The sequence below is a fragment of the Neomonachus schauinslandi genome, chromosome 1 (assembly GCF_002201575.2).
Source record: "Neomonachus schauinslandi chromosome 1, ASM220157v2, whole genome shotgun sequence".
In the NCBI taxonomy this organism is placed as follows: domain Eukaryota; kingdom Metazoa; phylum Chordata; class Mammalia; order Carnivora; family Phocidae; genus Neomonachus; species Neomonachus schauinslandi.
The window spans coordinates 121014917-121158086 of NC_058403.1; the positions used below are offsets into that span (position 1 = coordinate 121014917).

At 46.7% G+C, this 143170-nt stretch overlaps 3 protein-coding genes across 10 annotated transcripts in view; 1 reads left to right on the plus strand and 2 right to left on the minus strand.

Moving 5' to 3' along the window:
* The window catches only part of CEP70 (centrosomal protein 70), a 106682-nt gene extending 101456 nt beyond the window's left edge, over positions 1 to 5226 (plus strand). For all 3 annotated transcript variants that reach the window (XM_021678872.2, XM_021678871.1, XM_021678873.2), the window contains 3 exons: positions 193 to 307; positions 1569 to 1648; positions 4556 to 5226. In XM_021678872.2, the coding sequence (XP_021534547.1) occupies positions 193 to 307; positions 1569 to 1648; positions 4556 to 4617 (257 nt within the window). In that variant the 3' untranslated portion in view covers positions 4618 to 5226. The remainder of the gene's footprint in view (positions 1 to 192; positions 308 to 1568; positions 1649 to 4555) is intronic.
* A 13969-nt stretch (positions 5227 to 19195) lies between these two features.
* Positions 19196 to 68572, minus strand: ESYT3 (extended synaptotagmin 3). Of its 5 annotated transcripts, none has more exons than XM_021678875.1 (23): positions 68080 to 68572; positions 50164 to 50205; positions 48075 to 48209; positions 44775 to 44851; positions 43001 to 43067; positions 42251 to 42340; positions 41656 to 41711; positions 40080 to 40200; positions 37834 to 37926; positions 37025 to 37107; positions 35394 to 35442; positions 35039 to 35128; positions 34493 to 34555; positions 34336 to 34398; positions 33717 to 33785; positions 32917 to 33003; positions 32061 to 32210; positions 29820 to 30409; positions 29158 to 29256; positions 28550 to 28681; positions 21972 to 22077; positions 21100 to 21149; positions 19196 to 20745 (listed from the first exon to the last, which is right to left on the minus strand). In XM_021678875.1, the coding sequence occupies exons 1-23, from the start codon at positions 68395 to 68397 to the stop codon at positions 20709 to 20711; spliced, it is 2667 nt and encodes an 888-aa protein (XP_021534550.1). In that variant the 5' UTR covers positions 68398 to 68572; the 3' UTR covers positions 19196 to 20708. The 5 variants fall into 5 exon arrangements, 4 of the variants coding, with proteins under 4 accessions (XP_021534550.1, XP_021534551.1, XP_021534549.1 ...); XM_021678876.1 differs by having other exon boundaries at positions 29913 to 30409; positions 37756 to 37926; XM_021678874.1 differs by having other exon boundaries at positions 37756 to 37926.
* A 37913-nt stretch (positions 68573 to 106485) lies between these two features.
* MRAS (muscle RAS oncogene homolog) overlaps positions 106486 to 143170 on the minus strand; it is a 50130-nt gene continuing 13445 nt past the window's right edge. The window contains exons 2-6 of one of the 2 annotated variants that reach the window (XM_044915438.1): positions 133943 to 134153; positions 113918 to 114071; positions 112477 to 112576; positions 108098 to 108177; positions 106486 to 106714 (exon numbers count right to left, since the gene is read on the minus strand). In XM_044915438.1, coding sequence (XP_044771373.1) covers positions 106615 to 106714; positions 108098 to 108177; positions 112477 to 112576; positions 113918 to 114071; positions 133943 to 134135 — 627 coding nt within the window. In that variant the 5' untranslated portion in view covers positions 134136 to 134153 and the 3' untranslated portion in view covers positions 106486 to 106614. Of the gene's footprint in view, positions 106715 to 108097; positions 108178 to 112476; positions 112577 to 113917; positions 114072 to 114475; positions 114506 to 133942; positions 134154 to 143170 lie in introns of those variants that run through there. The other variant, XM_021678751.1, reaches the window with a different exon arrangement.

The following is a 143170-nucleotide window of genomic DNA, read 5'->3' on the forward strand; positions in this document are numbered from 1 at the left end:
TGGTTAAGCGTCTGCCTTCGGCTCAGGTCATGATCCCAGGGTCGTGGGATCGAGCCCCACATCGGGCTCCCTGCTTGGCGGGGAGCCTGCTTCTCCCTCTCCTTCTACTGCTCCCCCTGGTTGTGCTCTCTTTCTCTCTCTGTCAAATAAATAAATATTTTTTAAAAATATCCTTTTATTTCTCTCTTTCAGATAGTTCATCTTCATTGTGTGTGTTGGTGAACACAGTTGGAAAATTGTGTAGGCTGATTAATGAGGATGTGAATGAACAGGTTATGCAGGTATTGGGACCTGAAGACCTCCAAAGGTATTTATTTTAAAAAGTATCTTCCACAATGCTTGGATTGGTGAAATTAAAGACTTTCAGAACTTCATAAGTTATTTATCTTTCCTGTTTGGGATAGCATCTTTTAAATAATTTGACAGTCTAAAATAATCTCACACCTTATTGATGGAGAGAATGCCAAGTATTTTCAAGATAAAAATAGATCGTAGGAAGGGCGCCTGGGTGGCTCAGTTGGTTAAGCGACTGCCTTCAGCTCAGGTCATGATCCTGGAGTCCCGGGATCGAGTCCCGCATCGGGCTCCCTGCTCGGCGGGGGGTCTGCTTCTCCCTCTGATCCCCTTCCCTCTCGTGCTCTCTGTCTCTCATTCTCTCTCTCTCAAATAAATAAATAAAACCTTTAAAAAAAAAAAAAAAAAAAAAAAATAGATCGTAGGGCCTGTAAGTTTACATGGGGTTGGTCAGGACTCCAGAATTATTGCTATAAGCCTGTTACCAGGGGAAATTATATATGGAGAAATTCACACCTTGTTAGCAACTTCATGTTAGTATTCAGAGTATATAAACAAGTCCTATTTTTAGTACACTACTATAGGTCGCTTAGTAATTGCTAACTGTATTTATTATTTGATTAGAAAGTAAATGTTAACGAGTTTTTTTAAAAGCTATCATCTCTAAAATAAAACTGATGTTTTTTTAAAATATGGAAACATATTAAAGCAACGCTTCCCCCCCCCCCCCCCCCCCCCCACCAATTTCATACTACAACGTATGGGAAGAGGAACACAGACATATACCACCCATTCCATATATTCTGCAAGTATCCTAGGAAGATCTGACACTTGAGTTTTCTCATACTTGATGCTTTTAAAAGGAATGTATGTCTCACTATTGGTCTTTTTCCCCTTTCCCACATTTATACTGATGACTGATACTTATTCTTAATGTTTAATAGAATACGGGATATAAAAAACAATTTTTAGCAAATGTTAAAAAGCAAGTTCTCTTGAAAATTCTCAAGCTAAATGGAAAGTCTTCCACATTAGGAATGTTAAATTTAACTTTGGGACACATGTTTACAATGATTAATAACAGTTTGGTTTTTTGTTTTGTTTTGTTTTGTTTTAGAAAAGTGGTATTAGATGAACAAGGATTGCAGTAAATGATTATTAAATTTATACTGAAATTAGGAAATTTCTTTCCATTTTGAGAATGTTTTATTTCAATCAGATGCAAGAACCTTAAGTTGGAAATTCAGTGTAAACTGTGCATTTTTTTTTAAAAGTATTATCAACAAACTGGAAGAACATGAGGAATTTTTCCCAGCATTTCAGGCATTTACTAATGATCTACTTGAAATCTTAGGTAAGCTCTTTGTTGGTGGTGGTTAAATTTCGAGTCTTAAGATGTCAATGGGTTTGAGGGATGAGTGTTCCTTAGTCGCTGTATTAGTGCTTTTACCTAGAGTTTTGGTAGAAAGTGTCTAAAAACCACTAACAGTTCTGGAAATACACTCCTAACTTGTAATTAGAGTTGGTTGGTGTGGTCTACAAAACAGAGAAGCACATATCCTTTAAAGAGCTAGAGGCTGCCTTTACTTTGAAACCATAAAATGAGAAATGGTATTACTTTGGTTAGGCCCAGGTTAACCCTGACTCTGGCGTGGTCTAATGAGAAATCTTCATAGAATTTATGATCTTGAAGGTGTTTAGTTTTTTTTTTTTTCTGCCTTCTTTTTTTTTAAGATAGAACTTACCTACTGTGTTATTTAAAATATACAAATTAAATTTCTTTCTCAGGTGATACGAAGTAATGTAAAGTAAACATCCGTAAAAAAAAAAGATAAATTTATAAATCTGTAGAAGGAAAAAGATATATTTGTATTCTTGGTCAGATTGAGGGTTTTGTTATCAGTATTATCTTTTTTTTTTTTTTTTTAAAGATTCTATCTATTTATTTGCGAGAGAGAGAATGAGAGACAGAGAGCATGAGAGGGAGGAGGGTCAGAGGGAGAAGCAGACCCCCTGCCGAGCAGGGAGCCCGATGCGGGACTCGATCCAGGGACTCCAGGATCATGACCTGAACCGAAGGCAGTCGCCCAACCAACTGAGCCACCCAGGCGCCCCAGTATTATCTTTTAAAGGGAAAAATGTAATTTGCTTAGGAATCATAGGCAAAATAGAAACCCAAGGCTCTTATTTTAAGTGTGATTATATATGGCTATAAAAGTAATTTATCTTACTATTAAGAACACTTTTTAAGGTTTAAAGTGATTTATTCACTGATGAATTTTTTTTTAATATAGTTCATTTGAAAGATTTTTTTTTAAAGAATGCCTCCTTGACATAGGAAATTAAATTAGAAGAAGAGGGGTGCCCGGCTGGCTCAGTGGGAAGAGCATGCAACTCTTGATCTTGGGGTCATGAGTTCAAGCCCCACACTGGGCAGAGAGCTCACATAAAAAAATAATAAAATTAAATTAGAAGAGGAAATGAGGTTTAGTAGAAGATAAGGGAATGAGTAAATTAAAATTTGGTAAGAAGATGAATAAATGAAAAGAAGCATCTGACTGGAGTATCTAGCCTGGTAAACATAAAGGAAGTTTTGTGGCCAGTTTTATGTAGACTGTGGAAGCAAGGGAGACAGTGACTGAATCTGCTTTAGGCATGCTCATATGTTTGAAAAGATCATAGCAAGGGAAAATGTAATTTGAAAGCTAAACTTAAGATGAGACATGAAATTGTAGAAATGTGTTGCCTCATATCCCAAAGACCCTAGTTTCGTAGAATAATATGATTTTACTTGCTTTGGGGTAGCAGTTAAACAGGGAAGTTCTCATCATTAATAAACATTTTAATAGGTGTGCGGGTAACATTTATTTTAGAATCCTTTTATAGAAATTCCTCTCAGATATTATGACCTCATGGTTCATGGGGGATCATTTACTTTAAGAAGCCATGTCTCCCTGCAGATGAACTCTATTTATGTCACAGTTGAAATTCTGGAATTAAAAATGACACTTAACATTGGGAAAGTTAAATCTGATTGGCAAATATAACTATTTTTATTACTAGATGTCATTTTAAGCATCAACTACAGAGTGTTGTGCTGAATACCAGATGTGGAGAAGGACTTTATTTTTCTCATATAAGTGGTGTGATCTCATATTAGCCAAGATCCTTCTCTGCAAGGTTCATTTATAAGGCAGGTATCTCATTTAGTGAGAAAACAGGTGATGCAAGGTGTGAATCAAATTCTCTGTTGTAGACTTGCTTATATTTTTTTCTGGTATCTTGACACTTTGTAAGTGGATCTAGACAAGTATTCTGACTGAAGTCAGGAGCTTAAGTAGCATGGGCTATACGTTTAGGTTAAAGGAAAAGCAACCAAAATTCAGCTAAACATGGAGGAAGAGAGGTAGAACCTAAGGAAGCATGTTTTATATAAAGGAAAATGAGTTTATAAACAGTGGCCCAGCAGAATAAGGTAGAAAAAAGTGTTAAGAATCTAGAGAACTTGCCACTGGGGCTTGTAGTGCTGGAGCCTAGATAATGAGCGAAAAGGACCTTGCTTCTCCAGTGGCCAAGAGCTTTCAGACAGTGAATTTAACAGGCTAGTTGGAAGAAGACAGTTTTAGAAAGAGAAATCAAATTCACAAAGAATCTGGCAGAGAAGAACCTGAACTAGTTGATCTAGTAAGCTGGACCAGACTAAGCTCTTCAGCACATTGCATCTGAGATTTGTACTTTGCCTCACACTTTTTATTACGTAGATATGTTTCATCCTAAAAGGTAGACCTAAGAATGATCCTACTAATGAGAAATTTTTCCAATAGAATTAAGGAGAGGACTGTGTTCCATGAGAAGAAATCATTAAGTGCTCAGATAGGGACCCAGAAAAGAGACAGCTTTCACCTAGGATTTCACCATGTAGGCTCACCCATGTAATTACATGGATTTAAAGCAGCAATGACATATCACAAATGTGGCCAGTAGGATCGCTTAATAAGAGCACACTGCTAATGAGATTATTATCAGAGTCAGAGGATACTTGTAGGTATAGGGTAGCTTTACAAACAGATGCCCTATGAAGCATCTGTGTCTGAATCAGTGACACTCTTATCATCACTATTAGAGAAAAATTTCATGTGCATAAAAGAGCTAATGTTGTTGCCTTTGTGTTTGAGGTTTGCTTTGCATAGAGATTCTCATTTCATCTGAGCCTATCACTAGATAAAGCTACTCTTTCCTTATTCATGTTTTTCTGTTACAGAAATTGATGACTTGGATGCCATTGTACCTGCAGTAAAGAAATTAAAAATACTTTCATACTGAAAACAATTCAAATCATTTTTACTGTGTAAATTGCATTCTTAACATTCTGAGTATTTTATAGGATTGATCTTGCTTTGAGACAGGGTTATAAATGTATTTACTCTCAGAATTCATCCCCTTCTTAGTATTGGGTCCTTCGCATCTATATTTTTATTAACTTTGAGATTCTTATATAGAAAACATTGTAAGCTAAAGTGTAAGTTGACTTTAAGTCATTTAAACATTTCTTAAGCAATTCTTCAGTGCTTAAAGTCTAAGACTGTTTTAAAATATAATGTGTGAGTAAAACAAACTCAGAGAGGTTGCAAATAATAAAAAGGTTGTATTTAAGTTGAGGGTTTAGTGACCTTTTTGATTCTGGGAACAAGGATTGCCAGTGGCTCTCTTGAATTCAGCCAGTAAGAACCTATTGCTTTCCTGGCAAGGAAATGGCACATTCTATTAAGATATCCCTCATGGCACTTGCCTTTTCAAAGCAGGAGGAAGAAAAGGAAAAAATGTTTTATCATTGTGTTAGGACAGGAAATGAATTATGAGGTAATATAGGTAAGTAGATAGTAGTCTCTCATCAAAAAAAGTATCTTTTTGCAATCTTGTAATATACTTTTTATAAGGACATGAAATCTTAAATAAAGTTTTTGTGAAGAATTTCCAAATATAAGTGTCCTCAGTGACTTATTTATATTATGCACAAATAATGAATCACATTTTCCTACAAGGCTGAGCCTTGCTGCATTTTATTTTATATAAGAATACTTTTCTTGCTGCCTTCTGCTTATTCTCTGTTCTCAATATTCAGTCTGATTTTTTTTTTTTAAAGATTTTATTTATTTATTTGAGAGAGAGAGAATGAGAGACAGAGAGCATGAGAGGGAGGAGGGTCAGAGGGAGAAGCAGACTCCCTGCCGAGCAGGGAGCCCGATGCGGGACTCGATCCAGGGACTCCAGGATCATGACCTGAGCCGAAGGCAGTCGCTTAACCAACTGAGCCACCCAGGCGCCCCAGTCTGATTTTTTAAGGGACCAGTGTTACTGCACCCCCCTCCCTCGCCATTCTTTTATATCTAGCAGGCCTAGTCTCTTTCTAGATTTAAAATTCTTTGTTTTGTTAGGCTGCAGTTACATTTCTAAACTCCAGCCCATAATTTGTGAAAGAATCTGTGTCTTTGAGGGTTAAGTAGAAAAAGTAATTGGATAGTCAATAATGTAAATACTCTTAGTTGATTAGATTACTCCAAGAAATTGCTATGAGGCAGTTTGTAAATCTAACAGTATTTGAAAGGAAGAAATATAATTTAAAAATTAGGTTAATTTAAATTTTGTTAGTTTAAGAGCCTCTGGTTAGCTCTTAGTTTAAGACAGGTTTTCAAACTCTTCCTCAGAGGCCTCAGAGTTTTTTTTGGAGGGTCACTGAGCGGGACAGTGCCACTAGGAGAAAGAACTGTGGACTCTGTCAGATCTACTTTTATCCAGTTTTAATTATTTAAAATACAAGTAAAGTACTGCAATTATTGTTTAGGTCCTTTTTTTTTAACATTTTAATTGATATATAATTGACTAATAAGCTGTACATATTTGAAGTATACAATTTGATAAGTTCTGATACACACACATATATACCTGTGAAACCATCACCACAATCAAAATACTAAACATACCTCATCTCTCCAAAAGTGACCTCTTTGCCCTTGGTAATCCTACCCAGCCCCCGCTTACCCCTAAGCAACAACTGATCTGCTCTCCCTGTCACTATAGACTCATTTGCATTTTATGGGATTTCATGTAAATGGAATCATACAATTGATTTCTTTTTTGGTCTGGCCTCTTTTACTCAGCATAATTATTTTGAGATTTTTGCATGTTGCATTTATTAACAGTTCATTCCTTTTTATTGCTGTGTAGTATTCTGTTGTATGAGTATACCACAGTTTGTTTATCCATTCACTTATTGATGGAGATTTTAGGTATTTTGAGTTTTTTACTACTATGAATAAAACTGCTATAAACATTCATGTTGTTCAGATCTTTGTATGGACATATACCTGATATCCAGTGTCTTGAAAACTGTTTCATACATTTTGTCTATTCTTTGTTTTGTTTTGGTTCTGGTTGGTACAGGTAGAAGGGTAAATTTGGCTTCTGTTACTCCATCCTGGTTAAAAGTGGAAGTTTAGAAGTATTAAGTCTGAAAATATATAGGGTTTCTTAGGTTGTCTTTTCATTATTTTTTTCTAATTTTATTGCATTGTAGTCAGAGAACTTTTTTTTTTTTTTTTTTTGGTATCAGGTCTTTGGGAATTTGTTGAGACTTTGTGATTTTCTATGTGATGAAATTTATACCTATTCCACATGTTGCTTAAAAAAAAGCCTCATCTCTGTTTGATATATACTGCTATTAAATCGTTTAAATTTTCCTATCAATTTTTTTGTCTTCTTGATTTGTTAGTTTATGGGAGATACTAAAATTTCTCTGGATTTGTCAAATTTGTTTTATGTATTTCAAGCCTACTTACATGTACTTATAAACTCATAGTTGATAATATCTTCTCAATTAATAGCTCTATTGCTACTCATGCATTTCACCTTGAATGCAGGTTTGTCCTTTCTTTTAATTAATAGCTGTTGGATATTTTCCTTTTTCATTTATTTACTAATCTTGTTTATTGTAAAATGTAACACATGCTAAAAAGGGTATAAACCATAAATGTCAAGTATAATGGTGAATACATATGCAGCAATAAAAAAAGTAGAACATCACCAGCACTCCCAAATACACCCCCCCATGTCGCTTCCCCCAAGGGGTAGCTATTAGCCTGACTTATGTTAGTCTCTTCCTTTTTTTTTTTTTTTTTTTTTTTAATAAATAGCTTTGCCACTTTTGTGTATGCCTAAACCAGGATAGTTGAGTTTTACCTGTTTTTGAGCTGTATAAAAATGGTGAATCATATTCTTTTTAATGTTTGTTCTTTGGTTCAATATTATTATTTTTTTTTGTAGTTTTTAATTTTATTATGTTATGTTAGTCACCATTCTAATACATCATTAGTTTTTGATGTAGTGATCCACGATCCATTGTTTTCGTATAACACCCAGTGCTCCATGCAGTACGTGCCCTCCTTAATACCCATCACCAGGCTAACCCATCCCCCCTCCCCTCTAAAACCCTGTTTGTTTCTCAGGTTCATAGTCTCTAATGGTTCATCTCTTCCTCCAATTCCCCCTGCCCATTTTTCCCTTCCTTCTCCTAATATCCTCCATGTTATTCCTTATGTTCCACAAATAAGTGAAACCATATGATAATTGACTTTCTCTGCTTGACTTATTTCACTTAGCATAATCTCCTCCAGTCCCATCCATGTTGCTGTAAAAGTTGGGTATTCATCCTTTCTGATGGCTGAGTAATATTCCATTGTATATATGGACCACATCTTCTTTATCCATTCATCTGTTGGAGGGCATCTCGGCTCTTTCCACAGTTTGGCTATTGTGGACATTGCTGCTATGAACATTGGGGTGCATATGGCCCTTCTTTTCACTACATCTGTATCTTTGGGGTAAATACCCAGGAGTGCAATTGCTGGGTCATAGGGTAGCTCTATTTTTAAATTTTTGAGGAACCTCCACACTATTTTCCAAAGTGGCTGTACCAACTTGCATTCCCACCAACAGTGTAAGAGGGTTCCCCTTTCTCCACAACCTCTCCAACATTTGTTGTTTCTTTCCCTGTCCATTTTGGCCATTCTAACTGGTGTAAGGTGGTATCTCAATGTGGTTTTGATTTGGATTTCCCTGATGGCTAATGATGATGAACATTTTTTCATGTGTCTGTTAGCCATTTGTATGTCTTCTTCAGAGAAGTGTCTGTTCATCTCTTCTGCCCACTTTTTGACTTGATTATTTGTTTTTTGGGTGTTGAGTTTGAGAAGTTCTTTATAGATTTTGGATACCAGCCCTTTATCTGTAGTGTCATTTGCAAATATCTTCTCCCATTCTGTGGGTTGCCTCTTTGTTTTGTTGACTGTTTCATTTGCTGTGCAGAAGGTTTTTATCTTGATGAAGTCCCAAAAGTTCATTTTTGCTTTTGTTTCACTAGGTTTTGGAGATGTATCTTGAAAGAAGTTGCTGTGGCTGATGTCAAAGAGGTTACTGCCTATGTTCTCCTCTAGGATTTTGATGGATTCCTGTCTCACATTGAGGTCTTTCATCCACTTTGAGTTTATCTTTGTGAATGGTGTTAGAGAATGGTGGAGTTTCATTCTTCTGCATGTGGCTGTCCAATTTTCCCAGCACCATTTATTGAAGAGACTGTCTTTTTTCCATTGCATGTTTTTTCCTGCTTTGTCAAAGATTATTTGACCATAGAGTTGAGGGTCCATACCTGGGTTCTCTCTTCTGTTCCATTGGTCTATCTGTCTGTTTTTGTGCCAGTACCATACGGTCTTGGTGATCACTGCTTTGTAATATAGCTTGAAATCGGGCAACGTGATGCCCCCAGCTTTGTTTTTCTTTTTCAACATCTCCTTGGCGATTTGGGGTCTTTTCTGATTCCATACAAATTTTAGGATTGTTTGTTCCAGCACTTTGAAAAATGTCATTGGAATTTTGATTGGGATGGCATTGAAGGTATAGATTGCTCTGGGTAGCATAGACATTTTAACAATGTTTATTCTTCCGATCCATGAGCATGGAATATTTTTCCATCTTTTTGTGTCTTCTTCAATTTCTTTCATGAGTGTTTTGTAGTTCCTAGAGTATAGATCCTTTACCTCTTTGGTTAAGTTTATTCCAAGGTATCTTATGGTTTTTGGTGCTATTGTAAATGGAATCGTTTCTTTAATTTCTCTTTCTACAGTTGCGTTGTTAGTGTATAAGAAAGCAACTGATTTCTGTGCATTGATTTTGTATCCTGCCACATTACTGAATTGCTGGATGAGTTCTAGTAATTTGCAGGTGGAGTCTTTTGGGCTTTCCACATAAAGTATCATGTCGTCTGCGGAAAGAGAGAGTTTGACTTCTTCTTTGCCAATTTGAATACCTTTTATTTCTTTTTGTTGTCTGATTGCTGTTGCTAGGACTTCTAGAACAACAGTGGTGAGAGTGGGCACCCTTGACGTGTTCCTGATCTTAAGGGAAAGGCTCTCAGCTTTTCCCCATTGAGGATGATATTCGCTGTGGGTTTTTCATAGATGGATTTTATGAGCTTGAGGAATGTTCCCTCTATCCCTATACTCTGGAGAGTTTTAATCAGGAAAGGATGTTGTATTTTGTCAAATGCTTTTTCTGCATCAATTGAGAGGACCATATGGTTCTTCTCCCTCCTCTTATTAATGTGTTCTATCACATTGATTGATTTGCGAATGTTGAACCACCCTTGCGTCCGGGGATAAATGCCACTTGGTCGTGGTGGATGATCCTTTTAATGTATTGTTGGATCCTATTAGCTAGGATTTTGTTGAGGATTTTGGAATCCATATTCATCAGGGATATTGGTCTGAAATTCTCCTTTTTGATGGGGTCTTTGCCTGGTTTGGGGATTAAGGTAATCCTGGCCTCATAGAATGAGTTGGGAACTTTTCCTTCTGTTTCTATTTTTTGAAACAGCTTCAGTAGAATAGGTATTATTTCTTCTTTGAATGTTTAGTAGAATTCCCCAGGGAATCCATCAGGCCCTGGACTCTTGTTTTTTGGGAGGTTTTTGATCACTGCTTCAATCTCGTTACTGGTTATTGGCCTATTCAGGTTGTCAATTTCTTCCTGTTTCAGTCTTGGCAGCTTATGGGTTTCCAGGAAGGCATCCATTTCATCCAGATTGCTCAGTTTATTGGCATATAGTTGTTGATAATAGTTTCTAATAATTGTTTCTATTTCCTTGGTGTTAGTCGCGATCTCTCCCCTTTCATTCATAATTTTTTAAATTTGGGTCCTTTCTCTCTTCTTTTGGATAAGTCTGGCCAGTGGTTTATCAATCTTATTAATTCTTTCAAAGAACCGACTTCTAGTTTCATTGATCTGATCTGCTGTGTTTCCGGTTTCTAATTCATTGATTTCTGCTCTAATTTTAATTATTTCTCTTCTAATGTGTGGCTTAGGCGTCGTTTGTTGCTTTTTCTCTAGTTCTTTAAGGTGTAGAGTCAGTTGGTGAATTCGGGATTTTTCTATTTTTTTGAGTGAGGCTTGGATGGCTATGTATTTCCCCGTTAGGACCGCCTTTGCAGTATCCCATAGGTTTTGGACCGATGTGTTTTTGTTCTCATTGATTTCCATGAATTGTGTAAGTTCTTCTTTGATTTCTTGGTTGACCCAAACATTCTTGAGCAGAGTGGTCTTTAGCTTCCAAGTGTTTGAATTTCTGCCAAATTTTTTCTTGTGGTTGAGTTCCAGTTTTAGAGCATTGTGGTCTGAGAATATGCAGGGAATAATCTCAATCTTTTGGTATCGGTTGAGACCTGATTTGTGACCCAGTATGTGGTCTATTCTGGAGAAAGTTCCATGTGCGCTTGAGAAGAATGAGTATTCTGTTGTTTTAGGGTGGAATGTTCTGTAAATATCTATGAGGTCCATCTGGTCCAATGTATCATTCAAAGCTCTTGTTTCCTTGTTGATTTTCTGCTTAGATGATCTGTCCATTGCTGAGAGTGGAGTATTGAGGTCTCCTACGATTAACGTATTGTTATTAATATGACTCTTTATTTTGGTTAACAGTTGGCTTATGTAGATGGCTGCTCCCATGTTGGGGGCATACATGTTTACAATTGTTAGATCTTCTTGTTGGATAGACCCTTTAAGAATGATATAGTGTCCTTCTGTGTCTCTTATTACGGACTTTAGTTTAAAATCTAATTTGTCTGATATAAGAATTGCTACTCCAGCTTTCTTTTGAGGTCCGCTGGCGTGGAAGATGGATCTCCATCCCTTCACTTTCAGTCTGGATGTATCTTTAGGTTCAGAATGAGTCTCTTGTAGACAGCATATGGATGGGCCCTGTCTTTTTATCCAATCTGCAACCCTGTGCCGTTTTATGGGAGCGTTTAGGCCATTCACGTTGAGAGTGATTATTGAAAGATATGAATGAATTGTCATCATGTTGCCTGTGAAGACGTTGTTTTTATAGATTGTCCCTGTAAATTTCTGTTGTAGATCACTCTTGGGGTCTTTCTCCTTTTATAGAACCCCCCCTTAATATTTCTTGCAGGGCCAGCTTAGTGGGCACATATTCTTTCAACTTCTGCCAGTCGTGGAAGCTCTGCATCTCTCCATCCATTCTAAATGAAAGCCTTGCCGGATAAAGTATTCTTGGCTGCATGTTCTTCTCATTTAGTACCCTGAATATGTCTTGCCAGGCCTTTCTGGCTTGCCAAGTCTCTGTGGATAGGACTGACGTTATTCTCATGTTCTTCCCTCTGTACATAAGGAATCTCTTCCCCCTAACTGCCCTTAAGATGGTTTCCTTGGTTCTAAGATTTGCAAGTTTTACTATTACATGCCGGGGTGTTGGCCTGTTTTCCTTGATCTTAGGAGGGGTCCCCTCTGCCTCTAGGACTCGAATGTTTGTTTCATTCCCCAGATTAGGGAAGTTCTCAGCTACGATTTGCTCAAATACATCTTCTAGCCCTCTCTCTCTCTCTCCACTCCCTCCGGGATTCCAGTGATTCTGACATTGGAACGCCTCATGGTGTCACTTATTTCTCTGATTCTATTTTCATGGATTCTCAGTTGTTTTTCCCTGGCCTCCTCTTTTCCCTTTTTATCTATTATACTGTCTTCCAGATTGCTTATTCTCTCTTCTGTCTCAGTTACTCTAGCTGTTAGATTATCTAGATGGGATTGGATCTCATTGATAGCATTTTTAAGTTCTGCCAATTCACCTTTTATTTCTGCCCTTAGAGACACTATGTTGCCATTAATTGATTTCTCCATTCCAGCCATTGTCTTCACAATTGCTAGCCTGAATTCCATCTCCGATATCTTGGTTATATCTGCATCCATTTGTAAATCTGCAGCATAAGTCATAATCTCTGAGTCTTTTCTGTTTTGGGGGCTCCTCCTCCTAGTCATTCTGTTGGTGGGTGTTTGAGGGAATGTATAGAGGCCAAATTATTGACCAGAACCCAAGCAAGATGCACCTGTTTTCTTGGGACCTTAGGGTTGCTGGCCTCTTGTTTTTCCAGCCTGTTTTCTGTGGGAGGGGCCTGCCGCGCTGTTACTCAGGCAACCCTGTTTGGGCGGAGTTGCCCTGTGCCCCTGTGGTGGGGGATGGGCTCAGTGGGAATCAGTCTTTGGGGCTTTTGTTCTCTGGCGCCTTTCCCTGGCGGCTTTCCGCGTCTCTTCCGCCAGTCAGAGCAGAAGAGACCGTTTCCCACCCTCTGCCTCAGAGCAGAGAGACCTCAGTCTGTTCTTCAGTGAGCTCTCCAGGCCACACTGTCTCCGTTTCTGTCTGTGCTGCTATAAACTGCAGCGTCCTGGTTTGTGCGCCCCTCCGCAGCGCTCCCAGTGCTACCTCCAGGTCGGGGCATGTCTCTGCCCTTTGTGCTTCTAAAACTGCCAGCCGCTCCCAGTCCGCGCACCCAACTCCGCCACTTGGGGTTCCGTCCGGGGGACTGCAGTTCGCGTCCGCGCGACTCTGCCGCTCGCTGCTCCCGGTTTCCACCCCGGGGGTTGCCGCTCACCAGCGCGACCCCTGCGCACCGGGTTTCCATCTCGGAGGCTGCAGTTCGCGTGCGCACAACCATGGCTTCGGTTTCTGTTGGGGGGCTGCGGTTTGCGTGCGCGGGACCCCGCCGGTCTGGTTTTCCACCCCAGGGGCTGCCCTAAAGTTCTTTCCCGACGCCACCGGTCTGAGAGTCTGCACCCGGTCCGCAGCGCCCGAGGCTGTCACTCACTGGCGGTGTAGGATCCCCATGGCCAGGCACCCTCCCACTGCCGTTTATCTTCCAATATCAGCCCGCAGAATCACGGCTCTCCGCTTCGTACCTCAAAACCAACCACCTGCGATGTTCTGTTTGTAGAGACCCAGATCTTCTTACATCTCAGGCTGGTTTCGTGGTCTGGTAGATATCCAGCTCAATTCCGGGGACCAGTTGAAATAGGGTCCCCTACTCCTCCGCCATCTTTCCCCTCTTCTGGTTCAATATTATTTTTATACTGTTGATCCATGTTGTTGTCTGTTGGTCCAGGTTATTGTTTTCATTGGTGTCTAGTATTTCTCTATGAATATTATACAGTCCATTTGTTCTACTGGCAATTGGTATTTGGGTTGTTTCTTGTTCTTGGCTATTGTGAACTGCTGCTATTATGTATATGCATCCTTTATATGCATCCTTGTACACTTGTGTGCAAGTTTTCTAGAATCAATATCCAAGAAGTAAAATTGCTGGGCCCTAGGGGAAAACACTCGTGTATACTGCCACAGAGCCTCTGGTCTGTACAATTAAAGGTAATATATTCCTATAGGTAATGATGTCAGTGGAGCCTTGGGGGTTGTACATTGTGGCAGTTTTGATAGGGAATGTTTACCTTCAACTTCAGAAGAAAATGCCAAACTATTTTCCAAAGTGATTGTACCAATCTATACTCCCACCATCAATGTATGAGAGTTCCCACTTTTCCACTGACCAATTGTTGGTAAGTCAGATTTTCAATTTTTTGCCATTGTAGTGTATAGAATTATTTTTATGGTTGTAATTTTTATTTCTGTGATTACTAATGAAGTTAAGCATCTTTTCCTTTGTTGGCCATTTGTATTTCTTTTTTTAAAGTGCTTAGATATGTCCTTTGTTCATTGTTCTGTTGGACTACCTGTCTTTTCATATTGATTTGTAGGAGTTATATATTTTGGACATGAGCCATTTGACATTTATGTGTAGCAAATGTTTTTTGCAATTCTGTGTCCTCTTTCCATTTTCCTGTACAGTTGATTGTTGAACAACGTGGGGATTGGGGGTGCCACTCTGCTCCCCATGCAGTCAAAAATCTGTGTATAACTTTTGATTCCTCAAAAACGTAACTACTAATAGCCTCCTGTTGACCAGAAGGAAGCCTTACCGATCATGTAAGCAGTCAGTTAACACACACTTAATATGTTGTGTATATTCTGTACTGTACTCTTACAAGAAAGTAAGCTAGAGAAAAAAATGTTAAGAAAATCATAAGGAAGAGAAAATACATTTATAATACTGTACTGTATTTATTAAAAAAACCCATATAAAAGTGGACCCGTGCAATTCAAACCCATGTTGTTCAAGGGTCAACTGTAGTTTCTTTTTATGAACTGAAGAACCCAATTTTAGTATAGAGATGTATGGTCTTTACCTTTATAGTTTAGTGCTGTGTCTTATGAAGTCTTTCCCTGGTCGCAGTTGTAAAGTTATTCTCCTATGTTATCTTATAGCTGTATAGTTTTGCCTTATCACATTGAGTCTAATCACCTGGAGTCTTTTTTTTTTTTTTAATGAAAGTATAGTTGGCATACTGTATTACATTGGTTTTAGGAGTACAACATAGGGGTACAACAACTCTATACATTATAATGTGTTCACCACAAGTGTAGCTGTCCTCTGTCACTATACGGTGTTACTAAAATACCATTAATTGTATTTCCAATGCTGCACCTTTTATCCCTGTGACATAAACATTCCCTAACCAGAAGCCTGTACCTCCTACTCCCCTTCACCCATTTTGCCCATCCCCCCAGCCCCCTGCACTCTGGCAACTACCTGCTCTCTACTTATGGATCTGTTTCTGCTTTGTCTGTTCCTTTGTTTTGTTTTTTAGATTCCACATATAGGTGAATTCATATGGTTTTTGTCTTCCTCTGCCTGAATTGTTTCACTTAGCATAATACTCTTTAGGTCCATCTATGTTGTCTCAAATGGCAGGATCTCCTCCATTTTTATAGCTGAATAATACTATATTGTGTATATATACCATATATTCTTTCCTCATTTATCAGTGGATGCTTGGGTTGCTTTTAATGATTGTAAATAATGCTGCAGTAAACATAGGGGTACATATGTCTTTTCAAATTAGTCTTTTTTTTTTTTTAAAGATTTTATTTATTTATTTGACAGAGAGAGACATAGCGAGAGCAGGAACACAAGCAGGGATAGTGGGAGAGGGAGAAGCAGGCTTCCTGCGGAGCAGGGAGCCCGATGTGGGACTCGATCCCAGGACCCTGGGATCATGACCTGAGCCGAAGGCAGACACTTAACCAACTGAGCCACCCAGGCACCCTTCAAATTAGTCTTTTCATTTTCTTTGGGTAAATACTCAGTAGTGGATTTACTGGATCATATGGTATTTCTACTTTTAATTTTTTGAGGAACCTCAGTGGCTGTACCAACTTACATTCTCATCAGCAGTGGACAAAGGTTCCCTTTTGTCCACATCCTTGCCAACACTTGTTACTTCTTTTCTTTTTCATACTAGCCATTTTGACAGCTATAAAGTAATGTCTCCTTATGGCTTTAATTTGCATTTACCTGATGATTAATGACATTGAGCATCTTTTTTTTTTTTTTAAGTAATCTCTGTCCAACATGGGGCTCCAACTCATGACCCTGAGATCAACAATCACATGCTCTACTGACTGAGACATCCAGGTGCCCCTGATATTGAGCATCTTTTCATGTGTCTGTCAGCCCTCTGCACGTCTTCTTCAGAAAAATGTCTATTCAGGTCCTCTGCCCATTTTTTTAATTGGATTATTTGTTGTTTTGTGTTAAGTTGTATAGGTTCTTTGTATATTTTGGACATTAACCCCTTACCAGATATATCATTTGCAGATATGTTCTCTCATTCAGTAGGTTGCTTTTTTTGTTTTGTCCATGGTTTCCTTTGCTATGCAAAAGCTTTTTATTTTTTATTTTCATTTTTATTTTTTAAAAGTATTTTATTTTGAAAGAGAGAGAGAGCTAGAGCGTGCACTAGCAGGGGGAGGAGAAAGAGACAGTGAATCTTAAGCAGACTCCATGCTGAGCACAGAGCGCAACACAGGGCTCAATCTCACGACCCTGAGATCATGACCTGAGCCAAAATCAAGAGTCAGACGAAAAGCTCTATGTTTTGATGTGCTCCCAGTAGTTTAATTGCTTTTGTTTCCCATGCCTGAGGAGACATATCCAGAATAATGTTGCTAATAAGTCCAGTAACAACAAGATTACTGCTTATATTTTTTTCCAGGACTTTTATGGTTTCATGTCTCACATTTAGGTCTTCAATCCATTTTGAGTTTATTTTTGTGTATGGTGTAAGAAAGTGGTCGTTTCTTTTGCCTGTAGCTGTCCAGTTTTCCCAGCATCATTTGACATTCTAGGCTTTAGTAGTGGGCTTATTGTGATTGTAAATATATTTAGAGGTCTTTTGACCATTTTCTTTTGTTTTTTCCTTATCATTTTTTTCTGTACTTTTTTTCTTTATTTTTTTGGGGGGTTGATTTTCCTCTATTACTTTTTCTTCTCCACTATTGATTTAGAAGTTTTATAGTTCAGCTCTATTGATTTTTCTATTGTTACTCTATTTTATTGATTATCTTAAAATTTTAAATATATACTTAGGGTCCAATCAGCAGACAAACCACGTTGCATAGGTAGCTAACAGGAAAATTTAAAACAAGAATTGCTAACTAGTAAAAGGTAGTTAACTACTGTGAAAGGGCATAAAAGAGGACTCTAGGAGGTACAGAATAGCAACTGCAGAAAGTAGATACTACCCTCAGGGATAAAGGAGAGTGAAGAAAGAAATTGTGAAATTTGGAAGAATGCCTTCCAACTAGGCTGAGATTGAAAACTTTGAGGAGAGGTTTGGCGGCCATAGGAAGAAGCCTACTTGTGGCAAAAAAAAGAACAAAACAAAACAACCCAACTTGCTGGCTGGTGCTGAACCATGAAGGCCATGGTTATGGTGGCAGAGCCCAAGGACATGAGCCAAGGGTAAACTGTGAGGGGTGCTTCCGTGACAGAGATCAGCCTCCACGCAACAACCAGCTAGCTGCCATGGAAAACAGCACATTAGTAGAAAAAAAAAAAAAGTCCCCTTTTCTTGCTCCTCTGGCCTTGCAGTGTCTCTCCAATGCCCTCTACTGGGAAAGCCTAACATCAAGCCCCCTGGCAAAGAGACAAGTCTGGTGTCCCTTGAATCATCAAAGGACGGCAAAGATGGGCTGATGTGGAGCTGAGAGGTGATAAGATAGTAACTAACCCAAATTTATCTATAGTTTAGTTTATTTTTAAAATATAAAACTATCTTTAGTTTCCTAAATAAGATAATGACCTGAACACTTCAACTTTCCACTGAACCAGCCTCTTGTCCCTTTTTAAATGTTAATACCAGCATTTTAGTGCCACTGTGTTTTTGAACCCAGTTTTTGCAAAAACTTTTGGTTGCTTGCCTTTTTATATTTTGTAAGCAGTCTCAAGACTTAGGTTAACACTTTGTGGATTTCTTCGCTCCCCACTGTTTCCCATGTACCACTTCTGAATATTACACTTTCTTTCTTGCTGAAATACATCTCATGGCCATTTTTTGGTTTGATGTTCCCATGTGTTTTATATTTTTATTTTTATTTTTTTTAAAGATTTTATTTATTTATTTGAGAGAGAGAGAATGAGAGACAGAGAGCATGAGAGGGAGGAGGGTCAGAGGGAGAAGCAGACTCCCTGCCGAGCAGGGAGCCCGATGTGGGACTCGATCCCAGGACTCCAGGATCATGACCTGAGCCGAAGGCAGCCGCTTAACCAACTGAGCCACCCAGGCGCCCTCCATGTGTTTTATATTTTTAAAATTGCAATTTTATTGTATAGTTTTGCCCATGAGCTTCTTTTAGTGGGAATTACATGCTGCAGGGGTCCCACATGTGCCCTGGATGGTCCTGGCAACCCTAATGGCCAGTTTTGTGGTTGCCTGTGTCAGGGCTTCACGTGATTGTAGGTTCTAAACCAGTTTTCACATTAGTTTCAAGGTTTGGGGTTTCTATTCCAAGTCAGTTGTGTGTAACCTCAGACCCTGTGTTCCTGTAGGACAGATTAGTTGACTGCTTCCACTCACTGTTGACAGCCAGTTCCTTGTCCTCATTGGCAGCCAAGGTGTTTTCTGATACAAAACTTTTCAGGCTTCTTGTCCCTTACATAAGCCTTGCCTTCTGTCAGTGTATGCTAAAATTCTGGTTCCTGTCAACACTTAAATTCCCCTACAACTCCTGTACACTGCTTTAAATTTCCTCTTTGGACCATCACCAGGAAATTTACCTGTGTTACTTCTTAATCAGCCATGTTTAAAATAAATGCTGTTCCTGGTTTAAGTAGGTTTTCTCTGTGTTTGGAAGAGGAAGGGATAGGTTTTCACTTGTTGGCCATCTTAACCAGAAGTTGTTTTAGGGTTGCTAATATTCAGGATGTGATACATGATGCATTCCCTTATACGTCTCTGATGCTTTACCATTTTCAAGGCACATGTATTTAGTAAACATTCCAATGCCATTGTGAAGTAGACAGGACAGGCATCAGTTGCCTGATTTTTGTTACGAGAATTTGTCACTCAAAATAGAAATCTTAGCAGAAACAAATTTTATTACACATCTACCATGTACTTAGCATAGTCTTGGATGATGGGGGCTGAAAATCAATTACAGTAACTTCAACTGGATGGACAGTAAACAAACATTAAATTTCAAACAATATGCGTAGTTGCCTAATATGTGATCTTCATAGATATCTAATAAGCCTTTTTAATAATTAAATGTTACAAGGCAGGGAATTATTAAAAAATACACAGCATTGACAGTAAATGCTGTAGGAGGTGGGGGAAAGGCCATTTCAGTGTGGACTGGCACAATAGAGGTGGGTTTTGAGACAAGGCTTTTGAAGAGGATAGGATTTGAGTAGGCAGGATATGATACATAGACTATTCTGGAATAGAGCATCTGCACATAAAGTTGTAAAACACTGGGGGCTAGATTGTTAGGTTTAAAGGACAAATTAAGGATTGGGTGTTATTCTTCTAGAAAACAGGAAATCATGGATAATTTATAAGAGAGAGTAACATAACAGAAACTTAAAGATGTTACCATTCTTCAGAAAAGCAGCAGTGAAGGCAGTGTGGGGGAGGGGACCAGGAAACTGATGGCAGGGGCTGTTGCCTGAGTGAAGAGAAAAGGATGCGAACTCAAGGGTAACTCTAGGATAACATCAGAGAGGATAAGAATATTTGGTGTTATAAAGTTTGAAATGCAAAAGAGGCATTTGTGCAATTTACATATTTTGCTTTTAAATACTATTTAGGTGAACCAGCCATGTCTTAGAAAAGTGGAATAGAATTGCCAAACCATCTGAGAGACAGACAAGAAGCTCCTTCTTCCTCTGGCACTAACACTCTGCAGCATTCTCTCATGCTCTGCTGTGGGAGTGGAGATGTAGACCTGGGCTTGGGGTTTGGTTTGCTTTTTCCTATGGAAATGAGGCCATGTGCTGGAGTTTGGGGCCAGGCCATCCCACACTGGAGTATTTAACTCAGGGTATTTAGGTATATCACTATAACATTGTTGCCATCAGAAAAGTACATGTTAGTTCTACAGTAGATACAGGAACAAATTTCCTGGCAGCAAAGTACCAGAGGTGGCAGAAGGACCAGAAGGGTTTAGGTAGTGTTGGCTTTTGGCACTTTTAGTGTGGGTCGTTTTTTATTCCCATAAAAGAAGCCTCTTCCCTTGGTCAGTCACTTCCCAGGAATACTGGTAGTTGCTCCAGGAACAGACCTCCTTCACCCCTTATGTCTGAGACAGGACACTTTGGACACATACATTTGGGCAAATCCCAAGTTATATGGTGGTGTGTAATTACCTACATAAAAAAATCACCACTGAGGTTCTGATAATTTATTAAGTATGAATACCCCATTTCTTTCTGGATTTGAACAATTAAATCCAACTGAGAGAGAACAGTACTTGCTTTTATATACATTTACCTCTCCCTAATATTATCCAGTCATGTACTTAAATTTCACACAAAAATGTATGTATATATTTTCAAATGGCTGTTCTGATTTAAATTACAAAATATACATATGTACACATTTTACTATAAAGGTAGTGAGGGTGCTCATCAACTTCTGGGCTGTCCATCTGGAGTCAGCTCGTACCTGTAAGACAGTTGGGTTTGGACTTGTGTTAGTATCGAGAGTGTGTTGTGGTGGCAGCATCAGGCCAAGCAGCCTCCTCTAGCCAGCCTAGGCCCCTGGGGGACAGGGAGAACCCATCCCTTTGTAAGTCGACCAGCCAGGATTAAGGCTAGAGCTTACAGAGGTCTGTTAGGTAAGTGAGAACTGCAGGCAGAAAAGCCCTAAGTATAGGTTATAATGTGTCTCCTTCCTTGATAAGCAAAGAAGTGGACATGTACTGAAAAAGGAAGAATTTTGGAGAAAGATTATGTGCAAGTGTCGGAGACAGTGTCTTGAGTACCAGATTAATGTGATAAAATGAAAGGGCTCACTTACCATTGTGAGAAGCCCTTAATCAGATCCTCTTTTGATAAGTCAATCAGTACCTAAACAAACACAAATAATCAGTTTCCTTCCAAAAACTGCATTAAATGGAAACATATTGGGACAAATGGAATTGATCGTAAAAAGGGCCTCCTTGGGTTTCAGTTTTGAGCAGGGACTCTTTTTCTTTTAGCTCTCAACATGGAACCTCTCCAGAAGGGCAATATAGACACTGACCTCAGTGTACTGGGAAAAGGTGAACTGCTCTTTGGAGTTAAACCTCAGAATTTATAAATGTTACTGAAAGAGAGAACAACTCGCCTTTACTCATGAACTGATTCGTAATTTTAAGCAAGACACCATAGTTGCCTCAACTGTGTAAAAATGAAGATAATTTCACCTACATCACAGAAGCAGGATCTTAAAAAGAAGGTCTTTATTAAAATACAACTGCAAAGTATTGTACAAATGTCATTCTTTTTGTCTGTCCTTGGCATCTTCCTGAAGGTTATATTTTCTCTACTTCTACTTAAAGTAAAATCCCATCTCCACAAAAATCTTGACATAATGAGACCCAAGCTTCACACAGTGCTGTATTTATCAAAACAATACTTAATAGATGTTCAAATACTTGTGCAATAATGAGTTTGGATAGATTCTCCAGTTTGTTAAAATAGTATTTATATTAATTTACACATCTGTTTTACTTTCAACAATGTTAAAACACACACACCCAAAAACCTCCCAGTGAGGCTCTAACATCCTTGAAGCCACTGGTAACACCCAGATGATCCCATCAGAATTTCTGCAAGGTGTTCCACCAGTGAACTCCAGTTTAGATAAGTGCCAGGGAACAGAGTACCAAGAGTCCCTCTTGTACTTACTTTTCCTAGCTCCTTCCTTCTGTGTGAGCCAAGTGGCCTACTGTTTTTCACTGCGACATCTAGTGACCTCTTCTTTACTTCTTCCATGGGAACAAAAAATTCAAATCTTTAAGATGCAAAAAGTCAGAAAGTGAGATTTACTTTTTTTTTAGATTTACATATTTTAATCATTTTTGTTGAAAATCTGAAGTGTTTGATCCATTTTCCTACTTTTAAAACAGAAGCTATAGACTATTTAGGGGACCGTGTAGAACAGTTGGCTCATAGCAGATATTCAGTGCATCATTATTACAGGTAATCACAGTCCTATGCTAATCACAAGCCGTGGACGTATTAAGAGGCTGTTTGCCTGTGAAGTGCCTTGTACTACTGTGCTTTGGGGTTTCTTACTTTCTCTGAGCCTACCCTGGCTGCCTTTCTTTCAGCTGCCCCTTCTCACTCTCAACAGTGCTTGCTCATAGGACCACCTCCACCCCTACCTCCGTTGTCTTTTCTGACCAGCTAAGGACTAGGATGCTGAAGAGTCAGCTGCAGTGGAGTTTCATAGAAAATAGTGGCCCTTCCCCCTTCTGCCTGTGGAGTAAGGCAGAGGAATCTTAGTGTATAAGCTTTGTCATATACTCACAAGAGGCCACTGGAATCCTTACTTCTAGGTATGTTTTTGTTTTTGAGGTAAGGGAACATTAGTTTCAGGTGTTTAACAATGATTTGATATTTGTATATATTGCAAAATGATCATCGTAAGTCAACATCCATCACTATACATAGTTATAAAAACTTTTTCTTGTGATGAGAGCTTTCAAGATCCATTCTCTTGGATCTAGCTACTTTCAAATATGTAATACAGTATTATTAAATATGGTCACCATGCTGAACATTATATCCCCATTATTCATTTTATAAGTGGAAATTTTTTCCATTTGACCCCCTTTACCTATCTCTACCCTCCCCACACACACACATAACACCAGCCACCAATCTGTTCTTTATATCCACGGGCTTGGCATCTTTTGTTTTTTTGCTATCCTTTATGGGCTTTTTGTTTCCTTTAGATTTCCACATATTAGCATAATACCCTAAAGGTCCATCCATGTTTTTGCAAACGGCAAGATTTTTTTTTTACGGCCAAATAATATTCCACTGTGTATATGCCACATTTTCTTTATCCATTCATCCATCAGTGGACACTTAGGTAGCTTCCATGCCTTTTCTATTATTGTAAATAATGTTGCAGCAAGCATGGGAGTATGTATGTGTTTTTGAATTACTTTCATTTTCTTTGGATAAATATCCAGAAGTGGAATTGCTGGATCATATGTTCTATGTTTAGTTTTTTGACGAAACTCTGTACTGTTTTCCACAGTGCCTGCACCACCTTCCCCCCATCAGTGCACCAGGGTTCCCTTTCTCCACATCTTTACCAACACTTCATAATAGTCATTCTAATAGGTATGAGGTGATGTCTCATTGTGGTTGTGATTTGCATTTCTCTGATGATTAGTGATATTGAGCACCTTTTCATGTGTCTGTTGGCCATCCGTATGTCTTTGGAAAAATTTCTGTTCAGGTTCTCTATCTTTAAACCAGACTTTTTTTTTGCTTTTAAATTGTATAAGTTCTTTGGATATTTTGAGTATTAACCCCTTATCAGATAAATGGTTTGCATATATTTTCTTCCATTCAGTGGGTTCCCTCTTCATTTTGTTGACAGTTTTCTTTGCTGTGTAGAAACTTTTTAGTTTGAGCTAGTTGCATTTATTTTTGCTTTTGTTGCCTTTGCTTTTGGTGTCAAGTTAAAAAAATCATCAAGTTCAATGTCGAGGAGCTTATTGCCTATATTTTCTTCTAGGGGTTTTATGGTTTCAGGTCTTACATTCAAGTCTTTAATCCATATTGAGTTTATTTTTGGGTATGATGTAAGATTGTGGTCCAGTTTTATTCCTTTAAATGTGGCTGTTCAGTTTTTCCAGCACCATTTATTGAAGAATCAGTCCTTTCCCATAAGTTGTCATATTGACTACTGTCATAAATTCATTGCCCATATATGTGCAGGTTTATTTCTGAGCTATTTTGTTCCATTGAGTTCCACTGATCTTTGTGTCTGTCTGTATGCGAAAACCATACTGCTTTGATTACTATAGCTTTTTAACAGAGTTTGATATCAAGTAGTGTAATGCCTCCAGCTTTGTTCTCAAGATTGCTTTGGGTTTTTTGTTGTTCCATACAAATTTTAGGATTTGTTCTAGTTCTGTGAAAAATGCCATTGGAATTTTGAAAGAGTTGCATTAAATCTGTAGATTGCTTTGGGTAGTATGGACATTTTAACAACATTAATTCTTCCATTCTATGAGCAGTAACTATCTTTCCATTACTATTTGTGTTGTCTTTGATTTTTTTCATTAATGTCTTACAGCTTTCAATGTATTGATCTTTCATCTCCTTGGTTAAATTTATTCCTAGGTATTTTATTCTTTTTGATGCAACTATAAATGGTATTGTTTTCTAATTTCTCTGATAATTCATTGTTAGTGTATAGAATGCAACAGATTTTTGTATATGATTTTGTATCTTGCAGCTTTACTGAATTTGTTGATTAGTTCTAATGGTTTTTTGGTGGAATCTTTAGGGTTTTCTATAATGTCATGTCATCTGTGAACAGTGACACTTTTACTTCTTCCTTTTCAATCTGGATGCCTTTTGTTTTTCTTGCTTAATTGCTCTGACTAGGACTTCCAAAACTAAAAAGGTGGCAAGAGTAGGCATCCTTGTCTTGTTTTTTATCTTAGAGGAAAAGCTTTCAGGTTTTCACCTCTCAGTATGATGTTAGTTGTGGGCTTGTCTCCTGTGGCCTTTATTACATTGACGTACATTCCCTCTATACCCACTTTGTTGACAGTTTTATCATAAATGGATACTAAATTTTGTCAAATGTTTATTTGCATCCATTGAGATGAACATACGATTTTTGCTAATTTGATGTTTCATATTGATTTGCAGATGGATACTGAATAATCCTTGCATTCTGGGATCCCCACTTGATCATGATGTATGATCCTTTTAATATATTACTGAATTCAGCTCTCTAATATTTTGCTGAAGATTTTTGCATCTATGTTCATAGAGGGCCTGTAATTTGTTCTTGTGTCCTTGTTTGGTTTTGGTATTAGGGTGTAATGCTGGCCTTGTAAAATGAGTTTGGAAGTGTTCCCTCTTCTTCTGTTTTTTGTTTGTTTGTTTGAAGAGTTTGAAAAGGATGGGTATTCTTTGAGTGTTTGGTAGAATTCACCAGTGAAGCCATCTGGTCCTGGACTTTGTTGGGAGATTTTTTTTTTAATTTAATTTTATTATGTTAATCACCATACATCATTAGTTTTTGATGTAGTGTTCCATGATTCATTGTTTGCGTGTAACACCCAGTGCTCCATGCAGAACATGCCCTCCTTAATACCCATCATCAGGCTAACCCATGCCCCCCATGTTGGGAGATTTTTGATTACTGATTCAGTCTCCTTATTAGTAGTTGTTCTGTTCAGATTTTCTATTCATTATTCAGTCTTGATTGTATGTTTCTAGGAATTTACCCATTTCTTCTAGCTTGTCAAATTTGTTAGCATATAATTTTGTTCATAGTGGTCTCATGATCCTTTGTACTTCTTTGGTATTAGTTATAATGTCTCCTCTTTCCTTTCTGAATCTGTGTTTTTTCTTGATGAGTCTAGCCTAAGGCTTGTCATTTTTATCTTTTCAAAGAACCAACTTTTAGTTTCATTGATCTTTTTTATTGTCTTAGTCTCTATTTCTATAATTTATTTCTGCTCTGATCTTTATTTCCTTTCGTCTGCTAACTTTGGACTTTCTTCATTCTTTTTATAGTTCCTTGAGGTATAAACTGAGATTGAGATTTTTATTGTTTACTGATGTAGGCATTTATTACTGTGAACTTTCCACTTAGAACTGCTTTTGCTGCATTCCACGAATTTGGCAAGTTGTATTTTCCATCTGTCTGAAGATATTTTTGATTTCTTCTTTCTTTGACCGGTTGGTTGTTCAGTAGCATGGTGTTTAATCTTTACATACTTGTGAATTTTCTGGTTTATTTCTTGTACTTGATTTCTAGTTTCATACCATGTGGTCAGAGAAGATGCATGATATAATTTCAATTTTCTTAAATTTATTAAGACCTGTTTTGTGACCTACATATGATCTATCTTGGAGACTGTCCCATGTACACTTGAAAAGAATTTATATTGTGTATATTCTGCTTTTGGATGAAATGTTCTGTATCTATCTGTTAAATCCCCATGGTATAACGTCATTTAAGGCTGGTATTTCCTTAGTGATTGTCTGGATGATCTACTATTGATATAAGTGGGGTATTAAAGTCCTCTACTAGTATTGTATTGCTATTTCTTCCTTTAGGTCTATTAATATTTCATTTATATATTTAGCTGTTCCTATATTGGGTGCATAAATATTTGTAAATGTAATATCCTCTTAGTGGATTGACTTCTTTATCGTTACGTAATGCTGTTTTCAAGTCTATTTTGTCTGATAGAAGTATAGCTACCCCAGTTTTCTTTTAGTTTCCATTTGCTTGGAATATCTTTTTCTATCCCTTTACTATCAGTTTGTGTATGAAATGAATCTCTTAAAAACTGCACATAGATGGGTCTTGTTTTTTTTATCCTTTCAGCCACTCTGTATCTTTAGATTGGAGAGTTTAATTTATATTAATAGTAGTCAATGCCATTTTGCTGTTTTCTGTTTTGTAGACCCTCTCTATTCCTTTCTTCTTTTGCTCTCTTCCATTGTGGTTTTATGACTTTCTTTAGTGGTATGCTTAGATTACTTTCTTTTTAAGTTAAGTTTTGTGTACCTACTATAGGTTACTGCTTTGTGGTTACACTGAGGCTTACACAGAACAGTCTTTAAGCTGATAATATCTTAAGTTTGAAAGCATTCTAAAGCTTTCACCCAGCCCCACCACATTTTATATCTTTTTATATCCCTTAAAACTAGTTACTGTGGTGATAGTTATTTTTAGTACTTTTGTAACCTTCATACTGGCATTATGCATGATTAATCCACTACCTTTACTATATATTTACCTTTACCAGTGAGATTGATACCTTTATATGTGTTGTTACTAATTAGCACCCTTTCTTTTCAGCTTACAAAGTCCCTTTAACATTTCTTTTAAGGCCAGTCCAGTGGTAATAACTTAATTCTTTATGACAACTTTTGCCAGATAGAGTATTCTTGGAAGTTTTTTCTTTCAGCACTTTGACTATATTGTGCCAATCCCTTCTGGCCTGCAAAGTTTCTGCTGAAAAATCTGCTGATTGTCCAAAGGGGTTCCCTCAATATGTAACAAGCTTTTCTCTTGCTGTTTTTAAGATTCTCCCCTTACCTTTAACTTTTGACACTTTAATTATAATGTGTCTTAATATGGGTCATGTACTCACAAGAGGTCTCCAGGCTCCTTACTTCTAGGTTTATCGTGAGGGTGGAGGTTGCCAAGTCTGCCCTCCAGATAACCTGGTCATATCTTACTGTTACAATTTTGAGAGAGAGAATTACTAACAAACAGATCAGGTTTGTCACAAAAGCCAAATGTCAAACCTCTCCCTCCTGTGTTCCCACATAGCAATTGTGAAATCCTTTTATTTGAGGGCAAAGTCTTTTACTTGTGTGGCTCTAGAATATAGGATGGTGCCTGGCATAAAGTGTTCAATAAATAATGAATAGATTCTCTTTCCCACACCCTTTCTTGATATCAGTGAACTCCAAGTGAAGCTCTTAAAGGAAAGTATTAGTTCTTAGACAAGGCCCAAAGAGGACTCAATATAACTCTTATTTAAAATGAGTAACTACTGACCAAGATAAGAGGAAATCAAAATTATCAGGTATATTATCTTCCCAGGCTGGTTAGAAATGGCTTTTGTTAGGATTCTGAAGCAGAAGGAAGCAATAATGAAATTTTGACTTCTTGACTTCCAGTTGACCTCAAGGTACAGAATATTTCACGCAAGACTTGCTATACGAGACCCATCAAAAGCAAGAAATGTGATTAGTATCTGTCAGTTGTGTACCCAAGCACATGGGTGGACAAGTCAGGGGAGGACATCTGTTTCACTTGCCACTTATGCTTTGTTGCAGAAGGGAAGACAGGCCACAGAGCTTGGAGCTTCAGAAGAAATTTTAGGTATCTGGATTCAAGATATGTTTGTTTTTAACTGCTACTTTAAAACAGTCAAAGAAAACATATTTGGTCAGATTTAAATCCTTTTAGTGCTAAAGAGGCTTCATTTAAAGAGAAAAAGTAGGGAGCAGTTCATAATCAGAAACATTTTAGCCTCTATGAGCAAGAAAAGTTGGTAGCCGTTTTGCTAAACTGCCCTGGCAGTCCTTTTCTCCCACTACTGTATAGAAATTTCATGAAGGCATAGACTGTGTTATCCCGAGGCCCACAGACCTAGCCCTTCCCAGCATCAGGCAGGCTTGCCAGGCACACAACAGGTACTCAGCAAATACTTGAATGATAGGACACTCTAAGCAGGGCAGTTTGGTTCACTTACGTCTCATCAAACAGGGGTTCCAGGGTCTTCCGTTTTACTGAGGTCTTCTTACGACTTGCCCACCTCCTCTCCGGTAACAAGTAGACACGGACATAGGGATCAGCCCCACTGCTGGTACAGGGTGTCAGGTTTCTGATTTGGTTTCAAAGACATTAAAGAAAAAAGTTTTGAAACACTGAAAGGACTCTTGGAGAAGGCTGTACTAGCCATTCAGCTTGAGATGGCTTGTGGATAAAAATGCCCTGTTGTCTAGATGACCCAAAAGCAAAAGTCTGCAGAATTTGGAGCATAAAACATAAGATGCAGGATTTTGAAAACACGTGTTTTTTAAAGCCCGGAGTAGAGCAAGTACTTCCCATCTAAAGGAAATTGGAGATTCGCACTTGAGAAAAGGTACTGGCTCCAAGTCCGCTCAAAGTTTTTGCAGTGGTTATATTTAAACGAAGCCCTTGGCTCTGGAGCCCGCCCACTGGCTTCACTGAGGACCTTGTCATTCACCGCATGCCACCTTCACACCTCACTCCTTCCTAGTGTATTAGGATGCCCACCCCTACGTTACTTCAAGCACCTCCACTCTCTCGTTCCCCCGGCCCCAGCCCCCCCGTTACCTGCAGCCATTGATGAGCACACTGAGGCAGCGCCGCAGACACACGTAACGCACGGTGAGCTGCACCTCACCCAGCCTCCGCCGCCTGAGCTCCCCGCCTCTGTGAGGAAAGGGCTCGTCACTCCCCTTGCCATTACGGGTGTTGGCCTCTCCCCCAGCCCCTAAGACAGAAGCACGCCCTGCTTTAGGCACATAGAGCCATGTGCGTTAGTAATTCTCATTGAGGTGCCTTTCAGTCAGAAGTCCGTTCCATCCATTCACATGTAATCATCCCACTTCACAGTAGGAAGAACATGAACCCTGGAGTGGGATCTGCCTTTATACCATGATTTCCTGTGGGACCTTCGGTGAGTTATTCGACCTTTATGATATTAACTTCTATCTCCTAGGGTAATTGTGAAGATGGAATTAAATAACATGCTAAGCTCATAGTCAATAAATGGCAGCCATTGATGATCTGTTTCCACATTCTAAGCTTTCCATATCATCCCAGTACACTTGAGAATTCAGGAAATATTTCTGTCGTAAGGAACCTTAACAAACAAAGCCCAGCACCTGGTTACCGCGGGAATGCACTTGCTCTCTTTCTCTCCCTTGCCCTGTGTTTCTAGCATATACCATGCTGCCTCTCATGAAGCCACTTTGTAAAAGACCAGAACTTGCAGAGAAAAGTGAGTCTGTATATATACTTTTCCATCCAGGAATGTATTTTTCACACAGGTCATTGTAGACAAGATTAAGCAGAGAGGTGCATACTCAGGGTTGAGGCTGATATCTGTCAGGTCAAAGCAGGAGGTGGCCAGGGAGTTGAGCGAGGACATGCTGGGAGCCAGCCTCTTGGGCGGCCATGCGAGTGGGGAGGCAGGGCATTTCATGGGTCTGGGTGACTTGATGGGCCCTGGAGAGTGGGGGCCTGGGACAGTCAGGAAGATGGTGGCTGAACTCCTCTTCTTCCCCAAGGGCTCACAGAACCCTTTGGCACTGTCCTTGCCTTTGGGCTCTGGGCCTGTCTCTTGGGGCGTGGGCTCGGTGGCAACAATAGTGGCCCTGGTGGTTGTCATGGTGCTCTTGGAGATTTCTTTGGTATCAGAAGCAGGATCTGGGGGGCATGGCAAATTTGCAGGGCACTCTCCCTGGGATGGGGCTTTGGGATCCTGGTTGGTGTCCACCTTCTTAACGAACAGAGGACCTTTCTTTAGGGCTTCAGGTCCTGTGTATGGGCTCCCCATCTCTCGTTCTTCCACGCGCAGGAACTGTAAGCAGATTGACAGGATTATGGGCTGGGCCTCCCACATCCACTTTCTCCTCCTCTGCTCTCATCTTAACCTCTGGGAAATGGTTCCTTTCTGACTGCCCAACCAAATGGATTTCTCCCCACCCCACCCCCATATCTTCCTTAACCTCTCTCTGCCCCTGGGTCCCTGTAACCAATTATTCTCTTTTTCCCTTACTACTGCCTCAATAGTGAGTCTTCATGAGGACTCAGTCCTGGCCCCCACTCACACTGGCTGGTGGAGACCTGGATCATTCTTAAAGCATGTACTGTCCCTCTATGCAAAGGACTCCCAGAATCTACACCTCTACCTTAACCTTCACATATATCACACACTGCTTCTGGATAGGGCCCTCTCCAGCTGTCACCCTATTCACCATTGCTTTCTCTAAAATGTGTTTCCTGTCCACACACACCTCTGTGCTCCTATAACCAAAGTTTCAAACCTCAGCCATTGTGTTTCTCCTTCCCCCTGTCATCAAGACCATTTCTAGGGACTTCCATTTCTAGCACTATAGTGATCAAATATTCTGAAAAGCCTCATTAAGAACGACTAATAAAATGAAACAAACATCCTTTTTAAATGCATAGCCAAAGTTACAAGAAAGTAAGGAAAACCCCTAGGGTTACTGAAAAATAAAGGCTAAGCTTTCCTAGGGTCATTTATCAACCTTGAAAAATCCAAGGGGTAATTAGGAGAAGAGGCCTCAGGTCAATGTGAGGCTGAGAGTTGAAGTCAGAACCATGAAGGTGGCGTCTCTTTAGGGAAAAAAAGTAGTCTAGGATAAACATTCCACGCCCCCCCTCCCCCCCAAGGAAAGACTGCTAAGAAATATATCCATCTCTGCCTGTACTCTGCTGGGGGAACTGAATATTTTCTGAGAATATGGCACCTGACAGGACTGTCTTATATGAATTTTGGTTCATATTTATACCTGTGGAATCTTGAAACCTAAAATTGAAAAATTAACCTAAGAATGGACCCTAGTTTGTAATGCCCCCAAAGTGCATGGTTATAGCAAAACAGAACCTCCTTGGAAGCAAGCAACCTCAATCTAGGTCACAAAAGAACACTCAACATATGTTTGCAGCCCAAGTCACCAAACGTAGAAATGAGTCACCCTGAAAAAGCATCAACAGATACAAGTATCAAAATCTAACTCTCAAGATCTTCAGATAATAGAATTCATAGACACACATTATAGCATAGGTATTTTCAGATGATTAAAGATGGAATTAGAAACAGACACAGTAGATTTGGAAAAGATAGAAATAAAAAACAGCCTTTGAAATAAAAACCATGAATATGTAAAGAAAAGAATTAGTGGTCTAGAAGACAGATCTGGGGAAATCAGAATGTAGCACCAAGAGATAAAGAAATAGAAAATATGAAAGTGAGGTCAGGTGGAGACAGAGGAGATGGGGAGAAGGTCCAGTGTAGGAGTTCTAGAATGAAGGATTAGAATGGGAGAGGCAGTATCTGAAGCTGACAATATTCCAAAGTTGATGAAAACTATGGATTTCCTAGCTTCTCAGCACAGAGCAGGTACTTAGTGCTGGGATAGTCCGCCTTGTTCCATGGCCAGAGCTCCACCCCTCACATACCCTGGGGAACAGGAGGAGAGATTTACCCGAAGCACCAGCCTCATGGAGATGAGGCTGTCCAGGCCTGAGTGGTCCAGCTGAAAGCGCTGCTCAAGGGTGAGGTCTGTATAGGGTAGAATCTGGCACAGGGGGAACTCCAGCACTCCCAGAGCATACTCTTGGTCATCGTCTAGCACCTGGGCAGGGGGCCAGTCACAAAACAGGAGAACCAAGCCCCACACCCCGCCACCACCTCTCTCTGGGCCCCATTCAAGTCTAAGTTCACTTCAGTAAGCATGTACTGTGCTTCTATTGGCCTCTGGTCCTGTTCTGAGAACCCAGGACTAGGACCAGATCTGTCCCCCGTTTGCAGTCAGGGTAGACGCAGTTAGGAGCTCTATGAGGCAAGTGTGTCAGATGCTCAGGGTCGCAGGGGCTTTAGGGACTGATGGGCTGAGGGCCTTAAAAGATCCCAGTTCTGCCATTTGTTGTTTAAGCTTTCATGACTAAGTCACTGTTTGTGCCTCTATTTGCTTCTGTGTAAAATAAAGAAGCTATCTCTTTTCCACAGATCTTTTGTGAAGATTAAATTATTTTTTTAAAGAAGTACATCATCATCAAGGTCCTGGGATGATCCCAACACAGGCCACTCTGGGTGCTGGGTAACAACATGAAAGAGTCTTGCAGGGAGAGCCAAGGGACTTGAGGGCTTGTCCTTCCACAGCCTCTTACCCACTGCCCTTGGGCACCAGCCTCATGAAGATGTGGGGCCTCTGTATCCTCTCCCACACAAAAGGGGCTGACTTTACTGCTGGGAGAACCTGCTCAAGGTGAATTATCAAGCTCCCCACCCCTCCTGGCTTAGACACTTCTTAGCTTTGTTCCAGGAGCCCAACTTCAAACCTTCAGGTGCAGCTCCTCAGCTGCCACGTTGGACACAAAGAAGGAGAACGCCTGGCTCCACACTGGGTCCTTGCTGTGGGGACAAGTCTGGGGACAGAAGAGAGAAAGATCATTGAAGGGTCAGGATGGGCAGCGCAGGATACTGGCACCCTCTGCTTTCAGCGGGCCACCCACTATCACTGGGAGCCTTCTCCGCCTCCGCCCGGGGATCAGACCCCACACACTACAGCTTAGGGGAGGCATTAGAGCAGGGCAGCCAGACCCAAAGGCCAGAAGGGAGCTTTCCCACGAAGTTGTACAGGGGCTGAAAAGCATACCAGCAGCACTAGCGCTCACTTCCCGGGGAGGGGACCAACAGGATTTCTGCTGCTTTCTAGCTCGTGCTCTTGGGCAGGTCACTCATCTCTGACCCTCAGATTCATTTTTTTTTTTTTTTAAGATGTTTTTATTTGACGGAGAGAGACACAGCAAGAGAGGGAACACAAGCAGGGGGAGAGAGAGAGGGAGAAGCAGGCTTCCCGTGGAGCAGGGAGCCCGATGCGGGGCTCGATCCCAGGACCCTGGGATCACGACCTGAGCCGAAGGCAGACACCTAACGACTGAGCCACCCAGGCGCCCCTGACCCTCAGATTCTTAAACCATAGAACTATTTTGTGAGGTTGTTCTGAAGACAAACTGTCTAGAATGTAGCCTGGCACCTACTAAGCATTCAATTCTCTAATTCCCTTCCCTTTTCTTCTCTCCTTAAAAAGGTGTGGCGCCCCCTTTCCTTGTCCCATGGCTACATACCACGCTCTTACCTTGCTCGTATGTGTCTTCTTGCCCACAGATAGCTTGACATAGGAAGAAGGATCTCTGCTGAGTTTATTCTGTGAAGGGCAAATCCACAACAATGAAAGTGGCACCACTGGCTTGAGACCACCCCCCACCCCACCTTCCCTCCCAACTCCCAGAGCATCAGTGGGATCTGGGACCAACCGATTGCTTCCCTTCGAGAGAAGGCTACTGTGGTGCTCCCAGGGCCACTGGGCTGCCAAAACTGTGCAAGCACCAGGATAGGGCTAACCCCAGGAGAGGTTCCAAGTTAATGACAAGAGGCCGGGAGCTGGGCCTGGTTCGGCACAGGCTCTTGTTCCCTGGGGCTATGGAAATGGTCAAGTTCTGGCTCTTTGACTTATGACCCAGGTACTTAACCTTCTGGGTGCTACTTGTAAGATGGCAACAAAAACAGACACACTCATCATGGGACTCAGGCATAATGAACATGGGGGACGAGTTGTAAAGCCCAGTGCCTGGCACACAGCAGACTTAATGAACGGCACTCTTGTCATCCGTAGGCTGTGGGTGCACAGATGATCACCCAGGGGACAGGGCTGTGGTCACTCTGGGGAAAAGGAGCAGCGACTTGCTTTCACTTACCTTGGTGAACCTGGAGAGTTTTTTGGCTCGATATTCACCATTCAGGTAGTCAAAAGGGTTTCTCTACAGCACAAGGACAGGATAAATGAATGACACACGGACATTTGCAAGTGACGGGCACAAGGCAGGGTGTGACACTGGTCATGTCACCACTCACCGGCAGGTTGCAGGCACTCTCCAAGAAGACCACGAGGATGGCAGTTGAGAGGCCACCTTGGTCCTACAAACAGACACAGACCCTCACTAGGTGCTGCAGCATCAGGAGACACAGACTGGTTTTGGAAAGGAAGCCAGCCAGCCCTTGCACTCCAGACAAGCCCTAAGATTCCCCACAACCTAGCTTTTGATTGAGACTGAGTCTACAACTGCAGCAGGACAGATTCAAGTCAGACACGGGGCGGGGGGGGGACTTCCCCATGAACTGGGCTGACCGGCACTAACAGCTTTTGAGGACCCCATCTTCCTGAGATGCTCAGAGGCTGTCTGCTGAGAGGTCATGAGCTGCCCTGGGTGGAGATGAGGCTGAGGGACATGTTCTGCAGAAGGTGGGGCTGGCTGGACAATTCTGGGAGTGGGATCTGGGGGCTTCATCCCGCCCCCTTCCACACAGCTCTCACACGGACCAGCCCTGCCACAAGTCCCACCCCCGCCCCACCACACCCACACACCTTTCCTTTAGGGAGCACTGACACCCCACACTCACCTCGATCAGAGCTTCTGGGTCGGCGATCAGTGAAAGCCACTCCAGCCGCAGGTGCAGCCGCCCGCTGGTTGTGTCGTTCAGGACAAACCACTGCAGGAGGAGGGTGAGGAGGGAGAGGAGAGCTCAGGCAAAGGGCCAGTGAGGTGCTGCTGACCCTCTTCAAGTAGTTCCGTTCTGGCACCTGGGGGGGGGGGGGCCTTCGTAGAGGCTTTAGGGAAAAGGTGACCCAGCCCAGATGGGGTGGGCTCTGGGCTTGAGGGACCAGGAGAGGTGGTCATAGAAGTGCTTCTGTCCTTCTACGGACAGATGGCAACAAGGATGTCCACAGGGAGGGGGTGACAGGCACCAACTCTACCTCATCCACCACTCTGTTCGTCATGACATCCCCGAGGCAGATCTGTAGGCTGGAATACAGAGGGAGTCAGCTCCGCTCCAAGGAGGCAAGAAGCCGCAGATGGGAGTGCGGCCCTCAAGGCAGGGGAGCTTATTCAGCCCAAGGAAGCCATGGTAGACCACTCGCAGCTCAAACAAACGAAGGACTGTCTGACCATCAGGGCTGCTGCCTGGGCAGGCAGGTGGCTCCGATCCCCAGAGGAGAATGAGCAGACACTGGACACACTGGCTCTGGATTTCTCCGTGATGGTGCTACTGGTGTTTTGAATGGCATGATTCTTCATTGTGCAAAACTGCCCATGCATTGCAGGAATTTAGCTTCCCTGTCCTGTGCCCTCTAAATGCCAGCGGCACCACCTCCCACAGTCATTGTAACAACCCCAGATGCCCTCCGAGGGTAAGTGTAGTTGGCATGCATGTGTTGGCATGTTCACAGCGTGCCTCCACCTACCCGACCCAGGCCCAAACGGGAGCTCCCGACAGCCAGCGGGGAGACTGTGTAGCCATTAGAAATGTGCTTGAGCTCAGAACACACTCAAAATCAGTCACAACACGAACTACAAGCCACACTTCTAACTTGCAACAATACAAAAACTGCAGCTTTTTCCATTAAGATAAAAAGAAAACATCTGGTGGTGAGCTGTTTCTTAGGCTGTCAGATCATGCCCCTCCCACTTTGCTTTGTTTCTGCTTTTACAATTACATGTTCATGGAAACAAGCTAAACAATACAGCAGTGTGAAAATTTGGGTAAAACTCTTTTCTGCCTCCTCATCCCAACCCCCTGAGATGAGCAGTGCGAACAGCCTGCTGTGTAGCTTCCATTCCCTTCTCTGTGCTCACACACACACTCGAGGGTCCTCCCTGGAGAAATGAATCAGACTGCACAAGCCACTTCCAGCTGCTTTCTCCCCCATACTGGCGTCCTCCATGTCAATGCACATAGATCCTACTACTCATCATTTTTAAAAGCTGCAGAATATTCTGTAGTTTGGCAATGGCAAATTTATTCAGATATTCAGCCAGTATCCTCTGAGGCTGGACTATTGATGTTTCGCCACCACAGTTCTGCTCATTGCGGAGCATTTCAGGTATAATGCTTTTACTTTACAGGAGATTCCTGGAAGTGGGGCTAACGGGCCAAAAGACATGTAAATTTGAAATTTCTATAGCCAGCCCCAGCATAGCCATTTCAGTCCTCCCACAGCCCTGAGTTTGGGTTCTGCCCCAGAGCAAGTGGCCAGGGCTCCTTGGCACTGGGGACCTGCCCATCCATGCCAGCTTGCCCCTACGACTGCTCCAAATGGGGATTCTGGGTGCATCATCATCAGGAGTGCAGGAAGCAGAGCCACGGTACACAAACCTTGGGGTCCTCGGTATCCCCAAAGTCCAGCTCAGGGCTGGGCACTCAGGAGACTTCTAGGAAGGAGGTTAGCGGCAGGAACGTAGAACAACGGAGCCAGTTGCCTAACACAGTCACCGTGTCACCGTAACCAAGCCCAGGGGTGCAGGTCACTGAGTGGTGGAAGCAGGGCTGCTGTGTCCCAAGGCCCAGCCCAACGCCCTCGGGGCCCAGCTCAGCCCTCCTCCTCACCTGCCCAGGAAGTCGTCCCTGTTGGGATCCTCGTCATACAGGTCCACCTCCAGGTCCTGCCCAGGGACTTCATACACTACAAACTGGAAGGAGACACAGGTGACTTGGTCTGCAGGCCACAATGGCTGATGGAGCAGGGCTCGAGCATGACCCTAGGGGAGCCAAATTCCAGCTCTGCCACCTGCCAGTTCAGAGCCCTGGGGAGGTTCCTGCCTTCCGGTGCCTTTGGAGAACCCCACCTCTAAGAAGGGAGTGATGCCCTCTGGCAGGACGGGGAGGATTAGGGTGGGTGCTCAGGGGACGGTGGCTGCTGGGTGTTCTGCACGGGGCTCGCAGCTTCTGGAGCGCTAAACAGGCTGTGGGTACTCCTCTTCAAGTAGTAGCGATTGTGGGTGAATTTAAGGGAGAACTTTAAGCTCCTGGCGTCAGGCTCCGGCAGGGGAGATTGAGAGGATTTGGGCAGAACCGACTCTGAGGTTCTGTCTTATACTCTGGTTTGAAAAATTCCAACAAAGCTGACTGGTGGGGAAGGGAGGTGGGAATGCACCTATGAGCTGTCCCTCCAGCAGGGCCACATTAGCCCCGCTCTGGAAGCCTGGTGGATGTGGGAACTAGGCCCACGCCTTGGGCCCAGTGTTGCCCCATGGGTATGTGAGGCCCTCCCTTGTTTGGACCCAGCATGACCCAGCATGGAGCCTGGAGGGCATCAGAAGAAGCCAGGAGACCCTCACCTCAAATACCTCATTCCAGGTGGGGTTCAGGTTCTTGTAGATGGTCCTACTCCGGAAATGCTGTAGGCCAATGCTCACCTTGGCGTAGGGGTCTGACTTGCCTCGGACCCCTAGGAAGCTGTCCTTCTGAGCCAGCTGCTCCGCCTCCAGCAAGTGGACTCTGAGCACTCCCTGGAAAATGCCCCAGCCCAGGGCTCACAGCCGCTTCCTGGGCTGTGGCAGCCCTCCAGGCCCGCAGCGTCGGGGCCGAAGCCATCAGACATCACCCCAGGCCCACCCCACCTTCTCCATGTCTAGATGGGAGACAGAAGCCAGCTACGGCAGTGTCCCCGCCAAAGCCATACAGCAAGTGATGTCAGGGCCCAGGGCTCTGTCCGCTGCATCACGACACCCTGCCCACCTTGCGGGCCCTCCCAACCTTGCTGGCCTCCAACCTGCCATGGGACTGGCTTGTTCAACTGCAGCCATTTCCTCCAGTGCCAACAACCACCATCCGAGGAGGTTTTCTCCTGTGCTCCCCACCCTCTCTCTAACCTGCATGTAGAGCAAGTTCTAGTCATTTCTTTCTGACACCCAGGGGTACACACCCCTATGGGCACTGCCTGCTGTGGGCAGGGGGTCCCTGTGCTCATAAAGGCCCCGCACTGACTCCCCTCCCCCTCAAGCTTTGTTCTAAGGCAGAACAGAGCACAAGAATTAGGAAACCCACTTCATGGGGCCAGTAAGGGCTCCTGCCTGGAACTGTTTTTTAAAATACCAGTAGATACATGTACACTTATCACGATAAGCGGCTGAGGAATTGCTGAATTGCTGGATCACTTCACTATATACCTGCAACTAATCTAACACTGGATGTTAACCATACTGGAATTAAAGTGAAAAAAAAAAAAAAAAAACATCAGTAGATACACATTCATTTACCCTTTGACCCAGCAATCCCACTTCTAGCTCTAAGAGGATACTGGTAAAAATATAAAAAGACATGTACGAGGCTGTCACGACAGCACTGTCGGTAACTGTGGAAGACCGACACAACTCACTGGCGCTCAGAACTAGCTCAGTAACACACAGCCACTCACCCCACGGGGCATGGTGTGGCTGGAGGAGGAAGGGCTCTGTCTACGCTGTCACTGAGGGGCGCCCAGGACGTAGGGAATGATAAAAGCAAGGTGGAGAAAACTGTAGTTCACTGCCATCCATCAAAGAAGGGGAACGTGACCATAATTAGATACGCACACAACTGTACGTGCATCTGCTCATATTAGAAAATCAATAAGGAACAGTGGAAGGATAAACCATTACTTATAGGAGGAGGGTGGAGGTTAGGTGGAGAGAACAAGGGACAGAAGCCAGACTCCTTAAAACAGAATTTGTTTTTTTATATTGGATTTTGGAAGCTTGCAAATATTTTGCATGATGGTAAAAGGAAGTTACGGTCAAAATTAAGCCCTAAAAATAGAAAATGGAATGAAACAAATCAGTCTAAATATTCATGGCCAGTCGTCACAAACACACAGAACTATTCCAAGTGGGTTTAAATCGGAGCCACTTGCCAGTACGCCTTGGGGATATATCCCAAGGACAGACTGTTTTCAGTAATGGTGATGCAGGTGATGGTATTGAGCTGTTATTCTGAGACTGCCACACACAGTGTGGGATAAAGCCCACGCGTCACTGTGGGAAGGCTGTGAGGACGCGTGCGCTGCCTCCCTGGCCAGCCCGGGCCTCACCCGGGTGCGGCTGGAGCAGGCCGATGCCTCATACCTGGCGCTGACGGTGAAATGGGCACGTACCCCTCTCCTGAGCCCTGACTGCCCGTCCCGAAGGGCACCTTCTGTAGGGAGGCCGTGTGTCTGTGTTCAGAGGCCTCCCAAGCGGGGCCCAGGATAGAGGGGGCAGTGGGGCTGAGCACACAAGAAAGCCCCATGTCCCAGGCTGACCGAATGAATATTCTTCCCAGTTTATCCCAGGGATCCTTTCCACCCCCAAATGATGGAGTCCGGGGAGCTTCATGTCCCTGAAGGAAGGACAGGAGTCTCCTGGAGTTTCCTCGGGGCAGGGGTTACTACCCAAAGTCCCCAACCCAGGTGGCAGAGGGGGGCCAGGATCCAGGAAGGAATGCCACCTGGGCTCTGTCCCTCCTTAGATGGGTGGCTTTGGGCAAGCCAGTCAACCTTCCCAAGCCTCAGTCTTCACCCAGTAAAATGAGGATGCCACGCTCCCACCAGACAGAGACAATCATCATGTGAGAATGCCTTCCCTCCGCCAGCCTATGTGTCCCTCGATCCCGGGCCCAGTGCTCCGTGGCCAGTGTGGGTACTCACGCAGGGCAGAGGGAAGAGCAGGGTGGTCACATCCAGCCCCCTCTTCACAGGCACAGTCACACGGTTGGGCAGCACCAGGTGGGCGGCAATGAGGTCCTCCAGCAGGCTGTCTGACACCTCACTGGGGACAGTGGGCACGGCCAGCTGTAGAGGGGCGGCACTACGTTCCCCAGGTCACCTGCCCCCCCAGCCAGCCCCAGAACCGGAGCCAGCAGCAGAGCTTGGTGGGTGGGGTGGGCCCTGCGGGGGAGAGAACAGCCCTGACTCCAGCCTGCCTGGCCTGGGGGGATGTGGGGCATACATTTCGACAGCCCCCGGCCACCCTCTTCCCCATCTTTGTTCTCTGAGGCATCACAGTGGGGCAGCTAAGAGGGGTGACCTGGAGCCTGTGTGCCAATCTTGGCTCCGTGACCCATGAGCTGTGTGACCTTGGGTAAGTTGCTAACTTCTCTGGACCTGTTTCCTCATCTCTAGACTGGGGATATTAATACTTCCTCCTAGGGTTGTTACAAAGAGAGTTAAAACACACAAAGTGCAGAGAACAGCGCCTGGTGCACAGTAAGCGTAGCTACGGGTTTCTTCCCGTGGCCCTTCTACTCCCGGACATCCCATCAAAATTCTCTACCGCCGGACCCCATCTCCCCAGGAAAGGGGCAGGGATAGTGCCGAGAGCAGGGCTAGCAGGCAGCAGTACCCAGTAAACATCTGCCAAACGGCACACTGTACAACTGGATTCTCTGACTCCAGGGGGCCAGGATCAGTGGGAACACCCCCGGTGAGGGGCCGGTGGTCCTTCCTGCAGGTTGGGGAGGTGCCTGAGCTCGGTAAGCCCCAGCTTGCCCTCGTGGGGACATGTGTCCACATGGGGTCGGAGCCCTCCTCTGCTCCTCTCGGGGGGCAGCAGCCCCCGCAGCCAGTCCCAGGAATGTGGAATCTCTCGGACCAGCTCCTCTTCACTGGCCTCTGCTGGGAGAGGGGCCCCCTGCGACCATGGCTGGGGGGGGGGCTTGTGGGCGTCTCACCACACACTTGGGTCGGGGAGGGGATGGGGTGCAGCTGAAGGGAGGCCATCGTGTGTGTCCACCCCACTGTGCCACCGCACACACCTAAGTGTCCTCCCAGGACCACAACACCGAAGGAGCAGGCTCCCCTTTCACGGAGGGAAAGCCCAGAGGGGTAAAGTAAATTGTCTGAAATCACACAGCGCTGAGCGACCGAGCCAGGACCCTGGTCTGGCCGGGTGTGGTTCCAGAGCCTGTGCTCTCAGTAGCCCCCACGGCCTCCCCCGCCCAGGACAGCTCATCTGGCCAGTGTGTGCCCAGGCATTTGGGGGGGTGTGTGTGTTCTGGGTGCAGCGCCTGCCCACAGAGGCCAAGCAACACTGTTAGCCTTCCGCTCCCTCTCCAGACACACCACCCCTCTTCCCGCCGGAGCAGGGACAGCTTGGTGCAAGCGCCACTCCTCCCGCGGGGCCCCGGGCAGGAGGGCACAGCCACCGTGCCGCGCCAGTCACGGGCTGCCCAGCACAGAGGGCCCCACTCCGGGGTCCGTCCGGCAGCTCCCGCGGCGCACTCACTTGATTCCTGGCGCATCCAACAGGTTGGTCAGGCCTGTCCAGTTGATCTGCAGATGCTGCAGGGGCAGAGGGAGGCTGTTAGACTGGAAGCAGCCAGAAGCCCAAGGCTGAGGTCCCTCTGCCAAGCCCCTGGCACCCACCAGCACGGAGAACGCAGCCGGCTGCAGGGGGCACCTCCACAGGGGTGCCAGGCAGGTGAGGGCACCTCTCAGCCCTACGCAGGCCTCGGCTTGGGACGTCCGGGGCTGCCAGGCCTGCCGCCTCCCTGCCAGGACCTGCCAGGAGTGGAGCAGTGCACAGGGCCACAGGCCGGCCTGGCGAAAGGTCTGAGAGACACACCCCTGTCCACCTCACACACTCCTGGACCCTCTGTGTGACCCGGGCAAGCCGCTCTTGCGAGCTGCTTCCTGCTCTCGGGGAGCGCAGAGTCGAGCACCTCAGGCTGCCTCAGACGGCGGGACACGAGGAGTGTGGAGTGCCCGGGTCTAGGCTGGTTTCGGCAGCTCCGTTCTCGGACTCACACTAGCACCTGGGGCCCAGCAGGCGAGTACTTACTCACAGGGAAACAGGGCCCGCGTCCCTCCTCGGGACCTACCGGCTTTTGGAGGAAGAACACGGTCACGGCTCCCACGAAGGGCTTGTCCACCAGGAGGGGCTCCAGGATGACCCGCAGCGTGCCCTGCAACTGGATGGGAACGGAGGGCGCAAACTGCACCTCAGCCTCCCTCCTCCCCGCACCTGCCGCACTCGGCCGAGGCCACTGCTGTCTCGCTTGTGCCCATGCCGCCCCCAAATGTCAGGGCCACCTGCTGTGGCAACAGGAACCACACGCGGGGGACAGAAACCTGCACAGGGCTGCCACCCCTCTGCTGGCTACCAGGGGCCATGCGCTAGCCACCACTGCTGTCCACTGGTGCGCTGGGCCTGAGGGGCCTGCAGCCTCGCCCCCATCTCGGGGCAGCCCAGCCAGCAGGGCCCCAGCGCCGGCACTCCTCCTCCGCCACGCTCTCTCCCCCTCCTTGATCCACCCCATTCCTAAGCACGGCTTCTGCATTACTCCATAAGCAGAACCTCGCCCTTCCCTGGGCAGCTCATGTCTCCCTGGGGGGACTTGAACAAACAGAGGCAGGTGTGGGGCCCCGGGGCCAAGCAGAAGGTTGGTAAAGCCCAGTCACTCCTTTCTGGGCCTGTGACATCGGGCCTGGAGCCCCTTGATCATTATCAGCCTGTGTGTGATGTCCTCACCTTTTCTGCAGCCCGCTCCGGTGAGAGCCGGCTTCCCCCTGCCCAGCCTCCCCACCCAGGCAGGAAGGGTTGGGGGGCAATGCCGCCAGGTTCCACGCACCTGAATCCCACTCACACCAGCCTGGATCTTCTGCAGCTCCACACTGATCTCACAGTCCCCAATGTAGCTGAAAGTGGGGAGGGAGAAGGAAGGCCGGGAGGAAGGGCAGGTCCACCTCTCAGAGAGACCAGGAAACTTGCCCAGGGCCACACAGCCCAGGCTCAGGCAGCCAGCCACCACGCCTGAGCCCTGCATCACCTGGCTTTGGCCTCCCCAAAGCCTCAGCCTCTCTCAGCTCTGCAGCAACACTGACCTAGGCCCAGCCCTGGGAGGCAGCCCCCAGGTCCCTGTACCCAGGTGCCCCATGCACATCCTCTGCCCACAAGGCCAGTGACTCTGGGCACCACTTTGCCCCATGACACCCCACAGATGTCAAGGAGGGGCTCTTGATGAACATACCGCCCATCCCTCTGCCGCTGCTCTGTGCCAACCCTGTCTCTGCTTAGGTCTCTTTCCCAGGGACACAGGAACCTGAGTCTAGCTGGCGGCTCTTACCAAGCGATGGGCACAGGGAGCCCAGAATGGGTGCCTTTGAGGGTAAAGATCCTAAGACCCCATCAAAGGACTGAAGGAGAAGACGAAGGGGAGAGAGGGGGCAGCCTTCAAATACCGGCAGGACAGGTGGAGGGGCTGGACGTCACAGAAATGCTGGGTACCCTCCGGAAGGGGGGCAACCTAGGGACCCCAGGGGCTGCCTGAGCTGGCTGAGAAGCTAAGTGGGTGCCAGGTGACCCTGGCGGATCTGGTGGCACAGCCTTAGAGCCAGGAGTGCCCAATAGCCATCATCATCCCAACACGTCCCCCAAATGGGGATGGGTGTTCCCAGAGTGGGCTCCGATCTACCCAATATGCTCTCAGTGCCAGCCTCTGGGCTAAGGACAGGAAATGAGACACTGCAACGTTCTGGAACTTTCACAGTTGATCCTTGGTCCTTTACTTTTTAAGATTGATTTATTTTAGAGAGAGAGCACGAGCACGGGGAAGGGCAGAGGGAGAGAATCTTCAAGCAGAGTCCCCACTGAGTGCAGAGCTGGACCCCAACACCCGTGAGATCATAACCTGAGCCGAAACAGAGCCGGATGCTCAACCGACTGAGCCACCCACGCACCCCTAATCCTTGGTCCTTTAAAGCACAATTAAAACGTCACCACCTCCAGGAAGACTTCCTGGACTGAATGTCCCTTCTCTCAGACTCAAGCCTGCTACAAATATCTTTCAAAAGAAGTACCTTTGCCCAACCCACCGAACTAGTCACTCATGTGTCTTTGCATCCTTGTTTTCCTTATGCTCCAGAGTCCAGTTCTCCCACAGATCTCTCACAGCCTGTGCTCAGAGCTCCCTGGGCCTTACCACAAGTCCCCACATCTTCTTGTCGTACTTGCTCCCTCTTTCTGCATCCTCTTTAAGGCAGCTGGTCTGAGCCTCCAGGTGACTGCCCTGAGCCTCCAGGTGACTAGCCCAAGAAAGCTCTGCGGCCTGGGCCTTGGGACCCAGAGCCTGCCTGGTGCCTCGTCTTAGGGGAGAAGCGAGGCCTGGGCTGAGGGGTCAAACAGAAGCGGCTTCCCTGGGACTATCCATTCTCCTGATACTCTTCCCGTCCCAAGCAGGGACCTTGTGCTCCAGCCCAGGGCGGGGTGGGGGGGGGGGTTGTGCTGTGAGGTGCTTTCCGACCCCAAATTAGAATGTAACTACGCTACTCCATCTTCAAACTGGCTGTTCTCACACGGCGTTCCCCTCTCCCCTGCACCTGGCCCGCACAGGCAAGAGGGCTCACCATATCTGCAGGTCCAGGACCACCCGTCTTCGGTTGCGCTGGTTAGTGTGCGCCTTGACCCCGTTGACCCGGGGGCACTGGAAGAGAGGCCAGAGGGCTAGGTCAGCGGGGATCTCGCAGCAAGGGATGGCTGCTGGCCCCCTGCCCAGCACTGGCTTTGTCCATAACAACGTGACCACTACGCTCCTGGGATGGGGCACAAACAGAGAAATTCACACTGTGGCCCGTCTGTCCTTGGACCTATGATACCTCCCCTCCCTAGGATATACATCCTTCCTTCTCTCTTTCTCCTACCGCAGATATTCACAGAGCACCTGCTCTATGCCAGGCATTAGACTGGGGAGAAGGTAAGGAGCACGACAGGCTGAGCCTGCCCTCATGGGTTGGAAGCCCAGCAGAGGAGACAATGGTGGGGTACAGTATGATGAGGTGCAGCCCCTGCTGTCACATGGGGATCAGGAGACTTCAGGAGTGCCTTCCTTGGGTAGACCGAGGGTAGTGAATGCTTTTGGAGGAGGCGGCATTTAAATAGTTCTGGCATATGAGTAGGAGTTGGCCCCCCAAGGGCAAGAGAAGAAGGCAGGGATCTGACCCTAGAAATTAAAGTGTCCCACACCAGGGCCATGGTCCCCCAGCCTCTGGGGCCGAGGGCTGAGCTCCTAAGTAATCTCCCCCACCCCACTCCTTTTTTTGCCTCCTGTCAGGAGGCTAGTGGGCATTGGAGTGGGCTCTGATTATTAAGAATAAAAAAAGTATCATTTGAATTTGAGTTATATGCATGATGAAGTAATTAGGGGTGAAGTTTACTAATGTCTGCAATCTAGTTTAAAATGCATTAAAAAAAGTGAGGAGGAAAAGCAGATGTGTGGATATGTGCTAAAGCAAATATAACAAAAGGTTAGCAGTTATACAATCCAGAGGGTCCACTGCCTCATACTCTCACATTTTCTGTATGTTTGAGATTTTTCACAATGAAATGTTGGAGAAAAAAAATTAATCAGCCATACCAGAGGAGATTCCATTATCTTTCTATTCTCTCTTTAGAAAGTGACGTTTATAGGGCACCGGGATGGCTAAGTTAAGCGTTTGCCTTCGGCTCAGGTCATGATCCCAGGGTCCTGGGATCGAGTCCCACGTGGGGCTCCCTGCTCAGTGGGGAATCTGCTTCTCCCTCTGCCTCTGTGCTCTCTCTCAAGTAAATAAAGTCTTAAAAAAAACAGAAAGTGACGTTTACAAATGCACTGTCACATAAAAAGCTTACCAAAGAGTACAGAGCCAAAAATGCAGAGCAAAAGGTATTATGGGGGAGAGCCTGGGTGGCTCAGTTGGTTAAGCGTCTGCCTTTGGCTCAGGTCATGATCCAGGGGTCCTGGGATCGAGCCCCGCGTAGGACTCTCTGCTCAGTGAGGAGCCTGCTTATTCTCTCCCTCTGCCTGCCGCTCTGCCTACTTGTGATATCTCTGTCAAATAAATAAAATCTTAAAAAAAAAAAAGGTATATAGGGACATCTTGAGCAGTTAATTAAAATCATCACGTGGTTTTTCCAGAGTTTGTGATGTGTGTGATATGTCAGCTTTTTTCTTTTTTTAAAGATTTTATTTATTTATTTGACAGAGAGAGACACAGCAAGAGAGGGAACACAAGCAGGGGGAGTGGGAGAGGGAGAAGCAGGCTTCCCGCGGAGCAGGGAGTCCGATGCGGGGCCCGATCCCAGGACCCTGGGATCATGACCTGAGCCGAAGGCAGATGCTTAACGACTGAGCCACCCAGGCGCCAAGATATGTCAGCTTTTTAAAGTGTTTAATTTGCGGTGGTTTATTTTCCTATTCTCTCTCATATTTACTTAATATTCATTTTTGTCCTGATTTTACATTTTAAATTTTATGTCCTTCTTTTCAAGAGGGTCCTCCAAATCATAGGCACTTCAGGCTGCATGGCACCTGGCTCCACCCTGGCCTCCAGGGCCTTGATGGTAAAGACCCAGAAAAGCCAGCAGAAGCCTGGGAGGCGAGTGGGGTGCTGTAAGGGACCTCCCGCAGCCTGGAGTCGCCACTGGGCCTGCTTCTGCTGTGGCGAGGGATGGCTTCCCAACAGCACCACATCCCACAGGCATCGGGCTCTGCTCTAAACACAGCAGTCTGCCGAGTCCTCCGAATGCCGGCTCAGCCGTCACCCACTCCCGGCAGTCTTCCCGGACGACCACAGCCCCCGACACCCCTCCACTCCTGAGCTCGCGCGTTCCTGCTCCGCGGAGTACACGGCCGGGTGGTGGCCCACCGGTCTGTGTGTCTCCGTAACAGGACAGGGACCTTCCCAAAGGCAGGGGCACAGTCACACCCATTTCTGTCTACGGTGCCTCTGCACACAGCCATGCTCCGTGAGTCGACAGGAATGAAGCAGGGAATGAACAAAGGAACTCACAGATGCGGGGACAAACGAGTCCTGGCTGAGTCTGAGAGGCACAGACCAGAATCTCCATGGGCCTGGCAGGCTGCTCTCCCCACTCAGGCGGCTAGCGGGGCAGGCTGGCCTGCGCTCTGACACCTGCCTGTCCCTCAGCAGACCAGATGCCAACGTGTCTGGTTTACCAAGGGATGGACCTCAGGCAGTCCTCTGCCCACGGGATGCAGTTCTTTTTAAGTAAACCCTACGCCCAACGTGGGGCTCAAACTCACAATCCCTAGATCAAGAGTCACATGCTCTACTGACGGAGCCAAATGACAAAAATAAGACTCCTATCAATGGGGCACTTTGGGACAGCAGAAGTGGGGCAAGAGGGTAGAGTAGGAAGCCGTCAAGAATAGGGACATGATGTTGGGTATGTCAAACGCAAACCTCTTCTAGCCTGAGTCACCTATTAGCTTCGGAGAAGTAGTGTGAGGCTTGTAACCCTAACTGACAGAACCGATCAACTGGTAGAGAACTGTCCCCCCCCCACGGAGGTGTGCTCTTCCTCACTGATGCCTTAGCAAGCACAACTTGTACATTTTCGTATCTGGCTGGCTTCTACTGCATGGCACGTTTTCAAAATTTGGCTCAAGAAAAGTGGACTCATTTCCCACCTTTCCTTTTTGTTCTCTCGGAGCCAGGCCTCCTTTGACCCTGCAGACATGTTGGTGCTGGGACGTGGGGGTGCAGGGTCTACACTGAGGCTGAGAGGCTGAAAAGTGCAGGTGGGGGCCGCGTCCGCAGGGAGCCTCCCTTGGGATATTTTCAGTCAGACGAGTGACCTGAGGCAGGGTCTGGGACAGAGAAAAGACTGCATGGTAGACAGGTTGCCCCTCCTGAGACATCACCCACCTTCTGTCCAAAGTAGAGCTTGGTGAAGGTGAAGGTCCTCAGGTGGACGCTCTTCTCCCGGATCTTGGGCTCGAGTTTCTCCCGGAACTTGTTTTCCATGATCATGCTCAGGTAGGGCCAGGTCTGACAGATGATCTGTGGCAACAAGAGGAGGCTCTTGGGGGTCAGGTTTGTTTCCCCCACCCAAGACCCAGGGCTGCCCGGGACAACCCGACCCAGGGGTGGGGGGCCCGTGGCCCTTACGTTGCAGCACCCACAGGCCTGCCTGCCCAGCCATCGCCCCCCCATCCGTCCATGTGTCCATCAAACATTGCATAACTACAGCGGTGGTTCTCACACGTGCCCAGGCAGTGGGACCCCAAGATTTGGTGCTGTTTTGCAGAGTACCATGAAATAGTCACTAAACTTAGTATTATGAAACTTCTGGTTCTGTGCTAAAACAGAAGCTCAGAGTCGACACTGTGCTATAATCAAGAAGTAGCAGGTGCCAGAGGCTTAAGGAAAAGAAATCACAGAAAACAAAGTTAGACTGTTTCCTGCGGATTTAACTTATTCTAGCAATCAGAAAAGGCCGCCTTTGGCTGATCTCTGCAGCAGAGTGACTCATGGCCCAGGTCTGGGAAGCAAGGGGCAGAGGGTGCCGGGGGCGGGGGCGGGGGGGGGGGGGGGAGGGGGGAGGGCTCCAGGGAGGAGTGGGGAGGGTGCCAGGGAGGGGTAGGAAAGGAGCAGCAGTGGCAGACATGTTCTTTCTGGGCCAAAGGCTTCGCCCCCCTCCTCCTCCTGGACGTGGATCATAGTTTACCGATGCACCTTGGGCTTCCCAGACCCATCATCAGAGGAGGCTGAGGCAGTGAGGTTTCAGGGCCCTACTGCCCCCATCTCTCTCAAGGGCCCCCTCAGGGCTGGACTCAGCTTCCTGACTCGGTGCTTTGTGGTCTTGAGCACAAAGCTCTTCGGGACACACGTGGTGCCCCAGTGTGTGGTCTGTCTACACAGCTGTCTCCCCATCCATGCCCTGAGCTGAGGGCAGGAGGCTCATCGCACCGGTCACACGTCCCCAGCACCTTGTGTGGGGCTCTGTGTGTCAATGCAAGAAAGAAGGATGGAACACACGAGGGCACCCGTGAACTAGCGGACACACAGGCAGGAAGAACACAGTCTGTCCCAGGGGCCCTGGGCCCTGCATTAATCCACAGAAATCCTTGGAAAGGAGCAGTCCACTTCCTCCAACTTCTGCCTGCAGGCTGGGAACAGTTTTTGATCCACATTGGCAATGACATTTCTGGTAACACGAGACTATCAGCCTTGGCTCAAAAACCATCAGAAGTCCTTCTTTATACCTAAACTTAAGTCATTCCTGCTACAGGCTGTTCTAACCAGAACAGAGGCAAGGAGTGTATTAGAAAAAGTCCCGAATCAGCATACTTGAAAGGGTGGGAAGATACTCAAGTCTCCACATCTAGGAGACAGGTTTGGGCTGATCAGGCAGGGGCCAGACTCTGTTCCTCATCTGTAAGAAAGGGCCAGACCAGGAGTCACAGAGCCGGGCCCTCCCTGAGGCCTCGGCAGCAGGGCCCGAGGGAGTTCCCCCCAGGATCTAACAGCAGTCATTCCGATGGTGACAGTGTTCTGACGGCCCCGGCACTGTGGGGCTTTCATTACCTCATGAATCCTCACAACCTCACCAGGCAGGGACCATAATTATTCCCATTGCGCAGATGAGGGAACCGCTCTGAGAGATGGCAGATGTGGGCTGCCGACCAGGTGAAGGGCGGAAGCGGTGGTGGGATACTGCCCTCCTCTCCCTAGGAAGCCCCGACCTTGGCCTCCTGCAGGGCCGCATTTTTCTCTATCCTTCCCTGTATTTTCTAATATTTCTGCTACCGCCGTGCACTAATTTCACACTAAAAGAAGGTGTGTGTTTGTTTTTTAAAGAAAGTCATTGGTAATGAGAAGAACCCTGAGGGTAGGAAGGGGGAGCGGGCAAGGTTACTGCCAGCAGGCCTTTGTCCGTGGCCACCTCGCCCGCATCCAGTGTGGGGTCACGGAGCCCAAGAGGCCAGCCCCGCCAGGCCCACCTCAGCCTTACCTTGTTGGCCCACTCGACGCGCTCCACATCCGGGAAGTGGATCTAAGGAACAGAAGCCCCGAGGGCAAGTTAGACTCAGCACCTGGCCGCCCCTGTAGACCCAGCCGCACGCAGCCTGGGGTTCCCGCTCCCACCCCACGCGCGCCTCTGCTCTTCCTCCCCGCCCCCTCAGCGCCCGCTGGCCACTGGCCAGCAGACTCAGCCAGCCCTGCCCCGGGGCGCGCAGTCCGCAGGGGCAGGCGGCAAGCCGCCAGACAGCACCAACGTGCGCCCGGAGCGGGGCACGCGGGCGGTTCCGGGCAGACAGCTCCCCCACCCCGACTGCGCCCGGCCGCCCTCAGGCTGGAAGGGCGGGGCTGGAGCCCCCTCGTTTGCTTATGCAAATAAGCCCCGCCTTCCCGGTGGAAACGCAGAACCCCCACCCGGCCCGCTCAGGGTACCACCCATACCACCCGACTTTGCTCCTTGCCACTTCCATCCTCCTTATTCTTTTAATGACACAAGTAATCATGGCCTCTGGAGAAAAATTAGAAAATGTGGGTGAGCAAAAGGAAAGACATTTCATCAGAGAATGCTGAGTGGCAACCACCGTTAACAGGTGGATGCATCTCCTTCCAGCCTCTTACAGAAACAAGGATATGTAGTTTTCAGAAATTGAGGTGTTTGGTAGTCTGCTTTTTCCACTTAGCAACGAATAGGACTGTGTTGATTCCTAAGGTAATGATTGCCAATTTGAAAGGCTGAAAAGGGGATCATGCTGTTTTCATAGGCAACTGGGGAATGGGAGCACCCCTCCCCAGCAGGCCAGATCCTGGGGTCACATAGGGGAGCTTCCTTCAGGTCACAGCCCCCAGCCCTGGGTTGGTGTGTGTGTGGGGGGGGTTATCCCCAGGAGAAGTGACAATCCTATTGGCTACCCTTTGCATGACCGGATTCTGAGGGTTCTTAACCCCTTCCTTGCCAGAGTCTCAGTCTCCGCCAGTGTCTGCTGAGCTTCTCATAGACCCCCAGCCCAGCCCCAGGGTTTTCAGGGACAAACAGGGAAGACTGTACTGGTGCCTGACACAGAACCTGATCAGTAAAATGGTAGCAATGGTCACCTCTGTCGCCAAGTCCTCAGAGCACAAGGCCAACTCAGGATCAGATTGATGGTGGGTGTAGGACTCCCAAGGTCAGGAGAGGAAACATGTCCATGCAGTTCACACATCTAGTGCACGCCAGGCCTTGGGCTTGCTCTGGGGGTGCCCTGAAGGCCCAAATGTAGACCCTGGCCTAGAACACTATGCCCAGGAGTATAGAGTAATTTAATTCTTTTAGGAGTTTTCCTTTTTTTTAAAGATTTATTGGGGGGGAGGGGCAAATGGAGGTGGGGGGAAGAGAGAATCCCAGGCAGACTTCCCGCTGAGTGTGGAACCCAATGTGGGGCTCCATCTCATGACCCTGAGATCATGACCTGAGCTGAAATCAAGAGTCAGTGGCTTAACCGACTGAGACACCCAGGCGCCCATTAGGAGCAGTTTTTAACAGCCTTGAGAGTCAGAGAAGCCCAGTGCTTCTGGGACTCCTGGAACATCAAGCCCTTCTCCCAGCCCCAGTTTCCCCAGTTCTGGACGGTGATCCATACTAACTTGAAGAAGCATCTAATATTCCCAGGTGCTAAAGGAAAATCACTGCCTGGCTCCCAAGGGGGTCTGGCCCAGTCCTTAGGAACAGAAGAGAATGATGGGAAAGGAATCTTGGGGGAAGTGGGCAGGAACTAGGGCCAGCCCATCCAGTTCAGCTGGGGAGAAGCAGCCTATTCACCATACATTCCCTGCTGCTGCCCTGGGTCAGGTCCCAGGCTGGTACCACACAAATGGAGGGTGAGACCCTTTCATTGCCCCCTATCACACCACCCAGCACTAAAGTAACAACTCCTCCATATGGGGCTGAAACCGAAATCCCCATTCCTCTTTGATTGCTCCATTCATCACCATCTTTGACTTCACTTCTTCCAGGCAGCCTTTCCTGATCTCTCAAGTCAGAGATAGATGTCCCTATTAGGTGTCTGCTGGTTCTCCATCGCAACATTTAATACACCTCATTAGAGCTGCTGGGTCTTACTGCCTGCCTCCTTACTAGACTGGAAGCTCTAGTGGGCTGACTCAGACTTGTTCCCCATTAGTGCCTGTCCCTGGCATATGAATATCTTAATAAATATTTGTGGAATGAATGAATGCATAAATGAATGCAAGCTTCTTGCCTACCAACAGGTCCTAGGCTGGTAAAGGAAGCAGGCAATTAAGAGACCATTCCAGTACAGGATCAGTGCCAAGATGTGGGGAGTGGGACCCTCACAAAGGAGAAAGGTGGGTGATAGCTGGCCTTTCCCTGGCACCTTTGCTCTTCTTCTGCCCAAGCCTGCTGGCTGGACCCCTTCCTCTCCTCCTTCCATCCCAACCACTGTGCTCCCATCCTGCCCTGGGGCACACCTGATGTGTATACCCTTCCACCTCCTACCCCCACCTCTCCAGGAGAGGACCCAGGGGAGGTTCTGCACCCCTGTGAGCTGAGTTCTGATCTCCTGAACCCTGGAAAAGTGATCCAGCCTGGCAGGTCCAACCCTGGCCACACTTGGGAGCCAGTCAGACAAAGATTCCTGAGCTGCCTTTCACACCTACTGAATCAGAGTGTTTCCGGGTGGGGCCTTGCAATTTATTTTTAACAAGCTCCTGGCATGATTCTGGAGTTCCATCAGGGTTGGTTGTGAGGTATCAATGACCAGCCCACCCCTTGCAATAGAGTGGCCCACACTCACCCTGACCGTGTAGATAGAAGCGGAGTGTCCAGGGCCCGCACTGTTTTCATGGTCTCTTGGCTAGCCACACTTGTGTTTGAGGCTCCTTGCTAAGAGATTCCTCTAGAGAACAAGTCTGAATGCCCTGATGAGAGCAGCAATTCAGGCCAAGAAAATAAAGAACCATCAAGTCACCCTATTCTGCTTTAGGCATCCTGCCGGCTCTCCTCTGCCTACATCTCAGCACCTGTCATGACTCCCCAGTGAGCCAAATCAAGAGCCAGGCCACCGTCTCTGTGACTGCCCCAGAGTAAGTCCTGGACCACGAATGACATCAGAGAGACAGACACTTAGGGAACAACTACTCAGCCCCAATGCTCCCTCAGTTTGATGGAGATAAAGGAGTTGTCATTTTTTTTCCATTATAATTGGCCTTTAAAAAAAAATCTTTCCCTACTCCAAAATCTCAAAGTTATTCCATGTTTTTATCTGTTGACTTTATATTTTAGCTTTGCACTTAGGTCTTCAATCTGTCTGAAATTGTTTATAGTGGGTAAGATAGGCATATACTTTCATTTCTCTCCAGACTCCCACTAAGGCAATTTTCTAATATCATATACAAAAAAAAATTTCCATCCTTCCTCCTGACTTGTGAAGCGACTTTCCTCATATGTCAGCTTCTCATGTCTGGTGTGTTTCTGGACTTGGCATTGAACTCAGTGGTCTGACTGCCTGTTTCCTGCCAGTACCCCCACTGTTCTAATCACTGTGGCTTTGCAGCATGACCCAAGGTAGGTGATTCCTCTCTGTTTGCTTTTATTTTTCAAACCAATTTAGCTAATAGTGGTTATTTATGCGTCCATATGAATTTTAGAGTCTTGGCCATCTTCCCCGCCAAAGATCCTCCTGGGATTTTGATTGTTATACTTTTAGTTTATACATTTGTGGGAGAATGGATAGCTTTACAATATTAAGTTTTGCATCCATGAACAGAATATTTCCCTTTATTAATTCACATTTGGTTGCATTCACATTTAAAATCATAAACCTTTTCTATAAAAATCCCATACTTTTTTTGTTGTTGTTGTTAGATTACTTTGTGGGTTTTACAGTTATTAAAAATGGTATTTCATTTTATGGGTAACTTTGTTGGAATTTGTTGTTGGTTCTAACTGTTCATTAATTCTCATAGGTTATTTATATATACTTCTAATCTCCAATAAGTTTTTTCTTATCCTTATCCTTCTTGTTTCTCTTAAGTTTGTCTTCATTGGCCCAGCCCTCTTGTACTACACCAGGCAGTGGTGATGACAGCGAGCAGGTCTATCTGGTTCCTGACATCAAACGGAAGTTTTTCCATGAGGCATGATTTGCACTGTAGATTTTTAGAGGACAGCCTCTATCTGATTGAGGAAGTTCTCTTCAATAGCTACATTTCCAAGAGCTTTCATTACAAATGGCTTATTGAACTATATTCAACACTTTTTTAAATCTACTGAGATAATCGTGTTATTTTTCCCTTTGGTCCATTAAGGTGGCCAACTTAACTGATTTCTTTATAAAACAAAACCATCTCTAGTTCTTGGGATAAGCCCCATTTGAAGCAGTACATTTAATTAGCCTGATATCTCATTTAGGTTTTATATACTCACGATTCAAAGCGATACCTACAATTTTTGTTCTTGTACAATCCATATCTAGTTTTGGTATAAAGATTTTTACAATAAATTAGAACACTAGTGGGACAGCTTTTCCGTATCCTCCTATTCTCTGAAACAACCTGTAAATAATAGGAATTATCTGATCAGTGAAGTTTAGGGTCTCTTACCTATAAAAGCCATCGTAGCCTCAGGCCTTTTGGAGTGGGAAATTACCTTTTCTCTCTTCAGTGGTTAATAGTGTGTATTCAAGGTCTACTTATCTCTTATTGTGGTAATCTGGGCATTTGTATTTTTCTAGAAATGTATCGTTCATCTAGGTTTTCAAATGTATTGATATATATATTTGTTTATAATATTTTTACTTTTAATCTGCTTTATCTGTAGTTTTTTCTGCCTTTTTCATCCCAGATTTTATTTTCATCTTTTTCTATTTATTAATAGATCAAGCTTGACAAAGGTTTTGCCCATTGTACTAATCTTTTCAGAGAACTAGCTTTACTTGTTAATAATTTTCTTTCCCCTTTACCTTTACATTAAAATTTTTGTTCATTTTCACCCTTATATGTATTATTTCTTTCCCTGTTTCTTTGATCTAAATCTGTTGTCCTTTTACATTCTTAGAGTTGAAGAATTTATTTTCAGTTTTTGGTTTAGGAGAAATTCAAATTTATAAATTCCCCTGTGATTTTTGGCATTGTATTTTCATCACTATTCAGCTCCTGGACTTTTCATAATTACCATTATGACTACCTTTTAAACAATGATTTTTTAATAGTAATATTTTTAAATATTTAGACATGTGAGATTTCTAAGGCTATTTATTGTTTTCTGACTCCATTTCTTTATGGTCTGCATAGTCTGTAGGATGGCAATCCATTGGAATATACTGATAATTCCTTTGTGGCCTAGTGCACGATTAATTTCTGTGACTGTTCCATATATGATCAAGTTATTAATCATGTCCTTTTAAAAAAATATCATGCCCTTTGGCTATTCTTTATCCTTGTTTCCTCTTGATTTATCATTTTCAGAGAAGAATGTATTAGAATTTCCAAGCCCAGCTGTTGATTTATCTACTTCTCCATGCAGTTCCATTGGGTTGTTGGTTTACATTTCAAGTTTATTTTATGCAGTACATACATCTCCATGATTGTTATATTACCTTTTTAAATTACTCTTTCTTTTATGATATAACATCCTGGTCTTTAGGATATATCCAAGTTACATTCTATTTTGTCTAATATGAAAATTGCCATTCTCACTTACTTTTGTTTCAAGGTTGCCCAGTTGTATCTTTTTCCACCCTCTTTTCCACCTTTTTCAGTTCATGTTATCTCATGTCACTTAAAACTCACCTTAATCCTTTATCAGCCCCATTGTACAGATGAGGAAAGTAAGGTTCAGAAAGGTTGCTCACAGTCACCAGCTATGGAGTGCCAGAGCTGAGACAGAGACCCAGGTCTGTCTCACCACCAAGTCTGTACTTCTCCACCGCACCCCTCTCACTCCTCTTTTCTTTTTTTTTAAATATTTTATTTATTTGAGAGAGACAGCACAAGCAGGGTGAAGAGAGAGAAGCAGACTCCCCACTGGGCAGGGAGCCGGATGCGAGACTCGATCCTGGGACTCCGGGATCATGACCTGAGCCGAAGGCAGACACTTAACCCACTGAGCCACCCAGGTGCCCCCCTCTTACTCCTCTTAAGAAAACCTTACATACTACTAGGTTTTCCTCTTTTACAGAAAGTCTAGTTTAGCAGAGGATTGCCCTCAAGGGACCTGAGTCTTCACTGGTAGACCATGCTTTATAGTTTACAAAGGACATTCTGCAGATACTTTCATTTCATCCTCCTAATACTCCATAAAGTACACAGCAAAGCCACAGTCATCCTCATTTTACAGATGAGGAGAGGCTCAGAGACAGGTTGGTACTTGCCCTGATCACCCAGGTGACCAGAACTCACATTTCACCTGCATATAATTTGAGCCCAGTCTTAAACCTTTTTCTCCCCACCTCCTGCACTTGAAGTGTCAGCCTGTTAAGTCCATATCTTAGTGTCGTAGTATTCCTCGTGCATTTAAAATTTCACCTCTGTCAGCCTCGGTTTTCTCATCCACAAGATGGGTACAATGCTGCCAATTTCAGAAAGTCCCTGAGATGAGTAAATGAGACAATGCATGTGAGGTGCTTGGTACCCTCCCTGGCTCAGGGTAAATACTCCAGAAGCGGTGACTGTTGTTGGCAGTTGTATAGACGCTGGAGGTGCACTCTGGCACCTCTGTCCTCAGGTACATGCCAAGAACAATGCCACCTGGGCTATGTGTCCAGCTCTGTCTGACCCAAAGTCCCAGAAATTCTCTACGGGATCTCCAGGTGCCTGCGGTTCCGCGCTTTGGGAAACCACAGAGAAGGGAGAAGAGAAAACGAGGACAGGGGAACACGGTGAAGGTGGCTGAGGCTGAAGGAGAAGGACCGCAGTTGAGTGTTGTTTTCCCAGCCTCTGGTGATTGGCTGAGGGGTGTGCCCCGCCCCTGTGAGGCGCCTGCGTGAAACTACCCTATGTGGGGCGGGGGCGGGGGCGGGGGCGGGGGGGGGGGAGGGGTGCTCCACAGTGAGGCGTGGCAGAGGGACCCAATCAGAGCCTCTGTGCATGTCTTTCCTCAGTAGGTAGACGAGGGGAAGGCAGAAAAAGACTGGAGGGCCACTGAGACTGAGTCCTAAAGTCACTGAACTTTTGTCCCAATACCTCACAAGGCTGGGGGCCCCCCGAGACCAGCCAGCAGGGAGACACCCACACCTCCTGGCAATGCAAAGGCCCATTCTCAGGCAGGGGGTCTCAACCTTTTGTCTACAAGACCACCACCTGGAGAGCTCCTTAAAACGTGGGTTCTTGGTAAGGGCCCTCAGAGATTTTGATTCAGGAACCTGAAGCCTTTGGGCAGGGGGCCGGAAACGAGCTCCCAGGTCGTTCTGATCATGGTGGTGGAGAGTGTGGGAGAGTGAGTGCTCAGGGCTCCCTAGGCGGGAGGACCAGCTCAGGCCCTGTTAGAAGGTGACTCCTCTGCCCTCTGGGGCTTCTGACTAGGGCTCCAAAGTCACTGTCTGTGTCTCCAGCTGTCACTCCTGAGAGAATACTGCTTTGTCATCCAATTCTTACCAGCAGCTTATGGACCTCGATCTTTTACAAAGGGAGTTAACTTTTGTGCCACAAAGAGCAAGGGGAGGCAAGAGCCAGCAGATGAAAAACACCATATTATGAGTCTGCCTGGCTTTGGGCGCTGCCGCTGCCCCTAAAATGTGAGCCACTCCCACCCCCCAGGCTGCTTTCTATAGCCAGGCAGCAGGAGTAGGAAGCGCTCCTGGGGGGGGGGGGGGGAGGCGGGAGAAGCAGGGTCTGGTCCTGAGCTGCCCTCTGCAGCCTCAGGTTTCTCCTGCCTGAGGAAGTGGGGCTGCAATGCCTCTGCTGGCCGAGTCTACAATCAGGAGATGATGAACGCGAATCTCCTCTCAACGGAGACACATTCAGAGCTCTAGCACGGTTCATCCCCCAGAACATGAACGGTACCCTGACTGATGTATGACAGGGGTGAGCACTTCCCCCAAAGCAGGCCTGGAAAATCTCAAAGTTGCCCGGGCCCATGGTCAAGTCACCAGGACCCCGGATGCCTGCCCTTCCCCCTGCAGTGGCCCTCAGGGAAGCTTAAAAAGATGGGGGCCCTGGCCAGCCCCTCAGGCCTCCCTAATGCTAACTCACCTCTTCTGCTGTTAGTGTGCTTGGGCCCAAGCCTCCCAGGCAGAGTGTGCTCCTAGTTTAATGACAGCAGTTTTTCGGCAGTGGAGGTAATGAGAGCTCAGAGAAGAGAGACAGCCTGTAAAGCAAACTCAAGTCTAAGTCAGAATTCCAGGCTCACAGAGGCCACCACAACGGCGCTGCACATCAGTGCTTCATCTCTAGGTGTCGTGTGCTTTATTTCTTAAACCCTTTAGGAAAAATGATCCCACAGCAGCGAGAGAATGGAGCCAGGGTGATGGCCCGCAGCCATCAGCGCCGGAGCCCAGGCAGGGCCCACAGATGGGCTGGGGGCAGCAGCTTTGGGCCACCAGACCCTCTCAGGAGGCAGGGGGATCGGACGACCACACTTAAAGGGCCTGCCTGCCACCAGGCCAACCTGGCTCACTCCCTGTCCCAGGGATGGTGGCTCCTCCCATGGGAGCAACCTTGAACACACACACACAGACGCAGAGAGGTACAGAGGTCTCTTTGTACCCCAAAGACCTGAGACTTGCGCCCTCAGAACTACAGACACACGTCCACACAAGGACACGCCCTCTTTGCTGGGAAAAAAGCCTCATGGTTCTTCTCTGCACCAGTGTGCATATCCTTACACTCACACACCGGCAGACTCAAACTGATGCTGCCAACTCCCTCCCACGCTCAGAGAAGAGCCCCCTCATTCCGGGTGTCCCCCAGGGAGGTCCTACACAGGGAGGCCCCGTGGCTCCGGTCTTTCAAGATAGGCCCCTGCCCCGTGGTGCCTATTAGGTGCTTCCTACTCTACTAGAAAATGGTCCCTCATTTCATACACTTTTCCCTGGTGAAGCACAGCCTTTGACCCATTTTCTCTCTGTTCTTGAGAGGTAAACATTTGACCATAAAAACTGCTTCTAAATCTGCCCATCATTCTGCTTAAAATTACCTGGCCAAAAGTTGCTTTAAAGGAAAACATTATTTTGCCAACTTGAAATTCGTCTAATGCTGTTCTAAAATCCATAGGCTCTTTAACAATACACCCAGCCTGCAGACTGGCCTAAGTCAACTGGACCCAGTAGGAGGAGGACACCGTGCAGGTAAAACTGCAGAGGCAGGGCGCCTGGGTGGCTCAGTTGGTTAAGCGACTGCCTTCGGCTCCGGTCATGATCCTGGAGTCCCAGGATCGAGTCCCGCATCAGGCTCCCTGCTCAGCGGGGAGCCTGCTTCTCCCTCTGACCCTCCCCCCTCTCATGTACTCTCTCTCATTCTCACTCTCTCAAATAAATAAATAAAATCTTTAAAAAAAAAAAAAACTGCAGAGGCAGTCACCGGGGACAAGAATACCAGTGCCAGGAGCCTGTCCCCCTTTGCTGAGGAACAAGGGCTTGGAGCACAGAGGGGCTGCCCTGAGCCGTGCACAGAGGCGTTTTTTTCATGGAGACCTGAGTGTAATGGTGAGTCACCAGAGAGTTCAGACAGTTAGGTTTGCTAATGCCCCAAGGTTAAAAAACGTATTTTTTGCTTATCAAACTAGTATAGGCATTCCTCAGAGATACTGCAGGTTTGGTTCTAGATCATTGTGATGAAGTGAATGTTACAATAAAACAAGTCAAATGAATTTTTCAGTTTCCCGTATAAAAGCTATGTTTACACTACACTGTAGTCTATTAAGTGTGCAAGAGTATGTTTTAAAAATGTACATACCTTAATTAAAAAATACTTTATTGCTAAAAAATGCTAACCATCCCCTGAGCTTTCAAGGGAGTCATACTCACTAATCACAGATCACCAAATATAATAATGATGAAAAAGTATGAAACACTGCAAGGATAACCAAAATGTGACACAGGGACATAAAGTGAGCAAATGCTATTGGGAAAATGCACTGATAGACTTGCTCAATGCAGGGTTGCCACAAACCTTCCATTTGTTTAAAAAAAAAAAAAGGGCAGCAATTATCTGCAAAGTGTAACAGAATGACATATGCCTTAAAAGACCAAAAAACGGGGGCACCTGGGTGGCCTTCGGCTCAGGTCATGATCTCAGGGTCCTGGGATCAGGTCCTGCATCGAGCTCCCTGCTCGGCGGGAAGCCTGCTTCTCCCTCTCCCACTGCCCCTGCCTGTGTTCCTTCTCTCGCTGTCTCTCTCTCTGTCAAATAAATAAATATCTTTAAAAAAAAAAAAAAGACCAAAAAATGTAATCCTCGATGCTGATGAAGCCACAGTGAAGTGGGAATGAGAATCTTTAAGGTGTTCCTAAGCTTTTTTTTTTTTTAAGACTTTATTTATTTGGGAGAAAGAGAGAGCATGAGCATGAGCAGGGAGAGGGGCCGAGGGAGAAGCAGCAGGCTCCCCGCTGAGCAGGGAGCTCGATGATGCAGGGCTCAATTGCAGGACCCTGGAGCTGAAGGCAGATGCTTAACCGACTGAGCCATCCAGGCGCCCCCAGATGTTCCGAAGCTTTGACATGAGTTAAACATGTAGGAATCCATGGTAAGCAACTTGAGAAACATGGACTAAGATTCCCGCAGCACTCACTATAGCGCCCGTGGGCCAGACTTTTCCTGAGAGCCTACTGTGCACTGGGCACCGAGCCAGGAACTGAGGGCACAGACGTGAGCAGGAAACACACCCTCGCCCTAGAAGAACGTTCAGTTGGGACGAAAAGTCAGGAAAATTGGCAGGTGCAAGTCCAGAAAGGAAGTGGGGTGACACAGGCTCCAGGTGCTGTGGGGACCCGAGGAGTAGGATCTGGGGGTGGGGGTGGGCGCTGGGCTTGGACTTGAAGGAAAGGTCGAGGGAGCCAGGCTGGCAGGTCAGAGGGAGAAAATCCAGACAGACCTAGGACACGCCGCCCGCCTCAGCTAGCCACATGAGGACGACATGCTGGGAAATAATAATCAATGCTAGAAATGGTTCAGCAGCACAAGGTACGTATGAAGGATATCATGATCCTTAGGCATGTGTTTTGGAGAATGTTGGCAATATAATGTTAAGAACAGAAAAAAATAGGAAAAAGAAAAAAAGGGTACAAGTATTTTTAAAAACTGCTTTCATACACCTTCCACACAAAAGAAGTACACACAGAACACTGTTCTGGGTGGAGGGACTGTAAACACTTGTTCTAGTCCTTTTAGGCCATTTCCAAATATTCTACAATGGGAATACTTCCACTTTTATAACCGGAAAAACCAGATTTTTAACCAATTTATAACCAACGACTTAAAAAAGTAAACATAACAAGGGTAAAAGAATGGAGTGGGTGACTCCAAGGTTTTGAAACATCCCGTGTCCCTAAGAAGCCCCCTGGCTCTTTACTCTGAGCGTCTAGAGGACTCCTGGCACGCTGCCATGGGGCTGCTTGGGCAGACGTGGCCACCCCGCCTCCAGCCGTGACTCCCTGTGTGGCCTGAGGGGGTGAACTCTCATTCCCTTGGCTTGAAAGGCAGGGGAAAGAGAACGGGGCTTTCCCCTTTACCAGGCCCCACTGGGGCAGAATATTTTCCCTCTTCACTATTTGCAGGAAAGGAGGAGGAAGAGAGAAAGCACTTTCCTCAAGCGCATGTGAATATGTTGGAGCTTTAAGCTCTAGGTTTCCCTCAATTAAAAACCCCTGGAAGTCTCCCAGGAGGAGTAACTCTGAATGGAGGGGTGGGAGGGTCAGGAAGGGGGCAGGGAAGCCTAGGTCCCAGTCCCCTGCTCCTCTGTGTAGCTGGGTTGTGGCCTTCAGGGGACAGCATACAGCCCCCAGCAGTCCCCACACCCTCCTCCGGAGTGACTGGGGACATTCCCACTGAAGTGCCAGCTCAACCTGCTGTCAAGACCGGGCTAGGAGGCCAATGGAAGCTGGTGGCCAGCTCTCCACACTTCCTGCCCATGGGACAGGGGGCCACTACGGAAGAGGACAATGGTTGTCGCCCGCCTTGGCCCTGAGCCTTATCCACCACGTGACCTCCCCATTACTAAGGCCCTCAGGTACTTGGCTTGGAGAAAAGGTTGCTGTGGACACTTTTTTTTTTTTTTTTTTAAGATTTTATTTATTTGACAGAGAGAGGCACAGCGAGAGAGGGAACACAAGCAGGGGGAGTGGGAGAGGGAGAAGCAGGCTTCCCGTGGAGCAGGGAGCCCGACGCGGGGCTCCATCCCAGGACCCTGGGATCATGACCCGAGCTGAAGGCAGCCGCTTAACGACTGAGCCACCCAGGCGCCCCTGCTGTGGACACTTCTGTTGCAGAAAAATTCAGCCCCTTGTACCTAAAGCAAGAAGGTTAACTGCCTTGCTAAATCTGTTGTATTCTAAAGCTCTTACTTCTTCTGTTATACCACTGTATCATGTGAGTTTGGGTATCCTAAATTGCTGTCCCAAAATCTGCTCGCCCCAGAAGGAGATTAGGAGCTCAAGTGACCAAACCTGCCCAGAGTCCCCCTGGAGACTCTACCCCCTACCACAGCCAGCAACACCAAAGTGTCACTTCGTGGGCCCCTTCCAGCCTGGATTAGCTCCTCTCCCCCAGGCTTTCTCGGAGCCTTGCACGGCTACATCGTAGGACTGATCACACTGAATCAGGAAAGGCGGTTCTAGCAGGTCTGACTCCCCATCTAGACCAGGGATTCCTTGCGGGCGGGGACCATGGGTCACTCATATCATCGGCCAGCCTGCAGCACTGGGCCTGGCACATTGCAAAGATGTTTGCTGACTGAGTATAGCAATGAACACACAGATGCCTGAGATCCCTGCGCTGGGCCTGGAGGGGCGGACGCCCACATTCTGTCCCTCTTCTTGCCCAATCCTGGCCCAAGACAGAATCAGTCCACGAAGCATCACTAAGATGCGGGGCAGAGACCCAAGGGGCAGGACTAAAACATGCTGTGCCTCTTCCTTCCCGAGGACAAGCCTGACTCCAAGCCATACGCATGACCTCACAGGGCTGCAGCGACCTCACAAGTAAGAAGTCCCCTCACTCCAAGCAGATGTTTAAGACCAGGTCCCACGGCACGGGCTCTGAGAATTGAGCTAATGGGAGTGGCCAGCCCAGCTCAGAGCTGTCATTGCCCTTACTTCCTCTAATTAACAAAAGTGTCAGTACCCGACAGATCAGGAGAGCCCGGGCCCCCCGGACTACTGCTCCACCCACAGAAGGAATGTCAAACTCAGCCCCAGGAAAGCAACGTACTCAACCCTGGTCCTCCGCCTGAATGCTGGCAGGGAGGCTTGGAGGCCACCAGCCCAGGGACACCGCTGGGAGCCCAGGAGTGCTCCCTGCTTTGTGTGAACAGTTCACTTCTCCCTGGTGCTTGCCTAGCTGATTACCCCAAGGTGCACCCAGTTAGATGACAGGTAGGCAAGAAATGCTGCTGAACAGGGTCCTGTGGGCCCGCGGCACTACAGAAAAGCCAACTTGGGACCGACTCATGATGGCAGACCAAAAGCTAAAATGACTCCACAGAGCATCTCCTAAAGCCTCGCCATTTTCAGAGGGGCATCAGGGACCCAGGGAGCACAGGGACCCTTCTCGAGGTCCACCCCCTCTGCCATGACTGAGCATCAGACTCCAAGTCCATACCTGCCACCACATCAACATAAGCCCCCACCCCCATCCCAGCAGATACACAGGGTTAACTGTCCCCAACAAAGCTGCCAACTGATTGCTATCAGCTGGTGGGAGAGCAAGCCCGGCTAGAGCTGGGGCCACAGACAGACGTGTTTGCTGGCGAGACCCTTGGTGATGAGTGTCATACTGGGGAAAGGTAGCGTTGGGAGGCCTGGGAGACTGAGAATCCAGCCCCCTGAGCGCGCCCGCGCCTCCTCTCTGCGGACAGCTCTGCAGCCGCGGCCGCCACCGCCTGCAGAACCGACCCTGCCAGGCCTGTGGCGAGATGGGACGGCGGAGCTGGGGTTTCTCCAGCTCGGCGGTGGCAAGGACTCCACTTTCGGCACTGTGCTGTCCCCAGTCCCCAGCCCCGGCAGGGTGGGCTCATGGAAGAGGCTCTTCGTTCCTTGAAAAATAGACTAAAAACTGTGTGCAAGATCTATATAAAAGTCTATCACAAACCATTCACACACACACAACATTCGCACGTGAACAGCGAGTGGCAGTGGCTCCTTGCTCAGAGCACGAGCAGTGGAGGCAGCGTGGCCCGCTCTCTCCAAGTGGCCAGGCCAAGTTCACACGGCGGGAGACTCCACAGCTTCTATGCTCCTGACCCCTTTTAAAGCAGAGGCATCCTTTCCTCCAGCTAGCTCTTGCACAGAAGGGAACCAGAGGAGGGGCAGGGCTGTGTGAGGTTTGACCAGAAACAACCGCGTTTCACAGGTGGGGACACTGAGGCCCAGCGAGGGAAAGGACTCTCTAAGATCACCTGGGGGCAGCAGGTTGGAGCAATGTGTTGAGAAGGAGCCTTGGCTTCATTGAGAACTAGCCATGGCCACCATGGCCTGGCAGGGGAGGCTCCTTCCAGCTCAGCCTGGCCTGGGCCTCCACCCCCTCACGGGGGCTTGGTGCAAAGTAAAACAAGATGCCCTTTCCAAGCAGCACGCGGACTGTGTTCCCCACATCCCCCTCACTGGGTGCTGCCGTGCAAGGGATGACTTGCGGGACTGTGCCTGAGTGCGGTAGCCAAGACCCTCAACTCTTCTTCAACCCCTGCCCCAACTATAGGTTTGCGATCTGTTATTTTGTAAAAATATTTCTTGAGGCCAAAGGAGGTCATAAGTCATCGACCCCACTTCCTTGCAAGGAAATCAGTTCTCAAAACAGGGAAATAGGCATGCTGCAAGGCCCATGTATAGGGATAAAGACACCCATGCTCTAAAGTCGTGAGCAAGGGGCACACTGCCCCCGCCGTACCCAGAGCCACGGCTCCGAATGTGTTCCTCGGAAGACAGGGACAAGACGGGAGAATATTCAAACAAGTAGCTTCCAGGTTTTCTGCATCATCCCCAGGCTTGGCAACTTCACGAGGCAGGGCGAAAAGCCCACACTTGCATCTAGTTACTCACTCTACACAGGCGTTCCCACCACCAATCTCCCAGACCTGCTTCTCATTCTGGATGCCCAGCTCCCCAGATCAGAAAACAGTCTGGAAGATTCCTGGATCCCTCCCTCACACTAATCTAGAGGCCACCAAGTCCCCAGAGTCCCACTCTTGCACGTCTCTCGTCCCTCTCCTCTGACCCCGCTACCATCATCTTGGCTTAAATCAATTTCTCATCCGGTTTCTCTTCTCCAGCTTCATTCCTCCCCCCACGCTGCTTTTTACAGGGTCTTTCCAAAGCCTTCCACAGGCTCCTTGTGGCCTTCAGAATTAGGCCCCACCTCCATCAAGCCCGCCTCAGTGTGGTCCCTGTCCACCAGCTCCTACTACACACTTCAGCCAAACCGAACCAAAGCACACGGGCTCCCTCATATACTGGCCATGCTGTGCTCGAAAGCCACCTCCAGCTTGGAATGCCCTTTGCAGCACCACTGCCTCAACCCAAAAGGCAATCCAGGCCCGGCCCACCAGCCAGGAGAGTCTGGAGAATGCAAGCTGAGGCCAGGCCCCTCCCAGAACTCTGGCAAGGAAGAGGGAGGCTATGGCCTGGGGACAATCTGCTATGGAAATCAAGTGGGATGTCCTTCACTCCACACTTTTGACCCTTGGCTGGACTCTGTCCAGACTCCTATCTCTGGCTTCTCTGAGACCTCCATGGCAATAACCTATATGCATCTACTTCCTGCCCCAGACTACCCTCTTGGTAGGAGAGACACCATCACCTTCCTCTGTGTGTCCCTATACCCAGCTGGGTCAGGCCTGGGGTCTGTTTTATGAGGTGAGATAGCTTCTTGTGTTGTCTTACCCATCAGGCTGAGCTCCCTGTTGGCTAGTTTCACATTGCTTCTGGTGTTTATGTGCATGGGGGCAGGTGGTGGTGTTTGGGGCATGTCAAAGCTCCTACAGGATCTGATCCTTGCCTCAATTTCAGAAACACTGCCTTTTGCACACAACTAAGTGTCTAGAGGTGTTCCCTAATCCAAGAAAGGGCAGAAAGGGAGGCCTGTCCCTTGGTGAGGGCTTACAAGCTCACCCTCATGGACTGAAGCCACCACGGGGTCCCAACAGAGGTCTGACAGGCATCCAAAACTCCTTCAACAATGAGCAAGGAGTGTGGATAGGTCCAGGCCTGCTCTCTGGATCCACATCTTTCAGGATCACAAGCCCCCAAAGAATAACCAAGTTTGGGAGATAGGCCCCAAATACTGTTCCCATGGCTGCTACCCTAGGAAAGTGGTCACTGTGCTTTTTTATTGTGCACCCTTAGCAGAAGGTTTGGGCCCCCTCATCCTCAATATGTGTAAACCAATTTACAAAACTGTACTGTCAATCCATATATTAAATATCAGTGTTACGAAGTGAACCATATTCCCCAAACTGGTATGTTGAAATCCTAACCCCCAGTACCCCAGAATGTGACTGTTTTAAGAAACAGGGCCTTTAAATAGGTGATTAAGTTAAAATAAGGTCATTAGGATGGGCCCTAACCCAGTCTGACTGGTGACCTTATAAAAGGGGGAAATTTGGACACAGATTATCTACAGAGGGAAGACCATATGAAGACATGGTGGAGACAGCCATCTACAAACCAAAGAGAAGCCTCAGAAGAAGCAAACCGTGCTGACACCTTGATCTTGATGAACTTCTGTTGTCTGTCTGTGGTATTTTGTTATAGCAACCACAGCAAACTAATATAGTAAGGCTTAATTTCTCTCTTGTTTTAAAGATAAATATAAACAGGCCTTTCTAATATGTTCCTCGCACATCTCATTTTGCTGGCTACTGCCAGGGTGGGGCTGAATTTTAGAATAAAGGCCCCAGGCCAGAGGAAATGAGGGGTCTGGTGGCTTCTGGTCATCTCTCCCTGTGGGCCTGAGTGTATCTGGAAGAATCAGAGAAGCACCCAGAAGTGTAGTTTTGCCACAGACCAGACCAAAGCTTGGACCCAATGCCCCTGTTGCTGGTGTTTCCCAAATTCACCCAGGTGCCTCAGTCCCACCTGGGAGTTGTAAGGTGGGCTCAGAACTTGTTTTTGTTAAGTGGGCCAGGTGATTCTCAGGATCGGAAGCATTTGAGAAACCCTAGTCCAGGCCATTCCACACCAGGAGATGGGTCTGTAGTTGTGGAGTGTGAATGTGTGAATGTGTCTGGGCACGTCTGAGCATCCCTACCAGGCAGAGGGAGGGAGAGAAGCTGGTGACCCAGCCTCCCACCCCATCCCTTCAATCCCGGCCCCCTCTTGGCCCTCCTCTGTCTGTCCGGACCTCTGCTGAGGCAACTAGTCTGCAGTTTCTGTCATTGCTGCATTTGCGGATCAATTTTGCACCCAGCGTTCTTTCTTTGAATCAACAGGCGGGTGGAAGAAAGGCCTTCTGCTTCCCTCCTGAGTAACTTTGCAAAGTCCCAGATGCCCTTGTTTTTTTTTCCTGGGTGTGGCCCGCCCGTGACTTTTCTCCCAGGCTCTGGGCCCTTAAGTAAAACCTAAGTCAGGCCCCCCCAACCTCGGACCGGCGGTGGGGAGGAGACTGAGGGACGCCGCGGCCAGGGGTCTGTGCTCCCGACTTGGTGGGGCATCAGGTGTGCGGATCGCGGAGCTGCCGCCTCCAGCTCCCCGGCCGACCGCAGGTTCTTTCCAAACCTCTAACAGCATCCGCCCCACCTCCGACCTCCGCCCGGCTCGGCCCAGCTCACCCAGGCCGGCAGGTGCTGGTCCCGCAGCTCGCGGCTAATGAACTGGCGTTCGTTGTCTAGGAATTCGAAGGCGGCCGCCAGGCGCCCAAGCTTCCCGCGGCGGTTCCTGCGCCACCACATCCACAGCACAGCGCCGAGCAGCAGCCAGGTTATGCTGAGCCCCAGGTAGCCGGCCAGGTAGACGGGAGCCAGGTAGAACAGCACTCGCGCCACGAAAGTGTAGAGCTCGGGCAGCAGCTGGCTGGACAGGCGCGGCTCGGGACTGGGTGCGCGCTGGCTTCTCGGGGCACCAGGGGCGCAGGGCTCCTCCGCTTGCATCTCGTCGCCGCCGTGTTGCCCTTTCCCAGAGCTTCACCCGAGCCCAGGTCCACGCGCCCCGACACCCGGGCACATCGGTCCGCCAAGTGCGAGAACCCGGGCACCGCGCCGCCCCTGCCCTGCGGGACTCGCCCGTGCGGTCTGGGCGCTCAGCTGTAGGAACGCCTAGCACTGGGGCGTGAGGTCTGCAGACGCGGTGCGCCGCTACCCCGCTCTTCTCGCGGCCAGGCTCGCCGCTGCCGACGTCTCCGCCCCCCAGGGGCGGGCCCGGGGGGGCGGGGTCAGGCCGTGGGCGGGGCGGCTGCGGGGTTTCTGCCGAGGAACCAGCGGGCGTGGGTGCCCTTCGACCCCAACGTCGCGCGCAGGCGTCAGAGGAGGGCGCAGTTGCAACGCCCGGGTAGAGCCCTAGTTGAGTAGGTGTGGCCCCGGGCGGTGTATGACTCACCGAGGCATGTGGACAAATGGCTTGTCATGGATAAACATCACATAAAACCTGTTTCCTACACCCAGTCTACAATAGGCAGTCCAGTATGGGCTGTGAGCTGGGCGTTCGAGGCCTTCCACGGACCGGCTCGCCGGGCCTCCCCACCCAAGGGTGGGCATGACTCTGGCCCCTGGAGCCGGGCATCTCTGCCCCCTCCTCTGGCATCTCATAAAGCTTAGACCTGGCCCCCAACCCAACCTAGCCAAGCCCAGGGTCCCTTTTGTCCCCCACAATGCCCTCTGCCCCGCATTCCCCACTCTGTCGGGTGTCAGTTTGGATCTTAATTCCCTGCATCGTCAGACTCCGAGTTCCCGGGTGGCCAGGCCGTCCTGCTAGTCTCTGGGGCGCCCAACACAGCAGGTGACAGGTGGACACAAGAGAGATGAAGGGCAAGCCCTAGGATGCTTGGGGGTCAGTTGTGAAGCCTATAGTTTCTATCTAATCCTTTTCTGAATTATCAGAGCAGGGGAGTCTCAGTCTCCACATTCAGACATAAATCATCTTGTGGATGGGCATACATTTTAGGCGGCTTGCATGAGTGAGCACATCCATTACTGGAATGTGATTCTGGAGTTGACAAATGTACTGGAATGATTCTGAGCTTTCAGTAATTTCACTGAAAGGCTGGACCCAATGGACAACAACCAGAAGATAACTATATTCTTTCTCTCTGTCCCTTCAGGTATTGCTCTCTCTCTGGCCTTATCCTTCTCTATTGGATAAAATTACTTGCTGCAATGAGTGTTTTCAATAACAGGCTTGTTCCTGGTGGCCAGAATAGTTGGGCGCTCCTCTATCATTCTCAACCTTCCAGGACTCAACCAAAATGGAAGCTGAAAACCTCCCAGCTTAAACACTGTTACACTCTTTCCCAGTGTAACCTGGGAAATCAATGCAGGAAATGCGGCTCACTTGAGGGTTTTTTGTTTTGTTTTGGTTTTGTTTTTGGAGAGCTCCTTTTTGGTTGTACACAATCCTATTAAAGGCTCTGAGAAGTCCTGCAGATAGAAAGCTGTTAAATTTTATTTAACTCAATGTTACCCAAATTATTTGACCACAGAATTCTTTTACTCAAAACACTTCTCTTATTGGTTGACCCAAATTAACTTATGCTAAAGAACTGAGAATGTATGATAGGAATATCATCAAGTGCCCTGGAACTTGAGGCAGGAATGCTGCTGGATGTCAGGATGGATGCACCAGGAAGCTGACTGTTGACTCAGCTCTGATTCCCTGTTGCTCTTCCAATTGACCTCCCTCCTCTGTGTCTGGCTGAAGTGGAGAACACAGCACCTTTCTCACAGCTTCCAGGTTCACAGAACTTTCCAGAGACTGCTTGACCCTTATCCTGTCCCAATTCCAAATGCTCTGGAGAGAGGACCCAATTGTATCCATCATCCCCTCCCCTCTTCACGCACACCAGGTCCACACCACATCCTCCTCATGGGTTAGTGTGCTTGCAGAGGGCGTGTGGAAGGTAAGGTGTTTGGAGGACAATTAGCAGATAATGGAAGGTTGCTGACTTGTGAGCTGGATGGACACCCACAAAGATGTCCAGTAAGAGGCTTGAATCATCCTGTGGACCACTGCTACCCCCAGCTGCATTGCCTTCTCTGCTCCTTGAACACACCAAGCTCATGGATGCCTCAAGGCTTTTGTACTTGCTGTTTCTTCTACCTGGAAAGTTCCCCTCTTGAATTTTCCCCAAAGTACATTAGGGTAGTGGGATTATGGTTGATTTTCTTGTCCAAACTTTATAATGCCATTAAATTGCTCTCATAAATTAAATATGTAAGAACACTGAGAATGTGGCACCTAAAATTTCACATCCCACCTGAGGTTGAATCTGTGCCTAGAACATTGGAGCCATTATTTCCCTTGACCTGGACACTTTAGTTACTATAGCTAGTAAAAGACATTTTATGTACTGTTTGATCATCACAAAACCTGGGCAGAATGATATCTTCCAAAGCCTTTGCCTGAACTCATTTGAGAGTTCATAATATTATAGCAGTTTTTCAGAGAACACTAAATCATTTGTTCAATATATTTATTAGCTACTCTTGTGGGTCAAATTGTGTCCCCCCCAAAAAAATTTTGTTGAAGTCCTAATCCTTGGTATCTGTGAACGTTATTTTATTTGGAAATGGGGTCTTGGTAGATGTAATCAAGCTAAGACGAGATCATACTGGATTAGGGTGGAGTCTAAATCTAATGACTGGTTCTTGTAAAAACGGAGATTTTGAAACAGAGACACAGAGGAAGAAGGTCGTGTGACGACAGTAGTAGAAACTGGAGAGATGCAGCTACAAACCAGGGAGAAAGAATGAGACAAGGAAGGAGTCTTCCCCAGAACCTTCAAGAGAGAGCTTGGTCCTGCCAACACCGTGATTTCAGATTGCTAGTTCCAGGACAGTGAAAAAAAATAAATGTCTGCTGTTTTAAACCCTCCCATTTGTGGTATATTGTTACGGCAGCCCTTGGAAACTAACACAGCCAACTACTAAGTGCCAGGCACTGTTCTAGGCCCAGGAGATTCACGGTGAACAGACTAGATAGGCTCCCTGCTCCTAGAGAGCTGATATTCTAGTGAAAGAAGACAGACAAACAGGAGAATAGCAGGTAAGGAAAAGCACTATGAAGACAATGCAGTGAGGGGGGGTGAGGGTGACTGGTGGAAGGTGGAGGGCGGTTTTCACCAGGGTGATTTGGAAAGGGCTCTCTGAGAAGATGACATTTGTGTTGAGACCTAAGTAACAAAGAAGGCTAAAGGTGTACCTATGATTTCATCTTTTTAAAAAATGTAACATCTCGGGTGCCTGGGTGGTTCAGATGGTTAAGCGTCTGCCTTCGGCTCAGGTCATGATCTCAGGGTCCTGGGATCGAGTCCCGCATCGGGTTCCCTGCTCAGTGCAGAGCCTGCTTCTCCCTCTCCCTCTGCCACTCCCTCTGCTTGTGCTCTTCTATCTCTCTGTCAAATAAATAAATAAAATTAAAAAAAAAACAAAACGCAACATCTCATAAAAGCACCTGTCCTTTGGGACAGAAAGACAAGTAGCCTCTGCTGTGTAGATGTCATCAGTTTTACTTTTGCATTTCTTGTGTGGGGCTAGAGTAATTTTCTTTGTGTCTGCCCACTCCGTTGGGCTGGGAGTCCCTAATGTCCTCCGTGTCCAGCGCAGTTGGGCATACAGAAGGCCGAGAGGGCATTGGGTGACAGCATGGTCTTTTCCTCCATCTGCCTGAGTTTAAATCTAGACTCGAGCACTTCCTGGCTCTGGGAAAGGTCCCTAACTTCTCTGCAGTTCAGTTTCCTCATCTGGAAAATGGAGATCATAGTAATACTTAAATCATACGGGGGCGTGAGGAGTAAATAAGACACATGGGTACAAAGCTGTATATTCAGATGGGGAGGTTGTCAAGAAGACTTTAGTTTGTTCTATATTGTTTGACTTTTTACAGCAAGGATGTACTTATGTACTCTCTGTATAAGTAAAATTTTTTTATTGTGGGAAAATGCATAGAACAGATTTATGATCTTAGCCATTTTAAGCGCACAGTTCAGTGGTATTGAATAATATTGTGCAACCATCACCCCATCCATCTCCAGAGCTCTTCGTCTCACAAAATTTAAACTCCTGTCCCCTCTGCCTCCCTCTGGCAACCACCATTCTCTCTCTGTGATTTTGACTTGCCTAGGTATCTCATTTAAGTCATAGAAATCATGCAGAATTTGTCTTTCTGTGACTGACTTACTTCACTTAGCATAATGTCCTCAAGGTTCATTCATATTATAGCATAGTGCAAAATTCCCTTCCTTTTAAAGGCTGAATAATATTCCATTGCATGTATACAGCACAGTTTGCTATTCCATTCATCAGGCGCTCAGGTTGCTTCCACATGTAGCTACTGTGAATAATGCAGCCATGAGCATGGGGATACAAATATCTCTTGGAGACTCTCTTTCCATTTTGGGGGGTATATACCCAGAAGTGGAATTGCTGGATCATATGGTAATTCTGTTTAATTTTTTGAGGAACCACCATTCTGTTTTCCATGGTTTTACCTTTCACATCCCCACCAACATCCCCACCAAGTGCACAAGCCTTCCACTTTCTCCACCAACCTGTGCTATTTTCTGTTGTTGTTGTTTCTTTTTTATAGTAATCATCCTAATGGGCATGGAGGGATCTCATTGTGGTTCTGACTTGCATTTCTCTAATGATTAGTAATGTTGAGTGTCTTTTCATATGCTTGTTGGTCCTTTGTATATCATCACTGAAAAAACACAGAAACACTTCTGGGGATATAATGTACAACCATGGCAACCATAGTTTCAAATCCAGTATTCCATATTTGAAAGCAGCTGAGAGAGTAGATCTTAAAAGTTTTCATCACACACACACACAACTATAATTATGTGAGATGATACATGTGTTAACCTTGTTTTGGTGATCATATCACAATTTATACATATATCAAATCATCACATTGTACACCTTAAGCTTACCCAATGTTATATGTCAATTATGTCTTAATAAAGCTGGAAAAAATTTTAAAAACACAAAACAATGATTTGCTGTATGACCATATGCAAATGTCATTCCACTCTGGACCTTAGCAACCCCTTGTGTCCAATGTGAAGAGTTTAACCAGAGCATCTGTGAGGTCTCGGGCACCGGTTCTCTCAGTGGGTCTTGATAATTTACTGGGTTACCAAGCTTAGTACCCAGCAGTAGGTGCTTTATGTTTGTGAAGGAAACACAAGAATGAAGGAAACACACAAGAATGAAGACCCGAATGTGTTTGAGCCAAGAACAGGATGGCCCTTAATCATATCCTCTGATAAAAAGCAACAGAGGGAGCTGCAAATCCATAGCTCCTTAGCCTGGAAACTTCTCAAGCCAGGCCTACAAACTGCACAACCAGTGAAATTTGACAATATTTCCAGAGCACTGTTTGGGGTGCTGGGGGTGGGAAAGTGTACCGGTTATACCCAAGAAGTCAATTATTTCATACTCTCATCATGAAGATGTAGTAGAGGGGTGAGTGTGTGTGTGTGTGTGTGTGTGTGCGTGCGCATGTGTGTGTCTGGTGAAGGAAGTGTGGCAGCAGGAAGATATCGGGGGTGGGAGGGTGAAGATGTCCCTACAATGTCCTTCATGATTTGACCACGGCCTGTCGCTCCAAGACCACCTCCTGATGGCTCCAGCCTGTGTCTGCGCTTCTGGTGCCACCTCACTTCTCACACGCTCTCGCGCCCTAAACCGGAAGAAGGTGGCCCTGTGGCTCTTAGCTGTTCTGGGTCAACGTGGCATTCCTGGGCACGTGCTGCCATCTCAGAGGGTCAGGCTCTAATTGCTTCCCCCTTTCTCCAACCTGGCATGGGGGACACAACCATGGAGATAACCACTTTGTTAAAAGCCTCAGCCATGTCTCTCTCAGACTCTCACCGTGGGCAGGGTCTGTTACCTCCCACCCCACAGATGTGGTTCCAGAACTCCTCACACAGGTCCTAGAGGCTGAAGTCTGGGGATCCTGCCTCACCCCTTCCTACAGAACTCTTCCCACCCTTCCCCCTCTTCTCCTCTCCGTTGGCTCCAACTTCCACTCCTGCCATGCTTGACACCCACAAACTAGTACTTTGATTACCAAAAATAAACGAGACCAAAGGTGTCTTTTTTTTTTACTGTGGTAAAACACACTAACATAAAATGTACTATTTTAAACCATTTTGAGTGTACAGTTCAGTAGAATTAAATACGTTCACATTGTTGTGCAACAACAATGGTGCCACACCATCCATCTCCAGAACTTTTCCATCATCTCAAACTGGAACTCTGTACCCACAGAACAGTAACTCCCCATTCCCCCTCCCCCAGTCCCTGGCAACCACTATTTCACTTTCTGCCTCTGTGAATTTGACTATTCTAGGTTCCTCATATAGTTGGAATATTTGTCCTTTTCTGACTGACTTATTTCACTTTGCATAATGTCCTCAAGTTTCATCCATGTTGTAGCACGTGTCAGAATTTCCTTTTTAAGGTTGAATAATATTCCATTGTGTGTGTATACCACATTTTGTTTTTCCATTTGTCCACTGATGGGCATTTGGATTGTTTCTACCTTTTGCTTATTGTGACCAATGCTGCTACGAACACAGGTGTACAAACATCTGTTTGAGTCCCTGCTTTCGATTCTTTGGGGATGTACCCAGAAGTGGAATCGCTGAATCATGTGGTAGGTAATTCCAGGTTTCATTTTTTGAGGAAATGTCATAATGTTTCTCATTTGTTTGTTAAACTTACTTTATTCAAGTTTGTAAAATTTCAAAAGTAACTCATGCTTGCTTTAGCAAATAATGTATAAAGAAGTTTAAAATTAAAAAAAAGAAGTTTAAAATCATGTACCCTATATGTGGTCAGTGGTATCCATTCGGTTTATGTCCTTCCTCATCTCTCTCTCTGGGTTCATACAATGACACACACACACACACAAATACAGAGCTAGTTTTGGTTCTTTTTCTTTTTTTTCTTTCTCTTTTCTTTCTAAAATGAGATAATAGAAACTCAAAAGCTCTCCAGTATAACTCACAAAATCCCTATGAGGTACATATTAAATATTGAAGTTATTTTATAGTTGGTTATTAAAGCAGATCAAAATAACATTCATGTGCTCATAACAGTGGTAAAAGCATGTGGGGGGAAGAAACAACCACTAGATTTTTGGAGCCAAACAGGAAAAAAAAATTAGAAAAAAAATAGGAAAAAAATTAGAACTCATCCAAAGAAGGTAAAAACAGTAATTTGAGAAGATCTATGCACCCCTATGTTTATTGCAGCATTATTTATAATAGTCAAGATGTGGAACAACCTAAGTGTCCATCAATAGATGAGTGGATAAAGATGATGTGATTATATATATATATATATAGTCAAATATTACTCAGCCACAAAAAAAGAATGAAATCTTGCCATTTGCAACAACATGGATGGACCTAGAGGGTGTTACGCTAAGTGAAATAAATCACAGAAAGACAAATACCATATAATTCCATTTATATGTGGAATCTAAAAAACAAAGAACAACAAAAACCAGACTTATAAATACAGAGAACAAACTAGGGGTTGCTGGGTGGGGGGGTAGGTGAAATAGGGGAAGGAGATTAAGAGGTACAAACTTCCAGTTATAAAATAAATAAGTCACAGGGGTGAAAAATACAGTATAGGGAATATAGTCAATAATATTGTAATAACTTTGTATAATGACCTGTACTAACCACACTTATTATGGTGAGCATTTCATAATTGTCATTATCTTGTGCACAAATATATGTCAACTATATTTCAATTACAAAAATAAAAATAAAAAAAAAAATAAAACAAGCGCCAAAAAAGAAAAAAACCAAAACAGTCTTTCGGGTAACTCGTTACTCATAGTATGTTACCTTGCAGATGATAAATGAATTTTAAACCAGACCAACAGAGAACAAAGGTCTGTTTTTTTCTGTAAACGTAAATATGAAATAGGGGTGCCTGAGTGGCTCAGTCGGTTGAGCATCTGACTCTTGGTTTTGGCTGGGGTCATGATCTCAGGGTCCTGGGATCCAGCCTTGCATGGGTTTTGTGCTTAGTGGGGATTCTGATTGAGGATTCCCTCCCTCTCCCTCTGCCTCTGCCCCTTCCCCCACTCTCAAATAAATAAATCTTTTTTTTTTAAGTAAAGATGAAATCTGTCATTCAAATCATGAAATGAGATCTCACCCAACACATAGTCCAGAAAAATGCCAGGAAAAGTAAAAATAGGTCTTTTAGCAGAAGGAAGGCAAGGCACAGTGACTACTGCAGTGAGACTTTCTTGATCCCTCCTTTGAGTTCACCAGCACCCAGCCTGTTGTGTGGACGGCCTCTCCTCAACTCTGGAAAGAGAGTCTCTAAGATCCCCCCAACCCTTATCCCATTCACATGTGTCTCCCATTTCTACTCCCAGTAACACACCTGCCTGAAATAAATCCCTGATGAATGTCATCACTTACAGAGTAAGTAAATCTCTTTGATTATAAGAAAAGGTTTGTCTTTCCAAAAGCACATATACATATATATTGTAAGGGAAAACAGACGAGGTGTTTCATTTTAGATTCTATAATTAGATCAGCCTTAAATGTGTTGATAATTTTCTTTTAAGCCATAGTATTATGAAGGAAAACTGCAACTATCATTCCTTAATTGGGAAGAGTAGGTTACTGGGAATTAGTTTTTTATACCTGTTGTGGTAGATAATTGTTTAATATCTGTCAGCAATTAAAATTCTGACCATACAGACTTATAGTAATTAGTAGATCTTTTTAGTGTGGAAACATGATCTGAGAGTGTTGATATTATTTGATTTTGACTTTTGCGTAATATCCTTTCTGTTCCCTTGTATCCTCTGAAAAAAAAAACGATTCTTCTAATTGTCCAAAAAGAGGTCTATGTCCTTCAATCTCGTGATTAATTCTCCTCCCAGATTTTCCACATTTGTCTTTGGCTATTTCATTCATTTATTCAACAAGTATTCAGGGAGGGCCTTTTACACACCAGGCACTGTTTAGAACACTGGCGGTGTCACAGTGAATAAAACAGACAAAACTGCCTTGGGAAGTTTATGTTCTAGTTTTGCTTTTCTAGCTTAGTTGGCTAGCTAATACATATATTTTTTTCTAACATCTTCTACTCTACTCTTTAAGGACCTAATATAATTTTTGAGCTTCTTCTTCCCATGCCTAGGCAAACTCTGTTGTTTGACCTCAAACAGCAGTCCTAGTTATCAGTAGCGGATCTTTATCTAGAGTCTTCTCACACACTAGTGTTAGAAACTGTTTCACATTCGTTTGCTTTTCTTTGGTCTGAGATCTTTTGTTAGTTCCAATCCTGTTACCTAGCTGCATATTGCTCCTCATACTGTCTGGGAGGCCCCTTAGTTGCAGGATCGTGTCCCACAGATCCTACTAGGGCTGGCAGATGCAGGAGTGACAGAAGTGCCCACTGTGGAAGGTCTCTCAGGCAGTCCACACTGACACCGCAGCTCAACCCCACCTGGAGGTCTGTCACAGCTGATACAATCACCGCTGAGTAATGAATGCCAGTGCTGACCAGGGTGCAAACCTGGCTCTTCAAGGACAAAGACCAAGCGAGACATGGACAATCCTTCCTGTCCTTACTGCCCTTCTGGAAAACTGTCCAATGGCACATCTCCACGCTGACAGCAGTTCTACCTCCAGCCCTTCAGGTCCAACCTGGTCATTCTATATTTTCCATCACATTGTTTTAATAATTCTAGGACTGCAAGATTTTCTTTCTTTTCTTAATCAGTTGTGTTTTCAAAATAAATTGTGAAGTTGTTTTCAAGGAATTTTTCAATTTGACCTAAAATTTAAAACATGTTGGCATAGGGGTGTTTATAATATTCTTATTTTTTAAAAATGTCTGTAGGATCTGTAGTGATGTTCTTCTTAAAATATTTTTTTTAAGTAGGCTCCACACCCAGTGTGGAGCCCAACACATGGCTTGAACTCACAACCCTGAGATCAAGACCCTCATGAGCTGAGATCAAGAGTTGGATACTTAACCAATTGAGGCACCCAGGCAGCCCCTTAAATTCTTGTTATACTTTATATTCTCTCCTTTTGTCCCCTTAAGCAGTCTTGGTAGGGGTTTATCAATTTTTTAAAAAAGATTTTATTTATTTATTTGAATGAGACCCAGAGAGCATGAGCAGGAGGCAGGAGGAGCAGAGGAAGAGGGAGAAGCAAGCTCTCCGCTGAGCAGGGAGCCCAATCCGGCCCCATCCCAGGATTCTGGGATCATGACCCAAGCAGAAGGCAGACACTTTACCAACTGAGCCACCCAGTTGCCCTAGGGTTTATCAATTTTATTAACCTTTTCAAATAAGAAACTTTTGGCTTCAATTATTTTCTCTATTGTTTGTCGACTTATTTCCATGATTGTGCTCTATATTTCCTTTCTTCTGCTTTCTTTGAGTTTACTTTGCTGCGATTTTTTTTCTTCTAGCTAGCTTTCTTTTTTTTTTTTAGATTTTATTTATTTATTTGACAGAGAGAGAGACACACAGCGAGAGAGGAACACAAGCAGGGGGAGTGGGAGAGGGAGAAGCAGGCTTCCTGCTGAGCAGGGAGCCCGATGTGGGGCTCACTCCCAGGACCCTGGGATCATGACCTGAGCTGAAGGCAGACGCTTAATGACTGAGACACCCAGGTGCCCCTCTAGCTAGCTTCTTGAGATAGAAGTTAAGATAGTTACTTTTGGGGGGACGCTTGGGTGGCTCAGTCAGTTGAGCATCTGACTCTTGGTTTTGGCTCAGGTCGTGATCTTGGGGTCACGAGATCAAGTGAGCCCCCTACCCTGTCAGGCTTTGCACTCAGCGGGGCACCTGCTTGAGATTCTCTCTCTCCCTCTCCCTCTGCCCCTCCTTCCATGCGCATGTGCTCTCTCTCTCTCTCAATAAATAAATAAAATCTTTAAAAAAGATAGTTACTTTCAACTTTTCTTCTATAACATATGCATTTAGAGCTATAAATTTCTAAGTACAGCTATAGCTGAGTCCTACAAGTTTTTAAAATAGCAAATTCCTAGCATTTATTCAGGCCATACTGTGTGTAAAGCACTGTATTAAAAGCTTTACAAGCATTTTCTATTTATATATTTATTTTTAGTAAATATAATTTACAAACAGTAAAACACACAAATCTTAAAGGTACAACTCAACCAATTTCTACCAATTATACATCTGTATAGTCCCCAGGTCCAGATATGGAACATCTTTATTACTCCAGAAATTTTCCTCATGCTTTTCCTAGTTAACATCCATGTCCAGAGGTAACCACTTGTCTGAGTTCTGTTACCATCGATTCTATGTGGTGTTCCTCAGCTTCATATAAATTAAATCCAACAGTAATTCAACAATACACTTCTGTGTCTGCGTTTGTTGCTCAATTTAGTGTTTTTAATATTTATCTGTGCTATCGCATGTATGAGGTTTTTAAAATTAGTATGTAATATTCCATTGCATGGATATACTACAATTTGTTGATCCAGTCTCCTAAAGATGGAAATTTAAATTTTTCTAGTTTTTGGCTATTATGAATAAAGTGATATGAAAATTCTTACATACATTGTTAGGTGGACCTATGCTCTCTTGATCTTATGCTGAATTGCTTGCTTTGCTATAGGATATGTGAATTTTTAGTTTTAGTAGCTATTACCAGTATTTCTCATATTTTAAATTACATTGTATAAATATTAATTTTACTATTTTTCTAATTTCCTGATATATTTACAATTGGCAGTAAGGAAGTTTTGGTTTTGTTTTTTTTTAATTCTTAAAATTCAATTTAGTTAACACATACTGTACTTTTAGTTTCAGGGATAGAATTTAGTGATAGTTGCAAAGGGAGTTCTTAATGTTTCATCAAACGCCTTTTTTTTTTTTAAGAGAGAGAGAGAGGTGGGGGAGGGGCAGAGGGAGAGAGAAAGTCTTACGCAGGCTCCACACCCAGCATGGAGCTCTATGCAGGGCTCAATCTCACAACCCTGAGATCATGACCTGAGCCCAAATCAAGACTTTGGATGCTTAACCAACTGAGCCACCCAGGCACCCTGTTGTCAAACACTTTTATTCTTTTTTTTTTTTTTAAGATTTTATTTATTTATTTGACAGAGAGAGACACGGCGAGAGAGGGAACACAAGCAGGGGGAGTGGGAGAGGGAGAAGCAGACTCCCCATTGAGCAGAGAGCCCGATGCAGGGCTCAATCCCAGGACCTCAGGATCATGACCTGAGCCGAAGGCAGACGCTTAATGACTGAGCCACCCAGGCACCCCGTCGAACACTTTTAAAGGTCTGGGAACAATAATAAATTTTCCCATTGATTAAGTTTCAGCTTGTCCCATTTAATGTGCAAAGTGAGTGCTGTCTGTATATATGTCATAACATAATCACAGGAGTGACAGCCCATCATTTTTGTCATGTTCTGTTGACCAAAAGCAAGTCACTGGTCTCCCCACACTCCAAGAGAGTGTGATTTAATACCAGAGGACAGAGATCATGGGGCCATCTTAGAATTTTGCCCACAACAACATCTTAACAATATTGAGTTTTCCAATCCATGAACGTGTTATATCCCTTCACGTATTAAGGACTTCCATAGTTTATTATGATTTGGAGTATTTTTGCTTTTTTGTTTTTTGTTTTTAGATGTTTGTAGCTTTCAGAATAGAGGACTTGAACAACTTTTATAAGAGTTATTCCTAGGTTTTCAATGTTTTTGATGCTATGGTAAGTGGTGTTGATTTTAAAATTTTGTTTTCTAGTACTTTATCGCTAGCATCTAGAAATACAACTGGTTTTTTTTTTTTTTTTTTTAAGGCTAGTCAAGTGAAGTAGTGGGAGCGGAGAAGGAACAAAGAAATCTGTAACTGGCTATTCTGAATTAATTGGGAACACTACTGCACTCAGACCAGCCTACAATTGGTTTTTCTGTATTGACTTTGTATGCACTAAATTAATTTATTAGTTTGCAGATTCTTTTGAATGCTCCAAAAATATAATCATGTTATCTGCCAATAAGCACAATTTTTTTCCTTCTTTGTTTTCAATTTTTATATTTTTTGTTTCTTTTCATTGTCATTTTGGAATGGCTAACACCTTCAGTATAATGTTGAACAAGAGTGAGAGCAAATCCTTGTCTTTTTCCTGATCTTAGAGGAAAAATGTTCAATCTTTTATCATAAACATGATTTAGCTGTAGTTTTTTTAAAAGATATCCTTCATCAGATTAAGGAACTTCCCCTTTTACATCAGTTTCCTGAATTTGATTAAATGCTTTTTTCTGTATCTATGGAGATGATCATATAGTTTTCCCCCTTTATTCTGTTGATGCAGTGAATTATGGTGATTGAGTTATAGTTGTATAATTGACCCCACATACCTAGAATAAAATCCATTTGGTCATTAAGTAGTCCCTCCTTTTAATTTATTTGAGTATTTGATTTCCTAATATTTTGTTTAGAATTTTTGCATCTATGTTCATGAAAAATATGGTTCTGAAATGTTCTGTTCTTATAATTTTCTTTCCTTGTCAATTTTTGATATCAGGATTATGCTGGCCTCATAAATAAGTTAGGAAGTTTTCTTTTTCCTCTGTGCTTTGAAAGAGTTTGTATATGGTTGGTATTATATCTTCTTTGATGTTTGGCAAAACTTACCAATGAAATCATATTCTCACTGGGAAGGTTCTTGATTGTTGATATAATTTCATCAATATCAATGACTATTCAGACATTTATTTATTCTTATGTCAGGTTTATGTTCAATAGGTTATAATTTCCTGATTTGTTTAGTTAAAAATTATTCTATTTTCTGTTGTGACTTCCCCTTTGACCCATTGATTATTTGGAAGTTCCTGTTTAATTTTTAAATATCTGGGGGTTTTTAGTTTGTTATTATTTTCTAATTTAAATTCATTGTGGTTAGAAAATATACTTTGTATGATTTCAACTCTCAGAAATGTTTTGAATCTTGCTTTATGGCCCAGCATACAGTCTATTTTGGTTCTATGTGCACTTGAAAAGGTATATTCTACAATTGATGGGTATCATATTCTATAAATGCCATTTAGATCAAGAAGATTGAGAGAGGCCTAGGTGGCTCAGTCGGTTAAGTGTCAAACTCTTGATTTCAGCTCAGGTCATTATTTCAGGGTTGTGAGATCAAGTCCCATGTCCAGCTCTGTGCTCAGCATGGAATCTGCTTGAGATTCTCTCCCTCTGCCCTCCCCCCTCATGTACATAAATTAATTAAATCTTAAAAAAAGATTGATGGGGGCGGGTGGGTAGCTCAGTTGGTCAAGCAACTGCCTTCGGCTCAGGTCATGATCCCAGCGTCCTGGGATCGAGTCCCACTGGGGGGAGCCTGCTTCTCCCTCTCCCACTCCCCCTGCTTGTGTTCCCTCTCTTGCTGTGTCTCTCTCTGTCAAATAAATAAAATCTTTAAAAAAAAAAAAGATTGATGGTATTGTGCAGAACTTCCATATCTTTACTAATTTCTTGTCTAGCTATTTTATAAGTTACTGAGAGGAGGGTTAAAATCTCCAACTGTAATTGTTGGTTTGTCTATTTCTTCTTTAGTTCTGTCAAATACTGTTTCATGTATTTTGAAGCTCTAATATTAGGCACATACACATTTATAATTATGTCTTTCTAATGAATTCACCATTTTATTATTATAAAATGTCCCTGTTTATATCAGATAGTTCTCCTTATCTTAAAGTCTATTTGTCTCATATGAACAAAATCACTTCAGCTTTCCTGTACTTATTGCTTGTATACCCTTCTCAATCCTTTTACTTTCAACTTATCTGTGTTCTTATATTTAAAGTGTGAGAGTATATATATGTACATATATATTTATACATAGAAATACACATATACATATAAATAAATATATATATTAAGTGTAAATGGACCCCAATCAAAAGGCATGGGGTGACTGAATGGATAAAAAAAAAACAAGACCCATCTATATGCTACCTACAGAGACTCACTTTAGACCTAAAGTCAAATACAGACTAAAAGTTGAAGGGATGGAAAAAATTACCATGCAAATGTAAGCAAAAAAAAAAAAAAAGTCAGGGTAGCAATACTTATATCAGATAAAATACACTTTAAAACAAAAGACTGTAGGGCACCTGGGTGGTGCAGTCATTAGGCGTCTGCCTTCAGCTCAGGTCATGATCCCAGGGTCCTGGGATCGAGCCCCGCATCGGGCTCCCTGCTCCGCAGGAAGCTTGCTTCTCCCTCTCCCACTCCCCCTGCTTGTGTTCCCTCTCTCGCTGTGTCTCTCTTTGTCAAATAAATACAATCTTAAAAAAAAAAAAAAGACTGTAGCGAGAGGCAAAGAAGGGCATTGCATAATGATAAAGGGATCTACCCAACAAAAGTTGTATACAAATTGTGAATATCTAAGAACACAACATAGGAGCACCTAAATAAGTAAAGCAAACATTAACAGACATAAAAGGGAGAAATTAAGAGTAATACAATAATAGTAGGGGACTTTAACACACCCCACTTACATCAATGGATGTATCCAGACAGAAAATCAACAAGGAAACAGTGGCTTTTTTTTTTTTTTAAGATTCTTATTTATTTACTTATTTGTCAGAGAGAGTGAGAGTGCACAAGTAGGGGGAATGGCAGGCAGAGGGAGAAGCAGGCTCCCTGCTGAGCAAGGAGCCTGATGCAGGACTCCATCCCAGAACCCTGGGATCATGACCTGAGCTGAAAGCAGATGCTTAACAGACTGAGCCACCCAGGCATCCTGGAAACAGTGGTTTTGAATGATACATTAGATTGGATGGACTTAACAGACACATACAGAACATTCCATTCAAAAACAACAGAATACACATTCTTTTCAAGTGTACATGGAACATTCTCCAGAATAGTCACAGGTTAGACCACAAAATCAGTCTTAATAAATTTAAGAAGACTGAAGTTATATCAAGCATATTTCCCAACCACAATGCTATAAAACTAGAAATCAATTACAAGAAATAAAGTGGAAAGAATACAAATACACGGAGCCTAAACAACATACTACTAGACAATGAATGGGTTAATCAAAAAGTCAAAGAGAAAAAAAAACACATGGAGAGGGGTGCCCAGGTGGCTGAGTCGGTTAAGCATCTGCCTCTTGATTTCAGCTCAGGTCAAGATCTCACGGGTGTGAGATCAAGTCCCACACTGGGCTCTGTGCTCAGCGGGGAGTCTGCTTCTCTCCCTGTATCTCTCCCTCTGCCACTGCCCCTCCCCCCACTCATACTCTCTCTCTCTTTCTCTCTCTCAAATAAATCTTAAAAAACACACACACACACATACACACACACACACGGAGACAAATGAAAATGAAAACACAATGTCCAAAATCTTTGGGACACATAAAAGCAGTCCTACAAGGGAAGTTTATAGCAATACAGGTCTATCTCAAACAAAACAAAACAAAACAAAATCTCAATCAACCTAACCTTACCCTTAAAGGAGCTAGAAAAATAAGAATAAACAGAACCTGAAACCAGCAGAAGGAAGGAAATAATAAAGATTAGAGCAGAAAGAAATGAAATAGAGACTAAAAAAGAACAATAGAAAAGATCAATGAAACCAGGAGCTGGTTCTTTGAAAAGATAAACAAAATTGATAGACTTTTAGTCAGACTCATCAAGAAAAACAAGAGAGGGGACTCAAATAAATAAAATCGTAAATGAAAGAGGAGAAATGACAACTGACACCACAGAAATACAAAGGATTATAAGAGAATATTATGAAAAACTATATGCCAACAAATTGGACAACCTGGATAAATTCCTAGAAACATATAATCTTTCAGGATTGGAGGATTGAATCAAGAAGAAATAGAAAATTCGAACAGACCAATTACTGGCAATGAAATTGAATCAGTAATGAAAAATTTCCAAAAAACAAAAGTCACTACCAGATGGCTTCATAGGTGAATTCTTCCAAACATTTAAAGAAGAGTTAATACCTATTTTTCTCAAACTATTCCCAAAAAAAGAAGGGGAAGGAAAGCTTCCAAATACACTCTACAAGGCCAGCATCACTCTCATACCAAAGCCAAACAAAGACACTACAAAAGAGGAGAAAATTACAGGCCAATGGCTCTGATGAGCACAGATGCAAAAACCCTTCACAAAATGTTAGCAAACCAAATTCAACAAAGCATTAAAAGGATCATTCATCACAATCAAATGGGATTTATTCCAGAATGCAAGGATGGTTCAGTATTTGCAAATCAGTCAATATGATACATTACATTAATAAGAGGAAGGTTAAAAACCATATGATCATCTCAATCAATGTATTTGACAAAATACAACAGCTTTTCATGATAAAAACTTTCAACAAAGAGGGTGTAGAAGGAACATACCTCGACATAATAAAGGCCATATCTGACAAACCTATAGCTAACTTCACACAATGGTGAAAAACCGAGAGCTTTCCTCTCAGAGAAAAAGACAAAGATGTCCACCCTCAACACTTTTATTCAATATACTAATGGAAGTTCTAGCTGTAGCAATCAAATAAAGAAAAGAAATAAAAAGCATCCAAACTGGTAAGGAAGAAGTAAAGCTGTCACTATTTGTAGATGATATGATATAATATATTAAAAAAAAAACAACAACCCTAAAGACCACCAAAACACTATTAGAACTGGTAAATGAGTTCAGTAAAGTGACAGGATACAACATTAATGTGCAGAATCTATTGCATTTCTATACACTAATAATGAAGTAGCAGAAAGAGAAATTAGGAAAATCATTCCATTTACAACTGCACCAGAAAGAATAAAATACCTAGGAATAAACTTAACAAAGGTAGTGAAAGACCTGTACTCTGAAACCTATAAGGCAGTGATGAAAGAAATTGAAGATGACATGAACAAATGGAAAGACATTCCATGCTCATGGATTGGAAGAATTAATACTGTTAAAATGTGCATACTACCCAAAGCAGTCTACAGGTTCAGTGCAATCCTTGTCAAAATACCAACAGCATTTTTCACAGGACTAGAACAGATAATCCTAAAATTTGTTGGAACCACAAAGACCTAGAAGAGCCAAATCAATCTTGAGAAAGAACAAAGCTGGAGGCATCACAATCTCAGATTTCAAATTATACTACAAAGCTATAATAATCAAAACATTATGGTACTGGCACAAAAATAGACATATCAATCAATGGAACAGGTAAGAGAGCCCAGAAATAAACCATACCTATATGGTGAATTAATCTACGACAAAGAAAGCAAGAATATACAATGGGGAAAAGACAGTCTCTTCAATAAATGATGCTGGGAAAACTGGGCAGCAACATGCAAAAGAATGAAACTGGACCACTTTCTTACACCATACACAAAAATAAACTCAAAATGGATTAAAGACCTAAATGTGAGACTGAAACCATAAAACTCTTAGAAGAAAACAGATGGAGTAATCTCTTGGATATTGGCCGCAGCAACATTTTTCTAGGTATGTTTCCTCAGGCAAGGGAAACAAAAGCAAAAATAAACTATTGGGACTACCTCAAAATAAAAGCTTCTGCACAGTGAAGGAAACAACCAACCAAACAAAAAGGCAACCTACTGAATGGGAGAAGATATTTGCCAATAATGTACTCAAATATATAAAGAATTTATACAACTCAACACTGAAAAAAAAAACCCAAAACAAAAACAAACAAACTAAAACCCAAACAACCTGATTAAAAAATAGGCAGAGGATCTGAATAGATATTTTGCAAAGAAGACCTACAGTTGGCCAACAGGTACATGAAAAAGTGCTCAACATCACTAATCTTCAGGGCAATGCAAATCAATACCAAAATGAGATATCACCTCTCACAAGAGGTGATAGTAGCAAAAGGCAAGAACCAACAAGTGTTGGTAAGGATGTGGAGAAAAAAGAACCCTCGTGCACTGTTGGTGGGAATATAAATTGGTGCAACCACTGTGAAAACAATATGGAGTTTCCTCAAAAGAGGAAAAATAAGAATACCATATGACCCAGTAATTCCACTGCTGGGTATTTACCTAAAGAAAACAAAACCAGTAATTAAAAGAGATATATGCACCTCTATGTTTATTGCAGCATTGTTTACAATACCCAAATATGGAAGCAGCCCACTGTCCATGGACTGATGAATGAATAAAGAAGATGTGGTGTATACATACAACTTAATATTACTCAGCCATAATAAAGAAGGATATCTTGCCATTTGTGACAACATGGATTGAACTTGAGGGTGTTATGTTAAGTGAAAGAAGTCAGGCAGAGAAAGACAAATACCATATGGTTTCACTTATATGCGGAATCTAAAAAACAAAACAAATGAACAATAATAACAGAAAACACAGACTCTTAAATACAGAGGACGAACTGGTGGGTGCCAGAGGGGAGGTGGATGGAGGGGGGGATGGGTGAAATATATAAAGGGGATTAGGAGGCACAAACTCCCAGTTATAAAACAAATAGGTCACAGAGATGAAAAGTACAGCATGGAAATGTAGTCAGTAATATTGTAATAATGTTATATGGCAACTACACTTATCTTAATGAGCACTGAATAATGTATAGAACTGTTGAATCAATATATTGTAACACACCTGAAACTAGAATAACATTGCATGTTATTTATACTTCAATAAAATAAATAAACAAACATGTGATTTGCAAAAATAAGTAAATTAAATACCAATAAGATTGGTAAGGATTTAGCTAAACTGACCAAGGAAAAAAGAAAGAAGGAATAAAATATTAGTATCAGGAATGAAAGAGAGGACATCACCATAGCCTCTGTAGACATTAAAAGGATAATAAAAAAATAGAATATTATGAACAACTTTATGCCAGTAAGTTGAACAACCTTGATGAAATGAACAAATTCCTTCAAAGATAAAAACTGCCAAAACTGGCCTAAGAAAAACAAAAAATTCGGATAGCCCTATCATAATTTCAAAAATTGAATTTGTAATTTAAAACTTCCCACAAAGGAAACTCTAGGCCCAGAAGGCTTTACTAGTGGATTCTATGAGACATTTTAAAAAGAAAATATCAATCCTACATAAATCTTTTTTAAAAATAGGAAAGTATAGGGGTGCCGGGCCAGCTCAGTCGGTAGAGCATGCGACTCTTGATCTCAGGGTCATGAGTTCAAGGTCCATGTTGGGTGTGGAGCTTAATTTTAAAAAGGGGGGGCGAGTATAGAACACTTCCTAATTCATTTTACAAGGCCAGCATTACCTTAATATCAAAACCAGATGAAAACATTACAGAAAAAGAGAACTACAGACCAATATTCCCATGAACACAGATGCAAATATAAGTGCAATTAAACCATAGACCTCCATGTGTGTACGCACGTGTCTCTAACCTTCTATCTGTAAATGTGTTCTGCAAGATCCTGGAATGATGTTTACCTAATATTAATGATGACTGTTTCTGATTAGTGGTTAAAAAATTTTATTGTTGCACTTTTCTGCATTGTTTGAATTCTTTTTCACAACATGTCTTATGCAGCAGAATAATCATTCTTTAAAAAAAAAAAAAACCAGCAAGCAAATTTGCCCGCTTATTAGTTCTAGGTGATGGGAATATGAATGATTTGTTTCCTTTTGTGCTTTTCTGAAATTTTAAAATAAAAATAGATATTAGTTATTGGTACCAGCCACACAGTCTTTAACATTTTAGGGCATTCCTTTCGATTCCTATTTTATCAAGTGTTTTCTATCGGGAATGTGTACTGAATTTTATCAAATGTCTTCCCCACATCTGCAGATTTGACTGTGGGATTTTTTAAAATAATTTTTCTTATTATGTTATGTCACCATACAGTACATCATTAGTTTTTGATATTGTGTTCCATGATTCATTGTTTGCATATAACACCCAGTGCTCCATGGGACCGTGGGATTTTTAAGTTGTCCTACTCCTGAGCTACACTTGCACGCCTGGTGGAACCAGCTGATTGCACGGATGTCTCGTTAGCAAGGTGCAAGCAGAAAAGCAACCTCTTCCCACTGTCCTTGAAGCTCATGGTCTGGGTGCGCCCTCCCTCACTCTGGGTGAAATCTTGGGCAGCTTGCATCGCTTTTCCCATCATGTTTTGTTTTGTTTTAGTCACACAATACAATCCACTATTTAAGCTTGAACCTTTTATCTAATTTAAATTGCCCTCTCCCTTAGCTCTGCCTCAGACTGGAACATCTGCCATGGGGACAGGGGTGCCACCTCTTTCCGAAGTACTGGTCAGGGTTCTTCGGAGACACAAAACCATATCAATATCTGTGTATCTCTAGATATTTCTATCTTTATATCTACATAAAATTTTTTTAAAAGATTTTGTTTATTTGTCAAAGAGAGAGAGAGTGAGCAGGGGGAGCTGCAGGCAGAGGGAGAGGGAGAAGCAGACTCCCCGCTGAGCAGGGAGCCCGATGTGGGACTCAATCCCAGGACCCTGGGATCATGACCTGAGCCGAAGGCAGACGCTTAACTGACTGAGCCCCGCAGGCGCCCCTACATAAAAAATTTTATAAGGAACTGGCTCACCAGTGGTGGAGGTTGAGGAGTCCCACCTTGTGGGTCTGCAAGTTGGAGACCCAGCAGAGCCGATGGTGTAGTTCAGTCTGAGTCCGAGGGCTTGAGAACCAAGGGGGCCAGTGGAGTAATTCTTAGTCCAAGGGCAGAAGAAAACTGCTATCTCAGCTCACGCAGTCTGCAGAGAGAGTGTATTCTTTCTGTCTCTGCCTTTTTGTTCTGTTCAGCTCTCCCTGGATTGGATGATGCCCATCCACGTTGGGGAGGGCAATTCTCTTACTCAGTACGCAGATTCAAGTGTTAATCTCGTCCAGAAACATTCTCATAGACATACCCAGAATAACGTTTAACCAAATATCTGGGCACCCCATGGTCCAGTCAGGTTGACAAATAAAACTAACAATCCCAGGGGCCTTCTAGGAGAGCAGAGATGAGCAACAGAAAGGTCCTACTAGTTTGCTGCATTGTCACCTGGTGCTGGTGCCCTTGGAGTGTGTCGCACTTACTGTTACTGAGGGGGGCTCACTCCCCAAACTATGGCTCCCTCTCCTACACAGCCTTTGACCCAGGCAATGCCTCCTCAAGCTGGCAGTGTGGATTTCTCCCCTCACCATGTCTTTTTGCTCCCCGTAGGGAGTCTCTACTAAATACCACCTCCCTCCAAGGGGCCCACCTCTAGCCATAGGAAATATGCACATGCCCTTGCTGAAGTTGGAGGCTGGAAATGCAGGCCTTCCTTAAGCCAGCCCTCACCCATATCTGCTACCAGACTGGGGCAGCTCCAACCACAGTCTCTCATCTTGCGCCTTTTTTTAAATTAAGATTTTATTTATTTGAGAGAGAGAGAGCGTGTACACCCCCACACGAAGGAGAGGGAGAAGCAGGCTCCCCACTGAGCAGGGAGCCCGATGTGGGGCTCGATCCCGGGACCGTGGGATCATGACCTGAGCCGAAGGCAGACGCTTAATGACTGAGCCACCCAGGTGCCCTCATCTTGAGTCTTTTTTTTTTTTTTAAGATTTTATTTATTTATTTGACACAGAGAGAGAGACAGCAAGAGAAAGAGCACAAGCAAGGGGAGCTGAAGGCAGAGAGAGAGGGAGAAGCAGGCTTCCTGCTGAGCAGAGAGCCCAACATGGGGCTCGATCCCAGAACCCTGGGATCATGACCTGAGCCGAAGGCAGACACTTAACCGACTGAGCCACCCAGGTGCCCCTCATCTTGAGTCTTTATTGGTTCCTACACCCCTCAGGTTTCAGGAGCCCCTCCTTTGACTTGACGTACAAGGTATGCTCGTTGACAACATTTTCCAAACACCTCCTCACTCCTACTCCTCAACCTCTTAAGGAAACCTCATGGTCTAGAGGGTTCTAGTGGGTTGGCAGGGGCTGGGTGTCTCCCTCAAGAAAGGGAGATGTTTGACAACTCTGCTCTTGTTTGGGCCTGTGGGCTTCTGCCCAAACTCAGATATCAGGAAGTGCTGCTTTTAATATCCCTTACACTGGAATAAATCCTGTGATCATAGTGAATAGCATAGTATTCTTTTTATACACTGCAGATTAGTATATTTTTAATGTTTGCATCTATTTTCGTATGTGTGAAATTTCTTTTTTTTCACTTGCTTTATCAGACTTTGATACTAAGATATTTCTAGTTTCATGAAATGACGTAGGGGCTTTTCTCTATAGTTTTGTATAGTTTGAATGTCAAGGGAATTGTTTATTTTGGGAAGTAAAATGGAACTTAGGTATAAAACAATCTTGGCATGGTGCTTTATAAAGCGATACATCTCTAACAACTTTTCCAAGTTTTTCTATTGTTACTGAACCATTCAAGTTTCTTACCTCTTTCTGGGTCATATTTGGCAATACAAACTTTGTCAGAAAATCATCAATTTTCTTTCTAGGCTCCCAAATTCATTGTGGTAAAGCAGCACATAATGTTCTTGGGTTAGTTGTCCTAGGGCTGCTGCAAGAGATTACGACAAACTGGGTGGTTTTACAACAACGGAAATTTCTTTTCTCGTAGTTTGAGAGGCCAGAAGTCCGAATCAAGGTGTTGACAAGATATGTTTGTTCGGGAAGCTCTCAGCGAGAGTCTGTTCCACATCTCTCTCCTGGGTTTTGGTGGCTGTCAGCAATCCTTGGTTTTCCTTGACTTCTAGACACATCCCTCCACTTCATCTTCACAAGGCCTTTCCCTCTGTGTGTCCCTGATCTCATCTCCTTTCTCTTTCAAGGACACCAGACACTGGGTTTAGGGACCTCCTCTAAATTCAGGATAATCTCATCAAAAGATCTTTAACTTAATTATATCTGCAAAGACCCTAATTCCAAAGAAAATCACGTTCACAAGTACTGGGGGTTAGGACTTGGGCATATATTTTGGGGGCCACTATCCAATCCACTATACTTCTATTTATAGAATCATGAGAATTGTGTTGAGAGTGTCAGAGAAACATACAAGTTTACTTACAATTAGAAAAAAAACTACTTTCTGAAGTCTTCTAGCATCATCAGTAGAGCCTGTTTACATATGCCAATGGCCCCCTTTTCACGGAAAATCATTCTATCTTTTCTCTCTCATTACCTGTGTGGAGGAATTCGGATGGCAGCGCTGAGTTCTACGAAAGTCCTCTCTTGGAGGTCATTGGGAGGGAAAGCAATGCATTTTTCACACTTTCTGCCTAAAGGTTATCTATTTGAGATTGTGAGCTTCCCGAAGAATGGGCCTCTACCTCTCGTTCCCCCAGGCACCACGCTGCTCCCATCCCAGGTCTGGAACTTCCCCAGGGCAGGGCTCTCCACATCACAGGGGCCTGGGCCCCCTCCCCCTTCACACTAGAACAGGGCCGCCTCCATGTCTCCCAGCAACCGCCCCTTGCCTCAGAGGAGAAAAATAGTACAGCCGTTGGAAACAAGACAGACCATGAAATCTGATAATCTGTCAAGTCGACTGTCACAAGTCAGGGTTCTATTTGCCAAGCAACTATAATGAAAACACCACACATTTTCATCAAGATACAAATGAAAACCACAATAGCTTTGAGCACCGTCAAACGGGAAAACACCTATCACAATCATGTCCGTGGCGCACCACACAACCCCAAAATCACACCACTGACAAAACACTTCAGCCCCTTGGAAATGATGAATTAGACCCACCAGAGCTCTGGAAGGACATCTGGCGACGTTTGTGGAGAGAAATCCTGCGGCCACAGAAGAGGAGTCTCAAACTTCCCGCTGTGGTAGAATCACCTGGAGTGCTTGTGAAGGCACAGGTTGCCGGCCCGACCCCACACTTCCCGGTTCAGTAGGTCTGAAGTGAGCGGAATATGCATTTTTGTTAAGTTTCCAGGTGATGTGTAGCAGCTCTCCTGGGCCCACACCTTGAGAAGCACTGGCCCAACACAGAGCTTTGGCGTCTGCCCTGTTAATAAGCTCCATCTGTGATCTGAGGCAGGAGGTCCTCATACAACAGTCTGTGAGGTGCTGGTTGCCAGAGGCCAGAGGTCAGGGACTTGGCATCTCCCAAGTGGGTGGCAGGTTGGTAGGGCTGTAAATGTGTGTGGAGCCCTGTTAGAACCAAGGCAAAAAGAGCCTTTCGAAAACTCCTTTTGCGCCAACCCCCTCTTCCTTGTATCCACCTGGAAACCTCGAAGCAGATGGAGCAATTCCTGAAGGTATTTGAGGTCAGCCATGAGGGGTTTAGGTTTGGCTTTCGGCATGAAGTGTTCAGAAGGAGCCAGCCCCGCCTCTGGTGGGGAAGTTAAGGCCCAGAGGGGACCATCAAGCAGTTCCTGAGAAGGCCTCTTGGCCTGGCCCTGTGTGAGCCATGGGGCACAAAATACAAACGATGAACTTGCGACACTCAAGACCAGAGCCTGGGTCCCCAGGGCGTCCGTTGGTCTGGGTTCAAGCAGCCCTACAGGGCAGGAAGTCTCAGAGGCGGGCGTGAGAGCAGGGGCCTGCGGTAGTGGGCTCTGACGTTTGCTAAGCCTGAGGCGTCCGCGCAGAGCGGTGCTGAGAGGAAGCTGGAAAGCGGCCCATCTGCTCTGCGATGGCGCCACCTGGTGGACGAGAGGGACACTGCCCGGCTTTCCGGGCGCCCGGGGAACCTCAGACGCGGATGGCACACCGCGGCCGCTGCTATAATAAGGCTAGTAATGCTAAGAATAGCAACTGTGCATATTAGACACTATTCTGAGCCCTTTGAAGGCATCAACTCATTTAATCCCCAACAACCCCTGAAGCAAGTTCTCAGATGAGCTCCGTTTTTCAGGCGAGGGAACCTGTACCCAGAGTTGGAATAACTTGCCAAAGCCACAGAGTGAGGAAGCGTCCCCTGACCCCGGCTTGGGGTTGGCATGGAGGGCACGCTTCGAGTCGCGGCTCTGCCCCGCAGGACTGAGGGACCTTGCGAAGTTACTGAACATCTCTGCGGCTCGGTTTCTCACCTGGAGGAGTCTCATGTCCTCCTCCCGCGGCCTGGGTGAGAGGTAACTTTTGGTGAAAGGCCTCGCTCAGCACAGGCCTGGGCGGCTGCGTAGGCCAAGGGGCACCCTTCCCACAAATGCCTGGTCAACAGTCCCCCTCGGGGCTGGGCGGCCGCCTGGCCCCGCCCAGGATCCAGAGAGCCCTCTAACAGTGGCATTTCAGCTCTTTGCCGAATCAATAGATCAATATTCCTTGCAGAGGTGAATTATAAGAAGGGAGGTTAACACTGCGCCTCAGACAGAGGAAAGCTGGCCCTTACTGGACGCAGGAATCAGCAGTGGCCAGAAAGACTGGCTGGGGGACCCCCAGGGGATAGAGCAGCCCCGCAGCCCCCTCACTGCCACCCTTGCAGGACAAAGGTGGCAAAGGTCCTTCCTTGGCTCCTACGTGGCTCGCCAGCTGGGTTAGGGGCTGTGGGGACCTTGGCTGAGCAGACTCAGTGGCCTGTGGGAGAGCGTGGTTAGAGAAAACAAGAGTCTCATTGGCCGCAGAGAACAAAGTGAAGGGAGGGTTCGTGGGGAACAACATGGCAGGCTGAGCATGTCTTGGGTCTGCATCCAACTTAGGAAACCTGTTGTGACACAGGCCTTGACCTTGGCATGGGGAAGAGTATGGGAGGAGAAGGTGAGCAGGGAGCTTTGGAGCAACCTCGCCCCCAGCCCATAGCTCTGTAAAGGGAATTCCCCCTCCTGAACTCTGGGGTCAACACAAAGATTGCATTCCAGCCACAGGCTTTTTGATGAGGACATGATGTGTTATTGAATAAACAGCGCTGGGACAACTCTGGCTTAATACAAAACTAAAACCTATTTCACGCCTAACTCCAGAAAAAATTTCCAGTGAGTTAAAGCTGCAATTAACAGTGACAAAAGTACCACTATGAGCCAGGTACTGTTTCTAGAGCTTTCCATGAATTAGCTCATTTAATATTCACTATAAGGGTATGAGGTATGGACATTTCCATTTTATTATTTCATGGATAGGAAGTCACCTGGAAAAAAAAGGTGTCCTATAAGTATAAAGGTATGAGAAGAAAATAATATTTGGATGAGAAGGGATCCTGTTAGCATCACATCAAAGACAAAAACCACAAAAGAGAATATGATAGCTTTGAACATAAAACTTAAAATGTCTACAGTATAAAAATAAATCAAATTAAAATAAAATACATGCTAGGGAAAAATTTGCAATAAATATGACATATAAGTGGTCAATAAAGTTAATAGAAATTAATAAGTAAGAAAAAATGAAATATCCAAAAGAAAATTGGAGAGAAAGTATAAATAGGCAATTCATAAGGAATAAAAATTGACAAATCTTAAAAAGTCCAATCTTACTGGTACTCAAAGAAGTGAAAGTAAAAAGAATTGGATGCCATCTTGTTCACGTTTCTACTAAGTGAAGATTTTGACAAAGATGATGACTCCCAGGGTTGGCGAAAGGGCAGGAAATGTGTGTTTCTTACACTGATCCACACATCTCCTTAATAGCTGGGTTGTTCTCCATTCTGTGGGGATAGCATTATTTATTTAATCATTCCCCAATTATTGTTCACTTAGATCATTTCCAATCTTTTGGGCTTATAAATTCAAAGATCATCTTTGTTCATAATTCTTTGCATCTTTGATGCTTTCTTTAGGAGAGGGTCCCAGGAAAGGACTTCTTAGGATGGAGGATTTTAAGCCTCTGGATGCAGGATGACAAATTGCTTCTCATTTGACCTTCTCATGAAGGTCAAATCTGTTTTGATTGATAAGGGGAGCTCGGTCAGAGCAGAGCTCAGAGTAGCCCTGGGGCCAGGAAAGGAGAGGACAACAGGCAGAGTGAGTGGAGCGTGGAGGCCACCTTTCAGAAGAGCACTAGGGCAGGGGGAGTGAGGCAGGCCGGGGAGAGGTGGGAGGGCAGGAGATGTGGCCAGAGGATGGGGGTGCAGGGCAGAGCCTTCCAGGCTGGCCATCCAAGGGAAGGAGAGTGATGAGAGGAGGCTGAGCCTCCCTGCTGATGTCCAGCCCAGGGCCTGCCCCTCAAGGGAGGCGGAGGGGTCCGTGCAGGGCAGCTTGGCCTAGACTGGGATCCTCGTACCCCCACTTACTAGGGCTGTGTGCTTGGGCAAGTCACCCAGCTCCTCCAAGCCTTAAGTGAGGTGACCCATGCAAAGCACAATGACACGTGCTTGCTAAGTGTTCAATAATGGTGGCTGGAGTTACTGGTAGGCACTCCAAAAGCATTTACTGATTGGATTCTGGGATCTTGGCTAACATTTAAATACAGATTCTATGTGCCAGCCATTATTCTAAGGGTGCATACCTGATTTAAACCTTATAATAGCCCAATAGCCCTAAGAAGTACAATTATCGACCCAAATTGACAAACGAGGAAATCGAGGCACAGAGTGGTCGGGCAACTTGCCTAAGGTCCTCAAGCAGCAGCATAGCTGGGCTAGAACTGGGCAGCCTGCTCTTACCCCCACCTACACAGCCTCTGGGTACCTGTAATACTGGAAAGGTCAGCAATGCCAACCACAAATAGGGAACAGCGCCTGGATTCATCTGGGGATGGGGAGGAGCTGTGATAGTCCCAGAAAAACCAGTTGTAGTGCCCTGCATCAGGGGTTCCCCCAGGCAGCCTTCAAGGGAGTAGGACCAACGTGGGGGCCCAGGGGATTCCCTAGCTGTGGGGTGCTCCCCTGGGCTGGAGGTCAGAGGCCCCCAGACTTGAGGCCTCTGGGGTCCTACTCTACTAACTGCCGGGCTGGGCTGGCTGGCTCAGAGAGAGGCTGGAGAAAGGGGCAGGAAGGACAGGACTAGAGCCTGTCTCTGGGAGAAGGTCCAGTGCAGAAGTTCTGGAAAATGACAGTGATCTGGGTTCAAAATGCTGCTGCTCAGTCATCCAGGGGAAGTTGATCTGTATTCCGCCTACTTGGAAGAAGGCGGGGATGTGGGAGATACACTGAAAGATTTTCCTCCGACAAGTTAAAATTACAAAGGGTGGCACGGCTAGCTGGGAGCAGCTTGTCTTCAGTGCAGCGGGGTGGGGGTAAACTGAGCGCCAGCTTTGCAGCCAGATAGAGCCGGGTGCAAATCAGGCTCCATTACTCGGCGGTCCCTGGACCTCGGTTTCTCTTGCTGGAAAACAAGCATCATATCACCTACTTCACAGAGGGCCTGCGAGGATTCATGAGATAATACGTATAAATAGCATAGTGTCTGGCCGACAGTCAGCGCTCAACCAAACATTCTCTGCTCACCAGTATCTCTTGTGCACGTACCCTGTGCCAAGCGCTCCGCTGAAGGCACAATGTGCATGAGCTAATTCAGCGTTCTCCAAGTGTGCTACCAGACCAGCCAGATCGCATCCCTGGGAAGCTGTGAGAAATGCAGAGCCTGAGGCCGTGCCCCAGACCTGCTGAATCAGAAAATCCTGTGTCTCAACCAGCCTCCCAGGTGCTTAGGATGGCAGCTAACGTTGGAGAACCAGCGCCTAGGTTAGAGTTATTAGTACTGCTATTATAGAACAAGCTGAAAATTTTGATTCTTACCAATAGGCTGACCAATTGTTCTGGTGTGAGCACCGAAAGGCCCACGTGCCAGGAAACCCCTCAGTCCTGAGTGAACTGGAAACTTCAGGCACCCTAGTAACAGTCAGAATGTAATTACAGCCTTGGGAGGGATTATGGGATTGTGGCAAAAGAAAGCAAACCAGGCACGGTGAGGGAATCTGAGGGGTGGCTGCTTAGCTGATGTTGGTGGAGGGTCTGCCATGGCAAGGGAGAGGCCCTGACAGCGGAGGGATCATCCTTGGGACCCCCAAGTCCTCAGCAGAGCTCAGGAATGGTTGCTGAGAGCGAGCTTGCTTTGTGCAAACTGAGGCAGGGGCTGAACTTCAGAGCGGGGAGCCTGTGGGACGTAGGCTTAAGGCATGGAGGGCCATGCTGATAGCTGTAATAATGATTCATTCATTTAATAAACATCAGGTGTTAACTTTGTACTAGCAGGCTTCCCCTGGGACCTGAGGACATAAAAATGGAAGGGATGTGAACTTGTAGATTGTGACCAGATGAATCAACAAGGCAAGCCGGGCTCCGAGAGGACCTGCCGACATGGAAAGAGAAGAGTCCCTATGGTCAAGTGTTTGTTTACATAAGGGCTGGGAAATTGGGGTCCTTTTTTAACTTCAGACACTGGCAAGTCCAGACAGCTGTTTGTTTTATTAAGCAATGTTCACTGACAAGGGACCCGAATAAAGTGGAACCAGCTCTTTAGGGTCTCAGCCCTGGCTGCGGAGCTGAATCACCTGGGGTCCGAACCCGAGCTGACTGCACCAGGTTCTCTGGGTTTTTTTTCCCCAAGCTCCAGAAGTGATATTAATGCTCACACACAGCCCTTTGCAGACTGCTGCCCAGGTGGTTATGAATTCGAGAAGTGGCATCGGACGTCAAGGGACTTTTCGATGTGCCTCACATCCTTCCTCTGCCTGCCTTTCCCAGCCGGGCTTCTACCCCAGTGGCGGGCTACAAGGTAGTCCCGGTGCTGTCAAGCATCCCAATTTTCCCCTCCCCACTTCATCAGTTCTGGACCAGCGTGTCAGGGCCCAAGCAGCAGGTGTGGTGCAAACCACGGCGGGGGGTGGGGGGAGAGTGAGTCATGTGTGGGTTACACACTTAGTCACGTGGGGGAACTGGGAGAAGGGTGGCCGGCCCCCTCCCTCAGGATGTTGTGGGGGCGGGTTCAGGGATGTGTCAACCAAATGAAGAGTTTTGTCAGAGCTTCTTAGAAAAGTAAATGGATCTTTGCTCCTTTCATTTCCTCTTCCCGCTCTCAGTGGCTGTAAAACTGCCAGAAGGACCTGAAGTCGGAAAAAAGAGGCTCCAAGTTCAGTTTTTTGTTGGATAATGCACAGCGGTACAGTAAGAATCTGATACAATATAATAGTCTCTAGAAGAATGCACGTATATGCACAATTTTACGTATGATTTCAGGGAGGGTAGGGCGGGGCAGCTACCCCACTCCAGGGTGGGAGGCAAGGTTACTAACCCCTGCGCTGGGGTCCCTGAGTTCCAGACCTTGAGGGAGCCTCGTTTATCAGATGCTGGAAGGAGAGGGGCAGGACCTGGACAGCTCTGCCCGGATTGCCTACTGCCGTCTTGCAGACAAGAACGGAATAAACTGCCCTTTACCTGCACGTGGTGGGGGTTTTTATTCTTACTTACATGTATTCATACAGAGGTTTTCGAACTTGAGGGAGCATTATAATCTCCTGGAGGTCTTGTTAAAACACACATTGCCGGGACTCACCTCAGATTTTCTGACTCCGTAGGTCTGAGATGGGGCCAGATAATTTGCATTTCTAATACGTTCCCAGGTGTTGCTGAAAGCTGCCGGTCTGGGGCCCACACTTTGAGAACCACTTATACAATTATTTTACTTCTGTTCATCAGCCCAGGCGCGGGTGCCGGGACTGACTAGGAAGCTGGGTTTGAGTCCGAGTTCATGGTTTAACCTCATCATCGCCAGGATATACCTTCTACTGAAAGCCTCCATCAGCGCTTGGCTCCGTTTGAACTCAGCTTTCTTTTTTATGTTTCCATTTTTTACATTACCATGATAATGAGCTATTTGGCAGCCTGTTGGAGCTTTGCAAAGTTCCTGGGGGAACAAGAGTATCTCCAGCTTGCACAGAACATTCCACCTTCAGAGTGCCTGAAGAACCCAGAGCCTTCCGGCGTTCTTAGCCCGGATTGTGAGTTCTCTTGTTCTTTACATTGAACTTAGCTGTCCACATGTGAAGGCAAATACTAGAGTGTTTGAGAAGCCGGCTGGGGTCCCGCTCACCTTTGTGTGAAAACTCCTTCATAATTAAGGACACCACATGCTGACAGGGGGGGCGGACACTGGGGAGCACGTTGCCTTGCCAGGCAGACGAGCAAACTGTCACTGTCAAGTGGAATGCTGAGGAGGCTTCCTCTGGCTGGACGTGGTGAACGGGGTCCTGAGGCACAGTGAGACAGGACTAGATGGCATTCCAATGCCGGGCTGATGTTCTAAGGCAGTGAAACTCAAACTTTCCTGCACCGCACACGTGAATCACCTGCGGTGATAATGGTTCATCATCCCCATTAGGCTGGGAACCCCGGTGACATGGAGACTTTTAATTGGAGTATAGTTGACGTATAATGTTATATTAGTTTCAGGTGTGTAACACAGTGATTCCACAGTTCTATACATTACTCAGTGCTCACCACAATAAGTGTAGACAGTCACTGGGCTAGGTGGTTTATTACCTGGAACAAATTTTTTTTTAATTTAAGTACAGTTGACACACAATATTTTATTATTTCAGGTATACAACTTAGTGACTGGACAAGTTTATACATCACACTATGTTCACCACAGGTGTAGCTACCGTTTGTCCTCTCACCTCATTATTATAGTATCATTGACTGTATTCCTTATTCTGTGCCTTTTATTCCCATAACTTACTCATTCTCCAACTAGAAGCCTGGATCTCCCTCCCCCTGCACCTAGTTTGCCCAAACCCCCACCCTCATCCCCTCTGGCAACAAAAGTTTGTTCTCTCTATTTATAGATCTGATTCTGCTTTTCATTCATTCATTTGCTATTGTTTTTTAGATTCTACTTATGAGTGGAATCATGTTGTCTTTTTCTGTCTTAGTTCACTTAGCATAATACTCTCTAACACCATCCATGTTGTCTCAAATGGCACAATCTCATCCTTTTTTATGGCTGCATAATGTTCCATTGTGAGCACATGCGTCTATGTGCGTGTGCATGTGTGTGACATTTTCCTTATCCATTCATCTATAGATGGACACTTAGGTTGCTTCCATATCTTGGCTATCGTAAATAATGCTGCAGTAAAATAGGGGAGCATACATCTTCTTGAATTAGTGTTTCCTTTTCTTTGGATAAATAACCAATAGTGGAGTTACTGGATCATATGGTAGGTGGAGGACCAAGGACTGAGCTCTGGGGTGCTCCAACAGAGGAGGAGGGACCAGCAAAAGGTGGTGGTCATTAGGGAGTGACCACGAGGAAGGAGAAAAACAAAGAGATGGCAGCATCCTCGAAGCCAATGGAAGAAACTTGAACAAGGAAGAGGGAGTGATAAACTGTGCCAAAGCTGCAAGATCCAATGTGAAAAGACTGAGAACCCAGAATTAAGCCTGAATTTAGCAAGATGGAAGCCATGGCTGACCCTGAGAAGAAGGCTGCTGGGGGTGGAACGATGGATGAAAGTCTGTTTAGAGCAGTTTAAAGAGAAAGGAATGAGAGCAATTCATGGCCTGAGTATAGATTACCCTTTTAAGATGGCTTCCTGCACAAGACGGCAGAGAAGAAAGAGGTATCTGGCAGAGGCGGGGTGTCAAAGGAAAGTTTTGTTCTTGTCTGTTTGAAGATGGGGAAGATCCAAGAGAGAAGAACAGATGCTGCCGAAGAGAGAGGGGTGGAGAGCCAGAGGGAGGTCCTGGATGTGTTCTTGTACCCATGAGAAGGGACTGGCTTCGGCCAGGAGCATGGATGGTCTGCCTGTAGCAGCCAAGAAGGCAGAGTGTGTGGGTGCAGATGCTAGGCGGTGGGTGGAGGCAGTGGAAGGAGGCTGTGGAAATTCTGTTCAGCTGGCTTCAACTTTCTCAGTGAAGGAGGGAGCATCAGCTTGGAGGGAGGGAGGCTTGCCATAGGGAGGAGAAGGCCATGTGAAGATAGAGAAGAGAGAGATTGGAAGATGCTGACCTTGAAGACTGGAGGGAAATGGCCCCAACCCGGCAATGCCAGAAGCTCTAGAAGCAGGAAGAAGCAAGGAGTGGGTTCTCCCCCAGAGCCTCCAGAGGGAGCACAGCCCTGCCCGCACCTTGACTTCAGCCCACTGAGTTTGGACTTCTGGCCTCTAGAACTGTGAGAGCATAAACTTCTCTGTTAAGCCACTAAGTCTGCGGTAATTTGTTACAGTAGCCACAGGAAGCTAATTCAGGACTAAAGGAGAACTGATGACCAGAAGATCGTCTGCTCTGCTCACTACCATGGGCCTACCACCCAGCCCAACGCCTGATCAATACGTGCAGAATGAATGAATGCACAGACAGCCAGGCCCAGTGGCCACCACACCACTATGCCTACACTAGTCTGCTCCCAGCCCAGAAGGCGTGAGGAGCCCCTGGGTCTACATGCTTTAGCTATGGCTCCCCAAAGACGTTCCAAGAGAGGGATATGGTCTGTTGGTCTCTAGTCCCTGGATCAACGACCCAGAGAGACTCAACTTAGCCAAGTACCCACCAGGTTCAATTAACAGAGAAATGAAACCACATTGTACAAAAGACTGTGATCTTGTGGATGGGGGCAGGGGGCAGTTTCTTTCCATGGAAAGCAACGTCAGACAGCCCAGTGTCCTCTACAAAGAGCGCCACTTCTGAGATCCGTACCACAGCCTAGCTTCAGTCCTCAGTCTATTTAGGGGGTGCACACTATTACCCAGTCCTCAGGCAGGCTGGAGACTGAAACAGGGAACTTGCTCAAAGGCACGTAAAGGTCAGTGACAGAACTCGAACCCAGGGCTGCCAGACATCAAGAGGCTGTGTCTCTAATCACCACGCTCACTTGCCCTCATCCTCTGGCTCCAGGTGGGAAGGAGACCCTCCTCATGGCCACCAGTGGTCTCCTCTCTACTTTAGGTTTGCTCTGTAAGGTGCTCCTTACACGGCCAGACACGGACAACTTACAATGTTCTCAGCAACAGTTTAGGAATATCTGAATAAGAGGAAATAGGCCAAGTGTTCTTCTTTTCTTTATTAATGAGTTGAGATACACAAAGACTTAATAAAAAGTTACATAAAAGGCTCAAGCATCATCGAGACCCTCAGGCATCACTCCCGTTTCACAACAATGGCCATCTGTTAATACTGGATAGCAGAAGCTGTGCGCTCACGGGCGCTCAACAATTCAAGTATCTTTCATTCTATGTAAACCCAACATGGAATTTCTAACCCAATGGGCTGATTAATGGAGGGAATCTGTCTGTGGTTCCAGATTTACTGTCACACGTCTCAGGGGCCTTTGGGTCAGAGCTGCCATGTGTTAGTGGGTCATGTCTCCTAGGAAAGTGAGATTGGCCACACTAGGCCACCAGGCACTCTCCACAGCAAACAACACAAGGTGGGGTCAAAGTCCTAAGAGAAACCATCCAAGTGCCCCCTGTGTGGCCAAGTATAGGAGAAGTCAGTGGCCAGAGCCCCCAGCTGGAGGGGTGGGGAAGATGGCTAAGATTACCTGTTGGGTAGAAAAGTAGCCCTCTAATTGGGGGGGGGGGTGTCAAAATTTTAGGAGAAAATTTGAGACCACACAGTGGCAAAGGCATGGGGTGAGGGGATTTCAGGAAGGGTGTGTTCCAGGGAATGTGAAGGTAGCACTATTCAGGTGGTCCGGAAAACCAGTGGAAACACCAAAATGTCACCAAAGACACAAGTCCCATTGGACTCCTCAGTCATGGAGTAGTGTGGCCAACTGGTGTTCCAACTGACCCTGCCATGTGACCATGGAGAAGCTACTGTACTGGGATGCCCCAGGGTCCACTCCATTCTGGCCTATCTGGAAGCCCCCACTGCTACAAGGGCCCATAGTTCCCTAAAACACAAAGAACTGTCTTTGAAAAATGTTATCCATCTGTCTCACCTCTGGGGAACACAAGGTCATGGAAGATGAAGCCTGACCCCTGACTCAGCAGCAGCCGGCCTTTCCTTAACCAGTTTGTCCCTCGAGCACTGTGGAGCTGAGGTGCGGGCTGACTGCAGGACATGTGCCCTGGAAGATGCAGCCGGGGTGGGCAGAAGCACTGCCCGTGTTGGGGGAGGGGCCAGAAGCAGATGGCACCCGTGTGTCTGGTTACCTTCATGGCTAAGGGCTTCATTCTAGGTCAGCTTATCTGCCTCCAACAGGACTCCCCACTCAGGGCTGCCAAGGAGTTGTGGGCTCTGCAGAGGGCAGGGGGCAGGGGCGTGCTGGTGCTGGTCCGTGCCCAGTAGCAGCTTTCCAGCAGTGGCCGCTACCCTGGGTGCTCGGCTTCCCTTCCCACCCCACCACTCCTTCGCTGCAAAGCCTCTCCCTCCGTACTTCTTCCCGCCTGTCTTGCTACTGCCTCCTCTTCTCCTTTGCACACGGGGCTGCAGTAGACTCGGCTCAGAGGAGCAGAAGTGTCCGAAAGAGCCTTGTCCTGTTAGTGTTTAAAACGCCCATTAACATTATAGGACCTTGGGACACTCTGAAGTGCCTGATCTTTGTTATCTTTCCTTTCAGGGTCAGGGAAAAAAAGGCCATTGAGACAAATAAAGAAGTTTGATTTTCCAATTAACTGAAGTCCCAATGATTTCATTCGACACAGAATCGCTCTTCGGCTGGGCCCCCTGGTGCTGGTGATCTTGCTGAGTTAGGAATGCAGCACGCTTTCAAAACCAGAGAAGATGCCAGGTGTCTCCAGGTCCCGTGGGGTGTTCACTTTCTCAGGGTTTCTGTCTCTAAAGAGTAGCCAGGCCACCTGCTAGGGATGCTCTGGTTTGCCTAGTGATCTGATTTGTCAGTGGAAAATGAGGTCACGAGCTCGTCTTCTGACCTTCTGTTGGAGGGGTAGGCACTGTGGTCGCGGCTGCCCTCCCTGGGGTCCACCCGCTGTGGTCCACCCTCCCTGGCTGGGGAAAAGCCAGTCTCTGGATCCCACCAGCAGCACCTGAGAAGGAAGTGACATCTTCAGGAAGTTGGGGGAGTGTCCCCTTATAGGAACAGGTATGGGGGCCATGTCATCACCCCAACCTTTCTTTTTCCTTTAATTATATGCTATGGTTAAGATCCAAGAGACTAAGAAAAGTGTGTGCCAGAAAGGCAAGCGAATCCTAAGTTTGCAAATGCTTAGCGGGGTCTGCTTATTTACTGGGCTTTAAGAAGTGGTAGTCAGTGGACTCAAAGGGAAAATGGCTTCAGGTCTTGGTGCTGTCTTAGTAACGACAGTATTGGATGGTTTTTGGTTAAGATTCAGCATGAACTAGAGCTTTCTGGATGGCGTCCACGTTAGCTTACTGGGCCGAGCTGAGACATACATGCCCACGTCCGCATGTTTGTGTCCAAGAGGCGCGAGGCAGCACAGACGGTGGGAAAGCAGGAAGAGACAGATCCGGGAGAGCCCTGAGAGCACAGAACTCAATCTGCACTGTCGGCCAAGTGAACGGACGCTTTTGCAAAGCCAGTCAGCTGACCTAACTTATGCATGTCCAGGATCATGAAAACCCTTCTGAAAACAGACATGCTCGCCCCAGCCTCTCCGCTCAGCAAAATAAAACTCCATTTCCTAACACCTGCACCCTCCGGCACAGTAAAACCTTCTGGGTGAGGGTATCTCTCTTCTGTCTGGTCTGGAGGCCGGGAGTGGGTTGTTCCTCCCGCGGCCTCCGGCCACCGTCCTCATTCACGTCTGCGCTCTCGGTCCCTCCACTTGCATGTTGAGCTGAGTTTTGGCACCGCTGGGAAAACTCAGTTACAAACAACAACAACAACAGTATTCCAGACATGTTCTCAGAGAGGCCTGCTGAAGCCCTGAAGCTCCGCCAGTCCGTGGGCACAGACCCCCTTAATAAAATAATAATCACTAAAATAATTTAAAAATCTACAAAAGCCCCCCAGGCTCAGACACTCTGGGCTGGGGGCAGGGGGGTGGGGGGTGGATCATGGCTTGTTCGGTACTCTGTCCGTGGACACACACTTCCACATCACACTAATACTGTGTACTTCAAAGAAACAACACAGCCACCGAGAGGAACCGGGTTGAGTCAACGTGAGGGGCTTGGATGCTGCTTCTGTTTAGCGTTGCTTCCCTGTCTCTCTCGAGACATGGGAAAGCCTGTGCCCTTCTGGCAAAGCCGGAGCCTCGCTCCTCCCTGCCCACCCTCCCTTCCTTCCTTCCTGAGCCAGGTCCTTGGGCCGAGGGTCGTGGTTAGAAATGGTTTTCAGCGCGGTTAGGCAGTGGAGGGCCCCGAGGGCCAGCCAGTTCGCGGTCACCGTGGCCAGGGCCTCAGGCCCGTCACAATATCACGCACTGCAGTTTGTGGGTGCCGGTGGCCCGGTCGCCCCGCCATTTGGTTTTCTTCTTCTTCTTCTGGCTCTTTTCTGGAATCTGTTGCCTTTTGAGACAGGGAAAGGCAGAAAAACAAAGTCAGAATGGGCTTTGCTTCTCCCTGCCCCTCTCCTCCCGGGGCCCTGGGTGTGCAGGCGGCAGGCCTGTTCTGGACGCTGGGGGAGGGCCTGGCCTGGCCAGTTGTCTCTGGGGCAGAGAGAGCAGGAAGGCAGGGAGGGCAGGGCAAAGCCTGTTGCCCTGCTGGGGAGAATTCCTGACATCACACTGTGGCTGTAGTTCTTTAAATCGTGAACTACATTATGTGTTCTTCAGTACTGGCCTCTATTTTTGTGTTTCATATTTTAAATAAAATGACAAGCCCATTGAGTCCGAAAGTTTTTTGCATGCTTTCTGTTAACTATTCCTATGTCTAAAGCCTGCCCTGGAACTACAGGTCCATAGCCAAGATACCACCAGCTCCTGGCAGGGCCGCGTACCCCAACGGGAGGCCAAATGCCCACGAGAAGACCTTTCCACGAGTGCAGAGCCACCAGCTATGGCGTAAAGGGGGGGCTGCGCTATCACAGTGCACACCGGGGACTGATGAGGAAAGGGCTGTGTGTGTGTGTGTGTGTGTGTGTGTGTGTGTGTCCTGGGGCGCCGACAGGCAGCAGGGGGAAAGCACTCTGCCAGGGCCCTGCCCGTGAGTTCACGACTAACTGACAGCTGTAGAGCTCAGCAGCACATGGCCTCACACTAAGGGCCTGATATTTGAGGACAGCGGGTTAGGCTGTTCCGCACGGTGCAGACTTTGGAAATGGGCAGATGGGTGACAGGGGAGCAGCCGGGAGGCTGTGGCAGCCCTATAAGCACGAGGCGGTTCGGGCTGGGACCCTGACTGTAAAGGAATGCAGCGAGACCGCTGACGAGGCTTTCCGACCACACCTGGAGCCTGGCAGGGTGTGCGGTCTGCAAAGCGGGTGCGTGTGCAACGCCCCAGCAACTTGAGCTGAGGAATCAGAACGGTGGTGGCTCAGGTGAACTGTCACGGGGCACTCTGACCTCGGGGCGGTGGAGCGGACACGGACCTACTTCCTATGGTGTTGACAGGTGTGGTGTTGGGAGAACACGGAAGGCAGGTGGAGGGAGCCTGAGCTGTGGAGCGGAGAGGAGAGTGGAGGCCGGAGAGGAGGCTGAGCTATAGTACCCCAGGCAGGAAGGCCCCTCCCTTTAGCTCTGGGCTTCCCCCACAGGTAGGAGGAGTGAGCGGGTGTGTGCAAAGGAAGATGGGAAGGGCGGGGAAAAGAAATGGGTGGAGGGATAAGAAATACAAAACAGGCCCAGAAGTGCACGGCCCCAGCCTTGGAACAAGAAGCCACGTCCCTCCAGCCCTCCCGGGGACCCACCTCGCTGCAGAGGGCTTGCTTCTGGGGGAGCGTGCAATGCTCACCTAATTACCCTAACCAGGTCATGGAAGGCTTTGTCGACGTTGAGAGGTGGGTCCTTGGCACTGGTTTCTATGTACGGAATCTGGAAGGCAAAGCTCAACTTGGTAAAAGTAGCACTGAGGTCCACAAAGCCCCGTTCCCTAAAGCTGCAGATTGTCAGGGGTCCCAAGGAACCACCTGCCTTCAGAGACCCCCACAGAACCCTGGCGCCAACAACCTCAAGCCCCTTGGTGGCGTCTTGCTCCTTAAGGGTGGAAAATTTTGACAGCTTGTCTAATTCCCTTTTATTCTCTAGTCATAGAGATCTTTAACAGCCCCCTAAAAATAGAGGGAAAAAAAAGATCTTTTTACATACTTGAAGATTAAAGACTGTTTCATTTATCAAACTAAAATAGGTTCTGATGCTATTCTTTTTTCTCTCTGAGGCCTATTTCTCCACCGTGAGGGGACTTCTGCCTCTTCCCTGGCGCTCCAGAGCAGACTCTGGTGGGAGAGGCTGAAGCGAGGCTGGGCCATGGGCAGAATGCTGCAGCCCGGTGACCTCTAGCTGGTCTGTGCCTCCTTGCCCCCAACAGGCTTGCCAGGCTCAGCTCTTGTTTGGCCTGCATCTACAAGTCCGGGAGCTCGGCCACGTTCACAGAGGGCTTGTGCCTGCACGTCTGACCCTGAGGAATCATCACCCCAGCTGAAGGACAGCAGCTCACCGGCAGATGTGGCTCAGGTGGCCCCCCAGAGGACAGGTGTTGAGGGCCGTGTCTACCCCAAGTCTCGGGCTGGCACAGGGAGGAGGACAAAGGTTGCATGAGGTCAGGACGCAGTTCTGAGCACACCTCTCCTCCTGCGTCAGGGACCCCGCACAGGTGGGAAGGCTTTGTGTGCACTCCCGCTTGAGTGGAGAGAGAGTGTGGGGTTTGTGCAAAATATACAGGCTTCCCCAGGCCAGAGAGGGAGGCCGACTGTGGTCAGACTGAACAACTCGGGTGTATTTCATTACTTTTCCCTGGTTACAAAATTAAGACATTTCATTATAACACTTTCAAAAAAGAAAAGCCCAGTGAAGAAAATAAAAATGACCAGCAGTTCAAATGCATGGGTCGGGGCGGGGGTTGTGTGACAAGGTGAGCTGTTACTTTAGAGGAGAATGTTGTAGGCGACTGCCCAGGACACATCCTAAAGGACCGTCGCACATCGCTGTGGCCACAGGCAGAGGTCTCGAGGGTGGCTAGACGCAAAGGGCAGAGCACACGAAGCAAGGCTGAGACTTTTCAAATAGTCATCCAGCCAATCTTCGAGGCTCTGATAAACTGAAAGACCACTGCCCTCCACTGTAGGCTGTTTGACTGAGACGCCTCTGGGCCCTTCGCCTGCCAGGTCTCAGCAGCCCTGAGCTCACTTACTCCCCACCTTCACCCTCGGAGGTAAGCAAGTATCTCCACTGTGCCTCGGGGGGACACTGTGAGCTCAGAGCGGTGATGTGCTCGCCCAGAGCCACACCGCAGCTGGCAGAGAATCAAGGGTTGAAGCAGGTGCCTGTTCCATTCCCTGCCTGGCCGCCCATGGACAGCTAGGGGTGCCGAGGTCAGCTTCAGGGCCCCTCCCAGGCACGGAGGGCATCCCTGCTAGGGCCTAGAAGCCAGAGTCCTGTGATACCCTGTGAGGCCAGGGCAACGTGCTTCCTTTCGCACACCCAGAGCAGGGGCAGGCAGCTGCCTGTAGCTGGGCTGGGACCCACCGGGAGCCCCTTCACAGGCCGTGGCCCTGCCGGCTCAGCAGGGGCACGGTTCCAGGGGCCTGAGACAGCCGCTGGTGCCGCCCCACCCACCACTCAGAAGTACAGGAGTTGTAGTGACCCCCACGTCCTTGGGTGCCCTCGGCCTTCTTTCTGGGGGTCCTGCCTCCACCACTGAAGAAAGGCTGGGGTGCATTATCTGGGTTCTTGGAATTCTAGGATTTCAGTAGCAAGGAGACTTAAACTAAAGGGAACGCTGCACTAAATGGTAGCACCATCTGACTCCACCACAGGGCTAGGAAATGCCACCTTCCGGCGCCGGGTGGGGCGCCCGCCTTGGCAGCTAAAGAGGAACTTGCCTTATGAGCTCTAAAATAGCATGTTGTCGATAGTAGCTCGCAGAGTCGCTTGGTCAAATGGTAAATGAGGTAGTGGCATTTACTGCAGGAGAAACGCGGCTGAGAGACTGGAGGCCCAGGTTGCAGCGGCGGGGGCCGGGCAGGCTCCACTCTCCACACCCCCCCCCCACCACCACCACCCGCCCACTGCTTGGAAGGGACGAGCAGAGGTGTCTATGAGAGGCCTGAGGGAGCCTGAGACTAGGAAACGGAGCCGGCTCCTCAGGCCTGTCTCTGTTCAGAACCCAGCGGTGAGTCTCCAGCTCTCCTCTGGAGACTGTGGGGCAGCTCTGTCCTGGTGGATCACTCCTCCTCCTTGAGGCATGTTCTTCACTTGGCACCCACGACGCCCCACTCTGGCCCTCATGCGTCACCCACAGCTTAGGCCCTTTTTGTGGTTTCCTCCTCACCTCCCTGCATCACTAGGTCAAGTGTCCGGCCTCAGTCCTGGGACCCCTGCCCTATCTACACCTGCTCCCTTGGCGTTTATGGCTTCAAATGCCATCCACACTCTGCCACTGCCAATACTTGCCCCAGATGCTGTATCTGACTCCCGCCTTGGCATTTCCATCCAATTATCCACTCAGCTCCTAGCCTCCACAGATCTGCAACCAAGCGCCTGTCTCGCACACACTTCCTCCGATTGTCTCTCCTGCCCAGTTACCGACACTCTGGTCTTCTGAAAGTTGCTCACGCCCAAACCACAGAATCACCCGTCACACCTTCTTTCTCTCACACCCCACATCCAATCTGTGCACATATCCTGTTGGCTTTCTTAGAAACACGTCCAGAATCCAACTACCTCCTTGCCACCTTCACCAGCACCACTCCAGGCCGTGCTGACCTGCATCTGGGTTATCCAGCAGCCCCTAACTGGTTTCCCTGCTCCCACGACTGGCCAAATGGGGCCCTTCTCAACATGACCCCCGGAGAGAAGCTGTGCAGCCATAAGCCAGACCTCGTCATCACTCCTCACTCATAGCCGTCCAATGGTTTCCCCTCTCCCTCTGAGCAAGAGCCCATAAAGTTTAAAGCCCTTCTCTGACCTGGCCTCCTGCTCCCCACCCCTCCCACTTCAGCTCCAGCTGACCTCCTTGCTGATCCTCAAACTCCTGCCTTAGGGCCTTTACACTGATTATTCCCGCAGCTGGAACATTCTTTCCCCAGAGATCTGCAGGGCTTCCTCCTCAGCTCCTATGAGTCCTTGCTGAAATGCACCCTCCCTAGCAAGGCTTTCCCTGACCACCCTATTTGGAAAAGCATCCTCCTCCACCTTACATTCCTGACCCCCTTCCCTGATTTACTTTTTTCCATAGCACATGTCACACTGTAATTGGGGGACACTGTAATTTGCTTGGTTTATTATCTGTCTCCTGTCATTAGAAGTAAGCACCATAAAGCCAGGAGTTTTATTTCCCAGGGTCTAGGGCAGTTACACGAACGTGTGAATGGACGCAGAAGGCAGAGACAAGCATAAGTAACTTGCAGTGAGCCCCCTTCCTCTACTCACAGAGCTGGGCCCACCGGGCAGAGGGAAGGGGCAGCCTTGCAGCAGACCTCCCAGCAGGCAGAGTGGACTTCTACATAACTGACCCATGAGGCCAGGGGCCTGGGCTGTGCTTGTGCGGGGGAGGGGTGGGAAGAAGCCCGGTGACCCCACCCAGCACTTCCAGAGGGCAAAGGGGCATCACAATGAACTGAAAAAAAGAAAACAAAGATGTCCACTGATATTCACTGTGCGGCCTGGGCAAACCTCAGTCTGACCAACTGTAAGATGGGCATCATGATACCTACCTCAGCATGTGGTGGTAAGGAGTGATCGCTCCCCAGCACAAGGCCTGGCATAGAACAGGGCTCGGTGAACTGCCGCTGGTCCGATGATTCTGAGCATAATCAGGCGGCTGGCTCAGAGAACTCGATAGAAGCCAGCCCTCTGCACAGCCCAGCAATGAATCTGCTGTGTTGGGGGCCAGGAGGTGGCCTGAACACCAAGCTCGCAGGCCACCGTGAAGGGACCTGGTCCCCCCGTCAGAGCTCCTCACGACCGATAAGAGGGTGTTTTCTCTCAAGTCTGCTGTTTTGTTTCACAACATAGCCCTCATCACATACGCCCTGCCAGGCCTCTCTGCGGGACCTAACCCACTACCCAGGAGGCCCAAGGTCCCGCAGGAGTGATGGGCACGGCCTCCTACACATCCCTGACTGCCCAGCACATACACACACACGTGCACACACGCACATGCACGCCACCTACATTGTGTTTGGTCGCCATTTCTTTTCCTTGCTCCCTGGTGATTTTCCTCAAATGCATCAGATCGACCTTGTTGGCCACGAGGATCATCGGAAAGGACTCTCTGGGGAATAAAGGAATAGCAGCTCATGAAATTTCACTGCCCCCACGCCTGCTGAAGGCAACACAGCCACACCTCAGGCATAAGGCAGCCCACGCTGCCTCCCCAGTGGGCCTGGGGCTGACTCCTGAGTCCCTTTCCCTCCACGTCTCCAGGCAGGGTAAGGGGGCCCCGGGACTGTGTCTTGGTTTGGAGGTTTAGGCTTACTGCAGGGAGAGCAAAGAGGTCCCCCCTGCCCCCCCCCCCTCCCCGGGAAGCCCCTGGCTCAGCACCATCAGAGAGGGCTCCCGAGAGGCTGCTGGGCAGGGGGCTGGCTTCCTGGACCTGCTCCCTCCCATCTCCCTCCCATGCAGGGCTGCTGTGGGCCATCAGCAGGGGCTGGGAAAGAGCCCCAGGGCCCGTGTCTGGTATAGGGCTGGCACTCAATAAATGGCAGCTGCAAAAGCAGGATGGCTCCCAGGAGAGGAAGGGTGGGATCACAAGGCAGTCTGCCTTAAAGAGTCCCATCGACGCATGTGGCCATATTGCTGTCCAAAGGTGAAAGAAATGCCAGTCTTATAGCATCTTTAACATCACTGGGCATTTTCATCTAAAAAATTCATAATTACTTTATTATTTTCCCTTGCACTTGGGTTAGCCAAAGGTCGAATATTTTCCTACTTCAGAGTAATTTATGTTTTCTCTTTTGAAATTCCTATAGTCAGGGGCTTAACTTATATTTATGGCTCTGAGTTTTATGTATATATGTGAGTGTGTGTGAGTGTGAATCCCTTTACCTGGTAAAATTATTAACACTTTGCCATTGGAACAGGTGTTAACTGGATTTTTCTGAATTTACTGAGATTTGTTCAAAGCTTGCTGTTTTCTTAATTAATTTGTCCTTTTACTCTCCTATGTGGCCTCTTTAAGAGCGAATTAACTGAAAAGACCAGTTAGGCTTAAAAGAAACTACAAATTATTTAAATAATTACTCCATATAATGCTAAGGAAAAAAAATGAGCCTTTGATTAGGGGCTTGTAAATCTCACAGTCAAATGTGATGTAACCACTTCCAACGCATACCGGAGAGGAAATTCACTTTTTTTTGAACGTGATAAAATTTGGTTAAATTGGGGCCATCAGTGGAGACTGGTTAGGAGAGATGGGAGGGGGCTGACTTAAGGCCCTGGAAGCAGTTTGGCCCTGCGGAAAGAACTGGGGTAGGAGGCGGAGGGACCAATGTGTGAATTCAGCTCTGCCCCTCTGTGTTTCAGCTTTCACCTGAGACTCTGAGAGACAGACAGACAGACAGACAGAGGCCGCTCTGAGCCAGGAGCTAGGACGTCCTGGCCCAGCTGCCCTTACCTGTCCTTGACGCGCAGGATGAGCTGGTGGAAGCGGTCCACGTGCTCGAAGCTGGCCTTGTCCGTGACTGAGTAGACGATGAGGAAGCCGTCCCCCGTGCGCATATACTGCTCCCGCATGGCGCTGAACTCCTCCTGCCCGGCTGTGTCCAGAACTGGGGTGGGATGAGGCCACTCAGGGGCTGTCACCACCCATTGTGGAGCTCCCATGGCCTGCAGACCCCCATGCTGCTTCTGCTGTCCCCAGGGTGGCTCCAGCCAAGCTGGCCCCAAGAGGCTGCATGACTTTCCAGACCCAGCAGGGCCTCAGACCCCTCCAAGTGTGAGGCCGGAACAGACTCATTTGTGGACCTGCTGATTCCAACCTACTTGCCCCCTGGGACTTACCTGTCTACAGAAAAGCCTCATAAAGCCAGTGATCAGCTCTGCCACAAAACCGCTCTGGGACCCCCACACCCGGGCTTGGATCCCTGCTGGTCCTTACAAACTGATTCCCAGGAAGTTACCTGACTCTCTGAGCCCCTTTTCCTCCTATATAAGATAGAAACAATGCCTCTACCTTGCAGCCTCTAGGGAGGAGAGCCCCAGGACATGCACTGGGGAAGCCCTGAAAAGGCTGGTCAGGTAGGGTCCTCAGTCCCTGTGCGGACAGATAGCAGGCAGGCTGCGCAGGGAAGGAGAGGCCTCTGAGAGCCAGGATCACTTGGCCCTAGGATGGGGCTATCACGGGGTGGTAGGAAGAGCTGGGGAGAAAGAGGGGGGAACCATCTCAGCAAAGGCTCTCTTCCCAACACATCCAGCCCCCTCTCCCTCCCTCCACCCCGTGGACTCCGGAAGCCCACACCCCTTCAGCTTCCTACCTGCTGAGATAAAATCCTCCCCCCAGGCTGTTTCAGAGTGGCCACAGCCACTACTGGGGGCTCTCCTTTGAGATGCCCAGGCCTGACCCCCTCAAGCCTGCTAAAGCCCCGTAGCATCCTGCAAACCCCTGCTCACCATCCAGCCTTTCCCATTTCCTAGCTCACTCCACTCTCTGACAGACCCATTTTCCTTCTCCCTGGAGGCAGTGGAGCTAATGGCTATAGATTTTGGAGCCAGATTCTGGGCTGAGTCTGGTTCTTCATTCCTAGAGTATGATCCTGGGCAAGCTCACTTCTCTGTGCCCTTATTTCCACGATGAGAATCCTAAGGGTTGTTTTAAGTTAAAATACTAAGACCCAGGGCACCTGGATGGCCCTAGTCAGTTAAGCATCTGCCTTTGGCTCAGGTCATGGTCCCAGGGTCCTGGGATCGAGTCCCGCATCGGGCTCCTTGCTCAGCGGGGAGTCTGCTTCTCCCTCTCCCTCTACTGCCGCTCTGCTTCCCTCCCCCTTCTTGTGCGCTCTCCCTCTCTCTCTGTCAAATAAATAAATAAAATCTTTAAAAACAATACTAAGACCCTTGGAGCAGTGCCTGACACAAAGAAGCCCTATAGGAGGGTCTGGTGCGAGCTTGTTCTCCTTACCTGGGGTGCTCTCTCCACCTCTAGGCCATCCCCCAACCACCCCTGCTCTCCTGCTCCCCTTACCTTGGCCAGCTGACTCTGACTCATTGCATTCTGCTGCCTGAGCTCCCGGGGACTCTCCCCACCCCTGTACAAACCCTTTATGGCACATTGTCCTTCCTGCGCATTTAAGAGGCCCCCAGTTGGACTGTCAGCTCCAGAGGTAGGAACTGGTCTGCTTGGAACCTGGCACAACAGAACTCAAATAGTAGCTGAATGAATAAATGAATGTAAAGCCTACCCAATTTTGTTCATTCATTCATTCACTGAAGAAATATGTGAGAGCCTACTATGTGCCAGGCAGTGTTCTAGGCACTATAGATCCAGAGTGAATGAGAAAATCCTTGCTCTACTGGGCCTCACAATCTAGTAGGAAGATTGGCGAACAAATGAATGAGTAATATAATTTCTGGTGGAGACAAGTATATACTGTGAAGAACAATATAGCCAGCTGAAGCTTATTGGTGGAAGTTGGTGTCACGTTGGGTAAGGACCAAGGGCAACTAAATAAATCCCACCGGCAAAACAGATGAAAATGTCACAGATCTGGCTGAAGGGATGGGAAGGTGAATAGAACAGCAGAAGACATTCAGGTGATATGTAATTAATGGATTCACAGATTTTGAAGGTGTGTATTGTCCAAAACAAAAACTAGAGATCTAGGATATGTGAAAATATGATCGTTCAGAATTTTTAAAACCCAATTCAATGGGGAGCTGAAAGTCAAAATGGACCCTCTGGGAAGGAAAAATGGTTACTTCACACACTGACTGCCTTAAAAATAATATCATCCATGCTTTCTAAAAGAATTCTTGGAGGAAATACTTCAGCAGAGTGAAAAATAGATCCATGAAAGAAAAAGATGAGTGGTATTATAAACAATGATAAACAAAGAAGACAGCCAAACCTAAGTTAAGTTTAAATAAATGTCGTTACACAACTTAAAGAAAACGAATGGCAATTTAGAACTAAAATCTATGATGATCCATATGTGAGGGTAGGGGCTGGGAAAAAGTAAGTTACTACTAAATTTCTCGCCTCATTTGGGAAGAGGCTAAAGATAATAATTACATCCAGATGTTGATAGAAAAAATAGAATTATACACACACAAACACATGTATGTATATAGAATAACCACTAGAAATAAAACTCAAAAGTTCCTAGTCATCAGAGGGGGGAAAAAAAAAAAAACAGAACAAAGTAAACGGGACCAATCCAACAAAAGGCAAAAACAAACTACACAAAAATCAGAAGGCTAAAAAAGGAAACATGCAAGAAGATGGCAGATGTAAATCTAACTATGACTAACAGCAGTAAAGGCAAACGGGTTAAATCTACCCATTAAAGCAGACACCCAATATAAAATCCATTTGTCTGCTACTACAAAAGACACATATAAAACAAAATGACACAGAAGGAATGAAAAGTGAAAGGGTAAAAAAGGATTATGTCAGCCACATGCATCCACAAAATAGGATTCAAGGCCAACGCATTGAACAGGACAAACCAATGTATTTATAATGGGAAAAAGTACAAGCATCAAGAAGTGGCAAAGTCATGAATCATAAGCATATAAGAATGTCTTCTAAAATACACATGTATAAAAACCTGATTTTCAAACACAATAGGTATAGACAAATCCCATAATCACTGTGAGAGAACTTGAACAGGCCTCTCTTAGAGAGACAGAACAATTGGCCCCCTGAAAAGTAATGATCTAAATAATGCAATTTTAAAACTTAATCTGAGAGGGGTGCTTGGCTGGCTCAGTCGGAAGAGCATGCGACTCTTGATCTCAGGGTTGTGAGTTCGAGCCCCATGTTGGGTGTAGAAATTACTTAAAAAAAAAAAAAAAGGGCGCCTGGGTGGCTCAGTTGGTTAAGCAACTGCCTTCGGCTCAGGTCATGATCCTGGAGTCCCAGGATCGAGTCCCGCATCGGGCTCCCTGCTCGGCAGGGAGTCTGCTTCTCCCTCTGACCCTCCTCCCTCTCATGCTCTCTGTCTCTCATTCTCTCTGTCTCAAATAAATAAATAAAATCTTAAAAAAAAAAAAAAAACAACTTAATCTGAGAGAACAAACTTTACACTCAAACAGTAAATAAGCATTTTCAAACACACATGAAATCATCACAAAAATTGGCCACATATTAGGTCATAAATAAAAATTTCAACAAATTCCAGAAAGCCGATGTCACATGGGCTATGTTTTGCTTATACGCAGTAAGATCAGAAATTAACAGCAACATGAATATAAAAACTATCCACTTGGAAGTTTAAAAAGCTATACTGCTCTATAATGCTCTAGTTAAAGAGAAAAGCAAAGCAGAAATTACAAACAATTTAGAACTGAACAACAATGAACAATAATAAAACCTCTGGTTTGAGGCCAAAGTGGTACTCAGAGGAAAATTACAGCTTTAAACACACTTCCAAAAACCAGAGAGCCTGAAAATTATCTAGGCATTTAAATTAAGGGGCTAGGAAAGGAAAAATAAAACCAAAGAAAGAAGAAATCGTCAATGAAAGTAGAAATTAAGAAAATGAGAGGAAAGAAAAGTAGTAGATATCTAAAAATCAAAAGCTGACTTTTGAAAGGACCAATTAAAAAAAAAAAAAGCCTTTAGCAATTCTTACCAGCGACAAAAGAGAAAAAAGACTAATAAGCCTTCGGAATGAGGAAAGGCCTATGACTACGGATCTAGACATATATTTAATTCTGAGAGAAAACTATATGCAGTTTCATAGCAAAAAAATTTCAATTCTGGATGAAATGGATAATTTAAGAAAATATAAATAAACAAAACTGGCTCAAGAAAATATATAAAACCTGAATAGGCCAATGATTATCGATGAAATTGAAGAGACAAATCTCCCCCATGAATGGCACAAAGCTCTTTTTATTATCTATAAACTGCTCCAGAGCCTGGAAAATAAAGGAACTTTCCAGCTCACTGTAACAGCCTAAGCATACTCCTAGTAACAAAGCGGACGGGGTGGCATGTGGTTGTGGGCTAATGGCCAGGCCTGCCCCACCTTCTGGGGACAGGAGCAGCTTGCATGTGGGACCCAAAGAGGTGCATTCAGTCATCCATTTGCCAACCCTCTTCTAAACACATACTCAGTGCCCACCACTCTGCTTGGTACTTGGGGTAGTTAAAGAATAAGCTGCATCTCGCTATCAAGGTACTTAGAGGCTAGCTGGGCTGGTACTTAAAGAAAAATAACACCACAGGACAGAAAGTGATACATACTATGGGAAAATCTAGGTCAGGCGGGGAGGTCCCTTTAGCTTGGAGGGGATAATGCAAGGGTTTAGCCAAGAGGGGATATTGATCTTGCCCTTTAAAGGAAAGCATTTGACATAAAAAAGATAGGGTCTGGGGAAGGCCTTCCAGGCAGAGAAACAGCATGAGCAAGGGCCTGGAGGCTGGGAAGAAAAGGGGGTCGGTGTGCTGGCATAAAAGTTCTGTGATGGGGGAGCAGGTGGGAGAGAGGAGACAGGGAGACTAGAGGCTGGGCCTCTTGGATCCTGAACTAAAATCTTTGAACTTAGTGGGTGCTGGGGATCTACCAAAGGTTCAGAGAGGGAAGAGATGCAGTCAGAGGGGGGTGAGTGTGGCAGCCGGAGAGGGAAGGGCCTGGAGGGGGAGGCTGTGAGGAGGTGGAGGAGGGGCCAGGGCAGAGGCAACCAGGGCATCAGTGAAGGCAGATGGGCCTGAGAGGCAGAGGAAACAGTGAATGGACAGACACGGAGGACATAGGACACCGGGAATGGGGGCCAAGGGGAGAGAGGAGAGTGGAGGGCACCGTAGAAATTCTAAACCTTGGAGCCCCAGCAGGGTAGGTGCAACCTGGGAGGTGCAGACGTGGTGCGGGCTGAGCTGGGCCTAGTCTGGTTTGGGGTTCGTCCCCCGCTCCACATACATACACCTGGAAGTGCCTGGGCACAAGCCCCTTGTCAGTGGCTCTGCCCCAGGGAGGCTGAAGATCACAGGCAGCTAGGCTTTTAAGAAATTATGATGCCGCCTGCATTTCCCATCCTGATGGCATGAAGGTAGGAGGACTCCGGAGACAGAAAGTACTAGTCACTGTGGGAGAAGAGGTGTTGTGCCAGTGTGTGTGTGAGAAAGAGAGAGAGAGAGAGAGAAGACGGGAAAGAGACACAGCCAGAGGCAGCCAGACTGTGGAAGGAGGAAGAAGACAGTTTGGAGACAGAGGGGGTCAGTGCTGCGCACCTGTCTGCCCTGCCCCAGTCTCCCCACCCAGAGGTTGATGGGGCCAGCTGTGCGGCTAAGGAGGGTTTAAGTGGAAACCCCGAGGCTGCTCTTAGATCGTGTGGATTTCAGAAGCCCAGCCCCACAGGCTGGCGTGGCACCGGGCCCCCGGCAGGCGGGCAGCCAGTGTGTGGGGGCACCAGCCTGGGTCCCAGCTGAGCCCTCCTCCTTGCCCCGTCCCCTCTTCCTCTTCCTTCTTTTCTGCCTCCTCTTCTTCCTCCTCAGGGCTGCCGGAGGGAGGCACACCCTGGCATGGGCTCGGGGCTGGGACACTGGCGGCAGCCCAGGGTACAGTCTGAGCTCTTTGGCTGAAAATAGTCCTGCCCACCACATTCTACTGGCAGCAGACACCGTGCTGGGTTTTCTACACACACACCCTCCGAATCCTCCTCATGGCCTAGAACAAATGCGGAAACTGAGGCCCAGGGAGTTGAAGGGATCTGCTCAAGGCCACACACTGGGAAGGAGGCCACTCCAGCTTCCCCAAGGCCCAGCTGTCCCTGCCCATCCAGTCTTTTATCTTCAACCAGAGGGTGTGGGTCTGGCCACCCACAACCAGCGGGGCTGTGTCTCAATTCCAAGCCTTTGCACAAGCCATGACCTCCAACCAGAATGGCCTGTCACCAGCCACCCCAGCCTCCCCCCACTTCCCCCAGCACGGCTGCACTCTGCCTCCTCTCCTGAGAGCCCCAGCCCCTGACCTCTGTCTTTGAACCTGTCCTATTTTGTGTGTCCTGGGTTCTGTGAGTTCTGTGGGTTTTTCCGAGTCACTGCCTCTAGGCCTGGCTCAGCTCCCCACCGTGGGGTGGAGCTCTACAGGGGGGGATGGGAGGGGAGCCAGGCTTTCATTTCCCTCGGTCTCTCGAAAGCTTCAGCACCCAGTGCAGGTTCAAAAAATACTTGCAGAATGACTAGACAAATCATGTGCGCACTATAGGAAATGCAATTGCTGTGTCCAATCAGCCCTTGCCAACTTTAAGGGAAATCATGAAAAAGTGACTTTTTCACTTGTGTAATGCACCCCTCATGGTGAGGTAAGGGCTCTGGAATATGAAACAATACAGATGACAATTTCTAGAGATAAAATGTCTCCAAGGACCATGCTTCATGTTTTCTACCTTTCTCTAATGCACAGGACCATGGTGGGAGGTAGGAGTGATCATGCCCATTTTACAGGGCAGTCAGGTGGGGAAGCCTATGCTCTTCCTAGGAGAAGACTCAAATAAAAATATGGCACCTAGCTGAGCATGGGTAGTGATGAGGGCACTTGACTATTTTTCTTGTGTTCCCCATTCTGGGTAAGAGTGTGTATGGAGTGGGCTGGGTGCCAGGCAGAAGGGCTAGACCCATTGACCATGCACTGTTTCCAGAAAAAGGGCTGCTTTCTTCTCCACAGCACTGGCAGGGTGTGGAAAGCCACGCCACTTGAGACTCTCTAAGGGGGAGGGGGCTAACTCCTGGGGCGGATGTGGCTGGCTCCCTGGCAATGGGGACGCTTCCCTCTGGCAGTGGTCCCAGCCTCGACTGACTTCAGGATAGCATCAGGGGAGAAGTGCTGGCCACCAGCCCCCGGGGATGCTTACTCCGGAGGCCACCCTCCTGCAGCTGGGGGAATGGCGCGAGGAGGCCTTGGGATACCCTTTCATGAGGTCCCTAGATTTCCTGACTTGGTAAACACATCACATGTGTGGGTGCACGTTATTTCAGGGAGACGGTCCACGGCTTTGTGGAATTCTCAGAAGAGCTGGGAACACCTCACCCCCAAACAAATGTCACTTTTAGGGAGGGAAGAGAAGAAAAGAGAGAAGGGGCAGTAGGGGGCCTCAGCTGTGTCACCAGGAACATCCCAGAGAGAGAGGTTAGCCTGGGAGGGGCCTGGCAATGGACAGAAACGGGGAGAGAAAGCGCTGGCCTACAAGGCCATTTCCCACAACCACTCAGGGCGTGGGGGGAGGCAACATTTCACAGGTGACCTGCTCAGGTTCACACTGCTAGAGAGCAGGAGAGGCAGATTGGAATACCAGGCTGTCTGGGGCCAAGCTTTGCTCTGCTCCTGGCACCAGCCTGTCTTTGAGCGAGGAGCCAGCAGGGTCCCCAAGGCCTGTGAAGAGGTGGTCTAAATGGAGGGGGTGAGGACAGAACACCTGAGGTCCACAGAGACAGAAGACAAAGGCCTGGAGGCGATATGTCTGACACCCACCCCACCTGCTTACCCCAAACCCTCCACCTACTCCACACCTGCCCCTGCGTGGCCCACACGTAGCTGGGAGGAGAGGGCTCATGGCTCTGCACCTGGCTCCCTTTAAAGTCCTAGCACCAACTTCTGGGGCCCTTCGAACACCCAACAAACTTGAACACATCCCCATCCAGTCCCCTCCCACTCCTGGGGCCACCGCTTCCCACCGCCTCCTCTCCTCCAGCCTCCACTCCCAGCTGAGGGTGTGAAACAGAGATCACCAGCTAAATTCCACAAGCTTCCAAACCAACCCACCTCCCAGACAGCGGGAGCCTCACACACCACAGGAGGCAGGCGCGTCCACTGCAGAGAACAGTTTCGAGCTTCCTCAAAAAGCGAAACGTAGAGTTACCATTTGACCCAGCTGTTACATGCCCAGGGGCATACCCAAGAGAAGTGAAAACATAGCCACACAAAAACTTGCACAAGAATGTCCAAAGCAGCATTATTCCCAAAGGCCCAAAGTGAAAACAACTCAAATGTCCAGCAGCGGATGAGTGGATATTATTCACGTCTAAAAAGGAATGAAATTCTGATACGGGCTACATGTTGATGCACCTTGAAAACAGTCCACAGAGTGAAAGAGGCCAGTCTCAAAGGCCGCTTACTATATGGTGCTGTTTATATACATGAAATGTCCAGAACAGGCGAATCCGGAAAGAGAAAGTAGATCAGAGGTTTCAGGGGCTAGGGCAGGGGGAGGGGAGAATGGGGAATGACTGCTTTAATGGGTGAGCTTTCCAGGGAGAGGTGATGGAAATGTTGAGGAATCCGTGGTGACCCAAGTGATTGTTGGTTTGTGAATCAATCGGCAGTTGTGGGTGCACAACTGTGTGTATGCACTAAAAAACACTCGATTGTATACTTTACAGGTGAGTTACATCTCAATTAAAAACACTTGTAGGAGGACCCCCCCCTTTCCTCTGCAACACACGCCACTGTCTTCTTGCTGTGGGGGATGACCTGGCCCTGCTCCTGTCCAAGACCATGCCCTCCAGCGGGCACTGGGTCCCATCCTCTGTCACCCAGACAAGGACACTGCTACTATTGGGGCCCCTTCTCTTTCTGGCATCACCCATTTCTCTTTTGGTTCATTTCCACCAGTATGAAAACATACTATAATTTCTCTCGCCTAAAAAAAAATAAAGCCAAAAAAATTAAGAGTAGAAACCCCGCCCCTTGAGCTCACATCTCCTTCCAGCTTCTGTCCTTTCTCTGTTCCTCTTTACAGGCACACCCCTTGACTTGTCTGTTCTCACTGCCTGTTCTTCCTCCCCTCCACTCTCTCTTGAACCCCTATAATCAGACTCTCATTGCTGGTCATTCTATCAAGACTGGTCTTGTCAAGTCACCAACGACCTCCACATCACTAAATCCAATGGGCACGTTTCAGTCCTCAACCCTCTGGGCCACCTACTGACACCGGAAGTGGTTGATGGTTCCCTCCTGGCTGGAAAGCCTTCTCCACTTGGCCTTGGGACATCACTCTCTCTCGGTTCTTCTCCTACTGAAGTGACTGGTCCTGCTCTGTCCCCTCATCTCCCTACCCTCTAAACGATGGTGGGTCCCCACACTCAGTCTCAGGACCCCTTCTCTAACCCACGTTCGCTTCGTTGGCCATCTCTCATCTCATGGCTTACATGTCCACTCCAAAATGTCCATCCCCAGCCTATACATCTCCCCTTACCCTTACTCCAGACTCCAACATCCAGCTGCCTGCTTGACTTCTATTTGTATGTGAGAAAGGCATCTCAGATTTAACGTGTCTAAAATTAAACTCTTGATTCTCCCACCAAAGTTGCTTTTCACCAGTCTTCCTAATGTTGATAAACATAACTATTCTACCAGTTGTGCAGGCCAAAGACTCTTCCCTTTCTACCCGCACCTCATGCCATATACTCGATCCACAAATCCTGTTATTTCCTCCTTCAAAACACATCGAGAAGCTAACTCCTTCTAGCTATCTCCTTCAGCGGTGCCCTAGTCTGCCTGGCTTCTTAACTGGTCTCCCTGATTCTACCCTGGTTCCTCTATGGTCTATTCCCCACTCCTTTTAAAACGTCAGTCAGACTATGTCCCTCCTCTACTCAAAACCCTCCAATGGCTTCTTATTTTTCTACATTGACCTATGAGATCAGTGCCTCCCAGCTCTCTCTCTGACCTCTCCTATTAGTGCTCCCTCATTTGCTCTGCGCCCTGGACTCCTACCTATTCCCCCAAAAGGCCAAGCACACCCCTGCCTCAGGGCCTTTGCACCTGATGCTCTCGCTGTCTGAGATTCTCTTCCTTCAGGTATAAGTACAGCTTTATCCTTCACATCTCTGCTCCAACATCACCTTATCAGGTGCTTTGGACATTCTTGCACAAGTTTTTGTGGGATATGTTTTCATTTCTCTTGACCAGCCTACGTAAGATAGCAACCCCTTCCTCACTGTCTATTTCCTTTACCTTGCCTTATTCTCCTTCATAGCATTTATCACCACTTGACACATTACATATTTGCTTATGCTCTGTCCCTCCCATTCTAACATAAGCTTCATGAGAGCAGGGACTTGACTTTGTCAAATGCTGCATCCTCAGAGCCCAAAAGAGAGCCAGGCACATGGCAGGTACCCAGAAATATTTGTTGAGTGAATTAGTGAACTCGTCCATGTACACAAAACTCAGGGGCCAATCCACACATCGCTGGAGAGGAGAGGTGGTAGCTCCAAGTCAGGGGCTCAAGCCTCACTCTTGGAGCTCCCCAGAAGCAGGCGGATGGATTGGTGGTCTCTCATCTGCACGTGGGATAAAGCCTGTTCTTGAAAGCACCAAGCCCCCAACATAACTAGGACTATAAATCATATGAGAACAGTCACAGCAATGATAGGCATCTCCTGAGGTCTGCTATGTGCCAAGCCCCTCACAAGGTACCTTATTCCCTCCCTCCCCCAGTAAATGGGTGCCAGCGCCAGGCTGGCATTGGAGATACGATGGTGGGCAAAGGACACAGTCTCTCCCTCAAGGAGCTCATCATTTATGTTGCTTCATTTACGCTTTGCAACAACACTGAGGGTATATCCCATCTGAGGCACAAGCCCCACCAGTGAGGGCACATGGGCTTGGCGCAGAGGCTGGCCGTGCCGGAGGGAAAGAAGAACTCACACCTAGGGCAGGGTGACAGCAGGCTGGCAGGGGCCGCACTGGGGCCTGGGGGCAGGTGGCATCATGCTACGCACGGGTGGATAGGTAAGATCTCAAACTTATTAACCTGGCTGGTGCACTCAGCCCAAATAGGTCACAGGACCAAGAGCAATCGGCATAAAGTTCTGAAGTCAGGGCAAAACCCGAAAGTAACTGCAGGAGTATAGGACCTGTCAGCAATGTGAGAGGAACCCCACCTGGGGCTTGGGGTGCAAACCCCCAGACTGACTCCTGGCTGTGCTGTGCTGTTTGACGGGGGTTGGGGGGGGTGTGCGCGTTGCACACACGCCATCATCACGCAGCCTTGCTGAGCTGACTCTAGGTCACTGGCTGATGGGGGCCCCTCAGCAGCCAGGCTGGCAGGTGGGGTTTAGCTGGCACAGGGCAAGAGTAAGATCCTTCGCTTCAGGGTCAGAGGAAAGGGGTTCTAATCAGCTGTGTGACCTTGGCCATGCTTTACCCCTCGCTGAATCTTGGTCCTTCCCTGCAGGGCCCTGACTGATCAGAGGGCCGCGGGACAGGCGCTGGGGCAGGAGGGAAGGGCCCTCGGGGACAGAGGACAGCGGCGGCAGTGACCTTCCAATGGCACAGACGTAGCTCACCATCTGATCAACTCATAGGGCAGTGCTGGTACACACCGGTGGAGGCCCGGCTCTGCTCCCCTGGAAGCTGGAGACGCTAATCTCCATGTGGCAGAACTGTTACAAGGGGGAAATAAAACAATCCCTGTAAAGCCCCGAGCACAGGCTCTGGCCTTCCAGAAAAGTCTGGTCAGGAGGAACTGCTCCCACTGCCATGACGGGGAAGGAGCCACAGTGAGAGAGGGTTTGGGAGGTCGATCTGGCTTCAGTGTACCAGGAAGCACTGCCCTAGGCAGCTCGGAGGTCAGTGAGTTGCACGTTACTGGAAGCATGCAAGCAGTGATGGCTGATGGAACCAGGATAAAGGATCAGGCGGAGGCCTGCAGGGCTGGATTTCATAATCTGAGGCCAGTGGCCATGTTCTCTCATAAAGGAAAAAAGGGTAATTCCTCCCACATCATTGCCAGCAGGAAAACGGGAGGATGGCTGGACAGGTGGAAAGATAGGCCCGCTCTGCCTGTACCCCATTCTTAGTTGGGGGAGCCATGGGGAAGTGCTTACTCGGAAGCTGGCCCCTCAAGTAAAGCCTCTAGGCCGGAAAAATACACTTAATAAACGTTCCTTTTGCTCTTGCTGCCCTTCCAATGTCCTCCTTCCCTCCCCCTCCCCAGAAAGAATGTGGATTCAAGTGTTCAGGGAAAAGCCAGGTCCAGGCCACTCCAAGAAGACAACAGCACTTGTGTCTGAGGTTTGGGCAGAAGCCAGGGTGGAAACCTCCCAGCTTCTGAGGGTGCAGGAGAAGAGGTGGAGTTTTCACTCTTTGCAAAGACCTAGCTGGGAGAGCGGGGGACAGAGAGGCTGCAGAACTGGGCCCAAGAGCCCCTAGTGGGAAGAGGTGTCAGGAGATTCCGGGCCCACTGCTGTTCTCTGTTGTTGGAAGGAAGATGCAAGGCTGGGCAGAGGGCAGGACTGGGAACCGTAGAGGAGGGAAGGCCCAGAAACACCTGCCCCTACTGTAAGTGGGCAGAGGATGTGGTCAACATCCTACCCTGCAGGACCAAGGTCTGGGTCAAAGAGGAGGCAAGCAGGACAGGATGGGGAATGTGCCCGGCGGAGCCAAGAGGCCCCAGGCCTGGCTCTGCCTCTAGCTAGGTCTGACCTCTGGCGAGCCCCTTCTCCACCTGCACCAGTTTCCTCAGGTGTAAGGTGAGGGGGGTGGTACCATAGAGCTCAGGAGCCTTCCAGCCCTAGCCTAACAGAAAAAATAGGCACACGAGAACTCCAAGACACAACACCTGAAAGCATGGATTAGAATAGATCTTTGTACACTCGTGTGCACAGCAGCATTATTCACAATAGCCAGAAAGTGGAAACAGCCCCTGTGTCCGCTGCTGGATGAATGTGGTATATATACATACAATGGAGTAGTATTCAGTCTTTAAAAAGAAGAAATGCTGACCCACGTTATAAAACGGATGAACCTTGAAGACGCTGCGCTAAGTGAAAGAAGCCAGCCACAGGAGGACGAGTCCCATGCGCGCCCACATATGTGAGGTACTTAGAGCGGTCAGCTTCAGAGGGACAGAACGTGGTGCGGTGGTTGCCGGGGCTGGGGGAGGGCAGCAGCAGTTATCACAGTGAGTGAGCTCAGAGTGCCGGTTGGAGACGAGTAAGTCTGTGGACTGATGGTGGTGGTGGCTGCAGAACAGGGCGGACGGACTTAATGCCGCAGAGCTGTATGCTTAAAAATGGTTACACCAGGGCGCCTGGGTGGCTCAGTTGGTTAAGCGACTGCCTTCAGCTCAGGTCATGATCCCAGGGTCCTGGGATCGAGTCCCGCATCGGGCTCCCTGCTCTGCGGGGAGCCTGCTTCTCCCTCTCCCACTCCCCCTGCTTGTGTTCCCTCTCTCGCTGTGTCTCTCTCTGTCAAATAAATAAATAAAATCTTTTTTAAAAAAAATGGTTACACTGGTAAGTTTTAGGTGTATTTTACCACAATAAAAAAAACCCCACAAGAATAAATACAAAACTTCAAGACTCTGCCTAAGGCTTGGTTCTTCCTGATGGTATGAAACCTGAGCACTGGGGTGGGGTGAGTCCCATAGCTGAAAGTCAGTGTGAGGTGCAGTCCAGAGTCAGAGACCAAACGAGAGAGGGCTGGAGAGCCGGGAGATGGGGAAGCTGATGCAAGCCCACAACAGAGAGGTGGGCACCAGACACTGAGGAGATAGTTCCAGAAATGCACCTGCAACAATGACAGGTGAGACGGCGGTCCCAAAGCCCCGGGGGGTGGAGGAGAACTCAGAGTAGGCTTGCTCCAAAGCCTGGGGGTCCCAGACACTGGGGAGCCCGGCTGCTGGCCCTTGAGGTCAGCTGCCTCCTGTATTTTAGATTCTGGGAGAACCAGGGCAATGAGGTCCCTTCAAAGAAAGCAAGAAACAAGTCTGGAGGTAAGCTGGAAGCTTGTGAGAATCCTCAGCGTGGCAACCACAGAGAAGGCTTTTTGAGCAAGCTAAGGAAGAGCACCCGGCCCTCTGAGGGGCCTTGGGCAAGTTGTAAAAGGGCAGGTGAGGGTGTGTGTTGATCCTGATAATCCAGGCCACACTCCCCTCTCCCCAGGATTTCAACGTCCATTCCCAGAGACACAGGGATCAGTGTGTGAGGTGGGAGAGGATTTTCCCACCCAACGAGACTAACAGAGAATCCAGGACACAAAGGGGGAGTTCAAGCCATTGCTAGCTATGTGAATCTCTCTGTGCTCTATTTTTATGATGATAACAACAGTAGCTAGCAAAACAGCACTGTAAGGATTAAAAGAGAGCACATACAAAGTGCTTAGTGTAGGGTTTCCGCAGAGTAATTGCTCAATAAATATTATTACTGCCCTCATAATTATCCTCCTCCTCTTCCTCATCATCATGCTCAGGCTGCCATGTTTTTGCTCTTTCTGAATATGGAAGAAGAGCAACTCCAGAGTTCAGAGCACTTGGAAGGCATCCCAGGCTTAGCCCTTCCCCCAGGATGGTATGGCCTCCAGGAAAGCAGGATGTCCGGGCTCTAGATGCCCCTGGGAAAGTCCTGTCTATTCCAGGCCTGCAAACCACCCCAGAAGAGTCCAGCCCCAAAAGGCGTCAGAGTTACATTCATGTCTAAATACAACCAGCCTTTGATTAAAGTTCCCAAAATATGGGGCATCCTTTTAGATGCCAGATTAATTAATATTTAGCTGTAATGTTTTAAGCCTTCCCTTTCTTAATACAAGACCTAAATGAGTGGGGAAATGTACTAATCTGGGAATCCGGTATCTGCCTGAGGCAGGCGCTGGGTGGGCAGTGCCCTAAGTTAGGCTGGATTCAGTGGCAGGTTTAGAGGTATAGCACCCAAGGGGAGCCCAGATGCTTTGGAACAAAAGCTTTACAAGTTCATGCTTATAAAGTAATGCTTTGGCCATGCTTCCCTTTTCCCTGCTGTTGCAGCTGCTATAAATGTTATCACAGGGGCACCTGGGGCGTTCAGTCGGTTAAGCGTCTGCCTTTGGTTCAGATCATGATCCCAGGGTCCTGGGACGGAGCCCTGAGTCGGGCTCCCTGCTGCTTCCCCTGCTTGTGCTCTCTCATTCTCTCTCTCTTAAATAAATTAAAAAAAATATTTAAGAAACAAAAATAAAATCACAAAATCTTCCTAAAAATCACCCTTGAAAACTTTTTTCCCCCTCAGAAACTAATCTAATACCCAAAGTTACTTTAAGAAAAAGTTAAAGAAGTCAATTTGGCTATATAGAGAAATAATATTTATTGAGCTCAACTGTGTACCAGGCATGGTGTTACTCTCTCCTATATGCATTATGCAACATTTTCCAGAATGTTTTCTGTGGAAATAGCCCAGAATGATGTGCAAAATGTGGTCTTTTGGGAAACCCTAAGGACAATATATCCTACCAGTATATCTCCAATATTATGTTTGTATATGGACGATTCTTTTAAGTCCCATAGTAAGGAAACTGTTTATATTTCTTTGACTCAGTATATCTCAAAGTGTGGAATATATATGAATGGGTAATGCATGAGATGAATTTAGAAAGTGCATAAATGTAAGTTTTAAATTTTAATGGTTATATATATTTATTATGTAATACAACTGACAGATCAAACCTGTGACTGCACATATATTCTTCAGGACTCATTCATTCATTCATTTCACACACATTTACTGAGGACCAGTATTCTAGACACTGAGAATAGAGCAGTAAATAAAGTCCCTACTCTCAAAAATTTGTATTTTATTGGGGAGCAACGAAAACTCAAACAAATAAACACATTGAACAAATATAAATATATGTTCAACAGTAAAAGGTAGAATAAAGAAAAAGAGTTGTTCAGGGGGACAGAATGATGGGGGGGGGTACTAGTAGAGATGGTTTGGTCAGGGAAGACCTCTTTGATAACGTTAACATTTGAGTGGAGAGGTACCCAAAGTGAGAATACATTTCTGAAGGAAGCACATTCTAGGCAGAGATAATACCAAATGCAAAGCCCCTGAGGTGGGAATATGCTTGGTTCCTGGTGAACTATTCAAAGTTTCAGGGCTGCAGACAAACCCCTGAAGGATGGTGCTTTTAAAAATTAAGATACAATTAAAATACCATAATATTCACCCTTTTAAAGTACACAATTCAGTATATATACAAAGTTGTCGCTTTTTTTTTTTTTTAAGTGATGATTTGGTACTGGTTCTGACCAAGATGGAGTAACAGGGACCAGATTTATCTTCTCGCCTCAAACCACCACAAATCAGACAAAATAACAGACATCCACAGAACACACCCAACAATGGCAGAATACCCATTCTTTTTGTGTGCATATGGACTATTTAGCCAGAGAGACCAAGTCCTGGGTCATAAAACAAGCCTCAATGAGTTAAATAATTTAAATAATATACTGTATGTTCTCTGACACAATGAAAATAAAATAGAAACCAATGACAGAGGGATCTCTGGAAAATTCCTAAATATACTTGAAAACTAAATGTTTCTAAATAACCTATGGGTCAAAGATGATCTCAAAAGGGAAATTAGAAAGTATTTTGAACTGAATGGAAATGAAGATACAATGTATTAGAATAGGTGGGATGCTGCTAAAGAAGTAGTTGGGGGAATTTGTGGCACCAAACGAATATCTTGGAAAAGAATAAATGTTCCAGTCAATGGCTTCAGCTTCCATTTTAAAAAGTTAGAGAAGAACAAATTAAATCCAAAGTAGGCAGACAAAAGGAAATAATGCAGGTAGGAGTGGCAAATCAATGGAGCCAAATGGGAAAAGTCAAAGGACTCAAGAGCTGGTTCTCTTTTGAAAATCAATGGTATTGCTCCATCTCTAACCTGCCTGATTAGGGAAAAGGGGGAAGATACAAATTAACAATATCAGGAATGAGAGAGGCAACATCACTACGAACTCTACTGATATTAAGAAAATAATAAGAGAATATCACGAACATCTTTATGTCAATAAATTTGGTAACTTTGATGAACTGAACAACTTTTTGAAAGACACAAACTACCAAAACTCACTGAAGAAGAAACAGATAACCTGAATAGCCCTACATTTATTAAAGGAATTGAATTTGAAGTTAAAAATTTTCTGACAAAGGAGACTCCAGCCTCAGATGTCCTCATAGGTGAATTCTACTAAACATTTAAGGAAGAAATAATACCATTTTTGTTCAAACTCTTCCAGAAAACTGAAGAAGAGAGCATACGTCTCAATTCATTCTGTAAAGCCAACATTACTCAGACATGACAAGAAAACTACAGACCAATATAGCTCTCAAGAACATCAACTCAAAAATTCTAAACAAAATTTTAGCAAATCAAAGCCAACAATATATAAAAGGATAATACATCATGGCCAGGTGGGATTTATCCCAGGGATACAATGTTGGTTTAACATTAGAAAAATTAACGTGATTTGCCATATTGACATACTAAAAAAGAAATACCATCTGAGTATCTTAGTAGACACAGAAGAAGCATTTGACAAAAGCCAACATCCGCACCTCATAAAAATTCTCAGCAAACTAGAAATAGAAAGGAACTTCCCCAACCTGATAAAGGGAATGTATAAAAAACCTACAGCTAACATCATACTTAGTGCTGAAAGACTGAAAGAAAGCTTTCTTCTTAAGATCAAGAACAAGACAAGTATGTCTTTAGTCAGCAAAATAAGGCAAGAAAAAGAAACAGAAGCCACCCAGATCAGAAAGGAAGAAGTAAAACTATCTTTACTCATAGACGTGACCATCTCTGCAGAAAATCCAAAGGAATCTACAAAAAAGCCACTAGAATAAGTGAGTTTAGTAAGGTTGCAGGTTACAGTTAATATACAAAATGCTCCTGTATTTCTACATATTAGCAACAAAAATTGACAACTGAAATGAAAAACCAGTATCATTTATAATACAGATTGTAGATATAAATCTGACAAAATATGTAAAAGACCTATGTAAGAAAATCTGCAAAAACAATTGATGAGAGAATTAAGAGAAGACCTAAAAATATGGAGAAATACAGTGTTCATGGGTTGGAAGGCTCAACATTGTTAGGATGTCAATTCTTCTCAAATCTATAGAGCTACAGATTTAACACAATCTCAGTCAAAATCTAAAATTTTTGAATTTAACTGATTCGAAAATTCACACGGAAATGCAAAGGACCTAGACGGGCCAAAGCAACGTTGAAAAAGAACAAAATTGGGGATTTAATGGGACATGATTTTAGGACTTATTATAAGGCTACAGTTATCAAGACAGTGTGGTATTGATGCTAAGAGAGACAGATCAAACAGAATATATGGGCAACTAATTTTCATCAAAGGTAGAAAGGCAATTCAGTGGAGAAAGGACAACCTTTTCAACAAATAGTGCTGGAATAGTTGCATCTCCATATACAAACAAACAAAATAAGGGGCGCCTGGGTGGCTCAGTCGTTAAGCGTCTGCCTTTGGCTCAGGTCATGATCCCAGGGTCCTGGGATCGAGCCCCGCATCAGGCTCCCTGCTCCGCGGGAAGCCTGCTTCTCCCTCTCCTATTCCCCCTGCTTGTATTCCCTCTCTCGCTGTGTCTCTCTCTGTCAAATAAATAAATAAAATCTTTAAACAAACAAACAAACAAACAAACAAAATAAAACTAAACTAAACTTTGTTCCATACCTCACACCATATACAAAAGTTAACTCAGGGTGGATCATAAACCTAAATACAGAACCTAAAGCCATTAAACTGCTAGGAGAAAACTTCTGCGACCTTGGGTTAGGCAAATATTTTAGCCATGACACCAAAAGCACAATCCATAAAAGAACAAACTGATAAACGGGACTTCCTCAAAATTACAAACTCTAGTCTTTGAAAGACACAGTTAAGAGAATGAAAAACATGCCACAAACTGGAAGAAAACACTTGCAAATGACATAGCTGACAGAGGACTTCTATCCCAGTGGCTTTCCAAGCTCCCCTCCTACAATGACAGTCTACCCCTAATGGCTCTTTGTTTAAGAGACAGTATAAAGTCCTAACCAGTAAGAATCTGGAGCTGTGGTTCTCTACTTTAGCTTCACCTGGAAGGCTTGTTAAAACACAGGCTGCTGGGCTCCACCCTCAGAATCTCGGAATCAGTAGAGCCTGAGGGTTTTCATTTCTGATAAGCATCCTGGTAATGTTTAGGCTGCTGGCCTGATTACCACAATTTGAGAACTGCTCATCTAGACCAATTTAGACTAAACTTGAAACAAAGTCAAATGCAAGATTTTCCCTCCAAGTGAAAATAAACTATGCTCACTAAAAAATAATTTATCCCCCCCCTTCTTTTTTATTAGCCAGAGACATCTGTAAATGTTAATCAGCGCTTCTGATCAGCAAGCAGTAACAAACATGACATCACTGAGTTGGCATGATTCTAGCCTTGCCTCTTTGTTGAATACACATTTTGGTTTCCACAAAGCTGTTCAGAATTCACCCTGGAAAACATTCACGGCCTTATACCAGCCATGTCACAATGACAACATGAAAGAAGCCATCCGGCCGCAGTGAAGCTCATCAACTTCCTTTGACCCTCCGTCTCCCCCCCACCCCCCTCCCCTCTTCCCAGAACACCCTCCCCACCCACTACTTCCCCCCCATGCCCCCCCACCCCACTGTAGGGCTGCCATCTGGGTCTCACCGTCCAGGATGGCCCATTGATTGTCAATCTCTGTGTGTTTCAGGTAGGAGTCTTCGATGGTGGGGTCGTAGTCAGGCACAAAAATCTTCTGGAAAAACTGGATGGTGAGGGCACTCTTGCCCACACCCCCATCTCCCACCACCACCAGCTTGTACGTGGGGAGGTTGTCACTGGGGACGGCACTGGTTGCCATGTTTACGGTAGGTCAGACCTGGGGAGGCAAGACATGTGTAATGAGGCCGGGGGCTTTTTCCTTTCTGACCTTATAGAGTAATAAATACTCCCAATTATATATTGATTCAGTCATTCATTGAATACCAACTATGTGCCACACCTGGTCTTGGGGACACAGTACTACTAGACACCATGAGGTCTTTAACAAGTACAGCCAAAAGCCAGGTCAAAGAAGCATTTCTAGCACTAAAGTCTGCCCTATTCCCATACAGGTAAACATGTGGGTGCTAGTCCGAGCAGGGATGGCACCTTTTACATCAGCTCTGGCCACGGGCCTGCTGTGCCCAGAACGATTTGAGGTTGCCTGAGCTAAGGGAATGTTGGCCATAACAGCCTGGTGCGCCAGAGTTCAGGATCTCCGTGCACCCCGCCCCCCGCCCCCTGAATTTAGTGATTGTGGCTCCTTTCCCTCAGTCTCCTTGCCCTTTGTCATGCAGAAAGTTGTGCTGGAATCTCTTGGCATCTGGTCACCCCCTGTGTTAGCTGGGCGGGAGGAAGAGGAGGAGCAGGGCTAAGTTTTGTTTTAATGATGTTGAGTCCAGCTAAGGCAGTGGTTCTCAACCAGGGGCAATCCTGCCCCCCAGGGACATCTGCAATATCCAGAGATAATTTTGGTTGTTAAAACCAAGTGGGTGTTACTGGCATGCAGTCAGCAGAGGCCAAGGCTGTGGCTACACATCCTACAATGCACAGGGCATCCCCCACAACACAGAATTATCCATCCTAGGATGTCAATAGTGCTAATGAGCTAAGGGGACTAGGCAGGAGCCCGAAACGTGGGGCGAGGATTCTGAAGAATAATGAGCCTTAACAGATAAGGACTGATTGTGAAGAGGTGACAGCAGAGAAGCGAAGAGTGATCTTTGGAAGCAGCGTCATAAAGTGACAAGGAGGAGAGGGAGGCAGGGAGCACGGACGGAGCGCTCAGCCCAGGGTTCTGGGCTGCTAACTGTGGACCCCGCCAGGGTGCCAGGGAGAACAATGCCCCCCTCCTGCTATGGCGACACTCCCGGGTAGCAGGAGCACTGACCCGGTGCCAAGAGGGTGCAAGCTTGATCCTGCCTCACGGTACTAGAAAAGAATCTCTGCACAAGCTGGGAGGCAGAAAGGCATGGCGCAGGTGTGACGGGGACACTCAAGGGTGCGGACTGGGTGTCCTGCATTCCTCGCTGCTGCTTGGGAAGGCCACGCCGAGCCATACCTTCCTTACCTAACAGATGAAAGGGCTGGATTTTTTTTTACAGTTATTGGCAGCTCTGAAAGAGTCCTCAGTTCTAGAGAGCAACAAAAAGGGTGTTCGACACAAGTGTGGGTTATGTGGCCACACTGATCTGCATGGGGCTGCGGGAGAGAGTCATTGCAAAAACGCTCTGCAGTTACTGAAGCTTGACGTTGACATTTAGGACTTCCCTGCATCCTGAGGAAGTATATGTGCTTGTATACACTGCGGGTGAGCATGTAAATCTGTCCCGACTGGACTGAGAATACACTCGCATAAATATATCAAAACTTAAAATGACATACACCTCTCGAAGCTATCTGGTATATGAGGATTTATTCTAGGAAATAATCAGACAAGTGTACAAAGATGTAAAGAACAGGGGGAAAATGGAAATCACTTAAATGTTGCGGGGGGAGTTAAAGAAAAAGTTATCTACACAATGCAATACTATGCAGCCATTAAAAAGGATGATAGTCCCTAACCTAGAAAAGTTTATATTATGCATGAAGAAAGCCCCAAACAGGCTGCAAAACCACAAGTACATATGATTGCACTTCCATGAATGAATCTATATGTCTAGATGTGGTTCTAGGCATAGAGAGGACTGGCAGATTTGGGGACACTTTCTCAATTTTTCCCAACACTTGCTATAACAAGCTAATATTATATATGTATACTGGGAAAGCTTAACAATATTAAAATATTCCCACCAATGGGAATAAAAGGCACAGCATAGGGAGCATAGTCAATGGTACTGTAACAGCAATGCATGGTGACAGATAGCTACATTTGTGGTGAGCGGAGCAGAACGTATAGAGTTGATGAATCACTATGTTGTACACCTGAAACTAATGTAACATTGTGTGTCGACTATCCTCAAATAAAAAAAAAATTTTTAATGTTCCCGCCAAATAAATGTTCCAGCTACCTGAAAATGTAGGACTCTGTGTCCTTCAGGTGGGGCTTTAAGCTCCTTTGGTGCAGGATATTGGGCCCAGGGGCCGGCTGCAGCCCCAGCATCTGGTGCCCTGTCTCCCTAAGAAGGGTAAAGGTGGGGACAAGTTGAGGCTTTGGCAAACTGAGATCTCCCACATGACAAGGGATGGTGGTCCAAAGGGGCCACAGGGCAGTTGGAAGGAAACAGAAATGGGGAGAAGAGGGCAAGGGCCAGCTCCCTCTCTCCTTCGCCTCTCAGGTCAGGGGATCGAGGTGTCAGCCCCCCCTTACCCGCCATCTTGGCCGAGGGTGGACAATGACACTGGGCCAGGGTGGGCATGTTTGCCTGTGAGAGAGGCTGTTTTAAAGCTCCCTTCCATTTTCTGCTGGCAGCGACATGAATAAAAAATACTCAGTGGGTGGGAAGATATCAAGAAGGAAAATTATTTCTCTTGATTTTCTTCTCAAAATGAAACAAGATAAGAAATCTCCACTAGTAAGTATGATAGAGGACATGAACTGAATCTCTGCGTTGGTACTCAGACCAGCCACAGCAGAATCACCTGGGGACCTGCTTGCCAAGCAAGGCAGCTGCCAGGAAACAGACGAGGGGCTCCTTCCCTTCACAGAGCTCCGCACTCAGGGGTTGAGCCCCTGAGAGATCACAGGCAGCCAACTCGGGGTTCCCTCCCAACCAAGACTCAATGGAAGCAGGTTAGAATGCACAGTTAGCACAAAAATTGGACCGGATCCCCCGTGGTGAAAAACGCTTTAGTGCTGCCCATCGCTGATGGGCCAAGTCCCGGCTCCTTCATCGGATATTCAAGGCTGTCACTGGTCACCATGCTGACCTCTCCAGTGGTAGCTACGCCACAGCCTCTCACACTCTGCTCGCTCTCCCAACCAGCTTTATGTTCGCCCAGTGTGCCCTGGGGTCACACCGAGTGCCCTGCAGACCCCTGGGAGAGCACATACCTCTTCACAGGTCAGGTCCGGGCCCAGGAATCACCTCCTATGGGAGGCACCTCCTTCTACTCTGCGCCCTGCAGTTCCTGGTGCAGAGGCCACCAGTATCCTTGAAACCGTCTACATTTAATGTGCACAGAAGGGCAGGGACGGCATCTCGTCCTCTCTGTATCGCCAAAGCCTGGCAGAGCATCAGCAGGGAGCAAAAGGCTAGCTGAAGGCATTTCTGAACCACTGTCAGACCACCTACCAGCCACAGCATTGGGCCTGACCACGGAGAGGGCCAAGAGGCAACCCTCCCAGCCTCCTTCTACCAAGTCAGACCAATCACACAGAAAAGCCCTTCTGGAAGCAAGCGTGGGCCCAGGAAGGAGAGAAGGTGTTGCACGGCCAAGAGAATGAGTCCAGACCAGGCCCCTCCCCCCAATTCATAAAGGCTCTTCTCCTGATGGACATGTTTTTCCAGGCTTTCAGCCTCCCCCCAAATAATCCCTGACTAAACAATGTCTTTGTAAGTGCGGAGGGCAGTCAAAATGCACACACTCCCACAAAATAGGCTGGACTCGAGTGGTAAAGAAAAAGATTTTTTTTCAGTCACCACAGGCTATGACGAAAGACACCACGGGATAAAAAGTTGGTTGGTGGTTAAGGAGCAAACTGTTTACATTCACAAGACGCACCTCCTCTCTAGACTATTCAACTAGAAGATCAGAGATCTTTCTAGATCTTTTGAGAGATCATTCTAGAATTTCGGTTCTTTACTTTTTGGGGGTCTTGGATGGCCCCTTTGAGGTGGGAGGGTAGTATAAGGTGGACCTAGGGTCTCTCTTGAAAGTTCCCCCACCAGTTTTCGATGCTAGATACTCTCCCACAGACCAGGTGGGTGACCCTGTTGGGCAAGTTACTGTTCACAGCCTCAGTTTCCTATTTGTAAGATGGGATTGATTAGAAAATTATACTTTGCAGGACTGCTCTAAGCATGAAATTAAAATGTATGAAATGTGCCCAGTTTAGAGAAGGTGCTCCAATGTTTGTTCCCGCGCCTTGTTTACTTTGTTCCCTGGAGAGACTCCCCCATCAGAAGTCCCGCTGCCACCTCAGCTCCAGGGCAGGCAGGCCTGTGTGAGAACGTCGCCCAACATTCAGAACGTTGTTTCCATGGGAAATGGCTCCGAGGTTCAGGCAGCCCCCTCCCCGCAGAAACCAACTTTTGGAACAGCCGCGGCTGGGCGCGTGGGCGGCTGAGCGCTGGTTCCCATGGCAACCACCGCTCCCGGCGCCCCTCCCAGTGCACCGGCAGCCCAGCCCCTCCCACATGCTGGAAACTTTTTCCTCAAAGGCAGCGTCGCTGCTTGGACAATTTTAATAACACGTATACAGAAACTTCGGGCGTCTTTAACCAGAGAAATAAACTTTTTTGGCGGCTGTCTTTTGCTCCCTTTCTCTCTCAGGGTTAGCACCGTCTTGCGAGGTGTGAATTTTTGTTTCCTGAATGGCAGCTTCGTCTCCTCCAAGCAGCTCAGAAGCTCCGCCAGGACAGGAGCCACATCTCCTCATGCCCTTGCCTTTTACAGGGCCAGGCAGGGCCCAACACATGGGAGGCTCAGGGTCTATTCATTGACTGACTGCTGGATACTGCCCCAGGGCAGCCTTCTACCCAGCCAGCCCTCCCTTGGGCCAAGAAGCAGGAGGTGATGCTCTTAGGAGGTGCGGGGCTGGGTGGACAGATGACCCCAGAATAGCCTCTTCACCCAGCCATTTTCAAAGTATGCTGGGAGGGTTCTGAGACCTCCTGGGGACAGTCCTGTGCAAAGCCCCCCTTGGTTCTCACGGCGGGGGGGGGGCCTGGGGGGGTGTCATTAATAGCCTGTGACTGCAGTTAGGCAGCTCGAGTTCCATTCGTGTCTCATACGGACTCCCTGTGTGACCTGGAACAAGTTTCTTAACTTCCAGGAGCCTGCTTCCCCATCTATAAAACAGGAGAATAGGACGCTCAAGAATGTGTGAGGCGCCAGTGAAAAAAACTGAAAAGCCCCAGTACGGCGTATTTGCACTGATAGGCAAAGTAGTTGGTCCCCTGGTCTCCCTCCAACCAGGTAGACCCCAGTGATCTGGACCACTTGCCTGCCCCCATCGAAAGCCCTAAGAGCATCTGTACCGCATAGGGCTGTTGGAGGACCCAATACAGCAACACATATAAATGCCTGGGAAAACAGAGCTCTAGCCTCCAAAACAGCAGTGCCCAGTGGCTATGATCCCTTACCAATGTGTTGCATTCTCCCAGATTCCCAGGTTCTAGGGCTTCTACAGAGCTTGTTTCCCAAAAGAATAGCCCCCAATACTGCCCATTTTTATTAGCAGGCCCATAAAAAAGAAATAGCTTTGCCTGCAGACATTGTCAAGGGGTTCATAGGCTCCCTGGCCCCTCCATGCACCCTATCCCCCCAACCAGCACACTTCCAAAGCAGTGTCAGACAGTCCTGGCCAGAAGAACTGGTGCCCAGGAGAGGCTCCACAGCAATCACACTCCCCACCATTCAGTGGCCATCTGCAGTGGACTGGCTGGACACCAAAGGTCACGCTGGGAACGATCGCAACACACTGCCTTAAATTCTCTGGGTGATTAGTTTTACAGCATCACAGAGTTTTTCTTTGATTGTCATCGTGATTTCGCTAACCCACTGGGCACTCTTCATTCTTGTTGGTTGCGTCCCTGGCCCTGACTATAGGACCAAAGATTCTTGGAGTTGGGGCAGTGGCCAACCCAGAGCCTCACCCAAAGACGCTGCTAACTTTATTGAAAGTTTAGTTTTCACTGCTTTTTGCTTCTCTACTTCTGTACTAATTATTTTTAAAGATTCCTCCAATCCCAGCAGTTGAACTACAAGTTGTCTGGTAAATAAGGCTCGACGAGAAAGGGACATATTCACTATTAATGCAGCTCTTGGGAGAGTGAATGGATTTTCAATCACATTGAGCTGAATCAGCTCTGGGAAGCTAATCTCATCTCCATGATGTCTGGGTGTGCCCAGCTCAGGGGGATGAGGACACGCTGGGGGGAGAGACCCAACCCATGAGGAGGAAATGGCTCTGCATTCCAGGAGCTGCCCTTCCCTTCTGCACAATTCCCAGAAATGGGCAGCTTCCCCAGGGCAGCTGTCTTGCAGGCTGCGCAGAGATGCTGTGCCGTCCTGCCAGGGGTCTAGGCCACTCGCTATCCCCTAAGGCTTCACTCTCCACTCTCCCCTCCCCAAGACGTTGCTCCGACCCATTGTCTCACATCTCTGCTAATGCAAGCCCAGCTCTGTCACTGCACCACTCCACCCCTCAGGGAAGCCACCAGTGCATTCAGCTCACTCCATTATTAAGACTTCACCATCCACCCGATCATGGGTGTTATTTTATGCGATAAAGGACTTTAAACACCACTGGTTTTAGACGGTGAGTATGTGGCAGGGGTGCTGCCCCTCCCATTCCCAAACCATGGCAGACATCATAATCGACCACTGTCCTCTTCCCTGCTCAGTCTTAGAACCCTTTGTAAGGCAGCACCTTGGCAGCTGGAAGCAGGTGACTGATCCATACAGGAAACTTGTGTGGCACCCCAGATCTCACCCACTACTCTCCGGGTTCCCTCGAAAACACGTCACTTACCGGCCATCCTGTTCTGTGGGAGGGTCTCAGGACCTTTAGGGGGAGCCTGCCTGGTTATCTCTGGAGAACTCTATGAGCTGAGTCTTGGGTTAATACCTCAGCCCCTGCTTTTCTACCCCCATCAGATCCAAACTCCTCTGCCGGGACCACACCTAGACTGCTAGCAGCAGGGCAGAAATGGTCAGACAGGGATCCAGAGATCTAGGCAAAGGCCAATGCTGGACATGAGCCAGTCGAGGGATGCAGTGCCCTTGGCCTTACTCACGACCCCCGAGGACCACGGGCTTCCTCATATCACGACTGTTGACACTTGGGTCTTGCCCACTAGCTTGAGAGTACCTCCTGACAGGGCCTGGAGCTTAGCCATTTAAGTCCCAGAATAGGTATGTGGAAATACTGCTGGAAGAGTTACAGGAGTGATCAGTGTTCAAGACAATGAACAATTCATTCATTCACGTAAGTGAACGGTCTGATGCTGTTGGAAGATTTTACCACATTAACTCACTTAGTTCTCACAACAGCCCTCTGGGGCATGACTTTGATTATGCCCCATTTTACGGTTGAAGAAACTGAGACACAACAAAGTAAAATAACGTTTCTAAGGTCATCCAGCTCGAGAGTGGCAGCGCCAGGATCGGAAACCACGCCGCATGGCTCCAGAGCCCGTGGCCAGCCCATCGTACTGGGCATTTTCTCATCGCTGGCAAAATGGTGAGTGGGGGCAGAGTCAGGCCAGACCAGAGGCAGCAGATCCGAGAGTGCTGCAAACAGGTCAGCCGTGAGCCAGGCAGGTGATGTCAGAGTCACAGAGACCTCCAAGGCCACATCCCTGCCCCTGTGGGGGAGGCATCCAGGGCAGATACTAGTCACTGGGAACAGACACGCCACCCCCATCCCAACTGGGACTTAGTCTGCCCAACAGGGCACAGGCCTCGTGCTGCTGCATGCTGCTGCCCCAAGGACCAGGGAGGAAGCTGGGGGATCAGGCAACTGCCTAGCACGGTGGAAGCACCAGGCAGCTTTGAGACCCATGTTCCAGCCCCTCTGTTTGGGCCCCTCTCCACTGTGCTGGTTGCTGCCCCAGCCCCAGCCTGTCTCCTTGTGCCTGCACACCGGCTGCTCCCTGCCCAGCTTGGGGTTGGCCCCTCCCCTGGAACCCCTCATCAAGGAGCTTGAGCCACTGACTCAGCCTGCGACCTTAAGCAAGTTACTTATCTTCTGCACCTCAGTTTTCTCTTCTGTAAAAGCAGGGACAAGGACACCTGGGTGGCTCAGTCAGTTAAGCGTCTGCCTTCGGCTCAGGTCATGATCCCAGGGTCCTGGGATCGAGTCCCGCATTGGGCTCCCTGCTCAGCGGTGAGCCTGCTTCCCCTCTGCCTGCCGCTCCCCCTGCTTGTGTGCTCTCTCTCTGACAAATAAGTAAATAAAATCTTAAAAAAATAATAAAAGTAGGGAGAGCAGCATCATTTGCTGCCTGGTGGTCATGGCAGGCTGCACTGATTTGCCTGCCTGTGTGTGGCCCATAGTGAGTGCTCAGTACACTCAAGTTGTTATCATCACCAGCATTCTTCAAAATCCATCCTAAGCCTTCCTCCTGCAGGAAGCCCTCCTGTCTCTCCAGAGTCCTGCCTGAGCTCATGCCCTGTGAATGGGCTGGTTCCACAGGTAACAGCTCAACAGAATTTAGCCCTCACCACTCCTTCCTCGGTGTGCTCTCATGCTGACTGTGTGTGGGCCTCAGCAACACCCCCCAATTCTGCCCTGGAGGGCAGCATTCACATCTTGGCCTACCCAATCCAATGGACCCCCAACTCTTTCTGCTGCCCGCAGTGCAGTTAACCAGGGAGAAAAGCCAGGGGAGACTGGATAACCTGCATGGGACAAACTCCAAGTCCTGCAGTAGCTCAGAGGAGAGGGAAGCAGACGGGGAAGGGTTTCAGGGCCAGGCGGGCACAGGAAAGTGATGCAGGCGGGCCGGCACGGGCACAAAGGCCCCAGGCACGACCCTGCACGGTGGCATTTAGTCTTCCAGTTTTACCAGCGGGGAGACAGAGGCAGAAATGTGAAGGCCTTTGCCCAGGGCAACAGCTTGGTAAAGGGGGAAGCTCAGACTTAGAGAGTAAAAATGAAAACTGCCCCACTCACCCCCCAGCTAGTCCAGGGCCTGGGAAGGTCTGAGGCTCTTGGAAACTGAGGGGTTAACGAGGGTGCCAATG

Coding starts and splice junctions, on each gene's coding strand:
- ESYT3 (XM_021678874.1), bottom strand. CDS start 68,397: ATGCAAGCGGAGGAGCCCTGCGCCCCTGGTGCCCCGAGAAGCCAGCGC. Junction 50,206..68,079: donor ACCAGCACCTGCCGGCCTGG/GTGAGCTGGGCC, acceptor TCTGTTCCTTAG/ATCCACTTCCCGGATGTGGA. Junction 44,852..48,074: donor AGCTCTACTTTGGACAGAAG/GTGGGTGATGTC, acceptor CCTCTCTTCCAG/TGCCCCCGGGTCAACGGGGT.